Source organism: Mauremys reevesii, linkage group 14 (genome assembly GCF_016161935.1).
Source record: "Mauremys reevesii isolate NIE-2019 linkage group 14, ASM1616193v1, whole genome shotgun sequence".
In the NCBI taxonomy this organism is placed as follows: Eukaryota; Metazoa; Chordata; order Testudines; family Geoemydidae; genus Mauremys; species Mauremys reevesii.
This window is the reverse complement of record NC_052636.1, coordinates 19,933,123-20,063,763: the sequence shown is the minus strand read 5'-3', so window position 1 is coordinate 20,063,763 and position 130,641 is coordinate 19,933,123. Positions and strand designations below refer to the sequence as shown.

The 130,641-nt window shown below is 51.7% G+C and overlaps 1 protein-coding gene and 4 non-coding genes across 5 annotated transcripts; 2 read left to right on the top strand and 3 right to left on the bottom strand.

The window, feature by feature from the left end:
* Positions 1 to 44,048: 44,048 nt before the first annotated feature.
* Positions 44,049 to 44,121, bottom strand: TRNAV-AAC. Its single transcript has one exon. It is a non-coding gene; the product is annotated as a tRNA-Val (tRNA).
* A 4,001-nt stretch (positions 44,122 to 48,122) lies between these two features.
* Positions 48,123 to 48,196, top strand: TRNAT-AGU. Its single transcript has one exon. It is a non-coding gene; the product is annotated as a tRNA-Thr (tRNA).
* Positions 48,197 to 59,998: 11,802 nt separating this feature from the next.
* LOC120381554 (zinc finger protein 3-like) lies at positions 59,999 to 88,633 on the bottom strand (the record flags this gene model as incomplete). Its single annotated transcript, XM_039499726.1, has 3 exons — positions 88,616 to 88,633; positions 87,559 to 87,957; positions 59,999 to 60,229 (listed from the first exon to the last, which is right to left on the bottom strand). Coding segments are annotated over exons 1-3 (648 nt in total), but the record flags the coding sequence as incomplete, so codon positions are not given.
* Positions 82,037 to 82,109, bottom strand: TRNAV-AAC. The gene has a single exon. It is a non-coding gene; the product is annotated as a tRNA-Val (tRNA).
* Positions 88,634 to 108,214: 19,581 nt separating the features above from the next.
* Positions 108,215 to 108,296, top strand: TRNAS-GCU. Its single transcript has one exon. It is a non-coding gene; the product is annotated as a tRNA-Ser (tRNA).
* The last annotated feature ends 22,345 nt before the right edge of the window (positions 108,297 to 130,641 follow it).

Genomic DNA, 130,641 nt, shown 5'->3' with positions numbered 1-130,641 from the left:
ATCTGGAAAAAGGGGTAAACAGTGAGGTGGCAACATTTGCAGATGATACAAACCAACTCAAATTAGTTATGTCCAAAAGAGAGTGCAAAGTGTGACAAAGGGATCTCACCGAATGGAGTGACTGGGCAGCGAAAAGGCAGATGAAATTCAATGTGGATCAATGCAAAGTAATGCACATGGGAAAACATGATCCCAATTCTACATCTAAACTGATGGGGTCTAAATTAGCTCTTACAACTTAATAAAGAGATCTTGGAGTCACTGTGGATACTTCTCTGAAAACATCTACTCAATGTGCATCGGCAGTCAAAAAAGCCAACAAAATGTTGTGAAGTCCTTAGGAAAGGGATGGCTAGCGAGACAGAAATATAATATTGCCTGTATATAAATCTGTGGTATGCCCACATCTTGAATACTGGAGCTGGCCCCCCATCTCAAAAAGATATATCGGAATTGGAAACGGCACAGAAAACGGCAACCAAAATGATTGGGGTGTGGAACAGCTGCCATGTGAGGTGAGATTAATAAGACTGAGGGGAGTTTTCAGCTTGGAAAAGAGATGATTAAGGGGAGGCTAGGATAGAGGTCTATAAAATGATGACGGGTTTGGAGAAAGTAAATAAGGAAGTATCAGAGGCGTAGCTATGTTAGTCTGGATCTGTAAGGAAGTGCTATTTACTCCTCATAACACAAGAACTGGGGTCACCCGATGAAAGGAATAGACAGCAGGTTTAAAACAAACCAAAGGAAGTATTTCTTCACCCAACACACAGTCAACCTGGGGAAACGTTGCCAGAGGATGTTGTGAGGGCCAAGACTATAACAGGGTCCACCAAAGAACTAGATAAGTTGATGGCAGACAGGTCCATCATTGGCTATTAGCCAGGATGGGCAGGGATAGAAAACCATGCTCTTGAAGTGTCCCTAGTCTCTGTTTGCCGGAAGCTGGGAATGAGCGACAGGGGATGGATCGCTTGATGATTCCCTGTTCTGTCAATTCCCTCGTGGGCACCTGGCATTGGCCACTGAGGGAGGATAGGATTCTGGGCTGGCTGGACCACCATTGGTCTGATCCAGTATGGCCGTTCTTATGACTAATAGAGGGCAGTCCCCACCAGCAATATTTATATTTGGTGCACTGAAAGGGCTAACTTTCCAAAGCTGACCCAAAGGTTTAGTAAAAGTGTTTTGGAGAAAAACACTAAACAGAACAATGCGAATGAAAACTGGGAGCTATTGTTTAAGGAGCTTGTTAGATGGGGCATAAGCCACATTGCCTAATTAGCTGAGCTTGCAATGGCCTTCCACTCAACTCCCTGACATTTCTCCGTCTGCAAATGTGGTACCCATTTTAAAACCTAGATCCAATCAATTACAACATGTCCGGGAAGATTCTAGGCATCAATGATCTGATTATTGGGTTGATGGCAGTAAACAAGAGCTTCCCATAAGGCTCCCTCCCTCCCTCCTCCCAAGAGCCACCCTCATCCTCTCTCCCCTTTCTGCTCCCGCATCCTCTGTAAACTTTCGAAGACAGGTGCCTCATGATGGCCTTTGCTCATGGGGATGTTGCCTCTTGGTCAGGGTTTTGGCCCTTTTGGGGGGAAGGATGCAGCAGATGGCGTGTGGGGGGGGGGGTAGCCCAGGGCCTCCCATGGGCTCTGACCCAGGCCATTCTGAGGGCAACACTTCTTACCACCCCGCTATTGTCCTAAGTTCACAGTTTATCACAGGAAGCTCTGAAGGGTGTCAGCTCACTGCTCGATACCTCTTCTCAGCCGGGCGTGGCATGGCAGCTCTCTCCTTGGGGTGGCAGCTGCCTCTGTTATGCTGACGGATCCAGGTTGGTGACACGGTGGTGGGCGGGATTGAACCGGGGACCTCTGGAGCTTAGTGTGGGGGCCTCTACAGCATGAACTAAAAGCCACCCGGCTGTTGGCGAGGGCTGTAGAGAAGACATGTTTTATTGCTCCTTCTAAGTGATCTCGGTGCCACTAGCTGGGACACACCACCACACCCTGGAGGTGTGTGGGTTACGCACTTCCCCTAGCTGAGCAAGCGCATCCTGAGCTTCGGAGAGTTTCCAGTTGTAATCCCGGACGACCCCTGTAACAATGCGACCACTGGCGGGACACTGCTGAGAGTATCAATTCAGGACAAATAGCTTGGAGCAGGGCAGTCAGAGCCCGAGGCTGGGTGCCCTTTACTATTAAAGCACGTCACACCCGCCATGCAGAGAGGGTTTTGGTTTTACCCCACTGGCGAATCGGACGTAATACAAGCAATTCCCTCAGCTATTCCAGTTCCCTTGTATCACCACCAGCACCGCTGCTTATGGGGATGAATGGTTATGAAAACCAATACCCCAGTAAAAGAAAAAAGGTTCTCTTAAAGGACCAAGCCCCAGATGCAGGTCAATAGATGAGTCAGATCTTACCCACAAATCACACTTGCAAATCCTTTAGCATTGTTATGGAAAAATTGATCCATGTGTTGTGTTTTCAATCAGATCAGCCTGAGGCCTTTTATTGATTAGAAGCACCCAGGGGAGAACCGTTATGGAAACGGCCTCCCTGAAGCTGGTTACAGACAGCCTTATAAAGCTTAAAACTACAATTGTAATATGCAAGTTACACACATAATTTCCTTATTATTTTGCTAAAAAAATATTGCAAAGTTAATGCTGATTGGAGCAGGAGTAAATTTCTTCCATATTAGGCTTTTCCTGTTGTTACTTATCTGTTCTATGCGGTGTGGCAAAGTTCCTCCTCTCCCCTAGTAGGTCCTGCGCTTATTGGCGGATTTCCTCCCCTCAGTGGTCTTCCCCTTGGATGAAACCCACAGTCTGGATCAACTCCTCCTATGTCTGTTTAGGAGTAGCGAGACTTGGGGGGAACCCGGTCCCACCCTCTACTCTGGGTTCCAGCCCAGGGCCCTGTGAATTGCAGCAGTCTCTATGGTGCTACTTGTAACCGCTGCTTGACTGCTATGGCTCCCTGGGCTACTTCCCCATAGCCTCCTTCAAACACCTTCTTTATCCTCACCATAGGATCCTCCTGGTGTCTGATACTGCTAGATTGTATGGTGTTTCCTCAATCCTCCAGTAGTACATCCTCTCAGTTCTTAGTTCCTTGTGTCTCTGACTCCCAGCTCCTCATACGCACTTCCTTCCTCTGGCTCCTCCTCCTCAGACTGGAGAGAGCTCCCCTTTTTATACCAGGTGCCTTGATTAGCCTGTCCTGATTGGCTGCAGGTGCTCCAATCAATGTAGCTCTCTCCGGTATATTCTAGAAAGTTCTTAATTGGTCCCAGGTGCCTTGATTAGCCTGGAGCAACTGCCATTTTGATTCCTATGGTACTAGGGATTTGCTTAGCCTGGAGCTAACATACCTGCTTCTCAATACTTTCCTGTAGCCATCCGGCCTTGCTCCATCACAGCGGTTACGTGTTGACAGTAGGGGATATTACAAAATTGTTTTTCAGTTGGGGACTGTTAGGACTTTCCACTGTCTCCTCCATGCCCCCCTACTTGGCTTGTCTGGCCGGCCCTGGCAGCTTGACATGAGACCTGGGCCTACAAAGCCTTGGATAACACTGGATTTTCCCTTACAACATCTAAAATATAAAGGTTTATTCATAACAAGAAAGAAATATAGGTGAGAGTTAAAATTTTTAAAGGAATTAATTACACACAGTAATGGCAAAGTTCTTGGTTCAGGCTTGTAGCAGTGATGGAATAAACTGCAGATTCAAATCAAGTCTCTGGAGTCCATCCACAGCTGGGATGAGTCATTCAGTCCTTTGTATAGAGCTTCAGTTTGTAGCAAAGTCCCTCCAGAGACATGAAGCAGGACTGAAAATAAGATGGAGACGAGGCATCAGCCTCTATAGTCTCTTGCCATGTGGTCTTTGCTTTCTTTGTCCCAAGGACACTCTATCCAGCACGGGGCACAGAAAAACCTTAGAGTTCTGTCCATAGGCAGGTCCCTGCAGACCTTGCTGAGTCACAAGGCTTATCTGCCTTCTCTCAGTGGGTCGATTGTAGAGCTGATGGTCCTTAATGGGCCATTAAGCAGGCTAGGCAGAACTGACACCTGTTTAGCTTATCAAAAGAAGATTGAAAGGCGACTTCATTGAAATGTTGAAGTGCCTTAATGGAGAGAAAAGATTGGGTATTAAAGGGCTCTTTAATCTAGCAAAGAAAGGAATAACAAGACCCAATGGCTGGAAGATAAAAAGAGACAAATTCGTATTACAACTAAGGCACAAATATTCAACAGCGAGGATGATTTATCACAGGAACAAGCTGCCAAGGAAAGTGGTGGATTCTCCATCTCTTGATGTCATTTCATGAAGATTAGATGCCTTTCTGGAATGTGTTTGCCCCAAAAGTAGCTCTTGTGTCATACAGGAGGCCTGTGATACGCAGGGGGTCAGATTAGATGCTCTAATGGTCTCTTCTGGCCGTAAAGTCGACTAATTTCTAAAAAACTGAGTGTAGCATTGGGAGCAGCATCTGATGTTTCCCTGTCTAGCCGGCTTGCTGCCTAGAACGAACGCTCCTTGAGTGGGGTGATCCACAGGGAGTAGCTCAAACCTCCAAAGTGCCTGGCCAGGGGCAGGACACTGGCACTGCAAGGGAGGGGTGTGGCAGTGACATCACAAAGGCCTTTTGCAGGACCTCAGCCTATTGGTCAAAGGCGGTGGGGAGGTGGTGACCTCACAGAGAGATGCTGACATCAGCCAGGCAGGACAGGGGCGAGGGGCCAGGGAAACCTCAGAGACCCCTGTGGCTTTGCTTCAGCAAGTCTCCTTCTCCAGGTCTCTCTTTGAGGACTGAGGGAGTATTCGGGTTCACGGACGTGAGCGCCAGGAGGAACCTCTTTCGAGTTTTCTCCTTCCCTTCTAGTGATTTTACTAGAAAACAGCTGTCCCTGTTTAGAAGGTAAGAGCCTCCTGGAGGTTTGAAACCTGTTCAGTCTGATCCATCTGGTGAGAGTTGAATTCTAGGCATGGAAAACACGAGCTTAAGGAGGCAAAATGTTATTCTGCACCTGGGATTTTGTCCCTTAGAATCACTGGGGTCATTGGGGTTTGTCCTTTTTGTTTCCCCTTTTCCTCCCTCCCTCCTTTCTCTTCGTCTCTTGCTTCTTTTGTCCTTTTTCCTGTTCACCTCCCAACACCAGGAGGAGTGTGTGTGTGTGTGTGTGTGTTTTGCGGGGGAGTGCTCTGCAGCTCCCACTGTGGGAGGTCCACCCAAAAATGTGGGGCTGAAATAGTGCTTGGGCAGTGATCCCCACCAGTGACCTGGGCCATCCTTTGGGTTCTCTGGTGAGAACCCTCAGCCTCCCGCCCTCAGTCTCTACCCTGATTGGCTGAGCAGGGGGTTATTGACAGGGAGGAGACTCAGGTCCTTGTTGTTCTCTTTTAAGACCAAGGAAATAAGTCAGAACCAGTTCTGTGTTTGATGAATTTTGCTGCTTCTCTGCATTAATTGTCTCTGAGCAGCTCATGATACTCTCTAACATTGCAGTTCTCCTCAAATACTTGCTGAATAATTCCTGTGCACTGTTGGTCTGGAGCTCATCTGAGAGCACTTTACTCAGGTCATTCAATGTCTGAAATTCAAGATCCGATGGATAGTTTGAAAATCAGGGCTCTTGGGTCCTATCCCCAACTCTGCCACTGACTGGCTGTGTGACCTCAGACAAGTCAATTCTCCTTTCTCAGCCTCAGCTTCTCCCTCTTTCAAGTAGGGATAAAAATGATCCGCTCCTACCTACCTCACAGTGCGTGGAGGCAGGGCTGGCTCTAGTTTTTTTGCCACCCAAAGGAAAAAAAAATTAGCTGCTCCCACCCACACCCTCCTGCTGCCCAACCCCTGGGCTCCCCCCCCCATTTGAACCCTCTGCTGTCCCCGCTCTGGGCCTCCCCCCACCCACAGCCCCCTGCTGCTCCAGTCCTGGGCTCTCCCCCCCACACACCCCACGTTGCCCCAGCTCTGTGCTCCCCCCTCCCCACCAGTGCTCGCCCACCCACACACCCTCTGCTGCCCCAGCCCTGGGCTCCCCCTCCCCCACCTGTACCCTATTGGGGGGGGGCACAATTTTATATTTTTGCCTTGGGTGTAAAAGTCGCTAGTTACGGCTCTGGGAAGTAGGAGGCAGGAGAACAAAGCCCAGAGACCCAACATGGGGCAGTTCCTGGGGGCGGGGCTCAGGCGCAGGCCGGGGGCGGAGCAGCTCCTGGGGGCGGGGCTCTGACAGCCCAGGGTGGGGCAGCTCCTGGGGCGGGGCTCTGGCACAGCCCGGGGCGGGGCAGCTCCTGGGGCAGGGCTCTGGCAGAGCCCGGGGCGGGGCAGCTCCTGGGGCGGGGCTCTGGCACAGCTGGGGCGGACCAGCTCCTGGGGCGGGGCTCTGGCACAGCCCGGGGCAGGGCAGCTCCTGGGGGCGGGGCTCTGGCACAGCCCGGGGCAGGGCAGCTCCTGGGGCGGGGCTCTGGCACAGGCCAGGGCGGGGCAGCTCCTGGGGCGGGGCTCTGGCACATTGTGACGCAAGAGCCCGGGCCCAGCAGCTGCTCCTGGTGGCCACGTGCTGCCGGCAGCGCTGGAGCCGCCCGGGCCGGAGCGGAGCCGCTGTTCTCAGCTGCAGCAGGAGCTGCCCCCGGCCCCGCTGGGCTGCAGGTGGGGACAGAGCCTGGGGCCCGGGGCTCCCCTGGGTGCGGCTGGCGGGGCGGAGCGGGAGGGGAGAGGCCGGAGCTGCAGGCGGGGCAGGGTGGCAGGGCAGGCGGGGGGTTGATCGGTCTCTGGGCCCCAGGGGAGCCCCGGGGCAGAGTGTGTGTGTGAGTGTCCCGGGCCCAGGCGTGCGCATGGGGGGAGCCCTGGCACCCCAATGCCCTGAGCCCCGGCTGGGGAGGCTGCTCCTCCCTCCCGTGGGGGCTCCGGGGGGGGAGGCTGCGGCGGCTGCAGGCGGGTGCTCGGTCCCCCCGGGACTGACCCGCTGCCGGCAGCTTGTGGCGCCTCCTCCGCGGAGCTTTTCCCCGGGGGCGGCCTGGGCGCAGCTGCGATCAGCTGTTTGCTGGGCAGGTTCCGCTCCGCTGCCCCCCCCCCCCTCGCTCCTGGGGGGCTGAGTGAGCCCCTTCCAACAGCCCCAGGGGTCGGTGGGGGCGGGGCCAGCAGCAGCCGAGCCCCCCCGCTCCCCCGGGGCTGCCCCGCCCCGCTCGGGCTGGGGGCTCTGCCAGGGCCCCCGCGTGAATCGCTGATCCCTGCCCGCCAGGCTCGGCTCCGGCCACAGCAGCGGCGGGTGCCCCGGGGAGCCCAGCTGGGCTGGGGGAGGGGGAGGGGAAGCTCCAGATACCGCCAGAAGCCGCGGGGGGGATGGAGGGGGAGAGGAGCCACCCTGGGGCTGGGAAGAGAACCCCGGACCCTGGTAGAAGATGTGGGGCTGAAGTCCCCGGCTCGGGAGCCCCAGACACCGTAGTGGCAGAAGTTGCAGGGCTGAAGCCCTGACCCCCCCCCCCCCTCTGTGTGGAGCTGGCCTGAGCCCCTCTCGCTCCCATCCCCCCTGTGGAGCTGGCTCCCACTCTCTGGCTGTGGAGAAATTCAGCCCAACTCTCCCCATGTTGGTATCTCCAGTCCCCATCACCCAGCCATGAATGGATTTAGCCCAGGAGGCAGGGTCAGTGTTGGCCCCATTGGGCAGGCGGGATCTAGGGCACAGCGAGGTCAAGTGACTTTCCCAAGGCTGAGCAGGGAGTCTGTGGCAGAGCAGAGACTCAAACCCAGAACACCTGACCCTGAGTCCTGTTCCTCAACCACTAGGCAACCTTCCCCCCGAAGGAGAGGAACCTCCTCCGCCACTTTGAGTGTGTGGGTGGGAGCAGCCACTAGACAGAGCTGCCAGGAGGTGGGGAAGGGGTTGGATAGTTGGGGGTGATTGGGGGTGGGGTTTCTGGAGGGGGCGGTCAGGGGACAAGGAGCAGGGGTTGGATGGGTTGAGGGTTCAGGAGGTGGAGCGGGTCGGGGCAGGCAGGGAGCAGAGGGAGTTGGATGGGTCGGGAGTTCTTGGGGTCCTGTCGGGGCGGGAGCGGTTGGATGGGGCGTGGGAGTCCCGGGGTCTGTCTGGGGACAGGGGTGTGGATAAGGGTCAGGGGACAGGTAGGGGTAGGGTTCTAGGAGGCAGTTACAGTGGGGTCTCAGGAGGGGTAAGTCAGGGGACAAGGAGCAGGGGTTGGGGTTCTGAGGGGGCAGCCAGGGGGCAGGAAGGGGGAGGCAGTGGATGGGGTGGGGCTAGGGCGGGGCTCCCTGGGTGCACACCCTAATGAAATGTGCTGCACACGCCTATGGTCACGGGGGTGAGCTACTTGCATCCTTTTCCTGTTTGTGCCATTTCTTTCCGTCTCAAAACCTGAGAACAATTCTCTCTGGTTCTTCCCCTTCTCTCTCCCCTCCCCACATGTGGCTAGAAAATCCAAGGAGATTCCCTCGTTTTCCCTAAAATTATTGACTCTCTAGTCTCTTATTTTCCTTATTTTCTCTGTAATTCTTAAATTCTCCTCAGCTTTGGGACATGAACCCAGCCCGTTTATCTGCAGCAATTTGTCCTTGGGTAGGTGGAATTTGCTGTCCTGTGTCACTCACCCAGCGTGGGTGGGGGTTAGTAGGTGCTGGCTGGGGGAGCCCGCAGACACGGCTGCCTCTGGGGGGGGAGATGGGGTGGCCGATCTCTGCCAGTGACAGGACATGGCCGCACAGGAGGGGAAGGGAGGAGCCAGTGTCCCTATGGAGCCTGCCCAGCCCCTTTGGTTCTGCTCCTTTCCAGCATTTTGTTCAGAGACTTTATTACTGGGGAGGCTGAAAAATCTCCCTGGGAGGGCTTAGCCTGGCAGGAGGGGCCAGGTCTCCCCTGCAATAAAGAGCTGGAGCATGTTCCCAGCATGGCAGAGCCTAGGCTGTGTCTCTGCAGGGAAAGATCCTGGGGGAGTCGTGATGTGACATGAACTAAAGCCTGTTCTGAAACCTCCACAACTGCCCTTCTCGCCCTGCCAGGCTGCAGGATGTCGTCCATGTTTCGCTCCAGCTCATCCCATCCTCCCATGGGACAGGGAAGGGAAATGGCTGCAGTGGAGCCGGCTCAGGTAGGGGTTATTGGGGGGGTTGCTGGTGGGTTCCTGCTGGAGGGAGAGGGGCAGCAAATGCACCAGAGGAGGGAGGCTTGGGCAGTCTGGTTTGGAGGTTGGAGCGGGGCAGGAAATTCCCAGGGTGGAGAATGGGAGGAGGCCAGGGTGTAGTAAACCTGTTGGGACTTGTTTAATATGTGGTTTCCATTCTAGGAACAGACCCATGAGGTTAGAGGGTGGAAATGCTCTATCGTATTTTCTGTGTATAAGACTATATTTTTCCTAAAATCCTTAGCCTAAAAATTGAGGGTAGTCTTATACACGGAAGTAAGCCTCCTGTTCCCTGCCCTCTGACCCCCAACCCCTATCCACCCCCACCCCGGAACTCCTGCCCTCTCTCAACACCCTCCCTGCCCCCTTACCGCGCTGCCTGCACGTGGCTGGTGGCGCTACAATCCATCCGCGGCTGGAGCTGGGAGCGCGGGGCCGGGCAGTGTCGGGCGGGCATCCGGGTAGGTGGGGTCGCGGCTGCTGCAGCGCCCGGACCGCACTACCGGGCCGGGCGGCCGGAGACGCGAGGCGGGCGGCTCCCAGCCGCCCACTCCCGGCTCCCCGCGTCCCCGCTGCCCGGCTCCGGTAGTGCGGGCCGGGCACTGCGGCGACTGGGAGCCGGGCGGCTGGGGCCGGGGGCAGCCGGGCGGCTGGGGACGCGGGGAGCCGGGCGGCTGGGGACGCGGGGAGGCCCCCGGCTCCAGCGTCCCCAGCTGCCCGGCTCGTAGTGCGGTCCGGGCACAGCGGCGGCTGGGGGCGGGAGCCGGGCGGCTGGGGACTGAGGGAGCCGGGGACATGGGGAGCCGGGCGGCTGGGGACCGAGGAGCCGGGGACACGGGGAGCCGGGCGGCTGGGGATCGAGAGCCAGGCGGCTCCCGCCTCCCAGCCGCCTGGCTCCCGCGTCCCGGCTGCCCGGCTCGGTAGTGCGGTCCGGGCACAGCGGCGGCTGGGGCGCGGGAGCCGGGCGGCTGGGGACCGGGGAGCCGGGCGGCAGGAGTTGCGCGGACGGGGAGGGATGCGGCAGGAGCCGGGCAGGGCTGCTGCCGGAGACCAGCCGGGCGCACGGCCCTCCTCCTTCCCTCTACCCCTACCTCCGCGTCCTCTTCCTGGGCCTGAGCAGCAAAGTCGGGGGGGACAGCTGCAGTGCGGCTGGAGGGAAAAGAAAACAAAACAAAAAAACCTGGGGCATGGCCGGAGTGGCAAAGCAGGGGAGAAAAAAAAACAAAAACCTGAATTTGGGGTTAGAAATGTGGGGGCGTCTTATACATGGAAAAATTTGTGGGACAGGAAACAACCTGCCTAGGTGGGGCTAGGAAAACAGACAAGACTCCCAGGGCTGGAGCCTGACCGGTTTAGCCCGCGGCTGCTGTGAGATGTGAGGGCACCCGCCAGGAGGCTGGGGAGGTTCTTAACCTTTTTCTTTCTAAGGCCCCCAACGTGCTATAAAAACTCCACGGCCCTGCATGTGCCTGGTTCTCTGCATATCACAATCATGTATGTGATTCACTAAGATTTGACTCCATCATTGCTATTAGTATCATACTTGGAGCTGCGTTTATTTTCATAGAAATTTTAAGTTACTTTACAGACAGATTTAAAAATACAGTTTGAAGATAAATGATCTTCATCTGCACAGTGTCTAAAGTTTTGAGTTTAGCTATTTTTTTTTCAAACGAGCCCTGCGAAGGTAAGTACAAGCAAAATGTACAGTCTGTTATTTGATTGTAAATATTGTAAATAGCAAATGACAAAGCACAATACGGCAATAACAGTAATAATGATAATTACTCCAGCCAGGCCAGGTGAGGCATTTTAGAACTTGTTACTCAAAGAACTGAATTTAAGCATAAGACAGAAATAAAATGATGAAATTCAGAGATCAGTTAAAAAGCTAAACTACCAGCACTGTCATCCTGACCGAATGTGAAAGAATAAAATTACAGAGACTACATGTACTTTGTGCATTTTGACAGGAGGTAAAGGAAGTAACAACAGTAACTGAAGTGTGTGTGGTGGGGGAGTGTGAGACACACCCGCTGTCACTTCCAGCCCAGCGGCACTCACTAGTCCGAAGGCTCGTTCACACGGCAGCAGGGGCCAGCAGCTCCCACTCCTGACCCAGAGGCAGCAGCACAGAATCTTGTCCCCCCACCTCAGCTCAGCAGAGACTGGGCACAGAGGCAGGAGGGTGGGGCCACCCCGACATCAGCAACTCCCCCCCCCGCCCCCGCACAGCACAGGAGGCTCCTGGGAGCAGCTTGGTCGGGGCAGCTCCAAGTGGGGGGGGGGGCAGGGCTGCAGGAACAGTTGCAGGGGAGGCAGGTGATTAGATGATCATAATGGTCCCTTCTGATATTGAATTCTATGATTCTATGAGGTGAAGAGAAGTGGGGGGAGGAGAGACAGGACACCCCTGCTGGAGGAACCCCTTCAGCACGGCCCCCCTGGACCGTCGTGTCATCTGCCCCCCACTGAGTCTGGCCCCGTCCAGCTCTTCACAATGAGAACAGCGCTGGGCTCCCTGCCAGCGAGCTCTCCCTGCACCCTGCCAGCGCCTCCATCTCCTGTGTCCGGCTGTGGCTAGTGGGGGGGGGGCGTGGATCTGCTGGGAGAGACAAGGGGCTCTCGCTTCGTCCCTCCCCCTGGCGTTTCCTGGCTGCTCTGAGCGGGGTGGGATGGGACTCTGTTGACTATCATCCACCAGAGCTTCCATTTGATTGAAAGTGTGAGTGATGCAGTAGGTACTGAGTGTTGGACTCTTGCTCTTTCAGGGGCCGGTGACCTTCGAGGAGGTGGCTGTGTACTTCACCAGGGAAGAGGGGGTCTGCTGGACCCCACTCAGAGAGCCCTCTACAGGGATGTCATGCAGGAGAACTATGAGACTGTGACCTCGCTGGGTAAGGAGTCCTGTCCCCTGGGTTATTAGAAGCTGTGGGGTCTCTAAAGAACCTGAGTAGTAATAACTTTATACCTTCATTTGTCATTCAAGTTTTGACAAGTTTCCTTGCCCCCCCTTTTTTGCCTCATCTCCCACCTACTGGAATAATTTTTAGACATTTGTCATCAGTCATTTTGAAATTGCATTTAATGTATCCTTATTGGCTATATTAGTAACTACATTAATAAATGTTTTTTTAATTAATTAATAAAATTATAAATAAATAAAAAAAATATTTTTAAAATTATTAAAAAATAATTTAATTAATAAAAATAGGTGTGTGACTGATGCATGGCTTGTGTGACAGTCAGATGAGCTGATCTTTTGATAGAAGAGAGTATAACATTGACATTCAGGACCCCACGGGTGAAGGGAGAACAGAGCTGTGGGAGGGGCAGAGAAGGGGGGGTAGATAATCCTGGGGTGCCAGGACATGGGGCGGGTGTGTGCAGGGAAGCAGCAGGGAGGGAGGAGGTTGTGAGAGACGAGGAGGGATCACAAGAAGCTCCCAAGGTGCCGGGAGGTGGTGCTGGCTGAGAGTAATGGGAAGAAGCGGAGGGGAGTGTGGGGGAAGGGCACCCAGGAAGTGGGCTGGGTGGGTCAGTGGGAGAGAGGAGAGGTTTGGGAATCTAGAGCTGTGGGGGATCCCAGACCTTTAACCCCGAATCCCTACCCAAGCCTTGTTGTTCTAGAGCCTCCACTCCAGTTTTCTTTCTGTTCAGTTTCACTTCATTATACATTTCCTCCCCCAAATATTATTATTTTAACTCTTGACCTCCCTCTCCCGCTCATTACCCCCCTCCCCACATAACCTCCCTATCTCTATGCACAGAGACCCTGGCCACCGATCCTGAGTCCTTGCTGCATCCTCCCTCCCAGAGCAGGGCCCCTTCCCAGGCACAAATGGGCACTTTGTTGATGATGTCACAGGCTGGTGGTGTAGCCTGTACAATTTTTACACCTATAAGATGACGTATTGGGATTCAGCTCACCCTTGTACATGGCTACGCAAAGTTAATTGAGAAGATGAAATTTGGTGAAACACACTGAAATTTGATTTAATACAGACAGTTATAACTGAAATCACAGGCAAGGATCAATCCACATAACAGTTAGACTAAGGGCTGGTCCACACTAAGAAGCGGGGTTGAACTAGGGTACGCAAATTCAGCTACGTGAATAGCGTAGCTGAACTCGAAGTACCCTAGTTCGAACTACTCACCGTCCAGACGCGCGGAATCGAAGTCTGCGGCTCCAAGGTCGACTCCGCCACCGCCTTTGCAGTGGTGGAGTACGAGTCGACCTTGGTGCTTCGGAGTTCGAACTATCGCGTCCAGATTAGGCGATAGTTCGAACTCCGAGAAGTCGAACTCACCGCATCGACCCGGCTGGTAAGTGTAGACTAGCCCTTAGAAGTATAGTAAAGAGGGCTTGCACTGTGCGGACTTGCAAGTTATGACACCAATGGAAACAAAGATCAAGGGGCAAGGAGCCCGTCAGAAGGGAGGCCCTGCTTCAGTTTACACTGTCTCGGGGACCTGACAAAATGAAAAAATGGTCACTAGGAGAGGTAATTTATCCACTTCCTTATGGTAATAGGATGGCTATATACCATATCTGCTCCTTAACTGTAATTACAAGAATGTCAATAGCTGCCCCAACCCGTATGTGGCCTTTGGAAAGTCCATAATTAAGCATCAAGCATTAATACTCATGATTTACATCACTTAGTTATTAATTCCAAGATATGAATGCGACCAACTGCTGAGATCCTGCATAGCAACCTAATTGCTAAAGCCCACCCCAAACTTCCTTCTTTCAGAATCCTGTGGCGTGTTGCACCTGTTTGTGGTTCCTCGTTAGTCTGTCAAAATGAGGGTGTAAAATATCTGACCTGGGATTCTCTCCTTAGGGGCCTGTTCAGGTAAATCCCAGACTTCAGCATAACTTCTCCCACAAAGCCTCCGCCTAATATAAGGCCCTTAACTGTAGCAAGCTGAATAACCCATTTATCTATGTTCACCTCCTTGCCCCTCCACACATGGTCCAAGCTAATAAGCAATACTCTGATCATGACATCTTACCTCTAGTGAGTATGAAATTGCCCACAAGACGTGAGACTGGGTCATAGATCGTACAATCAGGTCGGGGTCAAGAAGAGTGAGAGTTTGGAGAGAGTCTTGCCCCCCCTCTCCCCATCTGCAGCAGCCACAAGCTGTCTTCCCTCCCGGCTCCTTGGATCTCTGAGCCTGTCCCTCCTGAGGCTGCATGGCCCAGTTCTTGTTTCTGACCTTCTCCTTTCCGGAAGAATTAGAGGCTGTTGCTCCTGAATGTTAGTGTGTAATTCCCCAGCCTTCTCCTCCCACTGGGGGAGTTTAATTCTCCCTCTCATTACACCTGAGTCACTAGATTTCCTAGTTCCTCAAAATGTGCTTTTGCGATGTCACAGTTCTGGGGTAGCGAAGCCTTTGACCTGCCTCCATGGTCTGCTCAAGGAATGGCCCCTCAGGTATCAGGCCTGTAGCCAGCCCCTCTCTATGGGCAGGAACCCACCTGCCTCTCCTTTTTGATCAGTGTGTGAGGATTGCAGCTTGTCCTCCACTGTGTTTGCTGGACTAACGTCCAGTTCCTGTGCTTTGCTTTCTCTCCAGGGCTGTGAGCAGTGTGTCTGAGACAGAGGTGGGACTTTTGGTGATACTTGTATGATGCCAATACGCAGGGCCGGGGCAAGTGGGGCAATTTGCCTCAGGCCCCGGGCCCCGCAGGGGCCCCCACGAGAGGTTTTCAGGGCCCCTGGAGCAGGGTCCTTCACTCTCCGGGGCCCCGGAGAAAACTCGCGGGCCGGGCCCCGGAGCTTCTTCGCTCCCGATCTTCGCTGGCCGGGGTCCTTCCGCTCTGGGACAGAGGACCCCCACTGCCGAATTACCGCCAGTGGGACCCGCCGCTGGGTCTTCGGCGGTAATTCAGCGGCGGGGGGGTTCTTCTGTTCCGGGACCCACCGCCGAAGTGCCCCGAAGACCCGCGGTGGGGGCTGCACTTCGGCGGCGGGTCCCGCTTCGGTGGTAATTTGGCGGCAGGGGGTCCCCGCCGTGGGTCTTTGGGGCACTTTGGCGGCGGGTCCCGGAACGGAAGGACCCCCGCTGACTTACTGCCGAAGCGGGGGCCCCCCGCCGCCGAAGACCCCAGGCCCCCGGAATCCTCTGGGTGGCCCTGCCAATACGCATCTCAGTTTCCCTCTGTGATTGGTATTGCTATGATTAGAACGAGCAGGAGACATAAGGTGTTTTGTCACACAGCTGTCATGGGGTGATATGAATGGGTCATTAAGGACTGGCTGGGGCCAACTTAGATCAATGGAATACCCGACAGAGACAAGGGAATAATTGTCACCTGTCCATGGGAGGATCTCAGCTTGGCTGAGTGAAGCACACATGGACTCGTTATGTTTTTGAGAGCAGGAAGACCTGGGCTCGCGGACACAGGGAGCTTTGCCAGAGTGAAGACAAATGGACAGACACAGTGAAAAGAAACCAAACTGTTTTCTACAGCAGCCTGGCTCAAGGGCATTGGCCAGTGTGGACTATATTGTCTTCATTGCTTCGCTGTGCTAATGAAAAGACTTTCCAGTGCTGTGTCTCGGTTGACTAATAAACCCTGCAATGTTTTAAAAGTCTGCCCAGTGTCACAGCAAAAACTTGCTGAGGTGCATTGAAGCATGAATGAGGAACAGTCTCTGAACAGGAGTGTTGTTCAGCTGGACCTGCTGGCAGAGCTCACAGGTTGAAGTAGGAGTGTTGAAGCCAGAGGCTCAGTCTCAGGTGTTGAAGCTACATGGCCTGGCCTTGTGGAAGAGTGGGAGCCCTTAGGGGTCTAGTGCACGCAAGGGGCACCTCCCAAGGACTGTTTCAAAGCCAGGGCATTGCACAGATCCTGTGGATCCATGACAGTGCCAGAGGTTCAGCCTTATGGGGAAAAGATACAAAACAAGAAAAGGATCTAAATGCGTGTTTACCATCACTCCCTCTCAGTCCTCATGGGAATCCCTGATCCATTCCAAAGTGTATTAAAACCTTCCTCTAAGGCTCACCTCTTGGTTATCAGGTCATGTACGTTTTGTTACAGGGTTTTCCCTTCACCCTCCCACTTCCCTGGTTCTTGTCACGCAGACAGGAAGCAGCAAAAGACCAGAAGTCCAAAGCGCAGACAATGCCATGTTTATTGGGGTTAGTTTCCAAGGAAGCATATTCCGAAGCCCTTCACACCAGTTGGGCTTATCTTGATCTACTGATACAGTCTGTTCCCCAGTGTTCCCTTCCCAGCTCTGACGCCGCAGAGCGTTTATCCCGTGTCCCCCTTCCCAGCTCTGATGCAGCTGAGTCTTGCCTGTGTTCCTGTTCCCCCCCACACACCTTAACAAACATGATTCCAATTTCCCTTCCCCCTCCTGTTGGACCCTGTTTATATAGTAATATTCTCAGCTATACCTTAACCAATCATTTTACTGAAATTTAACGAACCAATTCTAACATATTGTAACATGCTTCTCTAACCAATTATATCCCACCACCCTAATTAACTTACACCTAGCAAAATTAACTGTACAGAAGAGAGAAACAATTACAGAATCAGACAGATTAACAATGGAAAAGTGGGGGCCATAAAGATAGAACAATACAGAAATGAGGGTTTCACAACCACAACTATTGAGAAGTGATTTCTTGCCAGACCGGCTGCTGTCAAACTAAGTTTTCTTTAACCATCTTAAGATCTGTTTCTTTATCTGGTGGTGATGGGCACTATCAGGACAGGATCATCTTCCTAACAGCCCAATAGCACCTTATTTCAGTGTGACTGGTTTGGGATGTGAGGATGTGACCCTTCGCTTCCCAGCTTATGGCTGCCCCTGCTGCTTAGCCAAAGGCCTTAGCCTAAGAACAAGGCCTCAGATGGTCACAGTAAGAGAAGGCCCTTACAAATACAGACAGTGATTTTGATTCTTTGTTTTCATACTCCTGTAAGTAGCTAAGTGATAAAAATACACCTAAGTTCTTAAACTATAGACTTTACAGGCAGGCCTGAATATCTCTATTCTAACAGTGGGTTCTACCCCTTCCCCCATTCTGTGTCTGCCTTGTCTATTCAGATTGTAAATTCTTCAGGGCATGGGCCATCTACTGTTCTCTGTTTGTACTTTGCCGAGCACAATGGGGACCCACTGTTAGTTGGTCCTTAGGCACTAAGGTAATGCATATGATTTATAATAATAATAACTCTCCTGCCACTTTGAGCCAAGGAAGCTGGTCTTGGGAGGTTACTGCTTAAAAATGAGCTGGGGTTAAAACCATAGACTATTCCTTGTGACAAGTATCCCACAAATTCCACTGACCTCCCTTGTTTTCTTTGCCTTGAGTAGGGATTCCAGGTTCCAAACCTGATGTGATCTCCCAGCTGGAACGAGAGGTAGAGCCGTGGGTCCCAGACCTTCAGGGCTCTGAGAAAGAAGTGCTTCCAAGAGCTGCCTGCACAGGTAGGGAATTGGTTAAACCAGCTCAAAAATTGTCAGTGAATGCAGGAAATATTTGGGATGCCCTACAAAGACCTTATGAGATCTCCAAGTTCAGGATTGTTCCCTGCAGATGTGGAATCATTAGGCAGATGTGACTCATGGCTTCCCTCCTATTCTGACTGACAACTAGCAGCAGGTCTCTCCCCATCTCTCTTTCCCCTGAGCGTTCTGGTGAGATGTGGATCAAAACTGATCCCTTCCTCTCTCCTCTGTGGAAGGGTTTGGGGAAAATCAGCTCCTGATAGGTTTGATCTCTCCTGCACATATTTTGGTTTGTTCCCTCCTTTTTCCATTCCTCTCACTGATATTTCCTTTCTCTCAGGTGCAGGGAGTGACCTGTGTCTGGATTCTCTCTGTCTCCCATCAGGTGATGGGCTGGTGAGTGAGAATGAGGAGGAGAAACCCCAGCAGGAAGATGCTGAGCAAGAAGAACCACATGGGATGTTATCAGGAAGATCCAAAGGGAATGATTCCGGGATTTGTGCACTCCCAGAAAAAGTGAAATCCTGTGAGACTCAGCACAGGCCAGAGGAAAACTTCAGTAGCCACTCAGATCTTATTACACATGAAAGAATCAACTTGGAAGAGACACGCTACACATGTCATGAGTGTGGGAAAAGCTTCAATCAGAGCTCAAACCTTATCAGACATAGGAGAATCCACATGGGTGAGAAACCTTATGGATGCTCTGAGTGTGGGAAACGCTTCATTCATCGTTCAGGCCTCATTTTACATCAGAGAATCCACACAGGAGAAAGGCCTTACACATGCTCCGAGTGTGGGAAAAGCTTCAATCAGAGCTCAAGCCTCATTAGACATCAGAAAATCCACATGAGAGAGAACTGTAGCAAATGCCTTGACTAGGGCTGGCCAAAGTGGTGGGTTTTTTTTTTTGTTTTTTTTTTTAAATCACATTTGCTAATTCCCACATAGTGATCTTTGCACCATCTTCACTGTGGTGTCTCAACTCCACCAGATCAGTTGCCTGCTTCTGCCTTTTGCAGCTCACCCGTCTTTGGGGTCAGTCCTGTGATCTTTTCTATCAACTCCTTTCCTTCTGAGTCACAGGAGTGTGTGTCCCTCCTGTCAGGAATGTTCATCAGCTCCAGGTGGGAGAGAGGTTTGATCCCAACAAGCTACACTGAGGCAAAAACTACCTGTGCCTGACAGCCACTAGGGCTGTACATGGCGTTGGCTGCTCAAGTTAATGATCTTGGGGTAAAAAGACAATTATAGTTGTAGAGCAGAAGCAGCCCAGGTGCAGTGGTTGGCATTAGCTTTCCCCTTGACCTGACCTAAACTCCATCACTTTTCCTAGTCTAAACAAACCCTGAGCATCACGGTTGTACTGTTCCCCCATTTCACAGCAACCGTTAGTCATCAGGTTTTCTTCTAGTTCTCTCCCTGCCTCCTCCTACTGTATCGTAAATGGAGGCTAATCCTGAAATTAAAACCTCCCTCCAAAGGAATTAGAGTGGGGGAACAGGTGAGAGAAATAGCCTCTGTGAGACTAGAGACCCAGTATAGACTGTAATTATTTCTATTTCAAGTGGAATTCATTTTGATAAATTTTAAAATAAATCTTTTGTTAAGAGGAAAATTACTTAATACAAGAGGTGTAACCTTTTACCCAGTTAGAGGGTAACAGCCAGAGAGTTCCCCAGGTCTCTTGTTTGCAAAGCAAAGACGTCACATCAGGCAGCAGATGTCAAAATCTACAATGGTGATGGATGTGTGATGGGAGCTTTTCTGGGTTGGTTTTTTGGTTTGGGTTTTTTATTTAATTTTTTTTGGTTTTTCAACCAGTTATTTTTATAGGTGTGGAGGCCCCTTTTCCTGTTGAGCACAGCTGTTTAACCCTCAGGCCTGGCTCTGGAAACCTCCTCAGTGCTGGCCTTGTGTTTCTTTCATGTTTGATATCTTTGGGGTCCACACATCCACACTACATGCGGTTCACAGCGACAGGTACTTTGAGAAACCTGCTGGGTTAAGTGGGCCTTTTCCAAACGGACATTGACCCAAAGTCTGCCTCAGTTCAGCTGGATTGGGACACGTCTGTGTCAAAGGAGTGGTTCACACCGGATTTGCGCAGTAACCTCGGGGGAGGGGTGGTAAGATAACATCAGTAGGAATTGACAACAATGAAGTTAAAGATAAGGGTGAAAGACTCACCTTGCAGGGCAACAAGCCTGTTCTGTTCATTCCCTCTGACGCATCTGGCACTGGTCACTCTCAGGCAGCACACGGGGCTAGATGGACCATTGGTCTGAGCCAGTAGGACCAGGTTTGGGTTCTTATGTTACGTAAGCCATCTACGGCCTTGTCTGCGCTGGCAAGTTTCTGCACGGTAACGCCGCTGTCTGCCCTGTAACTTCCAAGGTGTGCACGCTTTCAAAGTCCCCTCCCTGTTTGCTTGGTGATGCCTGCCGTGGTCTCCGCGCATCTCTCCAGGTGACCAGGCCTGCTCCACGCACCAGGTGAGCCCTGGCTTGGAGCAATGCCGAGCTGCTGCACCTCATCAGCATTTGGGGAGAGGAGGCTGTCCAGTTCCAGCTGTGCTCCAGCGGTAGGAATTATCACGCCTATGGACAAATTTCATGATGCATGAGAGAACGGGGCCATGACTGGGACACACTTCAGTGCAGGGTCAAAGCGAAGGCCCTGCAGAACACCTGCCACAAGATGTGGGAGGCAAACTGCCTTTCCAGGGCTGCACCCATGAGCTCCAGATTCTATAAAGAGCAGGACGCGATAATCGGTGGTGACCCCACCTCCCCTGCAAAGGCCACTGTAGGTACTTCGGGGGCTTGCGTGCCCATTGAGAGTGGCTCGAGCCAGGAGGAGGAAAACTTGGAGGTGGAGGTGGAGGGGGACCCAGAGGCAGAGGATGACTCATAGGTCAGAGATGTTTGCAGCTGGAAGTTCTTCTCTGCCCTGGAGGAGGCTCGCCAGTCACAGCTGGCTAGTGGCTTTGATTTTGGGAATCACTGAAGCAAGTTGTTGGGGGCAGGAGGGTTGCAGAAAGCAGGAGTTATGGAGTGCCAAGCGGACACGCTCTCCAGGTGCTACTAGCACTGCAAACCAGGCAGCGCTGTGCGTGCCCTCCCCTGCAGCCACTGTCGCAAACCTCTTTCCTGTATGCCCCCAGACACAGCCAACGCACTCTTATCAACCTCCTGGCTCCAGTCTGGACCCTTCTGCATTCCACTCCTGCCCCATCGCAGTCCAGCCCTGCGTACTCCTAGTACCCAGTCCACTCAACACCCGTCCCTCTGCGGCTCATTCCTGCCGAAGCACAGTACCTGCTGCACTGTACTCCCAAGGATACGGTTGTATAGATACTTAGACTGACACAAATCTTTAACCTCATCTACTCATGGGACACTCCTTTCCCTCATCCCCCACTGTGCTGGTGTGTGTATGTGTGTGTGTGTGTGTCTCTCTCTCTCTCCTCCAGTGGTTGTTTTTAATAGACTAGTTCTGGTTTGGAAGCAATCTTCATTCCATTAATTGAAAGTGAACAGAGCCCTGCAAAGCAACAGGCAATTTTCTGCGCCCCTCTAATAGTGCTGGTCTCTGGCTGTTCAGATTCAACCTCCAGACACTGAGCCTCAGTGGTCCAGCCCTGAGTGAAGCTTTCACCCTTCCCGTCACAGATATTATGGAGTGTACAACATGGGGCTATAAGCACAGGAATATTGTCACTGGCCAGGTCCAGCCTTCCCTCTAGGCAGCGCCAGTCGGCCTTTAAATGGCCAAAAGCACTCAACTGTCATTCTGCACTTGCTCAGCCTGTTGTTGAACCGCTCCTTGCCGCTGTCAAGGTGCCCTGTGTATGGCTTCACAAGGGGTAGGCAGGGTCTCCCAGGATCACAATGCGCATTTTGACTTCCCCTATGCTGACGTTCTGATCTGGGAAGAAAGTCCCTGCTTGCAGCTTCCTGAACAGGCCAGTGTTCTGAAAGGTGCATGCACCGTGCCCCTTTCTGAACCAGCCTGCGTTAATGTCTGTGAAATGCCCACAGTGATCCACTACTGCCTGGAGAACCATAGAAAAATACCCCTTGCGATTAATGTACTCGGGGGCTAGGTGGTCTGGTGCCAGAATTAGAATATGTGCCATCTATCATCTGCCACAGTTAGGGAAGCGCATTTGTGCAAAGCCATCTGCAATGGCATGTACGTTGCCCTGAATCAGGGTCTTTCAGAGCAGGATTCAATTAATGCCTGGCACACTTTTGTCAACACACGTCCAACGGTCGATTTTCCAACTCTGAACTGGTTAGCGACTGATTGGTAGCAGTCTGGAGTAGCCAGCTTCCACAGTGCTATTGCCACATGCTTCAACAACAGGGCAGCTCTCATTCTCGTGTCTTTGTGCTGCAGGGCCGGGGCGAGCTCATCACAGAGTCCCTTGAATGTGGCTTTCCTCACCCAAAAGCTCTGCAGCCACTGCTCATCATCCCCGATGTGCATGAGAATGTGATCCTGCCGCTCAGCGCTTGTTTCCACAGCAGCATTCCACTGTGGTCAGCACCTCTGCGAATGTCATCAGCAATCTCCTGTCGTAGCTACTACGTGTGGCAAGATCAATGTCGAACTCCTCTTTCCTTTGTAGGTTAAAGAATAACTCCACTGCCACTCGTGATGTGTTAGAGAGCGAGCAGCATATAGGTCAACCGTGCGGGGTCCATGCCTGCTGCCCAAAGGGGCAGAATGCGCAGTACACCCACCATTGAAAGATGGCCCCTAATGTGAATGGAAGCACAGGGATTGCTGGGCTGCGAAGCGATACATCATGGGGCATTGGGACAGGACCCAGGATGCTCCGCGACCCCTTCTGCCTTCCCACAACTCTTAGCAGCATAAGAGGAAGAGATGCTCAGTGGGATACTGAGTGCACCGCTCCGAACACTGCTGCAAGTGTGAACACGCTATTGCACAGGCAGCTGACAGTGTGAACACACAATAGTGGTTTCCCTTCAGCGCTCTCTGAGCGGCACTGTAACTCCTGGCACAGTAACTCTGTCAATGTAGACATAGCCTCAGAGAGACTGACTGCCAGGATCCCAGGACTGATCCCCTCTGGGGAATGAAGCACAATGGCGATGGGCTAAGCAGTCTGTACTAGTCTCCCTGTACCTGCAAAGCCTGCTAGCCCAACGTGCTGGAGCATCTATGCCACTACCTGGTTCCTAAACTGCAGCTACAGTTCCTACCCCAAGTGAATCCAAAGCCCGAGAGGTGCAGAGATCCAACCCCTTCTAATCTTAGAAACGCTTTGTTCCCTTTTCTATTTTTGTCTGTTTCTTTTAATGAAGTTGGAGACCTCCCAGCCTTTCTATTAGCTTGGGGTGTAACAGTGCGGCTCAGTGGGTGTCAGTGTGTGAACACCTCTGAAATCTACACAGGGAAGATGCTAGGAAAAATAGTTCCCCAGATCTTAATAGCCTTAAAAACTCTGCCCTATGAAATGACTGAACGCATGTTCCTCACCTAAGGAAGAATTGGAAGGAATTGAGTAGTCAGATACGTATTGTTCAGCAAGAGCTGTTTGAACTTCTTTTACTAACGTCTCTCTAAGGTCTGTATGTGTTTTGGGGCGAGAGGGTGAGGAGAAGTATTAGCTACAGAATAGTGAAATCTAAGGAGAAAACTAATTAGCCTTGAGGTTGTGGGTTAAATGTAAGCAATAATTTGGTTTCGGCATTGAAATATTCAGCTGGCTAAATCTGGGTTGCACAGCCTGGGTGAAAATCTCTGATTGGGGTTTCGGCATCACTAAATGTGCATGTGCCTTCTTGGGTTGCTCTTTTAGGATTCGTAGGGGTTGGTTTTTCTACTGTATTAATCTGATGGTTGAACTAAATTGACAACTTAATTCCAACGCAGTATCCTTGTTAACTCATTGATTTCCTGATTTGACCTGAACTTTATCACTGTGTTGTTTAACCCTTAGCTGAGTGGTGTCTATAGTCATTTAGCCTTAGTGACGTGCGCTCTTGGCTTTATTTGTTCGTGTTAATAAAACCTGTAACTGGGAAGTTGAGTCATTTCTTTCAATAAGCAACGGGGGCTGGAACTTTTCTTTGTATATTTCCCTTTAATTCAATCTCCATTTTCTTCATTTCACACTGTTCTAAGTTAAGGAACGTGGAGCAACAAAAACTGACACAGACCTGTTACTGCCCTATTCGGTGCCCATCCAGCAGGAGCAGAGAACAAACCCCTCCTGGAGCCGGGATTGTCACACTGGACTGGAAATACAGACACGTGTCCCCAAGCTTTGCTGTCTTTCTCCAATCATGGCATAAGGGTGACACCTACACCTGCTTGTAATCACGCCTGGCTGGAAGGAGATCCCTATGTGCATTGCCTTGGGAGCAGGGGGATCTGGGAGACACTGGGGGCTATTTACCCAGAGCTCAGGAGCAATCTGCTCAGGGGTGATGCAGTAGAAAAGAGCTGGGTGCTGCTTTCCTCACTTATTTCTCCTTATCCCCGTTCAATCTCTCCTCTTTCCCTTTCTTCCCTCTTCCTCCACCCTCTGACAGGGAGACTTGGTCACTTCCCTGCTCCCAGGGGCGCTCACTCTCCCGTAGCTGGATTGGCCCCTGTGAGCGCTAATAGGAGCGAGAGCCTGGGTGCGGGTCGGTCCCTGCAGCGGCTCTGGGACACACAGGGGCAGGAGGAGGAGCAGAGATGGGGCTAGTTCCCACCTCAGACAGTCCCTGGCCCGGTGAGTGCGGCACCTGCAGCCTGGGTTGGGCTTGAAGGAGCCAGGAAGGGGCCGGAGCAGTGGGGGGCTGGTAGGACGGAAGCAGGGAAAACAATGAAAAGAGCCGTGGGGCAGCTCCTGGTGGCCGGGCTTTGGAAGGTACCAGACACTGCTGGTGCTGCTGCCTCCACTGTGTGCTGGGAGCCGGGGCTGAGCTCCGGGCTGCTGCTGCGGCGCCAGAGGGGCTGCTCCAAGGACAGACTTTCACTGAAGCACTTTCTGTGCCCATCCGAGGTGGGGACTTTCTCCAGCTGGACCCAGTCCCAGGCTCTGCCACCCCTGGCCAGGGGCCGCAGGCACCAGGGGCCAGAGGGACCCCAGGGGCAGCCCTGGGTTTGCAGAAGAGAGACTCCACACACAGGTCCCAGAAGCTGAGGGTCTCGCAGCCCCTGGGGATCTGCCCTTGGGTGGGGTCTGGACAGCGATGGAGCCCCTGCCTCATGCTGCCTCAGGTGTAGTGTGAGAAACTGCTGTGTGTAGGAATTTGCTACTTATGGTGCATTGAGCATGCTCACATGAACTAAGCATGCTCCTTAAATCTGCTGAAGCCACTTCCCTTCACCCTGCCCTTTCTCAGAATCAGATTCTGCAGATTGCTATTTACAGGGTGTCATAAACGTATAGCTACAGGTAGCATAAAATACCCTGTAAAGGGTTAAAAAGCTCAGACAACCTGGTTGGCACATGACCAAAAGGACCAATAAGGGAAGAAAATACTTTCAAATCTGTGGGGGAAGATTTTTGTTTTCGTCTTTCTTTGTTCTCCCTGGGTCAGCGAGGAACCAGGGCATGGAAAATACATCTCCCTAAGCACATGGCATAGAAAAACCTTAGAGTTCTGTCCATAGGCAGGTCCTTGCATAGCTTGCTGAGTCACAAGGTGTATCTGCCTTTTCTCAGTGGATCGATTGTAGAGCTGATAGTCCGTAATGGGCCATCAAGCAGGCTAGGCAGAACTGACACCAACTTGTCTGGCTGGGGTTTTTCCCTGGAAGCAGAGCACAAGTTTGAGATACGGGCAGCATAGAGCCAATATTCATAACATCAACTACAAAAATGATACACAGTTAGAGATAGCATAATTATAATCAGTCAGTCAGAACCGCTCCATAGACCCCTTACACAATAGCCTTTCTACAATATTGGCTGTGAATATAGAACAGTGGTCGCAATGGTGATCTATACAGTTACAGATTATGTCAGTAATGTCACAGGAGGTGACACAGCATCAATGAAATTGGAGCTGGGGCACCAAAGAGCCACCAGATGTTCTGAGGGCTGGAGAAAAATGCCTTCTAGGGAGCTATTGAAAGAGCTCAACCTGTTTAGCTTATCAAAAGAAGATTGAAAGGTGACTTCATTGAAGTGCTGAAGTGCCTTAATGGAGAGAAAGGATTGGGTATTAAAGGGCTCTTGAATCGAGCAGAGAAAGGCATAAGACCCAATGGCTGGAAAGTGAAAAGAGACAAATTCATATTACAACTAAGGCACAAATATTCAGCACCGAGGATGATTCACCACAGGAACAAGTTACCAAGGAAAGTGATGGATTCTCCATCTCTTGATGTCATTTAATGAAGACTAGATGCCTTTCTGGAATGTGTTTGCCCCAAAAGTAGCTATGGTGTCCTACAGGAGGCCTGTGATACACAGGGGGTCAGATTAGATACTCTAATGGCCTCTTCTAGCCATAAAGTCGACTAATATCTGAAAAACTGAGTGCAGCATTGGGAGCAGCGTCTGATGTTTCCCTGTCTAGCCGGCTTGCTGCCTAGAACGAACGCTCCTTGAGTGGGGTGATCCACAGGGAGTAGCTCAAACCTGCAAAGTGCCTGGCCAGGGGCAGGACATTGGCACAGCAAGGGAGGGGTGCGGCAGTGACATCACAAAGGCCTTTTGCAGGACCTCAGACTATTGGTCAAAGGTGGTGGGGAGGTGGTGACCTCACAGAGAGATGCTGACATCAGCCAGGCAGGAGAGGGGCCAGGGAAACCTCAGAGACCCCTGTGGCTTTGCTGCAGCAAGTCTCCTTCTCCAGGTCTCTCTCTGAGGACTGAGAGAGTATTCGGGTTCACGGACGTGAGCGCCAGGAGGAACCTCTTTTGAGTTTTCTCCTTCCCTTTTCGTGATTTTACTAGAAAACAGCCGTCCCTGTTTAGAAGGTAAGAGCCTCCTGGAGGTTTGCAACCTGTTCAGTCTGATCCATCTGGTGAGAGTTGAATTCTAGGCATGGAAAACACGAGCTTAAGGAGGCAGAATTTTATTCCGCACCTGGGATTTTGTCCCTTAGAATCACCAGGGACATTGGGGTTTGTCCTTTTTGTTTCACCTTTTCCTCCATCCCTCCCTCCCTCCTTTCTCTTCTTCTCTTGCTTATTTTGTTCTTTCTCCTGTTCCCCTCTCAACACCAGGAGGGAGGTGTGTGTGTGTGTATTGCGGGGGAGTGCTCTGCAGCTCCCACTGTGGGAGGTTTACCCAAAAATGTGGGGTTGAAATAGTGCTCAGGCAGTCAGGGCCGGATTAACCTTCTGTGGTTCCTGGTACCAAACATATTTGTAGGCCCCTATGTAGTCACTGTGGGCTCCGAGTGTGGGCGTGGTGGGGCAGTGCCATTGGTGCCATAGCATACCCGGTACTGAACCTCAGAGACATTTTTCATTTTGATCACACACCCCTACATGACTATAAGCATTGCCATACACAGCTCCCTCAGCCCCCGGGTTTTCTCATTGAGCTGTACACCCATGTGGGTTTACCAGTGTCCACAGTGAGCAGAACTTTCATAGTGATCAAGGAAACTCTCCACAGATTTATCTCCTTCCTCATTCAGACCTTCTCTAGCCATGTCTCCAGTACCCCCCACGTCACCAGTCACGGCATGTGGTCCTAGTCTCAGCTCAGAGTTCTAAAGCCAGCAGATACCTGATCAGTTCTGACAGATCCCCCCCTCAGCAGCCATCCTGCCATGTGAGCCAACCACCTGCAAACACCATCTCCCCAAGGTCAGGACTTAGCCCTTGGGAATCTGAAGCCACCAGCCTCTCTCCCTCTGCTCCCATCTACATGCTAGTCTGCTACCTGGTCACCACCACCTCTCCCCACCCTTGTTTCCTTTCCACTTTGGACATGCTCCCACCCAGCTGGAAGCTCCCTCTGCCAGCCTGACCTGCTCCCTCTTTCCCTGCTCCCCCTGACATTCCTGTCCTACTTGTGACCTCTGTTCCTTGAGGTGAACTCCAGTGTCTTTAACTGCTCTAGCTTAATGGCCCCAGTAGTCACAGAGCCACCTGCAGCTTCTCTGGCTACAGCCAGGGGCCAGTTCCCAGAGGCCAGCCTTAGCCAGCTGCAGCTACTAGCCGCAGGAGGGGTGGCAATGCCAGGGCTGAGCATGCTTGAACCTTGCAACGGCTGCACTAGGGACTCTAAATCCTCAGCCCTGGCCCTAGGCAGCTGCACACTCTGGAGTTAGGCACTTCCCTCCTCTAGGCCATGGCTTTAAATACCTGCGATTCCCATCACCTGCAGCAGAGGCCACCAATTCCCACGCCCCCCTCAGCCAGCACCTAGTCGTGCAGAAAGTGCAGCCTGAGTGATTGTGGAGGCTGGGGTGCCAGGAGGTTCCCGTCCCTGAGCAGCAGCCCTGCAACAAGCTCACGTGCTTCCCAGTTGGGACATTAGCCGTTACTGACAAGGCTTGTCTGTGTTCTTTTTTTTATCTCATTGTTAGGTGTGAGAAGTATAAACTGTTCAATAGGTTCCATTAGTTGGTTAATAAGATGTTTATGAAGTAAATCACTGGCTTTAAAATAAGATCCAATCTGGAGCATATGAACTATTGACCCCTGGACTCCATCTCTGAGAGGGGACTTGTTTACCATCAGGGGACAGGCTCAAACCAGTCCAAACCGGTTTTTCCCGCCCAAACCAGCCCTCAGCGTTCCATCTCCTCAGCAGTTGTCCCGCCACCTTAGTGATATAAGGACGTGCTCAGCGCCTGCGCGGGCCGTCCCCAGCGACGGCCCCTCCACGGTCGGGTCTTCCCAGCGCCCCGAGCCGGAGAGTGACGAGCCCCTCGGTCCCGCCGTGAGACTGAGGAACAGGAGGCCTGTCACCCCCATTCCTGCCGTCCTGCATCCCTGGTGTCCAGCCTCCCACGGAGCCCCGGGAGTGAGAGACCCGGGGCACTGGGGCTGGGCAGGAAAGTGACTCTGCCCCGGGAACCTGGGAGAAGCCTCAGAGCTGCCTCAGCCCCAGTGGGATTTGGGGGCAGACACTGGGGCCTGGCGGGGATCCTGTGGTGGGGGAGATGGGGGTGTCAGGCTGGGAGGAGAAGCTGGAGTTGTAGGGAGGAAGGTCGGTGGGACACGGGGGTTGAACTGTCTCTGTGCAGCCAGGAAATTCCCGGGGGGGGGGAGTGGCGGGCGGGCGAAGGGGGGAGGTGAGTTAATTGGATCCTGTCCCTGTTTGTGCCACTTGCCTCTCGCCCCGATACAAATTCTCTCTAGTTCTGCCCCTTTTCTCTCTCAGTGTCTCACACGAGGCTATAAAATCTGGGGCGATTCCCCCCCATCCCCTCCAATGATCAGCTCTCCCGTCTCCCCCGATTTACCCCGTTCTCCCCATGAGTCTCAAACATCAGTTTAAAATCTTCTCTAGTGAGGGGCATTTTCCCACCCGTTTTATCTGCAGCGATTTGTCCTTGTTTAGGTGGGAAATTGTTGCCCTGAGTCATTCCCCAGCACGTGGCTGCCCCTGGGGTGGGGGTGGGATGGCTCAGTGGTTGGAGCACTGGCCTGCTAAACCCAGGGCTGGGAGCTGACTCCTTGCGGGGGCCATTTGGGGATTTAGTTGGGGATTGGCCCTGCTTTGAGCAGGGGGTTGGACTAGACACCTCCTGAGGTCCCTTCCAGCCCTGATCTTCTATGAGATGCCGGGTCTCTGCCAGGGCAGGGAAGGGAGGCGCACGTGTCCCCCATGGGGACTGCCCAGAACCCCCTTTCCCAATCCCAGTTGTTGCCCCCTAACTACCAACACAGTTGCCCCCAACCATCAGTTGCCAGTCACCTGTCCATCCCCCACTGCTGCCCCCTTCCTTTATCCAGGGACCTTTCAGCTCCCCCTCCCCCTCCCTTTTAATCAGCTCCTCAAAGGGCTCCCTGCTGCCCATGGGAATGGTGGGGGTGGGGGAACCATCACTTTGTGTTTATGTATTGGACAGTCGTATAAAATCCAGTCCAACAGTCCCCCTTTTCCACTAGTTCGTTAACAGCAATATAAAATCCCCTCAGATCTTGGTGTTTTCTCTCATGTTATCAAATACGCAGTTTGTGACACATTTTCTGTGCAAATCTCAAAGATTCATATAAAATAACCTAAACGTTTGCCCCACTTCTCTCTAGTTGTCTGTTTCTAATTGAATATGCCCTGATATTTTCCCCCTGTCTCTCTAATTATAAAATACCAAGAAAATCTGAGATTTACACCTTTTCTCAGATTCTTGAACCTGGATATAAAATGTTTGCAAATGTTGCCCATTTCCTCTTTATTCATTTATCAAATATTGATGTGAAACACTCAGATTTTGCCTGCTATCAACTGATATAAAATCCCTCTGATTTTCCACTTTCCTCTCTCTAATTTGCAAAATGGATCCAAAATCTCTCAGATTTCCACCCTTTCTCTTTCATTTCTGAACGTTGCTCTCAAAGCTCATGTTTTGCCTTTTTCTGTCATTATCAAATGTCAGTTAAAAATCCTCTCAGGTTTAGGGCTGTTCCCCATGTTTCTAAATCCCAGCAACTTCTTCCTTCGAGGGAACCTGTTGCCCTGAGTTCTTCTCCATCATGGAGGTCACAGGGGGTTAAATTGCCCAGAGATCGTCTTTCCCGACTCCTTTGTGAATCATTTGGTCCCTCTTTTACCTCTGTTAAAATGTTTGCCGAAGAAAGAGATCAGCCAGATATTTAATACCCATCAAAGCCAGAGGCCTCCCCCTGTTTGGGGATCAGTGGTTCCCAGCTGATAACAGGAGAGTTGGCTGGACCCTTTTCTTTTCTCCAGCTGGCACGGGATGAGGAGGTCACTCTGAGTGCAGTGTGAGTTGAGAAGTATCCCAAACCCCATGGCAAATGGCCTCTGTGAGGGGTTGATTCCCGCAGTGCTAAGATGCAGCCACCTCTGGGGTGGATCCAGGGTGGCCATTATTTGGTAGTGACAGGCCATGGACATTTCTTACCTATTTTGTCCCTCCAGGCCTTCCATACTCCAGTTCAAGAGACATCCCCCAGGGCTCCCTCTGCCTGTGTGACTGGCCAGCAGGGGGCGGTGGTCACTTTCTATCCACTTCTCAGGCACTGTGAGGTAACAGTGTTGCTGGGTGGGGGTGGGGCTGGGGGGGGAGATAGCAGCTGAAGGGGGATTGTGGTGGGGGGAGGCCTCTGGGTGGCTGGGCAGGGGGTACCCTAGTGAGGTTGGTGGGTTCTGGAGATTTGGGGTTTCAGGGGGTGGTTGTGATGTGCCCAGCCCTGAGGCTGTGGGTCCTGGAGGTGGGTATCGCTGGGGGCCTGGTGGCTGCAGAACAGCCGGGGTGGGCGTCTCTTGGGGAGGCGGGACAGGGGGTTAGAGGGAGCCTGGTGCTGTGCCAGGGGCTCTGTCTGGGCTTCCCCCGCAGACTCCTGGGATCGCTGCCCTGCCCAGTGCACAGAGTGTGTGTGGGAGAATCCCCGGTGCTAGGCCGGGGGGTGCCCCTGTAAAGCATCAGGGGATCCCGCAGGGGGGAGGAGGGGGTGCCAGGCAAAGGGCAGGGCAGATCCTGCTGGAGGGTGGGGTAGGATCCTAGGCAGGCAGTGAGGGACTGAGTTCCCAGTGGGGGGTCCCTTTTGGGGGGTCTCTGGCTTCTGGGGTCTCTTGGGGTGAGGGGGAAAACCCTTTGGGATTCCCAACCTGGCAGTGACGGTCTGGTGGGGGTTCTCTGGCCGGTGAGGCTCTGAGGGGTATCTGAGGTCTCTGGCTACGGACTCTGGGGCTGGGTTCCAGGAATATCTGGGGGCGGGGCTGACGGGGGCTCTGGGGGCTGCTCCCGACCTCGCTTCTTCTCCCTAATTAGCTTATGCCAGAATCCTAGCTCCAAGCACTGCCTGACATTCCCCGGCCAGGCCCAGTCACTGTGAGGTGAAATCACAGATTTTTGCTCTGCTCCCCTCTTGAAAACTGCAGGAACTTCCAGTTCCATTGTCCTAGATTGTCCAGTCCTTGTCCTGGATCTGGGGGATGAGGGAGGTGGGAAGGGGTCAGCGCTGCCGCACAATGGTCTCTTCCACAGCGTTCTGGACTCATTCTTTCTGAACTCTGGTTTCATTGAGACCATTGTTAATCCAGAGTCACTGTATGGAAAGACAAGGAGTGACTCCGGATGGACAGTGGGGCAAATGAGATCAGCAATTCTCCCTGTGAGGAGGGGCTCTCGTTAGCTGCTCTCCCCAGAGAGCTAAAGGAGGGAAGCTGCTCAAACGCTCTGTCCCTCTCTGCTCAGGATACTGGGGTTCAGCTTCCTGGGTCAGACGCTGCAGCCTCCATTGTGATCTGGGAGACCAGGCTTAGCAGCTGCTGCTCCCCCAGCGGGGTTCTGTGCTGGCAAGTGACCTGAATTAAAGCTGCTTCTCTGCCTGGCCCAGGGGATGACTTTCTCCAGCTGGTCCTAGCCCCCTAGGGCAGCCCTGGGCCCTGTTAATACTAAATTCTGAGCCAGAGTCTCCAGGTAACTGAAAGACCTCAGGGAAAGTCTTCGGGTCTGGCAAGAAAGTGACTCTGCACAAACAGCCCCTCCCTATTTCTCCTCCCATTAGCAATTGCCAGGAGAAAATCCAGCCCTGGGAGAACAAAGCCCCCAGGAATGGGACTGTCCCAGCCAGAGGGGCAGGGAGAGAGGACAGGGGAAGGAGAGACTGAAAGGGGCAGTGGGAGAAATGAGGGGGGAGAGATTTCCACCCAGACACATGTATTGCTGCATCCTGGGCAAAACCACTTTCCAGTGAACAAAACAAGGATCAGACAGAGGAAAAGCCAGTTCCTGACTCCATATTCCCCCTGCTGGGGTGTGGCTACCGTGGGGTCAGTGTGTGAGGGAATCCCCCACAGTGACTCCTTTGGTTCTGCTCTTTTCTAGCCTTGTGTTCACAGACTTTGTTAGGGGGTGAGGGGAGGGAGAAGGGAGGTTAAAAATGTGTCTGGGCTTAGCATGGCAGGAGGGGCCCGGTCTACATTGTTATAAACAGACTGAGCATTTCCCTGCATGGCAGAATCTAGGGTGTCTGTGTGCAGGGAAGGGGCCTGGGGGAATTCTGATGTGAAGTTAACTAAAACCGGTTCTGAAACGCCCACAACTGCCCTTCTCCCCCAGACAGGCTGCAGAATGGCGTCCATGTTTTCCTCCAGCTCATCCCAGCCTGGCGTGGGACAGGGAAGAGAAATGGCTGCAGTGGAGCCAACTCAGGTAGAGATTATCGGGGGGTTGCTGGTGGGTTCCTGCTGGAGGAGAGGGAGAGCAAATACACCGGAGATGGGAAGGTTTGCACAGTCTGGTCTCGAGGTTGGGGCGGGGCAGGAAATGCACAGGGTGGAGAAAGGATTAGGCCAGGGTGTGGCAAACCTGCTGGGAGTTATTTAATAAGTGCCCTAGATTCTAGGAACAGACCCAGGAGGTTCGGAGGTGGAAATGCCCTAATTTGTGAAGAAAGAAAATAGCCCACCTCCATGGAGCTAGTCAAACTGACCAGACTCCCAGTGCTGGAGCCTGACCTCACTAACCAGCGGCTGCTGTGAGATATGAAGGGGGCACCCATGAGTCAGGCTTATTGGAGCTGCCTCTCCCTTCATATCCCGCTCCTCACAATGGGGAGGGTGTTGGGCTTCCTACCAGGGAGCTCTCCCTGGACCCTGCTAGGGGCTCCATCTCCTGTATCGGTCAGTGGCTACTAGGTGTGTGATGGATCTGCAGGGAGAGACAAGGGGCTCTCTCTTCGACCCCTCATCCTGGTATTTGCTGGATACTCTGAGCGGGGTGGGGGTTGGACTCTGTTGAGTGGGATCCACCCAGAGCTTCCATTTGATTGGCTCCTCTCTGCCACAAATAGTGGGGTTGTGAGTGGGGAAAGAGGTCCTGAGTGTTGGACTCTTGCTCTTTCAGGGGCCGGTGACCTTCGAGGAGGTGGCTGTGCATTTCACCAGGGGAGAGGGGGCTCTGCTGGACCCCACTCAGAGAGCCCTCTACTGGGATGTCATGCAGGAGAACTATGAGACTGTGACCTCGCTGGGTAAGGGTTCCTGTCCCCTCGGTTCTTGGAAGGGGAAATGAAGAGTTAAGGTTCACGCCAGCCCCACAATGCCACCTCTACTCTATCCTGTTTCAGCATCACCCCAATATGCCAGTGACACACACACACACTGCCACAAACCCTCCCCTGCTGCAGAACACTTTGGGAACAGAGCACAGGAGCCGTATCTCACAGTGTCAAATAGCTCCTGTTTGCTCAAGTGAAACTGGGGGTTAGGTCTGGCAAAACTGTTCCATACCCCTAATCATTTTTGTTGCCCTTTTCTGAACCTTTTCCAATTCCAATATATCTTTTTTTGAGATGGGGCGACAACATCTGCATGCAGTATTCAAGATGTGGGTCTATCATGGATTTATTTGCTGTTCTTACAATTATGATATATGATATATTCTGTCGTATCTATCCCTTTCTTAATTATTTCCAACATTGCTTGCATCATATTTTACAATATATTCCAAATAAGGTAATTAACGTGCAACATATGTGTCGTTGTTTGGGGTTTTAAGCTTTAAAAGGCTTGTGTGATTTTTAGCTCAGGGGGACAGTATTCCAATAGCTGTCTCCCCCTGCGCACTTTTAACTAAGAGAAGAGCCTCAGGCTGAGCTGATTCAAAATCAATCATGTGGTCGTTTTCCACAACAGCTTCAAGAGGTCCCTGTGATGGAATGTAAATGTCTTCTTCACACCTTCCCCCTACAGGAGAATGGCTGTTTGACCAGCTGTTTGCCTTGCTGTCTCTGAGGAACTGGTCTGTGGGTGTTCCCAGAATTGTAACATTTTCAGTAATATCATACTGTAAAATCTCATAACTTTACATACAGTGTTACTACACATTTTAACAGGAGGATAATATTCAGTAGATTATGCGTTTTCAAATGATACCTCACAAGCCATACTGCGTACAAAATTGATCATAATTTTCTAGAAGAGTGAACACAGGGGTGTAGACTGACACAGTGTCTGTGTGTGTGTTCCCAGCAGATATGTGGGTATTTCAGTCCCTTATAAGCATAGTGTTGGGCATCTTCAAGGCCCTGGGGAACTGGTCCTGGGAATTCACTGGTTTACCAAGTGTGACACTGTATGGAATTGTGAGACACTTTGGTATTAATAATAAAATAATAATATAATCTGATAAAATTGCAATGAATCGTGCTAGATATGCCATGTAAGGTGTCAGTAAAAATGTTATGATTTGCCAAGTATGATAATATTATTTCTATGTTTGTATCACCTTTGTATTGTGAGTTATAGATATGTAGTCTGTATTTCCAGACTTGTGCAGTGTTTCTGGGTGACACCCCCAGACATATTGACATCAACACTGCCTAGCCTGTTTGATGGCCCATTGACGATCATCAGCTGTACAATGAGCCCATGGAAAGGACCAAGGGGATACACCTATTGAGTCAGCAAGACATGCCGGGTATGCCTGTGTAATGAGAACTCCAAGGCTTTTCCATGCCATGTGCTGTGAATCTTGTGTTTGGAACACAGGAAGTACAGGCCACATGGCAAAAGGAATATAAAGGGCAGCTGCATCATCTCCATTTGTCTTCAATCCCCCTTTCTACATCTGGAGCAACTTCTCTACAAACTGAACCCTGGAACAAAGGACTGAATGACCCATCCAAGCTATGGATGTGTTCCAGACGGACTTTCAAGCCAGCAACTCACCAATACTGCTAAGAACCTGATATATCCATTTTGGAATGTATCTGACTGCGTTCCCATTTAACTTCTTTCTGTCTTTCTTTCGTTTAAACCTTTAGTTTAGATGCTAAAGGATTGGCTGGAAGGATGGAATTTTGGGTACTATCCAAACCTATACTGACCTGGTGATGTGGGTGACTCTTTGGGGTCAGAGGAACACTTTGTTTATGTGAGCAGAGTTTTTAAATAACCTCTCACTGTACTGGACCTAGTTGCTGATTGGGAGTCAGAGAACAGGGATGCAAAAAGGGGGCCGTGTGATTTCTTTTTTCAGCTTCTCGATAAACCGTGTGGGGGATCAGAAGCACAGTTTGTGACTGGTCGGTGAGTTTAACTTCAGTGTTAACCAGCAGTTTTGGGAGCATCTGCTCTCCCTTTTTCAGCCTGTCCTAACTTTGGCATTTTCAGTGAGAACTGCCCCTGGCGCACCAGGTCACACTAAGCACTGAAGTTAAATTAATAGAATGTTTGTTTTTTTATGACCAAGTCTTATGAAATCAACTGAACTCCTTTGTTTTCTTTCATCTGAGCAGGGTTTCTAGTTTTCCAACTTGATGTGATCTCCCAGCTGGAACAAGGGGAAGACCCATGGGTCCCAGACCTCCAGGGTTCAGAGGGAAGAGAGATCCTGAGATCTTCCTGCACAGGTGAGGAAACATTAAACCACCTCAGAATCTGTAAGTGCCTGAAGGAAACATCTGGGATGCCCTACAAAGCTCTTGGGGAGGTCTCTCAGTTCATTATTGTCCCTAGCAGGGGTCATATCCTCAGGATAAATATAGCTCATGGCTTCCTATAGCTCCTAGCAGACACCAGGCAGTAGCTTCCTCCCTTCCCCCTGCGTATTTGGATGGGATGTGAAGGCTGAATTCATCCCCCTCCTCTCTCCTGTTTGGGGGAAGAGTTTGGGGGAGTTCAGCTCCTGATTTTTATTTGACCTGTCCTCAGCACTTGTTTTTGTTTGGTCTTCCCCTTTCCATCCCTGTTTGAGGTTTCTGTCTCTATCACAGCAGGTGATGCAATGGCATGTGAGAAAGAGGAGCGGAATTCTCAGCCTGGAAATGTTGAGCCAGTGGGTAAAAACAGAGCATTATCTCAAAGATCGAAAAGGAATGTGTCCAGGAGTCATGAGCAGGGAAGATCCTGGGAGATTCAGCACAGACCAAAAACAGATCAAGGAAACCAGCCAGGGAAGAAAGTGGATAAATTTATTTCCTGTTGGGGAACTCAGAAGGTCCTCATGGAAACCACAACACAGCAGGATATCCTCAGGCGAAAGAGAAAAAATACATGCCCGGAGTGTGGAAAAACCTTCTCTCACAGCTCAGCCCTTTCTGTACATCAGAGAATCCACACAGGGGACAGGCCCTATGAATGCACTGAGTGTGGGAAAACCTTCAATCGCAGTTCGCACCTTATTAGTCATCAAACAATCCACAGAGGAGAGAGGCCCTATGAATGCCGTGAGTGTGGGAAATGCTTCACTAGCAGCTCAAACCTTTCTCAACATCAGAGAATCCACACAGGGGAGAGGCCCTTTGAATGCCGTGAGTGTGGGAAATGCTTCACTAGCAGCTCAAACCTTTCTCAGCATCAGAGAATCCACACAGGGGAGAGGCCCTTTGAATGCTGTGAGTGTGGGAAATGCTTCACTAGCAGCTCAAACCTTTCTCAACATCAGAGAATCCACACAGGGGAAAGGCCCTTTGAATGCCGTGAGTGTGGGAAAAGCTTCACTCAAAGATCAGACCTTTCTAGACATCAGAGAATCCACACAGGGGACAGGCCTTATGAATGCAGTGAGTGCGGGAAAACCTTCAATCGCAGTTCGCACCTTATTAGGCATCAAACAATCCACGGAGGAGAGAGCCCCTAGGAATGCCGTGAGTGTGGAAAATGCTTCACTAGCAGCTCAAACCTTAGATTTAATTTACCCTGGTTCCTCAACTGTTGCTACAGCTCTAGTACCCATCAGTCCAAAGACTGAGAGAAATGGAGAGTTCCAACCATTATCCTTTTAGTATCTTATTGTTCCTCTCTCTGTTTTTTGTGCTGGCCTTTCTATTCTATCACTTTCTGCCTTTGTTTAGTTGGTAACAGTTGGTTTCCATCACTCACGTTTGTTTGTTTAAATCTCTATCCGTTGTGAAATAAATTTTTTGCTTGTTCGATAACTGTACTCAGGTGCTGTGTGAGATACAGTAGCAATGGTCCACAGTAAAACTAGTAACCTGGGATACTTGGGGAAGAGAGGATCTGGGATTTCACCAGGGATCTGGTGATCCGGGCTGGACCCCAGAGGGGGACACATTGAAGGAACTCAAGGGTTAAGGTGGCGGCTGTAGCTCAGAGGAGGGTGCTTGAGTTCCAGCAGGCTGGTGAGTTTGGTCACTAACATCCAGCTGCCAAATGCAAAACTCCCTCTTCCTTGTGGCAGGTGGCAACAAGGAGACTCACAGCCCTCAGCACCCTGAGAAGGGTCACAATGTGTCTCTGTGTTGATCCACCTGTCAAATCCACACAGGGAAAGCTCCCAATAGCACAAACCTCTGCCCTATGAAATCATGGAACATGTGCTCTTTGCTCTGTGAAAGCATGTAAAGAATCCAAGCGCTGGAGGACAGGGTTTGGGTCCAGAGTGACCTAGACAAATTGGAGGATTGGGCCAAAAGAAATCTGAGGAGGTTCAACAAGGAGAAGTGCAGAGTCCTGCACTTAGGACGGAAGAATCCTATGCACTGCCACAGACTGGGGACTGACTGAGTGAGGGGGGTTTGATAGCAGCCTTCAACTACCTGAAAGAGCAGCAGTGTGGGCTTTCTCCTGGCCACTTTTGCTGGGCTGGGCAGGCAGCCTGGAGGCCTTTCTAGAAGAGAACTGGGAACTGAGTTAGAAAATCCAATGTGAAAACCAGAACCTCAGGTTTAGACTCATTTATTTATAATATTAAATCTTCAATTCTAGTGTCACAGTCAATACAATTGCTTCAGCCTGATAGTTGCCCAAAGGGAAACTTAACTTCTCTCAAGGGAGTGGAGAGAAAACACTTTTCAGAGTCCAAGAGAGACAAGGTGGTGAGGGTAAGATCTTCCAGAGGACCAACCTCTGTTGGTGAAAGAGACAAGCTGTGGAGATAACCCAGCACCCTTCTTCAGTTCTGTGTAGCCTGGAAGGTCGTCTCTTCCATAACCAGCAGTTAGAACATAAGAACAGCCACACTGAGTCAGACCAGTTCATCTAGCCCACTCTCCCGAAAGTGGCCAATGCCTGGCGCCCCAGAGGACCCCTGGGACCAACATGGATACACCACCACCACAAACAAGGTTAAAAGTCAATGCACATGGGAGAAGGATCTTGTGTTTCATTCCTTATGTCCATCATGTGGCCATTTCCTTTTCTTCCTTTCTTTTAAAAGCTTTGGTGTTTTGCACAGAAACATTATTTCCCCAGGAGAGACCCAGGAGTGGGGGGGCTGCATTCCTGTACCAAACAGTCACTGGAAGGGGGCAGACAAAGGCCTTTAGGACGAGGCGTCCGTCACTGTCAAAAGATCATCTCCCTCCTGCAGGTCACTGGCAGCCTGAATTTGTTCCTTATCCTTCCAGAGTCTGGGGGCTGGAATCAGCACTACCCAGCCCCTCCGTATGTAGCAGGAACAAACACAAACCTGGTCTGTAAAACAAGCTGTCCCCTTCCTTCTCAGGGAAGATTTTTCTGTGATTGAAGTTGAGCTTCAGTTCCCCTCTCCTAGGGGCGGGGCTGGTGTGGGGCCAGCTCCCAGTGAGCTCTGTTTTCACCTTTGCCCCCTTTCAGCCACTCTGGGATCCTAACTCTGCTTCCAGCTGTCAGGCAGCTTCCAGCTCATCCACCCTGCTCAATAACTCTGTGGTCACGTGTCACCCACTTTGCCAGCACACAGAGCCTATAGGAAAACTACTCCTGCCAGATGCACTGGTATAGTGATGTGCGTAAGTGTCTTCCAAGCAGTTGATGTGGGTTTGATTCCCAGCCAGTGCAATAATGGCTTTTCTCTTCTGTTGTTTCCTCATCTGGAAGTGGTTTAATTTCAGTCACATTGTGTTACAATCACATTATCTATAGAATGAAACAATAAATGTGTCAAAGTCCAGCAGGTCATACAGGATGGAGGCACACAAGGGGCTGGAATGTGTCATCTGAGAAAGACAGAACCCTTGGAAACCTGCATCTCCCATCCCCTGGCCTTGCGTGTTATGATTCCAGCTGCGTGAGCTGTTTGTAGGATGTTCCGGCATGGTGGGGAAATGAAGTTTTGAGTTAGTTTTTGCTCCTGCAGATTCCTTTGCTGTTACAGTTATAATGACATGAACAAAGGGAAGCAAAATAAACATAAACCCCACATTGCAATACAGGTGGGAAAGGGAAGATCATGGTTAAGCCAAACACGTCAAAATAAAAATTAATACTAAAAGGTGAGGAGGGAAGAGATCAGGTATGTGGAGAGCCCTTGATATTTCAACGCACATTGTTAGAATCTAAGTTCAGACTTGACACTGGAAAACCTGCAACTTCCTGTCTCTCTGAACACCTGTGATGAGCAAGATGGAGTTGGGACACCTGTTCTGCTTCAATCCTTTATTGTCTCTCTGTTCTCTCCTTCTTCGCCCCCCAATTCCTCATCTCCAATGTCTCTGCCTTTCTCCTCTTGCTCCCTCTCCCCTGCCCTTTCCAGGAACTCACAGTCTACAGCATTTAGGACAAGCCAGAGCTCCCATGTTCTGCACATGATCCTGTGTCAGAGGACGTGGGACCCAGGTCAGAACCAGTCACCTGATCAATATGACCCTTTATGGGCGACTTCTCTGCCTACTCTGCAATTTACACCCCACTGAAGGGGGTGGGGTACAGCTCTGACTGAGAGGCCCCACAGGAGAAACTTCAGCCCAAAGACAAATTTGTGTGAAATGCTGAGAAGTGAAGAGTCCCCTTCCCTTCCCCCCAAATCCCCAGAACTCTAGTGTCACCCCCATGGCACAAGCACAGGGAACCCAGTGAGATGGGGTTACATAATACAATGGGGGAGGCAGCAGGGAGAGAGGTGACAGGGAATCTCTCTTTTTCCTTCTCTCGTCACTTTCTGTTCTGCTCTTTCCTTCCAGGAACTGCAGTCACAGCAGGGAGGGGTTTGTCTCCGTGTCTGTCACGGAGGTGGTGGAAGTGACGGATTCTGTGACTTCCTGCAACCTCCGTGACTTCTGCAGCGGCCACAGTGGCTGACTCCAGGGCCACTCAATCAACTGGCTCCAGGGACCGCCCAAGCAGCGGCCAATGCGGCTGGCCCGGGGACCACTTGACCAGTGGTCCCGAGGGCAGCAGGAGCAGCCACAGCTTGGTGGCCTCTGGCAGCACTTCTGGGGTGGCCAGAGCAGCAGCTGGCCCCCTGGGGCTCCCCCTTGCCCTAGCAGCAGCTGGAGTGGCAGCGACTCTCAGGGCTTCTCCCCTGGTAGCTGGTGCTCATTATCCATCAAATAAATCAACACGCTTCCCCCTGCAAGTGGATTTAGCCCGGGACCCTCAGAGTCAGCAGCTGTTACACCCCCACTGAGCTCTCTGGTCAGGTGTCCTAGTGCCGGGAGCCTCCGATTTAGATCCTAAAATAGCGTTTTTGCACCAGGGTGGCTGAAATTTTGGACCAGACATTGTAGCTCCACCGTTATTTTATTGAATTGCTTCAAAACAGCAAGTGTAGAAAGTCTCCTAAGTGCCAGGCTCTCTGCCATGGAAACAGCTGCCCCTGCTCTCCAGGAGTCTCTGCGTTCCACACAGCAACGTACACACCTGCTCCGCACTGAAGGGGGGTCAGACAGTGAGGGTAATGCAAATCTTCAGACTATTAACCCAGGTCCCTTTCTTTAACCCAGGACATGCCAGTCACCTGTTAGCCATGGCGTTATCTTCACCTTCAAATACCTCTCAGGACATTTAACAGAGGGAGTGAACCCCCCCAAATGGCTCCCTGTTGAGGCGTTGTACCGTACCTGCCCCTGGAGACTGTCTGGTTTTATACTCTTAGAGCTTTTTCTCTTCAAACCCCTTATTCCAATCTCTGGGCCAACCTCCACATTTCAGAGTTTAGAATTTACTCTCATCACCCTCCTATGGCACTTTCCATGTGATTTAGGCAAAGCAAGTAGGGGAAGCTCCGTGGCTAATGAAAACCAACGCTCTGGGTGAGGCCTGAACTCCCACCCAGAGCTGTATTTCCCCCTGCATGAGCCACTATAGGTGCTTCTTAGACAAACTTGGGCTGTAGGTGGTTATGTGTGTCTGTGCTTCACCACTTTGGCTGCTCTGTGAAAAGCTTATGGTTCAAACAGAAGCTGGTGGGTTTTGTTTTGTTTTAAGCAATTAGAGTCTAGTACATTTTAACAGGCAGAAAATGTCCTATTCTGGTCTAGCCCCATTTGACTCCTTCTGTCCATCTTCTTCCTTCGCCCTCAGTGTCTTTTCTTCCCCATTGGGGACATGCAGAGATGAACCCCAGTCAGTCTCTGTCACAGAGAGTCTGTATCTCCTAAGGAATGTGAGTGAAGGATTCCAGCTGAATTAACGCCGCTCACCTGGGTTAGAAACATTTGTTTCTTTCGAGCAGATAGTGGGAAATGGGACATTAATTCAGACCCAGGAGGCAAGGCAGAGGCTTCATGATCCTGATCTCCAGGAAGGAGAGAGGATCCCCAGGAAGGAACAGAGCTTCCTTTAGACTCAAGCTGGGTCTCCTGGAAGTTGGAAAAGACCCTTGGTCACTGAGGATCTCATGGGATCGTGCTGCTCCAGAGGCTCGAGAGTCCTGGGTGCGGGGAGGGTGTCACTGCACAGTCTGAAATGGAAGGGAGGACCCTGGAAGGGACGGGGAGGAAAAGAAAATGGAGAGGAATGAAACAAAATAAACGCCTCTTCTCTCTCCCCTCCCCAACCCAGCAAGAACTGTTATCAGTGGGAAACTCCCACGATGAATGGCAGAGACCACAGAGACATTTGCCTCATGCTGAGAAGTAAGGTGACCAATCACCAAGTGTGAAAAATCAAAGACTTTCACCAGATGCATTGGTGGTATAGTGGTGAGCATAGCTGCCTTCCACGCAGTTGACCTGGGTTTGATTCCTAGCTGATGTGATGATTCCTCCACTAGGAATTGGTTTAATTTCAGTTATGTTGTATCAGTTTATCAATGGAATGAGAGAATCAGTGTCCCAAATCCCAACAGGTCATTAAACACCCAGTGGAGGAAGAAAGTGTTGGGACTATATAATGAGCAGTTGGAGTCATCCTGGTATTACAGTGCTTGGTTTATTTTATTTTTTTAATTTCCTTTACTTCCCTCTCCCTTTTAGACTCAGAGCCTTTAAGATCAGAATGGACCAGTGTGATCATCTAGTCTGACCTGCTGCACCTTGCAGGCCAAAAGACCCCACCCACCCACTCCTGGAATAGACCCGGGAGGGGAGGCAGCTCTATGCACTGCCCCTACCCCAGGCAGCACATGGAGGCCTCTGCTCCCCTCCCCCAACGGGTGTGCAGAGATGTGCCAGCAGCACTAAGGTGGCTCCATGCCCACTCTACATCTGTCCCACCGTGCCGCTCCCAGAAGTGGCTGGCATGTCCCAGCATCCCCTGAGGTGGGGGGAGTGTCTCCACGTGCTGCCCCTGCCTCGAGCACCAACTCTGCAGCTCCCATTGGCCAGGAACTGTAGCCAATGGCAGCTCTGGGGGCAGCGCCTGCAGACAGCAGCACATGGAGATCCCCTGGCCCAACTCATCTAGGAGCTGCTGCCGGAGGGTTGTGTGTACCGGTCACTTTGGGAGCTGCACCACCCCTCCTGCACCCCACCCCCACCCCCAGCGCAGAGCCCACACCCAAATTTCCTCCCAGTGCTTTGCTTGTCTTTCTTTCACCAGAACCATCCTTCTTCTCCTGGGCTGCAAGTAGCCATCCCTGGGAAGCCAAGAGGCAGGCACAGGATTCTGCCAAGTAAGTGTCCCACAGCGCTGCGATGGACAGTGCGATGAAGGTAAGTCTTCCCGAGGCAGAATGAACTGCAATGCAGCGAACCACTGGCCAGGCGGTCGGGGCGAAGGGCATTCACTGGAGGTACAAGCTTGTGAGTGACTCCTGAGCACAGGGCCCCTTCCCCTTTTAAGGACCTGCTCCTCATGGCCTGCGACTGGAGATGACTTGGCTGCATCTGGTGGGTCACACTCCACCTTGGGCAGTGTCCATGCAGTGTCCCTGCTCTGGGTGTGTGAGTGCTGCCTAATGAGAGTCCCAGACACCTTCTCTATCTAGGAGCTCTTCTGCTCTTTCAGCTGTTCAACCAGCCCCTTCATCCCACAAGCATTGCAGGAGGGAGCGGGAGGGGGAGGGGGAAAGCCACTTCACAGGCATTCAGAGAGGGAGAGGAGACAAAAATGGGAATGGGGGAAGTATAACACACTTATTGAGCATAGAAATCACTGCTGCTCCTACAACAGCAGGGACAGGCCACTAGGAGCTGGGAAAAATTAAGCCCTCATGTTTCTGCCTGGTTTTAAACCAGGGACCTTTTGCGTGTTAGGCAAACGTGATAACCACTACACTACAGAAACTCTGTTGCAGGGCTCTGCCCCTCCCTTCATAAGAACATAAGAACGGCCATACTGGGTCAGACCAAAGGTCCATCCATCCCCATATCCTATCTGCCAATAGTGGCCAATGCCAGGTACCCCAGAGGGACTGAACCTAACAGGTAATGATCAAGTGATCTCTCTCCTGCCATCCATCTCTACCCTCTGACAAACAGAGGCTAGGGACACCATTCCTTACCCATCCTGACTAATAGCCATTAATGCACTTAACCTCCATTAATTTATCTGCAAAAAGAACAAGGAGAACATGTGGCACCATAAAGACTAACAAATGTATTTGAGCATAAGCTTTTGTGGGCTAAAACCCACTTCATCGGATGCATGCAGTTAAAAATACAGTAGGAAATATATATACACACAGAGAACATGAAAAAAATGGGTGTTGCCATACACACTATAACAAGAGTGATCAGTTAACGTGAGCGGTTATCAGCAGGAGAAAAAACCCTGGTGTTGGGAGGGGAACAGGAGAAAGGACAAAGGAAGCAAGAGACGAAGAGAAAAGAGGGATCAGACAGTGGATGGAGCAAGAGGTGAAACAAAAAGGACAACCCCCAATGTCCCCAGTGATTCTAAGGGACAAAATCCAGGTGTGCAATAAAATTCTGCCTCCTTAAGCTCATGTTTTCCATGCCTAGAATTCAACTCTCATCAGATGGATCAGACTGAACAGGTTTCACACCTCCAGGAGGCTCTTACCTTCTAAACAGGGATGGCTGTTTTCTAGTAAAATCACTCAAAGGGAAGGAGAAAACTCGAAAGAGGTTCCTCCTGGCGCTCACGTCCGTGAACCCGAATACTCTCTCAGTCCTCAAAGAAAGACCTGGAGAAGGAGACTTGCTGAAGCAAAGCCACAGGGGTCTCTGAGGTTTCCCTGGCCCCTCGCCCCTGTCCTGCCTGGCTGATGTCAGCATCTCTCTGTGAGGTCACCACCTCCCCACCACCTTGGACCAATAGTCTGAGGTCCTGCAAAAGGCCTTTGTGATGTCACTGCCACACCCCTCCCTTGCTGTGCTAATGTTCTGCCCCGGCCAGGCACTTTGGAGGTTTGAGCTTCTCCCTGTGGATCACCCCACTCAAGGAGCATTCGTTCTAGGCAGCAAGCCGGCTAGACAGGGAAACAGATGCTGCTCCCAAAGCTACACTCAGTTTTTCAGAAATTAGTCAACTTTATGGCCAGAAGAGACCATTAGAGCATCTAATCTGACCCCCTGCATATCACAGGCCTCCTGTAGGACACCATAGCTATTTTTGGGGCAAACACATTCCAGAAAGGCATCTAGTCTTCATGAAATGACATCAAGAGATGGAGAATCCATCACTTTCCTTGGTAACTTGTTCCTGTGGTGGATCATCCTCGATGCTGAATATTTGTGCCTTAGTTGTAATATGAATTTGTCTCTTTTCACCTTCCAGCCATTGGGTCTTGTTATGCCTTTCTCTGCTATTTTAAAGAGCCCTTTAATACCCAATCTTTTCTCTCCATTAAGGCACTTCAACACTTCAGTGAAGTCACCTTTCAATCTTCTTTTGATCAGCTAAACAGGTTGAGCTCTTTCAATAGCTCACTAGAAGGCATTTTCCTCCAGACCTCACAACATTTGTTGGCTCTTTCTGCCCCAGCTCCAATTTCACAACATCTTTTTCAAATGAGGACACCAAAACTGGAGGCAGTATTTCAGTATCAGTCTCACTGATGCCGTGTCACCTCCTGTGACGTTACTGACATAATCTGTAACTGTACAGATCACCGTTGCGACCACTGTTCTATATTTGCAGCCAATCTTATAGAAAGGTTGTCGTGCAAGGGGTCTATGGAGAGGTTCTGATTGGTTGATTATAATGATGCTATCTCTAGATGTGTATCATTTTTTTAGTTGATGTTATGAATATTGGCTCTATGCTGCTCGTATTTCAATCTTGTGCTCTGCTTCCGGTGTCAGTTCTGTCTAGCCTGCTTGATGGCCCATTAAGGACCATCAGCTCTACAATCGCCCCATTGAGAGAAGGCAGATACGCCTTGTGACTCAGCAAGGTCTGCAGGGACCTGCCTATGGACAGAACTCTAAGGTTTTTCTATGCCACGTGCTGGATAGAGTGTCCTTGGGACAAAGAAAGCAAAGACCACATGGCAAGAGGCTATAAAAGGCTGATGCCTCGTCTCCATCTTGTCTTCAATCCTGCTTCATACCTCTGGAGGGACTTTGCTACAAACTGAAGCTCTGTACAAAGGACTGAATGACCCATCCCAGCTTTGAATAGACTCCAGAGACTTGATTTGAACCTGCAGTTTATTCCATCACTGTTACAAGCCTGAACCAAGAACTTTGCCATTACTGTATGTGAAGGGTTCAAATGCATGTGCATTTTATATAACAACCTGGTCTATGGATTGTGCCAGCTCTTTTCCAGACCCGAAGTCCACAGCTTGGTGATTTTTGAGGAAATGGAGAAGACTGCCTTTGCCTAGCTGTACATCGCTTGCAAAAGAAACAGGTCTTTTTGGTGACAAGTGTTGAAAGGAGCCATTAGACAAATGTGGAGACAGGAAAAATGCCCCCCAATTCAACTGGCATCTGTGGATGCTGAAGCCACACCACACAGCGCTAAACACTATATGAGAATGGCTGGTGTCAGAAGAGTCTCTACCAAAGCCTTTCCCACCAGCAGGGGCCTCTCTGTGCACAGAACTCCTGGTAGTGTGATGGCTGCAGGCAGTGGAGAACTCCATTTTGGCATCTCTTTTGTGGTGAACATCTGCAGTGGCTGTTAAAAGGTCTCTAGACAGTGATCTTTGGGAAGAGCTGGCTGAAGAACCTTCCTACTAACCAGGAGAGCCTGGCTTGGCCTGCCAGTTCTTCCTTGCCGAACCTAGTGTGTCTGTTGGCTCCTTTTTTTGTATCTCTTTTCAGAAAAAGAAAAGATCTGTCAGCAGAATCCTTCTAAGTGCTTGTTCAAGACAGAGAGAGCCTTCCTTGCAGCTAAGTCTCGGTGCCATGGGGGATGCCTCACTGCAGCACCTCCTGCTGACCATCCTAGCAATTAGCTCTGGTTCACCGATGCACCTTCATCTAGTAGCATCTGGCCACCATCTGTTCTATCGTTAGGGCCCATGTTGCTCTCAGGACTTCGGTGTCCTCTTATGGACACAGCCCTCTGGCTGTGCCCCACTCAGTTCTCTCCCCCCTGCTGGGTGGGGGGGGGGGGTGTCCTCTACCCAGACACTTGCCTCAGTGGCCAGCCGCAGTCCAGGGTGTAGCCACCTGTGTCAGTGGCTACTGAGGCAAAAGGTGTGAACCTCCAACCCTGCCATCTGTTTCCCTGGACCATTTCCCAACAGGCCTAGAACCTTCCTCCACCTTTGTATCAGGGCCTTAGTCTGCCAGGAGGTCACTCATGCACCTATTACCCCAGCACTGCTCTGATCATGGTGCCCTCCCGGCGCCTTCCTTCGTTCACAGCAGCCAATCCTCCCTCCTCAAACTCCAAGGAGTGACTAACTCTTGCTGTGCTAAGCAGCTCTTTATATATGGGCTGCTCCAGCAAGCCTTCTCCTGATTGGCTCTTCCAATAAGCACTTTCTTGATAGGCTGGGTTCTGCACAGCCTCTTCAAGGCTGCCTTAATCTTTCTCCTGCTTGTTTTGGGCAGACAGCCCACCACACATGGAAAGTGGCAAATGAGAAGTCTGGAGCTGAAGGAAAGGTTACCATGACTCAGAACTGAGCCGAGGTTGCTGCGACTGAAACACAGATCACTAACCATTATATGATCACAGTGACTGGTGGGAGAGGCACATGTTAGAAGCCCTCTGTCTACTCAGCTGTGGCTTTCTGTGCACAGAGAGACAGACACCTCAAGGTCTGCAAGTCTTGAGGGAAATGGGGAATGTCTGTACTTTAGAATTTGCAGGTGTTGACTTGAACCATCAAATGAAACAGTTGCAAATACTTTCTTCAGGTAGGCACCATGGCTTAGCTGGCTAAAGCACCTGTCTAGTAAACAGGAGATCCTGGGTTCAACTCCCAGTGGTGCCTTGGTGTATGGCTTTTGTCTCCTCTGCTCACATTTTCCTGCGTCTTCCTAGGAAACAGAAGAGGCCTCCCTTGGTATCCAAGTCATTGCTTGCTAAGGAAAAGGCTTCTTTGGAGAGAAGCATTGGAAACAATCAAATCACAAACCTGGAGTTGATGAAAACGCTGCTATGACTGGCATTGGCATGGCGGTTGCTTCGACTGCAATTGCTGCAACACGAGAGCCTGCGCCACACATCCTTGTGATTCCCTGGAGATGTTCACACACAGATGTCATGTCACCTTCCTTTTGATTGTCATTGATGAAAAACGGAGCGGTTGGGAGAAAAGTCCCAGAGAGTCGCACTGTGGCTAAGCTGGGTGACTCACCTGCCAGGTAAAGTGGAGTTAGGGATGCAGCTCCCAGTAGTGCCTTAACAAATGTGTCTGCTCTTCCCACCTTTTGGTGAATCTTTTGCGGAAACAGAGAAGACTGCCTCTGCCTTGCAATGCAAATGCTTGCAAAAGAAACCAGTTGTTTTTTCTGACAAGTGTCAGAAGGAGGCACATAAGAAATGTGGAGACAAGGAAAAGGTCATCATAACTCAACTCGCATCCATGGCTCTTGAGGCCAGAACGCAGAGCACTAAGCACTGTATGACCACAGCAAAATCTAAACATTACACCTTATTACACTAGGCAGTAGTTAGGTCAAGCAATTTTCTCATCCTACTGGATGTTACCCTCCTTAATACATAGAATTCCCCCTAAAAACTGGATTACTGTCCTCAGATGACCTTCATTTTCTCAGGATTCCTGCTGCTTCCAGCATAGGTGGGGGAGGAGAAAGGCAAAAACATGATGCCACAGTCTCCTATTTTATATCTTTAGTTCAAGTGTCTAGAAGACACTTGCCCAGACGTGTCCGGGTGGGCTCTGCTGAGTCACTAGGTTGGGGAATCCTCCTGGTGTGGTCTTGTGCAACTGAGTCATAGACTTGAGCAGTCCCCACCGTGTTGTGTTTGGGCATCTGTCACTGAATTGGAAATCCCTTAATTACAATTCCTCTGCTGATTCATGGCTGTTGAATACCCTCCTCGGCAGGGGTCACTAGCAAAATTATAGCCTATTTCAGTAACAACCAGACAGCAAAATGCATAACTTCACACACCCTCATGCTATACATATTTGGACAGAATAACCGATTTCAGCAGATCATGACTTTTCATATGATAACTTACATGGAATGGTTGGTAGGACATATCACAGCCATATAGGAATGATGACTATGTGAGCTACAGGGAGCTATTTTGAAGTACATCATGTCACAAAAGCCTCTAGAGACTGGCCTTTGGGAAGAGCTGGCTGAAGAGCCTTCTGAGTAACTGAGAGATCCAGGCTTGGCCCTGCCAGTTTGTGCTTGCGAACTAAACTTGTCCGTTGGGCTCCCTTTTTTGTGTCTCTTTCACAGAAACAGCAGAAGTTCTTGGCCAATCCTTGAAAGTGCTTGTTCAAGACACAGAGAGCCTCTGTGCTGGGGCAGGGGTAGGGGTGCAGAAGGTGGTCGGGGGTGGAGGTGCTTACCTCGGGCAGCACAGCTCCCAAAGTGACTGGCACACACTCCCTTCCGGCAGTGGCTCCTAGGCAGTGGGATACGGGGGCGGGTCAGCTGTGGCGTTTGCACTCAGGGCTGCAGGGATATGCCGGCCACTTCCAGGAGCAGTGTGGCAGGGAAGGAGGGGGCAGAGTGGGCAGGGAGCCGCCTTAGCGCTGCTGGCACATCTCCGTGTGTCACTTGGGGAGGCATCAGGTCTCTGTGGGCTGCCTGGGGCAGGGGCAGTGGCCGAGGGGGCTCGGGCCACCCCTTTGCCTCCAGGCTCCCAGCCCATCTTGCCGGCCGACAGGGATTTTAGGGTGCAGCAGCGCAGGGAGCAGGAAGGGCGAACCACAGCGGCTGCCTCCCCCACATGCAGGAAAATGGCTTGACCTGCTGGCCCCACAGACTAAGGCACCAGGTCTCCAGCTTGCCCCATTCGACCCAATGGGTTGATCTTGTGGCCAGAATTATTTGCAGTCGGGATTTCCCCCAACAGTGCCCCACAGGGGTCCAGGGTCAGCTCCAGCACAGGCCACACAGGAAGGCTTCATGCTCGAGCTGCAGTGCATGCTGGGAGGCTCTAGGCCGGGCTCCCCGTGGCAGGAGAGAAGAAGACGACTCGGCCCCTGGAGGGGCAGGCTGGGGCTTCCTGGATCCCATTTGCTCACAGCCAGTGCCCTGCCCCCACTCCCATGTCATCAATGGCGCCCCCAGGTCAGCCAGAATGGAGCAGCGGTTTTCACTGCACCAAGTCCACTTACGGCTTACAGGGAACTCCCAAACCCCCCACAGCCCACCATGTCGGCCAGAAAGGAGCCCACTCAGCCTCGCCATTGCTGCTTTTCCTTCCCCCCAGAACCCCGCTTCTCCTGGGCTGCAAGGAGCCATCCCTGGGATGCCAACAGGCAGCCACAGGGGTCTATCTCCCAGCAGCCAACCGCACCTCCATGGGTTTGGCCCTCAGAAGGGCAGGTGGGGGTTTCCTGGATCCCAGTTGCTCACAGCCAGCCCAGCCTCCATCTCTAAAACCATCAGTCATGCCCCCAGGTTGGTCGTAAAGGAGCAGCCATTCTCCACTTGGACTCAACTTTGCTTGTTTTCCTTTCACCCAGACCCCCCCTTCTTCTCCTGGGCTGCAAGGAGCCATCCCTGGGATGCCAAGAGGCAGGCACAGGATTCTGCCTCCCAGCAGCCAACCGCACCTCCCCCGGGTTTGCAGAATGAATGGTGACGCTCTACTAACCCCATTTAGCCACACCGAGGCGCTTAGCTTCTGCCCTGCCTTCCTCAGCTCAACGTTCCTCTTTTGCCCCATTCCTGCCTCACTTCTTCCTTTGGCAAGTCACGCAGAGGAGGCCAGCAGGAAGAGCCGGCCTCCACCGGCCAACCTCCAACAGCAGAGGAGGCCAAGCCACAAGCCTCCAAAAGGTAACACGCCGCACTCCTCTAGGTTCTCCAGCCTGATGCCCAGGTGCTTTCTCCACTGCTGTCAGCACCCTCTGTCATGCAGGGGTTGGAGTTATCCCAGGGACAGGCCAATAGGAGAAGGAGGAGGCCTTCCTGAACAGCAAGGGGATCTGGGAAAAGGAAGCCAGCATGTTTCTGCCTGGTTTTGAGCCAAGGACCTTTTGCGTGTTAGGCAAACGTGATAACCACTACACTACAGAAACTCCATCTGCTTGCCTGTTGCTCATCCTGACACAGACCGATGGACAAACCTAGAGAAAGTGGTGACAGCCCTTCAATAGGTCAGCTGGCGGAGCAGAGGACTGGAGCGGGCACTCAGGAAGTCGTCCTTACGTCGCCCTTGTGACTCCAGCTTGAGGGAGAGCTTCTTTTTCTTCCCCTTGCTGACAAAGAGCAAGAGAAGAATGAAAGGTCAGGTGGGCCAACTCAGTGCAGAAGCCCATGCTGCCTTTTCCTGCTGCATAGCCTGAAATGAGGGACTCGTGGCAGTTAAAGGAACTGCTGCACTTTCAGAAAACATCCCACCTGTGCACAAAGGGGGACAGAAGAGCCTGTTAGTCTAGCACGTTCCCAACTGAACTACTTCAGCAGCTGCTCGGTTTCTTTTTGGCCTCCTGCTTTTCTGTCTGGGATGTTGTTGTCAGCTGTGGCACAGAAAAAGGACGTCATTGCGAGCGGCCCATGAAGACAAGATTCACTTTTGCCTTCCTTGCTCGGCTTTACTCGCTTCCTCGCCCTATTCCTGCCTTAGTTCCTGGGTTACCTGAAGGCGACGGGGGCCAGCAGTACCAGGAGGAAGTTGGGCAGCTAGACCGTGGTGGCAAAAGTCCTGCCGCCACTTGCCACCCCACTCTCTTCTCCCAGCGTCACATATTGGCCACCAGGGACTTGGGGCCCAGCAGCGCAATGGAAGGCAGTGCACAGAGCCACCCTCGCCTTGAAGCTCCGGCTCATTAAACCACATCTTCAGTCGCTGATGGCCAATGAGAGACCGACATGGCTTGCTATTTTAGTACTTGGAAATGCCATTGGTCAGTCACTGGATCTCTGTAATGCTGTTACAGAACAAATGAACATAGAATCACAGTGTGACATACGATACCTTTGGGGGAGCGGCTGTAACCCCCATAATGCTCATTTTCATATCATCCTGATCTTACATATAGAGCATGACTTGTAAGGTATCAGGGAAAGGATATGATCTGCTGAAAGTCATTTCTCTCCCCATAGATGTAGACCATTCATGCATATGAAGTTATGAGAATTGTGCAGTGTGGTTGTCACTGTGCTGCAAGGTGGGGGAGTCGGCCAAATATTAGCTCCCCAGTGGCAACAGCAAGGAAAGTAACCAACACCCAGACAGGGTGTCAAACAACCATCGACAGCCATTGCCCAGCAAGGGAGCTACAATGCAATGACTCACCTGCATGAGGACACCCCAGGGGAATTGCTCAGACTTGCTTGGAGAGACGCAGTGATGCTCACCTGACTCTGAAGGGGGGAGGGGGGGCAAAGCCATGAGGGAAGAAAGGACATGATAAAAGGAGAGACATTTGCTAGGCTTTATCTCTCTCTGCCACCTACATCTACAGACACCCCCACACCAAGCAACTGAAGCGCTGATGAAAGGGGAGAGCCTGGCTGAAAAGCCACCAGCCAGCCTGTGGTGAGATGCATCTAAGTTTGTAAGGTTACTGAAAGGGTTAAGGTCAGCTTAGAATTAAAAGCAATGAGGAGTCCGGTGGCACCTTAAGGACTAACAGATTTATTTGGGCATAAGCGTTCGTGGGTAAAAAGCCCACTTCTTCAGATGCATGGAGTGAAAATTGCAGATAGAGGCATAAATATAGATTGGAACATGAAGTGATGGGAGTTACCGTACAAGGGGAGAACCAGTGTTGAAGGCTAATTCAGTCAGGGTGGATGTGGTCCTCTCCCCATAATTGATGGGGAGGTGTCAATACCAAGAGAGGGAAAATTGCTTTTGTCGTGAGCCAGCTACTCCCAGTCCTTATTCAAGCTCAAATTAATGGTGTTAAGTTTGCAAATCAATTGTAACTCTGCAATTTCTCTTTGAAGTCTGTTTTTGAAGGTTTTTTGAATGGCTACTTTGAATTATTGGGTGTAAATGTGCTATTGACTATACAAGTCCCATATGGTCTTGTGATTTAGATGCCTGGTTTTCGCCTGGGTTCAATTCCCAGTGTGGGAACAGTGCAGAGCTTTTGCTCAGAGGGGAGGCAGGAAATGAAAGGAATGGGAAGGGATCCTGCCAGCAGGGGAGTTGGACAGTGTTGGAAGGGGAACCCAGAAGTGGGGGTGGGGCAGTGGTCTTGTGGGAGATGAGGGAAGGATCCCAGCTCTGTGGGAAGTCGACATTCTGGAGAGCACAGGCCTGGCATGGGGGGTGGGAAGAGTGAGTGTGTCCCTCTAAACTCACCACCGGCAGACTAGGCAGGCTTGGAAGAATTACGTATTTGTTGGTAAATGTCAATTTCTGTGTAAAAACACAACCCAATGGCAAAATCTTTCCATCAATAATAATCAAAAACAACAGATGGGCAAAGTAAGAAACATGTTGCTTGAGAACTTATCCTGTTCTAATCCTCTAGGGTTCCCTTTTGCCTTAGGCACCACCACGTGGGCATTTCATATTCCTCCTCATTTTCACACAGACATACAATTTCCTTTGCACAGATCCATGAACAGCAAAACCTCCCTGTGTCTATTGTCTGAGCAAGGGCACTCGATTCCACTGAAACCTTCTCTCCCGCAATGGCAATGGTCAGACAGAGGGAATGCATCCACCTTCCCCCTGGCAGTGAGATATTCACTCTCCTCTTCATGCTGCTGTTGTTATTCCATGAGTCATCAAGGATGGAATAAAAAGCTGAGTTTCTCCAGGGTGAGGAAAGAACGGAGCCACCAACGCCCTCAAAAATCTCAGTGCCCAGAGAAAACCTGCCTCTGTTATTGGACTCCCAGAGGTGCTGGCAATACAACGGGAAAAGGGACTGTCTGAATTGCCAAGGCAGGGAATGAACAATCTACAGCAACATCATTAACCACAAACACACCCTCATCATGCTCCAGCCAGTAGGGAAATGGGCAGGAATTCTTGCGGTTCAGCCATGGCCACACGTACAGAGCTGCACAGCAGTGAGTGCGCTGGGGAAGCTGGTCTGAGCAAACAATTTGTAATGACCCTTCAGTGAGAACAGAACCAGAGTGTAGAAAGGCCCCTGTGTTAAGTGGCTGTGGCTGAGGCCTTAGTTAGCTGGGCTAGAAAACCATGGGTGCCTTTCTGTGAAGGTTTGATCCTTGCCAGCTAGGCAAGGCTGGTGTGTGGTGTCTCCATGGCTGCACTTCCAGGGTCTGATCACAACAGTGCCACAGGGAGCCAAGCCTAGACATATTCAGAGGCTAAGGCCAGGTCAATGTTTCAAACAGTGAGTCTAGGCTGCTGCAGCTCAGTAATGGAGATGCTCTGTGCCAGGATTTCTCAAACGTCCTTTCACTGCAACCTCCTTCTGCCAAAATAACTTAATACATAGCCCTGGAAAGAGAGACCAAGCACCTCCACTCGGGGGGGGGAGTGCCAAAGACTGAGCCCCGGTGGGGGGAGGGCAAAACCAAAGCCTGAGGGATTCAGCCCTGGGTGGGGGGGCTCAGACTTTTGGCTTCAGCCCCAGGACCCAACAAGTCTATACCAGCCCTGGTGACCCCATTAAAACAGGGTCATAACCCACTTTGCGGTCCTGACCCATAGCTTGAGAACCACTGCTCCATGCTGAGGGGGGAGAGTTTTCCTGTTGGTGTAGTCAATCCACTTCCCCAGGAGGTGGCAGCTCTGTCATGGGGAGAAGCTATATCAGTGGGGGTGCAAGCTGTGGTGTTTACCACATTTAAGAAGTTTAATCAAACCCCATTTTTTAAACCACCTGTGGTCTGGGAATGGCAAAGGAGCTCGATGAAGCAGGGTCTGTCCTTCAAAGTCCTGGAGATCACGATTCCATACTCCTGTTGTAATGGGGGTATAGCTCAGTGGTAGAGTGTTTTTGATTGCAGATCAAGTGGTCCTTTGTTCAAACCCAGGTGCCCTCTTAAAGAAAAGAAAAACATTTCCATTCTCCATTATGTTCAGGAGCTCCACCATATGAGGATGCTTGAAATGAATGTGAATACTCAACATTTTGCTGTCCAAATGCATAAAAACCTAGCAAAGCTGTCCATCTGCTGAAATCAGTTCCAATCCTCTAAGTGTTTAGTTTATGTTTTCATCAATTAAACAAAGGTATCATTCCCTGAAGCAGAGCACAAGTTTGAAATACAGGCAGCATAGAGCCAATATTCATAATGTCAACTACAAAAAATGATACACATCTAGAGATAGCATCATTATCATCAGCCAATCAGAACCTCTCCATAGACCCCTTACACGACCACTTCTCTGTAATATTGGCTGCAAATATAGAACAGTGGTCACAACGGTGATCTATACAGTTACAGATTATGTCAATAATGTCACAGGAGGTGACACAGCATCAGTGAGACTGATACTGGAATACTGCCTCCAGTTTTGGTGTCCTCATTTGAAAAAGATGTTGTGAAACTGGAGCTGCGGCAGCAAAGAGCCACCAAAGGTTCTGAGGGCTGGAGAAAAATGCCTTCTAGTGAGCTATTGAAAGAGCTCAACCTGTTTAGCTTATCAAAAGAAGATTGAAAGGTGAGTTCATTGAAGTGCCTTAATGGAGAGAAAAGATTGGCTATTTAGGGCTCTTGAATCGAGCAGAGAAAGGCATAACAAGACCCAATGGCTGGAAGGTGAAAAGAGACAAATTCATATTACAACTAAGGCACAAAAATTCAACACTGACGATGATTCACCACAAGAACAAGCTACCAAGGAAAGTGGTGGATTCTCCATCTCCTGATGTCATTTCATGAAGACAAGATGCCTTTCTGGAATGTGTTTGCCCCAAAAGTAGCTATTGTGTCATACAGGAGGCCTGTGATATGCAGGGGGTCAGATTAGATGCTCTAATGGTCTCTTCTGGCCATAAAGGAAGGACATTAGGAAAAACTTTTTCACTTTGAGGATGGTGAAGCATTGGAATGGGTTACCTAGGGAGGTGATGGAATCGCCTTCCTTAGAGGTTTTTAAAGTCAGGCTTGACAAAGCCCTGGCTGAGATGATTTAGTTGGTTTGGTCCTGCTTTGAGCAGGGGGTTGGACTAAATACCTCCTGAGGTCCCTTCCAACCCTGAGATTCTATGATTCTATGATAAAGTTGACTAATTTCTGAAAAACTGAGTGTAGCATTGGGAGCAGCGTCTGATGTTTCCCTGTCCAGCCGGCTTGCTGCCTAGAACGAACGCTCCTTGAGTGGGGTGATCCACAGGGAGTAGCTCAAACCTCCAAAGTGCCTGGCCAGGGGCAGGACATTAGCCCAGCAAGGGAGGGGTGTGGCAGTGACATCACAAAGGCTTTTTGCAGGACCTCAGACTATTGGTCAAAGGCAGTGGGGAGGTGGTGACCTCACAAAGAGATGCTGACATCAGCCAGGCAGGACAGGGGCGAGGGGCCAGGGAAACCTCAGAGACCCCTGTGGCTTAGCTGCAGCAAGTCTCCTTCTCCAGGTCTCTCTTTGAGGACTGAGAGAGTATTCGGGTTCACGGACGTGAGCGCCAGGAGGAACCTCTTTCGAGTTTTCTCCTTCTCTTTTAGTGATTTTACTAGAAAACAGCCATCCCTGTTTAGAAGGTAAGAGCCTCCTGGAGGTTTGAAACCTGTTCAGTCTGATCCATCTGGTGACAGTTGAATTCTAGGCATGGAAAACACGAGCTTAAGGAGGCAGAACTTTATTCCGCACCTGGGATTTTGTCCCTTAGAATCACTGGGGACATTAGGGTTTGTTCTTTTTGCTTCACCTTTTCCTCCATCCATCCCTCCCTCCTTTCTCTTCTTCTCTTGCTTCCTTTATCCTTTTACCTGATCCCCTCCCAACACCAGGAGGTGTGTGTGTGTGTGTTGCGGGGGAGTGCTCTGCAGCTCCCACTGTGGGAGGTCCACCCAAAAATGTGAGGCTGAAATAGTGCTCGGGCAGTGATCCCACCAGTGACCTGGGCCATCCTTTGGGCTCTCTGGTGAGAACCCTCAGCCTCCCGTCCTCAGTCTCTACCCTGATTGGCTGAGCAGGGGGTTATTGACAGGGAGGAGACTCAGGTCCTTGTTGGTCTCTTTCAAGACCAAGGAAATAAGTCAGAACCAGTTCTATGTTTGATGAATTTTGCTGCTTCTCTGCATTAATGGTCTCTGAGCAGTTCATGATTCTCTCTAACCTTGCAGTTCTCCTCAAATACTTGCTGAATAATTCCTGTCACTGTTGTTGGTCTGGAGCTCATCAGAGCACTTTATTCAGGTCATTCAATGTATGAAATTCAAGATCCGATGGTTAGTTTGAAAATCAGGGCTCCTGGGTCCTATTCCCAACTCTGCCCCTGACTGGCTGTGTGACCTCCGACAAGTCAATTCTCCTTTCTCAGCCTTAGCTTCTCCCTCTTTTGAGTCGGGATAATAATGATCTGCTCCTACCTACCTCACTGTGGGTGGAGGCAGGGCCGGCTCTAGGTTTTTTGCCGTTCCAAGCAAAAAAAATTTTGGCTGCCCCCACCCCAGCCCTGGGGTCCCCCCCACACGCTCCTGCCAACCGAGCCCTGGGCTTCGCCCCATACACCCCGTGCCAACAACATAGGTTTGTTCTCCCCAGTCCGCTCAGGCTGAGCTGCTCCCGTTTATACTCCGTCTCCAGTCGGAGCATGCCCAGAGAGGGTGAGGGGGTGTGGCCTCTTCAGCCCACAGGGTGCAGTTAACCCTAGCAGTGCCAGGTCAGGGTGGATGCACCTCATCACAGACAGCATTTCCCAAATGTTTGGATTAGCTAGGAGATCTCTTCAGGAGTAACCTCCTGTAGGGACTGGGTCACGAACACCTTGGGAACCAAATACCTGGGCGTTTTCCTAGTTCCAAATCACTTGCTGTGGAATTCTATCCCTGGATCATCTGAGACAATATTGACTTAAACAACTGAACTACCCTGTGACCATGTGCACTTACTTCGGTCAGTTTCACCCATTTGGGGTCTGCTGCTGTTCACCTTTTCAGAGTGGAAATTTAAACATACAACTGTTTCTCTGATAATATGTCCAACAGCTTGGGGTATTCTCTCCTGTTGACTGAACTGCATTTGAATTTTATTCATGTCATCATGCAGGAATAGGGGGAAAAACAAACCTGAAGTAAAAAAATGGTAATTTGTCTGAAATTTCACAAAAAATCTGAGCTACATTCTATCCAACAAAACTAACGTGTAGTTATATGACCAAGGAGCCTTCATGAAAGATAGAAAACCCATATCACAGAGAGGTAGAAGACACTTTCATTTTAATTTAAAGTGAAATTCCAGACTAGGTTACATCTCATGTCTCATAATCAGGATGAGAGATTCTCCCATGATCCACTGAAACCTGCTTCACCCGGCGCTTTCTCATGCATCCGACGAAGTGGGTATTCACCCACGAAAACTCATGCTCCAGAAGTCTGATAGTCTATAAGGTGCCACAGGATTCTTTGCTGCTTTTACAGATCCAGACTAACACGGCTACCCCTCTGATACCTCTCTCATTAGTGTTATTTACAGGAGTTATAGCACTTTCATAACGGGAGAAAAAACAACCGACCTTCCCAGAAGCGGCTTTGCCATTTAGGGAAAAGGGGATTTGAACGGTGCTTGGGATCCACTTGAAATCCCTTTCCAAGTCTGACACTTATCTCCTGCCAGACTGACTCTGATTTAGGATCAAAGACGTACAAGCACCATTCCCAAGCATGGACAGCCAAAAACATGACCCCACCAGACACGTTGGGAAGTGAAGGAATTCGAAGGGGTGAACTGTGCATGGCTCAGGCACAAGGTAACAGTTCTGGGGTGATGGGGAAGGATGGAATGTCTGAGTCGCCCCATCTCCTTCCAGTGTCACAGAGCCTAAAATGACCCTTATTTCCCTGACACCGTTTCAGCTCTTCATCATATTTAAATATATTTTAAATGAGAAAAAAAAGTCAACAAAATAACTGCTGTTCTGCACAATCCAGGGTAATGTGAGAACAACTGGGAATGAGACAATCTGTCCTCAAAGAGGAACTTGACGTCTCTAACAATAACTTTGCACTGGGAGGAGGAGTACAAATGTGAATCTCCAGGTTTGTTTAGACAAGGAAATGTGACGGTGATTAGGTCAGATCAGGAGGAAATGTGCTAGATAACCGCACTGACTATCCATAGCCCATGTCTTTACTGCAAGAATAGCTGTCTTATTACATCAGGAAAGTGAACTCAAGCTAGCTAATTCCACGGCAACCACAGTGATGAGACCCAGGTAGATTTTATCTCAACGTAGCTGGTTGAAGACACCCCCCATCTCCCCCACCTGGGGTGATGACATTCCTGGTAGAAAAGACACACACTCCCATGACTCGCAGGACAATGGAGTTGATACAAAGGACCACAGGATCCACCCCAAAGACGGGCGAGCTTCAAAAGTGGGCAACTCATGTGTGGGAGCTGAGGTACTACAATGTGCAAAAGATGCAAACAGCCTTAACACTCACTACCTGGGAACTGTCAAAAGAATTAAAGAAAAAATCTCCTGACAGCTCTAGAGAAGGTTTTTATGAAGTTTATCTCCTTTACGGATTCTCTGATGTTTAGAAAGGCCTGAGCTATGAGTGAAGCTTTTCCCGCACTCACTGCATTCATAGGGTTTCTCTCCGGTGTGGATCCTCTGATGCATAGTAAGGTTTGAGCTCCGAGAGAAGCTTTTTCCACACTCGCAACATTCGTAGGGTCTCTCTCCTGTGTGGACTCTCTGGTGAGAGATAAGGGAGGAGAAGTGACTGAAACTTTTCCCGCACTCACGGCATTCATAAGGTCTCTCTCCTGTGTGGACCCTCTGATGCCTAGTAAGGTTTGAGCTTCGGGTGAAGTTTTTCCCACACTCACAGCATTCGTAGGGTCGCTCTCCCGTGTGCGTTGTCTGATGAGAGATAAGGGCTGATCTCTGAGTGAAGCTTTTCCCGCACTTGCAGCATTCATAGGGTTTGTCTCCTCTGTGTATTTGCTGATGCCTACTAAGGACTGAGGTACGATTGAAGCTTTTCCCACACTCACAGCATTTGTAAGGTGTCTCTTTCGTGTGGATTATCTCATGTCGAATAAGGGTTGAGCGGTAATGGAAGTTTTCCCCACACTCACTACACGTAGTCTCTCGCTTTTCCGTGAGGATTTTCTCCTGGGACGTAGTTTCCTTGAGGTCCCTGTGAGTTCCCTGACAATTAATGGGTTCATCCACTCTCTCCTCTGAGTGGTTTCCCTGCTCTCTCTCTGGTCTGTGGTAATTTTCACCAGCTTTTCCCTGCTCACAGGGGCTGGACACGTTCCCTTTGGCTCTTCGCAGTAATTCCCCATGCGCTTCGGCGAGCTCAGCATCTTCCTGGTGAGGATTCTGCTCCTCGCTCTCCCTCACCACCCCATCACCTGCTAGAAGAGAGGAGAAATCTCAGAATTGGGGATGGAAAGGCAGAGAGCAAACCCAAGTAAGTGCTGGAGAGACAGAAAATAAAAATCAGGGACTGAACCCCCCCCCCAAACTCTTCCCCACAGGGGACAGGGGACAATTCTGCTCCCCACCCAGGACCAGCCTTTAGGGGGGGCCGTACAGGTGCCCCACCCAAGGGGGTGCCGGGTGCAGGGTTTGGATTCCCACCAGGTACACGCATATTCGTTCACCTAAAGGTGGCGTGTCAGGTGTCTGTCGAGGAACTAGTTAGGTAGGTCTTAGGTAGCTCTTAAAAGCTTTGCCAGTCCAGTTCTATTGTTTAAGGCTGTGAAAAAGTGCACACACGCATGCGCACACACGCACACCATCCAACATGGCTCTGCTGGCCAAAGCTCAATTACAGATACAGCTATAGCGGCAAAAGCATCCATTTTTTAAAACAGGAAACTAAATGCTCATAAGCTACATTAATGCAGAATTAAGGTTGCCCAGTGCTGTCTCCTGCCTTGCACCATATGGACGGTGAGTAAACTTAAACCTCTGCAGACCAGGAAAAGAAAAGTTAATGTAAACTTTCCCCCAACCCTTAACCCTGGAGCTGGCCAGAACCAGGGAGAATGGTTCTGTGTGGGCCGTGCAAAGGTTAACCAACTGCCACAGGGACTCAGGTATTCAGCTCAATGCAGCAGTAACGGGATGAATTCTATGGTCTGTGGTATAAAGGACGTCAGAGTAGACGACCTAATAGTCACATCTGGCCTTAAAATCTATGAACCTATAATTGATCCGAGGAAAGACTAAGACATTGTCTGTGCTGTGCTCACAGGTGGGAATCCCAGCATCTATCCGCATGCCTCCAGCTGTGTGCACTGGGCCAGCTGTAGCTGTGACTGGTTGACGGAGGGATGGGTTGCAGCAGCTGGGCAGAGCTGTGCCTGTGCTATGCAGAGAGGTGCATGTGAAACTTGGGGGGCAATTCTGCCTCATTTCCATGCTGAGTGTTGTAGGCTTTGTCAGCAAAGCTGCCCAAGGGCGTGTTCTCGCCATGGGGATTGTCAGCACCCTGGGGGCGTATGTTGAGTGACCTGTGGGGCTTAGTGAGGGGTAAGTGAAGGCAGTGACTCACAAGGAAAACTCAGGTTGAGGACAAGGGGGTAGTAACACTGTGCAAGTCTCAGCTGGCCTGTGTGCAGGAGGTTCAGTACTGGAGAGCAGGCCAGGGGGAGGAAGCTGCTGTTTGCTATGATGGAGTTGAACCCGAATATTATCTTAGCAAAGAGAAGAACATGTTAGACATTCTGCTGTACTGCTCTGTTCCCAGAGCGCTCTGCAACAGGGGAGGGGAGAGGGCTAGTGTGGGTGTCTCTGGCATGTCGGGGTGATGCTGAAACAGGGCAGAGCAGAGGTGGCATCGGGGGAGTGGCAAGAACCTTAACTCTGCATTTCTCCTTCTAAAAACCGAAGGAACAGGAATCCTTACCCAGCGAGGTCACATTCTCACAGTTCTCCTGCATGACCTCCCTGTAGAGGGCTCTCTGAGTGGGGTCCAGCAGAGCCCCCTCTTCCCTGGTGAAATACACAGCCACCTCCTCGAAGGTCACCGGCCCTGAAAGAGCAAGAGTCCCACACTCAGTACCTGCTGCCCCACTCACAGCCCCACTATTCATGGAGGGAAGGAGCCAATCAAATGGAAGCTCTGAGAGAGTCAGCAGAGTCCTATCCCCACACTGCTGAGAGCAGCCAGGAGACATCTGGGTGAGGGGACCAAGTGAGAGCCCCTTGTCTCTCCCAGCAGATCCACCACAGACCTACTAGCCAGAGACTGATACAGGAGATGGAGTACCCAGTAGGGTCCAGGCACAGCCCCATGGCAGGGAACCCTAACACCCTCCCCACTGCCAGCAGCTGGATGTGAGGGGCCGGGACATCTTTCCTACACCTCCCTGCTGGGTGCCCCGTTTCCATGTCACACCAGCCCCTGGCTAGCAGGCTGAGGGTTCAGCACTGGAAACCTGGTCAGTTTTCCCAGCCCTGCCCAGGGAGTTGCTTTGTCTGTTTCCTGTTTCACAAATTAGGGAATTTTCTCCCCCAACACCCAAGTGTTTGTTCTGAGGATCTAGGGCCATGTTAACATAAGAACATAAGAAAGGCCGTACCGGGTCAGACCAAAGGTCCATCCAGCCCAGTATCTCTCTACCGACAGTGGCCAATGCCAGGTGCCCCAGAGGGAGTGAACCTAACAGGCAATGATCAAGTGATCTCTCTCCTGCCATCCATCTCCATCCTCTGACGAACAGAGGCTAGGGACACCATTCTTACCCATCCTAGCTAATAGCCATTTATGGACTTAGCCACCATGAATTTATCCAGTCCCTTTTTAAACATTGTTATAGTCCTAGCCTTCACAACCTCCTCAGGTAAGGAGTTCCACAAGTTGACTGTGCACTGCGTGAAGAAGAACTTCCTTTTATTTGTTTTAAACCTGCTGCCTATTAATTTCATTTGATAACCCCTAGTTCTTGGATTATGGGAATAAGTAAATAACTTGTCCTTATCCACTTTCTCCACATCACTCATGATTTTGTAGACCTCTATCATATTCCCCCCTTAGTCTTCTCTTTTCCAAGCTGAAGAGTCCTAGCCTCTTTAATCTTTCCTTGTATGGGACCCTCTCTAAACCCCTAATCATTTTAGTTGCCCTTTTCTGAACCTTTTCTAGTGCTAGAATATCTTTTTTGAGGTGAGGAGACCACATCTGAACACAGTATTCGAGATGTGTGCGTACCATGGATTTATACAAGGGCAATAAAATATTCTCTGTCTTATTTTCTATCCCCTTTTTAATGATTCCTAACATCCTGTTTGCTTTTTTGACCGCCTCTGCACACTGCGTGGACGTCTTCAGAGAACTATCCACGATGACTCTGAGATCTTTTTCCTGACTCGTTGTAGCTAAATTAGCCCCCATCATGTTGTATGTATTGTTGGGGTTATTTTTTCCAATGTGCATTACTTTACATTTATCCACATTAAATTTCATTTGCCATTTTGTTGCCCAATCACTTAGTTTTGTGAGATCTTTTTGAAGTTCTTCACAATATGCTTTGGTCTTAACTATCTTGAGCAGTTTAGTATCATCTGCAAACTTTGCCATCTCACTGTTTACCCCTTTCTCCAGATCATTTATGAATTGAATAGGATTGGACCTAGGACAAGTCCCAGCAGATTTGTCACACTGTGTCCCCACTCCCTATCCTCACCCAGGGTATTCCCTGCCCCCCTCCAGACCTAACTCCCCAGAAGTTGCCACCTCTTCAGTATTTCCTGCCCCTCTCCCTCCAGTAGGAACCCACCAGCAACCCCCCAATAACCCCTACCTGAGCTGGCTCCACTGCAGCCATTTCTCTTCCCTGTCCCATGGGAGGCTGGGACAAGCTGGAGCAAGAGGTGGGCGTCATTCTGCAGCCTGGCAGGGCGAGAAGGGCAGTTGTGGAGGTTTCAGAACAGGCTTCAGTTCATTTCACATCACGATTCCCCCAGGCCCTTTCCCTGCAGACAGAGATTGTAGATTCTGCCAGGCTGGGAACATGCTCAGTCCCCACAGTGCAGCACAGACCTGGCCCCTGACCCCTCCTGTCCCCCTTGTGCTTCCCCCAGCAGCAGTAACCAACCAAGACATTTTGAAGCCCTCCCAGCAACAGGGTGTGACTCAAACCCTGGACCAGACCAGACCCAAAGGAGCCCCCTTGGGGGGGGGGTCCCCCTGACCCCAGGGCAGCGCACTCCTGCCGCAGGGGGAACAGGGAGAGTCCGGGGCTGGTTCTTCCTCTCTCTGCCCCTCACCTCGGTCACAGGGAAGTGACCCTGGGCAGGAAGGCTGCAGTGAGTGTGCCGGGGGGGGGGGGGTGTCAGAGATCTGGGAACCTGCCCCCCCCTCTAATTTCTCCTCACACCCTCTCCCGTCCCCTCCCCCCCTTCCCTAGCGCCCTGCCCCGGGCTGGGAGCCGGGGTCACCGCCCCGTTCCCGGGCTCTCTCCCCGCGGCTGCCCCGCTCCGCCCGTGCGGGGAAGGGGGCACCGGGCGGGGGGACCCGCTTCACCCCCCCGGTACCGGGCACAGCAGAGCCGGGGGGGGGGGCGGCTCAGACTAGCTGCGGGAAGGATCCTCCCGGCCTCAGCGCTGCAGCAGCTCCGGGCCCCCGGGGGCAGCGATGGGGGGGGGCACCGCGCAGAGCCGGGACCTGCCCCGCCCCCCGGGCTCGGTCACCGGGAGCCTCAGCAGAGCCCGGGGCAGTTTCTAGCCGGAGAAACCCCCGGCCGTGCCCGGAGGGGTTAATGCCGGGCTCCCCCCCCCCCGCACAGACCCCGCGGGGGAAGCAGCAGCTGCTCCGCTCCCAGCTCCCGATGGAGGCAGCAGCGTCTGGTCTCTCCGGAGCTGCCGGGGGCTGATGGTCCCGGTTCTTTGTTCTCCCTCCCGGCTCCTGCCTCCTCCCTCCCGGCACCTCCCCCGCTCCCAGCTGCCCCAGCCCCTCCCTGTGCCCCGCAACCCCCCCCCCCCACTCCCAGCTGCCCCAGCCCCTCCCTGAGCCCCGCAACCCGCCCCCGCTCCCAGCTTCCCCAGCCCCTCCCCGTGCCCAGCAACCCCCCCCCGCTCCCAGCTGCCCCAGCCCCTCCCTGTGCCCCCAACCCGCCCCAGCTGCCCCAGCCCCTCCTGTGCCCTGCAACCCGCCCCCAGCTGCCCCAGCCCCTCCCTGTGCCCCTGCAACCCCTCCCAGCTGCCCCAGCCCCTTCCTGTGCCCTGCAACCCCCCCGCTCCCAGCTGCCCCAGCCCCTCCTGTGCCCAGCAACCGCCCCCGCTCCGCCAGCCCCTGCCCGTGTCCTGCAACCCCTGCTCCCAGCTGCCCCAGCCCCTCCCTGCAACCCCCTCCCAGCCGCTCCAGCTGCCAGGGGCGGGAGCTGCTGCCCCCGCTGTCGGGGGGGGCTCACCCCGCCCCCCAGGCGCAGGGGGGGAGCACCTGAGCGGAGCCTGCCCAGCAAACAGCTGATCGCAGCTGCGCCCAGGCCGCCCCCGGGGAAAAGCTCCGCGGAGGAGGCGCCACAAGCTGCCGGCAGCGGGTCATTCCCGGGGGGGCCGAGCACCCGCCTGCAGCCGCCGCGGCCGCAGCCTCCTCCCCCCCCGGAGCCCCCACGGGAGGGGGGGAGCAGCCTCCCCAGCCGGGGCTCAGGGCATTGGGGTGCCGGGGCTCCCCTGCGCACGCCTGGGCCCGGGACACTCACACACACACTCTGCCCCAGGGCCCCTGGTGCCCAGAGACCGACCAACCCCGCCTGCCCCCACCCTTCCCGCCTGCAGCTCCGGCCCCGCCCCGCCCCGCCCCGCCAGCCGCACCCAGGGGAGCCCCGGGCCCCAGGCTCTGTCCCCACCTGGAGCCCAGCGGGCCGGGGGCAGCTCCTGCTGCAGCTGAGAACAGCGGCTCCAGCGCTGCTGGCAGCACGTGGCCACCAGGGATCAGCTGCTGAGCCCGGGCTCCTGCGTCACAATGTGCCTGAGCCCCGCCCCCAGGAGCTGCCCTGCCCCGGCTGTGCCAGAGCCCTGCCCCAGGAGCTGCCCTGCCCCGGCCTGTGTCAGAGCCCCGCCCCAGGAGCTGCCCCGCCCCGGCCTGTGACAGAGCCCCGCCCCAGGAGCTGCCCCGCCCCGTCTGTGCCAGAGCCCCGTCCCCAGGAGCTGCCCCACCCGGGCTGTGCCACAGCCCCGCCCCAGGAGCTGCCCCGCCCCGGCCTCTGCCAGAGCCCCGCCCCAGGAGCGGCGCCGCCCACGGCCTGTGCCTGAGCCCCGCCCCCAGGAGCTGCCCCGCCCCCGGCCTGTGACAGAGCCCCGCCCCCAGGCTGTGCCAGAGCCCCGCCCCAGGAGCTGCCCCGCCCCAGGCTGTGCTAGAGCCCCGCCCCCAGGAGCTGCCCCGCCCCCGGGCTGTGCCAGAGCCCCGCCCCCAGGAGCGGCCCCGCCCATGGGCTGTGCCAGAGCCCCGCCCCCGGAGCTGCCCCCCCCGCTTTGTTCTCCGGCCACCTTCGTCCCCGCACCCCCTGCTCCCAGCTGCTCCCTTCCTGTGTCTGCAATCACCCCCCGGGTGGGCTGCAGCACTCACTGGGGCTGTCTCCAGTGGCTGAAGTTGCCTCCATCTCTGATCACCCGGAGGGGAACAAAGAGAGGAGATGGGCCTAGGGTGTGAAAGCAGAATTGGGGGCAGGGAAAGAAGGACTGTTTGGAAAGGTGGAAAGGAAACCCTGTCGCTGCTCCTGGGTGCTCCAGATGGAGTCAGAAGCAGTTGGGCAGCAGAGGCTCAGTCCCAGTGTTGGACAGGGATTGTACAGCACCTAGCACAATATGGGGTCCTGATCTCAGTCATGGTCTGTGCAGCACCTGGGAGCCCTGATGTCTCTTTCCTCATCACAGGCACTGGGAATGGAGTGAGGGAAACCTCAGCACCTGAAGGGTTAATGCAGCCCTGTGTGCAACCCCTGCTAGGGTGACCAGACAGCAAATGTGAAAAATCGGGACAGGGAGTGGGGGTAATAGGAGCCTATAAAAAGGCCCAAAATCGGGATATCCGGTCACACTAGTCCCTGCTGCGCTCACGAGGGGTTGAGAGTTGTAGTAATAACAGCAGCAAAGAGTCCTGTGGCACCTTATAGACTAACAGACGTATTGGAGCAGGAGCTTTCATGGGTGAATCCCCACTTCATCAGATGCACCAATAGTCCCATATGGTCTAGTGGTTAGATTCCTGGTTTTCACCCAGGTGACCTGGGTTCAACTTCTGGTGTGGGAACAGTGCAGAGCTTTTGCCCAGAGTGGAGACAGGAAATGAAAGGAACAAGAAGGGATCCTGCCAGCAGGGGATTTGGACAGTGTGGGGAGGGGATCCCAGAAGTGGGGGTGGGGGGCAGAGGTCTGAGCGGAGACCAGGGAAGGATCCCAGCAGTGTGGGAAGTTGAGAGCACAGGCCTGGCCTGGGGACCTGGAAGAGTGAATGTGTCCCTCTAAACCCACCAACTGCAGACTAGGCAGGACTGGAAGAATTACATATTTGTTGGTAAATGTCAATTTCTGTGTAAACGCACAACCCAATGGCAAAATATTTTCATCGATAATTATCAAATTGGCAGATGGGCAGAGTAAGAAACATGCTGCTTGAGAACTTACCCTGTTGTAGGAACAGCAGTGATCTGTGTGCTCCATATAACCTGTATGCCCAAAAGGTCGGTTACACTCCCCCCCCCCGCCCCGCCCCGCCCCATCTCCTCTCCCTCTCTGAATGCCTGTGAAGTGGCTTTCCCCCTCCCCACCTCCTGCAATGCTTGTGGGATGAAGGGGCTGGTTGAACAGCTGCAAGATCAGAAGAGCTCCTAGATAGACAAGGTGTCTGGGACTCTCATTAGGCAGCATTGTGAAAGCACAGCTGAGCACAGGGCCCCTTCCCCTTTTAAGGACCTGAACCTCATGGCCTGCGACTAGAGATTACTTGGATGCATCCGGTGGGTCACACTCCACCTCAGCCAGTGTCCATGCAGGGTCCCTGCTCTGGGTGTGTGAGTGCTGCCTAATGAAAGTCCCAGACACCTTGTCTACCTGGAAGCTCTTCTGATCTTCAACCAGCCCATTCATCCCCCAAGCATTGCAGGAGAGAGCGGGAGGAGGAGGGGGAAAGCCACTTCACAGGCATTCAGAGAGGGAGAGGAGACAAAAGCGAGGGGGAGGGGAAGTATAACAGACCTTTTGAGCATAGAAATCACTGCTGTTCCTACAACAGCAGGGACAGGCCACTAGGAGCTGAGAAAAGGAAGCCACCATGTTTCTGCCTGGCTTTGAACGAGGGACCTTTTGCATGTTAGGCAAATGTGATAACCACTACACTACAGAAACTCTGTCACAGGGCTCTGCCCCTCCCTTCATAAGAACAGAAGAATGGCCATAGTGGGTCAGACCAAAGGTCCATCCAACCCCATATCCTATCTGCCAACAGTGGTCAATGCCAGGTGCCCAAGAGGGAGTGAACCTAACCGGAAATGATCAAGTGATCTCTCTCCTGCCATCCATCTCCACTTTCTGACAAACAGAGGCTAGGGACACCATTCCTTACCCATCCTGGCTAATATCCATTAATGGACTTAACCTCCATTAATTTATCTGCAAAAAGAACAAAGAGAACATGTGGCACCTTAGAGACTAACAAATGTATTTGAGCATAAGCTTTTGTGGGCTAAAACTCACTTCATCGGATGCATGCAGTTAAAAATTCAGTAGGAAGATATATATACACACAGAGAACGTGAAAAAATGGGTGTTGCCATACACACTATAACGAGAGTGATCAGTTAACATGAGCTGTTATCAGCAGGAGAAAAAAACCTGATTTTGGGAGGGGAACAGGAGAAAGGACAAAGGAAGCAAGAGACGAAGAGAAAAGAGGGATCAGACAGTGGATGGAGCAAGAGGTGAAACAAAAAGGACAAACCCTTATGTCCCCCGTGATTCTAAGGGACAAAATCACAGGTGCAGAATAAAATTCTGCCTCCTTACCCTTGTGTTTTCCATGCCTAGAATTCAACTGTCACCAGATGGATCAGACTGAACAGGTTTCAAACCTCCAGGAGGCTCTTACCTTCTAAACAGGGACGGCTGTTTTCTAGTAAAATCACTAAAAGGGAAGGAGAAAACTCGAAAGAGGTTCCTCCTGGTGCTCACGTCCGTGAACCCGAATACTCTCTCAGTCCTCAGAGAGAGACCTGGAGAAGGAGACTTGCTGCAGCAAAGCCACAGGGGTCTCTGAGGTTTCCCTGGCCCCTCGCCCCTGTCCTGCCTGGCTGATGTCAGCATCTCTCTGTGAGGTCACCACCTCCCCACCACCTTGGACCAATAGGCTGAGGTCCTGCAAAAGGCCTTTGTGATGTCACTGCCACACCCCTCCCTTGCTGTGCTAATGTCCTGCCCCTGGCCAGGCACTTTGCAGGTTTGAGCTACTCCCTGTGGATCACCCCACTCAAGGAGCGTTCGTTCTAGGCAGCAAGCCGGCTAGACAGGAAAACATCAGACGCTGCTCCCAATGCTGCACTCAGTTTTTCAGAAATTAGTCGACTTCATGGCCAGAAGAGACCATTAGAGCATCTAATCTGACCCCCTGCATATCACAGGCCTCCTGTATGGCACAAGAGCTACTTTGGGGGCAAACACATTCCAGAAAGGCATCTAGTCTTCATGAAATGACATCAAGAGATGGAGAATCCATCACTTTCCTTGGTAGCTTGTTCCTGTGGTGAATCATCCTCGCTGTTGAATATTTGTGCCTTTGTTGTAATATGAATTTGTCTCTTTTCATCTTCCAGCCATTGGGTCTTGTTATGCCTTTCTCTGCTTGATTCAAGAGCCCTTTAATTCCCAAATCTTTTCTCTCCCTGAAGGCACTTCAACACTTCAATGAAGTCACCTTTCAATCTTCTTTTGATAAGCTAAACAGGTTGAGCTCTTTCAATAGCTCACTAGAAGGCATTTTTCTCCAGCCCTCAGAACCTTTGGTGGCTCTTTGCTGCCCCAGCTCCAATTTCACAACATCTTTTTCAAATGAGGACACCAAAACTGGAGGCAGTATTCCAGTATCAGTCTCACTGATGCTGTGTCACCTCCTGTGACGTTATTGACATAATCTGTAACTGTATAGATTACCATTGCGACCACTGTTCTATATTTGCAGCCAATATTACAGAGAAGTGGTCGTGTAAGGGGTCTATGGAGAGGTTCTGATTGGCTGATTATAATGATGCTATCTCTAGATGTGTATCATTTTTGTAGTTGAAGTTATGAATATTGGCTCTCTGCCGGCTCACCCGCCCCCTCGCCACTGCCCACCCACTCGCCTCCTCAGCCCCCCTCCCTCACCTGCTATTGTGTCATACAGGAGGCCTGTGCAGGGGGTCAGATTAGATGCTCTAATGGTCTCTACTGGCCGGAAAGTCGACTAATTTCTGAAAAACTGAGTGTAGCACTGGGAGCAGCATCTGATGTTTTCCTGTCTAGCTGGCTTGCTGCCTAGAACGAACGCTCCTTGAGTGGGGTGATCCACAGGGAGTAGCTCAAACCTCCAAAGTGCCTGGCCTGAGGCAGGACATTAGGCCAGCAAGGGAGGGGTGCAGCAGTGACATCACAAAGGTTTTTTGCAGGACCTCAAACTATTGGTGGGGAGGTGGTGACCTCACAGAGAGATGCTGACATCAGCCAGGCAGGACAGGGGCGAGGGGCCAGGGAAAGCTCAGAGACCCCTGTGGCTTTGCTTCAGCAAGTCTCCTTCTCCAGGTCTCTCTTTGAGGACTGAGGGAGTATTCGGGTTCACGGACGTGAGCGCCAGGAGGAACCTCTTTTGAGTTTTCTCCTTCCCTTTTAGTGATTTTACTAGAAAACAGCTGTCCCTGTTTAGAAGGTAAGAGCCTCCTGGAGGTTTGAAACCTGTTCAGTCTGATCCATCTGGTGACAGTTGAATTCTAGGCATGGAAAACATGAGCTTAAGGAGGCAGAATTTTATTCTGAACTTTATTTGATCCCCACCAATGACCTGGGCCATCCTTTGGGCTCTCTGGTGAGAACCCTCAGCCTCCCGTCCTCAGTCTCTACCCTGATTGGCTGAGGAGGGGAGTTATTGACAGGGAGGAGACTCAGGTCCTTGTTCTCTTTCAAGACCAAGGAAATAAGTCAGAACCAGTTCTATGTTTGACGAATTTTGCTGCTTCTCTGCATTAATGGTCTCTGAGCAGTTCATGATTCTCTCTAACATGATTCTCCTCAAATACTTGCTGAATAATTCCTGTGCACTGTTGTTGGTCTGGAGCTCATCTGAGAGCATTTTATTCACGTCATTCAGTGTCTGAAATTCAAGATCCAATGGTTAGTTTGAAAATCAGAGCTCTTGGGTCCTATTCCCAACTCTGCCCCTGACTGGCTGTGTGACCTCAGACAAGTCAATTCTCCTTTCTCAGCCTCAGCTTCTCCCTCTTTCAAGTAGGGATAATAATGATCTGCTCCTACCTACCTCACGGTGGGTGGAGGCAGGGCCGGCTCTAGGTTTTTTGCCGTCCCAAGCAAAAAATTTTTTGGCTGCCCCCACCCAAGCCCTGGGCTCCCCACTGCACCTCCCTGCCACCCCAGACCTGGGCTCTGCCCTCCACCCACACCCCTGCCACCCCAGCCCTGGGCTCTGCCCCCACATACCCCATGCTGCCCCAGCTCTTGGCTCCGCCCTTTCCCCCCTACTGCTCCCCCACCGACACCCCCACCACCACCCCAGCCCTGGGCTCTGCCCCTCCACCTGCACCCCCTGCCACCCCAGGAGGTGTGTGTGTGTGGGGGGGGAAATTCCAGATCTTTCCACCTTATTCCAAATTCCTACTAAGGCGCCACTTTGGGGGAATGTGCTCAGTGGGGGAGCGGCAGCCCCCCCTGCTCCCTCCTAGCTACGCTCCTGCTTGTGGGGGCCCCTGCAAGACCCAGGGCCTGGGGCAAATTGCCCCACTTGCCCCCACCTCTGGGCGGCCCTGCTAGCAGCTCTTCTGGGAGCGCAGGGGAGGAATGACTCCCCCTTCTCTAGCTTCTCCCCGTGGGGCTCTGGGGAGCAGGGAGGGTTGTGTGATAAATTCCATCCAACTCCCCCTTTGATCCAAGCCGAGGGGCGTCTCAGCCTCCACGATCCCCTTGGCAGGGGCAAACAAGGGATGTTTTCCACTGCCCAGGAGACCCAGCCAGGGACTCAAGGCAGCCCCAGACTTTCCCTTTCTCCCTTCTGGGAAATCAAGTTCAAGTTCTACAAGGAGCTAAAGAAGCCTCAACCCCGCATCTGAATTAATGTCAGTTTCTCACTGCCCGACACAAACAAATGTCATTTCAATCCCAGGTGAGTCCACGTCAGTCATTCCTCAGCCCGATTCCTTCACCCTCCTGCCTTAGCTTAGGCATTGCGCGATCCTGTGGGCATTTCATGTCCCTCCTCAGTTTCACACAGAGACACAATTTCCTTTGCATGGATCCATGAACAGCAAAACCTCCCTGTGTCACTTGTCTGAGCCAGGGCATTCGATTCCATTGAAACCTTCTCTCCTGCAATGGCAATGGTCAGACAGAGGGGACGTGGCCACCTTCAGCCCTGGCAGTGAGATATTCACTCTCCTCTTTCTTCATGCTGATGTTGTTATTCCATAAAACATGAACCATGGAATAAAAGCTGAGTTGGAAAAGAGAAGACTAAGGTTGGAAAAGAGAAGACTAAGGGGGAATATGATAGAGGTATATAAAATCATGAGTGATGTTGAGAAAGTGGATAAGGAAAAGTTATTTACTTATTCCCATAATACAAGAACTAGGGGTCACCAAATGAAATTAATAGGCAGCAGGTTTAAAACAAATAAAAGGAAGTTCTTCTTCACACAGCGCACAGTCAACTTGTGGAACTCCTTACCTGAGGACGTTGTGAAGGCTAGGACTATAACAATGTTTAAAAGGGGACTGGATAAATTCATGGTGGCTAAGTCCATAAATGGCTATTAGCCAGGATGGGTAAGAATGGTGTCCCTAGCCTCTGTTCGTCAGAGGATGGAGATAGATGGCAGGAGAGAGATCACTTGATCATTGCCTGTTAGGTTCACTCCCTCTGGGGCACCTGGCAATGGCTACTGTCGGTAGACAGATACTGGGCTAGATGGACCTTTGTTCTGACCCGGTATGGCCTTTCTTATGTTCTTATGTTCTTATGAGTTTACTCCAGGGTGAGGAAAGAAAGGAGCCACCAACTCCCCAAAAAATCTCAGTGCCCCAGAGAAAAGCTGCCCCTGTTATTGGAACTAATGATGTGCTGGAGATATGTTGGGAAAAGGGACTGTCTGAATTGCCAAGGCAGGAAACGAACAATCTACAGCAACATCATTAACCACAGACACACTCTAGCCATGCTCCAGCCAGTGGGGAAATGAGCAGGAATTCATAACGTCAACTATAAAAATGATACACATCTAGAAATAGCATCATTATAATCAGCCAATCAGAACCTCTCCATAGACCCCTTACGCTACAACCTTTCTACAATATTGGCTACAAATAGAACAGCAGTTGCAACGGTGATCTATACAGTTACAGATTATGTCAATAATGTCACAGGAGGTGACACGGCATCAGTGAGACTGATACTGGAATAGCCTCCAGTTTTGGTGTCCTCCTTTGAAAAAGATGTTGTGAAATTGGAGCTGGGGCAGCAAAGAGCCACCAAATGTTCTGAGGACTGGAGAAAAATGCCTTCTAGTGAGCTATTGAAAGAGCTCAACCTGTTTAGCTTATCAAAAGAAGATTGAAAGGTGACTTCATTAAAGTGTTGAAGTGCCTTAATGGAGAGAAAAGATTGGGTATTAAAGGGCTCTTGAATCGAGCAGAGAAAGGCCTAACAAGACCCAATGGCTGGAAGGTGAAAAGAGACAAATTCATATTACAACTAAGGCACAAATATTCAACAGTCAGGATGATTCACCACAGGAACAAGCTACCAAGGAAAGTGGTGGATTCTCCATCTCCTGATGTCATTTTATGAAGACTAGATCCCTTTCTGGAATGTGTTTTCCCCCAAAAGTAGCTCTTGTGTCATACAGGAGGCCTGTGATATGCAGGGGGTCAGATTAGATGCTCTAATGGTCTCTTCTGGCCATAAAGTCAACTAATTTCTGAAAAACTGAGTGTAGCATTGGGAGCAGCGTCTGATGTTTCCCTGTCTAGCCGGCTTGCTGCCTAGAACGAACGCTCCTTGAGTGGGGTGATCCACAGGGAGTAGCTCAAACCTGCAAAGTGCCTGGCCAGGGCAGGACATTAGCCCAGCAAGGGAGGGTGTGGCAGTGACATCACAAAGGCCTTTGCAGGACCTCAGACTATTGGTCCAAGGTGGTGGGAGGTAGTGACCTCACAGAGAGATGCTGACATCAGCCAGGCAGGACAGGGCGAGGGGCCAGGGAAACCTCAGAGACCCCTGTGGCTTTGCTCCAGAAAGTCTCCTTCTCCAGGTCTCTCTGAGGACTGAGGGTGTATTCGGGTTCACGGACGTGAGCGCCAGGAGGAACCTCTTTCGAGTTTTCTCCTTCCCTTTTAGTGATTTTACTAGAAAACAGCCGTTTTCCCTGTTTAGAAGGTAAGAGCCTCCTCGAGGTCTGAAACCTGTTCAGTCTGATCCATCTGGTGACAGGTCACTTCCCTTCTCTATACCTCAGGCTCCTCCCCATCTGCCCAATGGGAACAGGGACAGTTCTCGAACTCTGGGCAGTTGTGAGCCTGAGTGAGATAAGGGGCGATAAAGCCCTCTGTGAAGGAGAAAGGAGAGTTTCACGGTGTTTAGCCCCAAGGAATTCTAAAGTTTGCTAAAATGTCTAGTCTGTGGAAACAAGAAATGGTCGGGGCCAAACTTTTTAACCACTGCCTTTTCTAAAGCCCATTCAGGGATGTGAGTCTCTGTCTTTTCGGTACCTGGGGTTCTTTGCCAGCAGGAGAGAAGAGGTTCCTGGCTCCATTTTTGTGGCCTTAACAAACCAGGTGTTGTGCCCCAGTTCTCGTCTGAGATCCCTGAAAAAGAACATCTTCCCATCCATGAACAAGACAGGATCTATCTTTCAAAGGGGAACAAAGAGACCCCTGGGCCTTACAGACTAGCTAGCCTCACTTCCATAGCTGGAGAGATACTGGAATATATTCTTAAACACTCAGTTTGTCAGCAGCACCTACAGGATAATTTGGTTCTTAGCACGAGGGATCATGGATTTGTCAAGAACAAATCATTCCAAACCAATCCTCTTTCCTTCTTTGGCAGGGTCACAGGCCTAGTGGAGGTGGGTAAACAGTATGAATGATGATTTGGAAAATGGAGTGGAGAGTATCGTTCTAAAATGTGCAGCTGACACCAAGCACTTTGGAGCACAGGATTGGAATTCAAAATGCCCTTAACGAATTGGAGACTTGGTCTTCTTGAGCCAAACCCCATGGCTGGGCCCCTCTCTCTAGATTGGGCTGAAGTGAAACCCCAGAGCCAGACACTCCTCCTGGGCAGCGCGCTCCGACCTTGAATGGTCAGATGCTGCTTAGCGCTGTCAGAGCAGCTTTGGCTGGGGGATTCTCCCAGCACTTTCCACTAGCGGGAAGGTACGAAATCCCCATTTGCCTGCTGGGGACGGAGCCCTAGAGGGGGGAGCAACTTGCCCAGAGTCCCCCAGGAAAAGGAAAACAACCAGCAGTGGAACCAATAGGAAACCCAGCAATGGAACTCAGGAGTCCTGTGGGTGTGCTAGGGTGACCAGCTGTCCCAATTTTATAGGGCCAGTCCCAATTTTGGGGTCTTTTCTTATCTAGGATCCTATTACCCCCACTCCCTGTCCTGATTTTACACACTTGCTGTCTGGTCACCCTAGGGTGTGCGCATGTGGGGTCCCAGCTGCCCTTGCCCCCTCATTGAAGCAGGTGTGCAGGGTTACTGCCCTGGGAACTGCAGGGCACCAGTGGCCATGGGGCTGGCTGGAGGCAGGGCAGGGGCTGATTGGAGGTAGGGTCTGGCTGCAGGCAGGGCAAGGGTGCGGGGCTGGCTGGAGACAGGGGTGTGTGGGGCAGGCTGGCTGGCTTCAGGCAGGGACGCAGGGGTGCATCAGGGGTTGGTAGGGCTGGAGACAGGGGTGTGGGGCAGGCTGGCTGGCTTCAGGCAGGGACGCAGGTGCATCAGGGGTTGGTAGGGCTGAGACAGGGGTGTGGGGCAGGCTGGCTGGCTTCAGGCAGGGGTGTGGCAGGAGTTGGCTGGAGACAGAGCAGGGTGTCCACGGCTGGGGGTGTGTGGGGGCTGGCTGGCTTTGGGTGGGGCCACAGGGGGTGCAGCAGGAGTTAACTGGAGACAGGGCAGGGGGTGTGGCAGGGGCTGGCTGTGGGCAGGGGGTGGGGGGCGGGCTGCGGGCAGGGCAGGGGTGTGGGGCTGGCTGCAGGCAGGGCAGGAGGACGCAGCTGGTGGGGCAGGGCAGAGGGTGCGGGGCGGGCTGCTGACTGGGGCGGGCTGTGGGCTGGGCTGGGGGTGCGGGGCTGGCTGCAGAGAGGCTGGCAGCTGGCAGGGCATGGGGTGGGGCTGGCTGCAGACAGGGGCTGGCTGCAGGCAGGGCATGGGGTGCGGGGCTGGCTGGAGGCAGGGGCTGCCTGCAGGCAGGGCATGGGGTGCAGGGCTCACTGAAAATGTCCTGAGCGGTATTTTAAGGTGAAGATAACAGCATGGTTACCAGTTGACTGGCACATCCTGGGTTAAAGAAAGGAAGGGACCTGGAGTTAATAGTCTGAAGTATTTGTGTTACCAGCCCTGTCACTGTCTGACCCCCCTTCAGTGCGGAGCAGGTGTGTACGTTGCTGTGTGGAACGCACAGACTCCTGCAGAGCAGGGGCAGCTGTTTCCATGGCAGAGAGCCTGGCACTTAGGAGACTTTCTTGACTTGCTGTTTTGAAGCAATTCAGTAAAATTTCCAAAATTTCAGCCCCATTGGTGCAAAAACGCTATTTTAGGATGTAAACAGGAGGCTTCCAGCGCTAGGACACCTGACCAGAGAGCTCAGTAACAGCTGCTGACTCTGAGGGTCCTGGGCTAAATCCACTTGCAGGTGGAGGCGTTTCGATTTATTTGATCGATAATGAGGAAGGCGAAGATTTAATCACGGGTATTTTTAGTAAATGTCATGGACAGATCACGGGCAAAACCCAAAAGCTCATTGCCCGTGACCCGCCATGACTTATACCATAAATACCCTCATTGACTCGTGGGGAGGGAGGCCCAGGGGGTCCGTGGCACCAGCTGTGGGCACTGGGAGTCCAGGGGGCCCGTGGCACCATGTACGGGGGGAGAAGCCCAGGGGACCCACGGCCACTCCAGATGCTGCCAGGTGAGGGGAGCCCCAGAGGCCAGCCCTGCTCTGGCCACCTCGGGACAGGTGCCAGGAGCCACTGAGCTGTGGCTGCTCCTGCCACCCTTGGAACCACTGCCTGCTGCCCCAGGCCAGCTGCTGGGGCAGCCACGGAGTCAGCTGCAGTGGCCACTGCAGAAGTCACAGATTCTATGACTTGTGCAGCCTCCGTGACACAGAGGGATCCCTAATAAAGAGACAAACCCCTCCCTGCTGTGACTGCAGTTCCTGGAAGGAAAGAGAAAGAAGGAAAGAGAGAGATTCCCTGTCACCTCTCTCCCCTGCTCCCTCCCCCTTGTATTTTGTAACCCCATCTCATCGTGTTCCCTGTGCTGGTGCCATGGGGGTGACACTAGAGTTCTGGGGATCTGGGGGGAGGGGAAGGGGGCTCTTCACTTCTCAGCATTTCACACAAATTTGTCTTTGGGCTGAAATTCTCCTGTGAGGCCTCTCAGTCAGAGCTGTACCCCACCCTGTTTGCGTGGGGGGAAGAGGGGAGATGTAAATTGCAGAGCAGGCAGAGAAGTCGCCCATAAAGGGTCATATTGATCCGGTGACTGGTTCTGATGGGGTCACACGTCCTCTGACACAGGCTCATGTGCAGAACATGGGAGCTCTGGCTTGTCCTAAATGCTGTAGACTGTGAGTTCCTAGAAAGGGCAGGGGAGAGGGAGCAAGAGGAGAAAGGCAGAGACATTGGAGATGAGGAATTGGGGAGAAGGAGGAGAGAACAGAGAGACAATAAATGATTGAAGCAGAACAGGTGTCCTAACTCCATCTTGCTCATCACAGGTGTTGAGAGAGACAGGTAGTTGCAGGTTTTCCAGTGTCAAGTCTGAACTTTGATTCTAACAATGTGCGTTGAAATATCAAGGGATCTCCACATACCTGATCTCTTCCCCACCTCCCTTTTTAGTATTAATTTTTATTTTGACATGTTTGGCTTAACCGTGATCTTCCCTTTCCCCACCTGTATTGCAATTTGGGAGTTATGTTTATTGTGCCTCCCTTTGTTCATGTCATTATAACTGTAACAGCAAAGGAATCTGCAGGAGCAAAACTGACACAAAACTTCATATCCCCATCATGCCGAACATCCTACAAACAGCTCACGAGCTGGAATCATAACACGCAAGGCCAGGGATGGGAGATGCAGGTTTCAAGGGTTCTGTCTTTCTCAGATGACACATTCCAGCCCCTTGTGTGCCTCCATCCTGTATGACCTGCTGGACTTTGACACATTTATTGTCTCATTCTATCGATAATGTGATTGTAACACAATGTGACTGAAATTAAGCCACTTCCAGATGAGGAAACAACAGAAGAGAAAAGCCATTATTGCAGTGGCTGGGAATCAAACCCAGATGAATTGCTTGGAAAACACCTACACACACCACTATACCACCAATGCATCTGGCAGGAGTAGCTTTCCTGCAGGCTCTGTGTGCTGGCAATGGGGTGACACATGACCACAGAGTTAGTGAGCAGGGTGGTTGGGCTGGAAGCTGCCTGACAGCTGGGAGCAGAGTTACCATCCCAGAGTGATTGAAAGGGGGCAAAGGTGAAAACAGATCTCACTGGGAACTGGCCCCACACCTGCCCCGCCCCAGGAGAGGGGAACTGAAGCTCAACTTCAATCACAGAAAAATCTTCCCGAGAAGGAAGGGGACAGCTTGTTTTAAAGACCAGGTTTGTGTTTGTTCCTGCTACATACGGAGGGGCTGGGTAGTGCTGATTCCAGCCCCCAGACTCTGGGAGGATAAGGAACAAATTCAGGCTGCCAGTGACCTGCAGGAGGGAGATGATCTTTTGACAGTGACGGACGCCTCGTCCTAAAGGCCTTTGTCTGCCCCCTTCCAGTGACTGTTTGGCACAGGAATGCAGCCCCCACTCCTGGGTTTCTCCTGGGGAAATAATGTTTCTGTGCAAAACACCAAAGCTTTTAACAGAAAGGAAGAAAAGGAAATGGCCACATGATGGGACTAGGACATAAGGAATGAAACACACATGGGCGGCGAGTTATATACCCACGTGGTGCCCGGGCACCAGCAATATTCAGAGCTCTGGGGCCCCGCTCCACCAAAGCTTGGGGCCGGGTCTCCCCTCTGGCCCCACCTGCCACCCCGTGCTTCCCCCGAGTATCCCCCGGACCCCCTTGCTGGCCCCATGCATGTCCCTGGGCCCCAGAGGGAGCAGAGGGTCCCTGCCTCTTCCATGCAGCTCCATGCTGCCTCCCTGCAGCAACTGCTGCCACAGGGTCCTAGTGCCCCCCCTTCCCAACTCACTGCCAGGGCAGACTGACTCTGAGCCTGCCCTTCCACCTCAGACCCTTCCCTTTTCCAGCAGGACCCTCCACCATCACAGCCCCCACCCTGCAGTCACCACTCCTGCCCCATGCTGGGCAAGGAGACAGCCCCATCCCCCACCCCCAGTGAGGCTACAGTCAGGGGCAACAGCAGGGGAGGAGGTGCATGCAGCACCCCCGGGCACCCATAATGGGGGAGGCGAGGGAGATTCCTGGACCTGAGAAGGGCCCTAGGAGCACCTGCAGTGACAGTGGTGGGAGTGAGTGTGCTGCTGGGTGGGGGGGGAATGAGGGGTTCCTCCCCCAGAGCTTGCTGCTGCCAGCAGGGAAAGGGCTGGGGGGAGTCCTCCTTTCTGGCCCTTGTCCCGGAGCAGCCTGCCTGCACCCCAAACTCATCCTCAGCCCTGCCCCACCCCAGAGCCCACACCCCCAGCCAGAGCTTTCACCCCCCCACCACATCCTCAACCCTCTGCCCGAGCCCTGAGCCCCTCCCACACCCTAAACCTCCCATCCCCAGTCCCAGCCAGAGCCTTCATTCCCCCGCCCACACCCCAACCCTCTGCCCCAGCCCTGAGCTCTTCCCACACCCCACACCTCCCATCCCCAGTCCCAGCCAGAGTCCTCATCCCCCCGCACACCCCAACCTTCTGCCCAAGCCCTGAGCCCCCTCCAACACCACAAACCCCTCATCTCCAGCCCCAGATAGAGCCCTCCCACACCCCTGCACCCCAACCCTCTGCCCTAGTCCTGAGCCCTCCCACACCCCAAACACCTTATCCCCATCTCAGACACAGCCCTCATCCCCCTGCACCCTAACCGTCTGCCCCAACCCTGAGCCCCCTCCTGCATCATGAACCCCTCATACCCAGCCCCACCACACAGCCATCACCCCACACCCCAACCCTCTGCTATAGCCCTGAGCCCCCTCCCACACCCCAAACCTCTCATCCCCAGCCACACCCCAAACTCCCTCCCAGAACCTTGGGCAGGTGGGGGGCGGAGTTTGGGCAGGTTCTGGGCACCACCAAAATTTCTACAAACCTACCGCCCATGGAAACACAAGATGCTTCTCCCATGTGCATTGACTTTTAACCTTGTTAGTGGTGGTGTTGTATCCATGTTGGTCCCAGGGGTCCTCTGGAGCGCCGGGCATTGGCCACTTTCGGGAGAGTGGGCTAGATGAACTGGTCTGACTCAGTGTGGCTGTTCTGGTTTTCACATTGGTTTTTCTAACTCAGTTCCCAATTCTCTTCTAGAAAGGCCTCCAGGCTGCCTGCCCAGCCCAGCAAAAGTGGCAAGGAGAAAGCCCACACTGCTGCTCTTTCAGGTACTTGAAGGCTGCTATGAACCCCCCTCACTCAGTCAGTCCTCAGTCTGTGGCAGTGCCTGGGATTCTTCCGTCCTAAGTGCAGGACTCTGCACTTCTCCTTGTTGAACCTCCTCAGATTTCTTTTGGCCCAATCCTCCAATTTGTCTAGGTCGCTCTGGACCCAAACCCTGTCCTCCAGCGCTTGGATTCTTTACAAGGCCCCTTCCCCTTTTAAGGACCTGCTTCTCATGGCCTGCGACTGGAGATGACTTGGCTGCATCTGGTGGGTCACACTCCACCTCAGCCAGTGTCCATGCTCTGGGTGTGTGAGTGCTGCCTAATGAGAGTCCCAGACACCTTGTCTACCTGGGAGATCTTCTGCTCTTCAACCAGCCCCTTCATCCCACGAGCATTGCAGGATGGAGCGGGAGGGGGAGGGGGAAAGCCACTTCACAGGCATTCAGAGAGGGAGAGGAGACAAAAGCAGGAGGGAGGGGAAGGATAACAGACCTTTTGAGCACAGAAATCACTGCTGCTCCTACAACAGCAGGAACAGGGCACTAGGAGTTGAGAAAAGGAAGCCATCATGTTTCTGCCTGGCTTCAAACCAGGGACCTTTTGCGTGTTAGGCAAACGTGATAACCACTACACTACAGAAACTCTATCACAGGACTCTGCCCCTCCCTTCATAAGAACATAAGATCCATCCAACCCCATATCCTATCTGCCAACAGTGGCCAATGCCAGGTGCCCCAGAGGGACTGAGCCTAACAGGTAATGATCAAGTGATCTCTCTCCTGCCATCCATCTCCATCCTCTGACAAACAGAGGCTAGGGACACCATTCCTTACCCATCCTGGCTAATAGCCATTAGTGGACTTAACCTCCATTAATTTATCTGCAAAAAGAACAAGGAGAACATGTGGCACCTTAGAGACTAACAAATGTATTTGAGCATAACTTTTGTGGGCTAAATCAGATGCATGCAGTTAAAAATACAGTAGGAAGATATATATACACACACAGAGAACGTGAAAAAAATGGGTGTTGCCATACACACTATAATGAGAGTGATCAGTTAACGTGAGCTGTTATCAGCAGGAGAAAAAAACCTGGTGTTGGGAGGGGAACAGGAGAAAGGACAAAGGAAGCAAGAGACGAAGAGAAAAGAGGGATCAGACAGTGGATGGAGCAAGAGGTGAAACAAAAAGGACAAACCCTAATGTCCCCAGTGATTCTAAGGGACAAAATCCCAGGTGTGCAATAAAATTCTGCCTCCTTAAGCTTGTGTTTTCCATGCCTAGAATTCAACTGTCACCAGATGGATCAGACTGAACAGGTTTCAAACCTCAAGGAGGCTCTTACCTTCTAAACAGGGACAGCTGTTTTCTAGTAAAATCACTGAAAGGGAAGGAGAAAACTCGAAAGAGGTTCCTCCTGGCGCTCACGTCCGTGAACCCGAATACTCTCTCAGTCCTCAGAGAGAGACCTGGAGAAGGAGACTTGCTGCAGCAAAGCCACAGGGGTCTCTGAGGTTTCCCTGGACCCTGCCCCGTCCTGCCTGGCTGATGTCAGCATCTCTCTGTGAGGTCACCACCTCCCCACCACCTTTGACCAATAGTCTGAGGTCCTGCCAAAGGCCTTTGTGATGTCACTGCCGCACCCCTCCCTTGCTGGGCCAATGTCCTGCCCCTGGCCAGGCACTTTGCAGGTTTGAGCTACTCCCTGGGGATCACCCCACTCAAGGAGCGTTCGTTCTAGGCAGCAAGCCGGCTAGACAGGGAAACATCAGACGCTGCTCCCAAAGCTACACTCGTTTTTTCAGAAATTACTCGACTTTACGGCCAGAAGAAACCATTAGAGCATCTAATCTGACCCCCTGCATATCACAGGCCTCCTGTATGACACAATAGCAGGTGAGGGTGGGGGCTGAGGAAGCGAGCGGGCAGCCAGTGGGGGGGGGCAGGTGAGCCGGTGGCTGGCCCCAGCTCACCTCCACTCCGCCTCCTCCCCTGAATGCCCCACCTCGCTTTCCCCCCTCCCCCTGCTAATCAGCTGTTCGCGCAGGAAGCCTTGGAGGGAAGAGAAGCCGTGTGGCGGCTTCGCACTCAGGCCCAGCAAGGTGGAGACGGAGACGAGGTGAGCTGGGGCAGGGGGGCCGCCCGCACCGCAGCAGGTAACCTGGGGGGGGCACTGGGGAACCGCTCCCCACCCCAGCTCACCTACCTCCCCTCTGCCTCCCTGGGCCTGTGCACTAAGCCGCCATTTGCTTCTCAGCCTTCCCGCGTGAACCATCAGGGGCACGGATTCCAGGGGCCGTCAGGGGACAGGGAGAAGGGGTGGTTGGATGGGGCAAGGGTCCCAGGGGGGCCATCAGGAATGAGAGGAGGGGTTGGATGGGGTGGCAGGGGGCAGTCAGGGGACAGGGAAGGAGGGTAGATGGGGTAGGGGTCCCGGAGGGGGTGTCAAGGAACATGGGGGGTTGGATGGGGCAGAAGTCCCAGGGGGCAGGGGTGGGCCACAACCCCCATGTGGGGTGAGGAGGGAACTGGTTGTTAAGATTTTGGCAGCTCATCACTGGCCAGGGGGGTGGGAGGCTGAGGAGGCGAGCAGTGGTGGGGTGAGTATGCGAGCCGGGAGGGGGAACGGAGGTGAGCGGGGGTCTGAGGAGGCAAGCGGGCGGGCATTGGCGGGGGGGCAGGTGAGCTGGCGGTGGGGGAGGAGAGGTGAGGAGGCGAGTGGGCGGGCAGGCTGGTGAGCCGTGGGGGGCTGAGGCGAGTGAGCCGGCAGCAGGGGAGGGGGGTTGAGGAGGTGAGCGGGGGGCGAGGGGGGCTGAGGAGGCAAGCGAGGAGTCAGTGGCTGACCTGTTCTACTGATCTGGTCTGGCTCCCAGCCCCTCTCCAAGGGTTGCAGCTGTCTGGAGGTGCTGCCTTCCTCAGTCCCACCTCATTCACTCCACAGGGCAACTGATTACCAAGGGGGAGATCTTATTCTATCTCTAACAAAAGACATTTTCCTTTTACCTTAATTCTACGACCTTCGGGGCCCCCTATAACATATTAGCAAGGTTCATTACCGCTGTTTTGGCAGGGCGGTGCTGGGGAAGGAGGGTTTGTTTCCACGGGGCAGGCGGCACTTTGGGGGGGATTGTTTCGGAGTGCCTTGGCAGTGCTGGGGGCGTTGTTTTTGCAGTTTGGGCAGTGATGGGGGAGTTGTGTTTCAGAGGGGCTGGGTGGTGCTGGGGGTGTTCAGTGGGGTTTCAGCCCTCAGCTGTTTTCTTTGGAGTAATATGGACCTTGCCGCTTTACGAGTTGTGCAGGCCTGACTAAACCACAGCCTCGGGACTCAGCATTCAAGTATCCTGCAGTCTGAGCTTCGCATCTGATACAGTCCCTCGTTGGCTACCATTGTTTGGCCAGCATGGAAGTGCTTCTTGTCCAACAAGGCAGCCAGATTGGGACCCGTAGGTGCGGAATGGCTCTGAAGGAATCAGCTGTTTCTCTCTGTGCTTCATGAGACTTTGGATCCAAATGGTAAAAGACAGTTGTGCCTAATTTAATCATGGCATTCTTCAGGAGTGTGACCAATGCCACTTAACTAGGGAGCAGGGTTCTAAAAATAGTTTACCTGGGCCACAGCTTCCATCTCGGGGGTGACAATCAACCACTAGTACCTGCAATTTCTACCTGAGCTCTTGTGAAATCTTTGACCTTCCTTGGAGTAATTTTATACTTCTCTGGCGTAGAATTCTTCACCAACCGCACAACAGATCAGTAGCGATAGTGAGGTATAACTCCCCCTACTATGCCTTTTTATTTCTTTAATCTGCTGGCACAGATTTAAATTAGGGACTAAATTCAGGTGCGGCTTAGAATTCCTGTAAGACAACAAATGTCAGGTCTCTCTTAAAAATAGGTATCTTTCTGCAGCTATATCACATTCAACATGGATTTCATTTTCTACACATTTGCAGCATCTCCCAGGGGTGAGCTGAAGAGAAAAGTCACTTCCATGTTTCCCATCTCTACCTAGATAGGGATTGTATTTCCCAAATAATAGGCAACATGCAGCTGATTAGGAAGGAGATCTCTTCAGGAGCGACCTCCTGCAGGGCCTGGGCCACAATGGCTTTGGGAGCCAAATGCCTGGGCACTTTGCTTAGTTATAAGTTATTTATGAGTGAATCCTCTTCCCAGCCCTTTAGAAAAAATATAGACCTAAGAAGCTGAACAAAAGGGAGATTGGGATGGTGATGAGGAATCAGGGTAAATCAGAGGGATTCCCTATGTTCTTCTGCTGATAGAGGAGAAATGACGTTTTCCCCTATCCCTGCCTTGTTCCTGCACTTTGTTATAGTTCAATATATTTTTAGTGAGAAAAATGGTAGTAAAATATCTGCTCCCCAGCACAACCTGAACCAACATCAGAGCAACTGGGAATGAAACAATTGGTTCCTAAAGGGGAACTCGATGACTAACAATTGCTGTGAAATGGGGGAACAGTATAACCGGGATGCTCAGGGTTTGTTTAGACCAGGGAAAGTGATGGAGTTTAGATCAGGGCACGAGGGAAGCTAATGCCAACCCCTGCACCCGGGCTGCATCTGCTCTACAACTGTAATTGTCTTTTTACACCAAGATGACTACTTGAGCAGCCAACGCCATGTACAGCCCTAGTGGATGGAAGGCTCAGGTAGTTTTTGCCTCAGTGTAGCTTGTTGGGTGTGACGATGCGGTCTTGGTGGGACCCAACTGAGAGTGCCAGTTCAGGACCAATTGCTTAAACAGGGCAGTTCTAGCCCTGGGCTGGGGTTTTTCCACCTGTAAGGCAAAGCAAACCAGCCAGCCAAAGAGGACTTTTGTTTCACACCACTGGCTAACACAAGTCACACAAGCAATTTCCTTAGACACTCCAGTCTCCCAGTATCCCCACCAGTGCCACTCGTCCTGGGGATGAATGGTTATGAAAACCAACACCCCAATAAAAGAAAACGGTTCTCTCGATCCCAAAGAATCAAGCCCCAGACCCAGGTCAATATACACATCAGATCTTACCCACAAATCATGTTGTTGCCAATCCTTTAGAATCTAAAATCTAAAGGTTTATTCATAAAAGGAAAAAGATAGAGCTGAGAGTTAGAATTGGTTAAATGGAATCAATTACATGCAGTAATGGCAAAGTTCTTAGTTCAGGCTTGTAGCAGTAATGAAGTAAACTGCAGGTTCAAATCAAGTCTCTGGAGGACATGCCCAGCTGGGATGGGTCAACAGTCCTTTGTGTAGAGCTTCCATTTGTAGCAAAGTCCCTCCAGAGGTATGAAGCAGGATTGAAGACCAGATGGAGATGAGGCATCAGCCTTGTATAGTCTCTTTTCCAGGTATAAGAACCTCTTTGTTCTTACTGCGGAAAATTACAGCAGAATGGAGTCTGGAGTCACATGGGCAAGTCCCTGCATACTTCGTTGAGTTACAAGGTGTATCTGCCGTCTCTCAATGGGTCAGTTGTGTAGCTGATGGTCCGTAATGGGCCATCAAGCAGGCTAGGCAGAGCTAACACCAACTTGTCTGGGGAGTCACCCAGAAGCAGAGCACAAGTTTGAAATACAGACAGGATAGAGCCAATATTCATAACTTCAAGTAAAAATGACATGTATACAGACAGTATAATCATAACCAGCAACCCATAACCTGGTCTTAGACACCTTATATGACCCCTTTACATAAGATTTGGTGCCACTACAGGACCTTGGTTACAACCATGTTCTATATGGTCCCAGATTATATCAATAACGTCACCTGGAGCTGATGAACATTCCTGGCTGGAGGGACACACACTCCTTCAATTCAAAGGGAAAGGAGTTGATAGAGAAGATCACAGGACTGACCCCAAAGAAGGGTGAGTTACACAAGGCAGAAGCAGGAAACTCATCTGGGGGAGCCGAGACACCACGGTGAAGATGGTGCAAAGATCACTATGACAGAATTAACAAATGTGATTAAAAAAAAATCTTTGGTCAGTCCTAGTCAAGGCGTTCGTGGATTTTCAGATGTCTAATAAGGACTGAGCTGTAACCGAAGCTTTTACCGCACTCAGAGCATGTGTAAGGCACCTCGCCTGTGTGGATTCTCCGATGTCTATTCAGGGCAGAGCTCTGACTGAAGCTTTTCCCGCACTCAGAGCACGTGTAGGGCGTCTCCCCTGTGTGGATTCTCCTATGTCTGATAAGGTGTGAGCTCTGCTTGAAGCGTTTCCTGCACTCAGAGCATTCATAAGGTTTCTCACCAGTGTGGATTCTCTGATGTGCGACAAGGTTTGAGCTCCGATGGAAGCGTTTCCCGCACTCAGAGCAGGAGTAGGGTTTCTCTCCTGTGTGGATTCTACCATGTGCGAGAAGGGTTGAGCTCAGATGGAAGTTTTTCCCACAGTCAGAGCATGTGTAGGGCGTTTCTCCTGTATGGATTTTCTGATGTCTAATAAGGTTTGAGCGCAGATTGAAGCTTTTCTCGCACTCAGAGCATGTGTACGGTTTCTCTCCAGTGTGGATTCTCTGATGTGTGATAAGGATTGAGCTTCGATTGAAGCTTTTCCCACACTCATGGCACATGTAGCGTGTCTCTTCCAAGTTGATTCTCTCACGTGTAATAAGGTCTGAGTGGCTACTGAAGTTCTCCTCTGGCCTGTGCAGAGTCTCACAGGCTTTTGCTTTTTCTGGGAGTGCACAACTCCTGGAATCGTTCCCTTTGGATCTTCCTGATAACATCCTAGGTGTTTCTACTTTCTCAGCATCTTCCTGCTGGGGTTTCTCCTCCTCATTCTCACTCACCTTCCCATCACCTGATGGGAGACAGAGAGAATCCAGACACAGGTCACTCTCTGCACCTGAGAGAAAGGAAATATCAGTGAGAGGAATGGAAAAAGGGAGGAACAAACCAAAATATGTGCAGGAGAGATCAAACCTTCAGGAGCTGATTTTCCCCAAACCCTTCCACTGAGGAGAGAGGAAGGGATCAGTTTTGGTCTGCATCTCATGAGAACACTCAGGGGAAAGTGAGATCGGGGAGGGACCTGCTGCCAGTTGTCAGTCAGAATAGGAGGGAAGCCATGAGTGACATCTGCCATAATGATTCCACATCTGCAGGGAACAATCTTGAACTTGGAGAGCTCACAAGGTCTTTGTACGGCATCCCAAATGATTCCTGCATTCACAGACAGTTTTTGAGTTGGTTTAACCAATTCCTCACCTGTGCAGGCAGCTCTTGGAAGCACTTCTTTCTCAGAGCCCTGGGGGTCTGGGACCCACGGCTCTTCCCCTCGTTCCAGCTGCGAGATCACATCAGGTTTGGAAACTGGAAACCCTACTGCAGGCAAAGAAAACAAGGGACATCAGTGGAATTTGTGGGATACTTGTCACAAGGAATAGTCCATGGTTTTAACCCCAGCTCATTTTTAAGCAGTAACATCCCAAGGCCTGCTTCCTTGACTCCAAGTGGCAGGAGCGTTATTATGATTATTAGAAATTGGCGAGTGAAATTGCAAGCCTGTTAGCTTATAATTTTTAACGAATCTCTAAACTCGGGGTTGTACTGTTTGACTGGAGATTAGCTAATATAGTTCCTATTTTCAAGAAGGGGAAAAAGTGACCCGGGTAACTACAGGCCTGTTAGTTTAACATCTGTAGTATGTAAAGTCATGGAAAAAATATTAAAGGAGAGAGTAGTTACAGACCTAGAGGTCAATGACAATTGGGACAAATTACAACATGGTTTTACGAAAGGTAGATCGTGCCAAACCAACCTGATCTCCTTCTTTGAGAAAGGAACAGATTTTTTAGACAAGGGAAATGCGGTGGATCTAATATATCTTGATGTCAGTAAGGCGTTTGATACGGTACCGCATGAGGAATTACTGGTTAAATTGGAAAAGATGGGGATCGAAATGAAAATCCAGAGGTGGATAAGGAACTGGTTAAAGGGGAGACTGCAGCAGGTCGTATTGAAAGGTGATCTGTCGGGTTGGAGGGAGGTTACCAGTGGAGTTCCTCAAGGTTAGGTTTTGGGTCCGATCTTATTCAATCTATTTATCACTGACCTCGGAACCAAAAGTAGGAGTGAGCTGATAAAGTTTGCGGATGACACGAAGTTGGGAGGTATTGCCAATTCGGAGAAGGATCGGGATATCCTCCAGGGAGATTTGGATGACCTTGTAAATTGGAGTATTAGTAATAGGATGAAATTCAATAATGAGAAGTGTAAGGTTATGCATTTAGGGATGACTAACAGGAATTTTAGTTATAAGCTGGGGACGCACCAGTTGGAAGTAACGGAAGAGGAGAAGGACCTCGGAGTCCTGGTTGATCGCAGGAGGACTATGAGTAGGCAATGTGATGTGGTTGTTAAAAGCTAATGCGGTCTTGGGATGCATTAGGCGAGGTATTTCTAGTAGAGAGAAGGAGGTGCTAGTCCTGTTATACAAGGCATTGGTGAGACCTCATTTGGAGTACTGTGTGCAGTTTTGGTCTCCCATGTTTAAGAAGGATGAATTCAAACTGGAACGGGTACAAAGAAGGGCCACTAGAATGATCCGAGGAATGGAAAGCCTGTCGTATGAAAGGAGACTTGAGGAGCTCGGTTTGTTTTCCTTAACCAAAAGAAGGTTGAGAGGAGATATGATTGCTCTCTTTAAATATATCAGAGGGATAAATACCAGGGAGGGAGAGGAATTATTTCAGCTCAGTACTAATGTGGACACGAGAACAAATGGATATAAATTGGCAGTCGGGAAGTTTAGGCTTGCAATTAGACGAAGGTTTCTAACCATCAGGAGTGAAATTCTGGAACAGCCTACCGAGGGAAACAGTGGGGCGAAGGACCTCTCTGGCTTTAAGATTGCTTGATAAGTTTATGGAGGGAATGGTTTGATAGGATAACGTGATTTAGTCAATAGGTCAATAACGTGCCACCACTGGTAATTAGTACCGAGGGTCAATGTTGGGATATTGAAAGTCTTTTCCTAAGTGTCTGGCTGAGAGTCTTGCCCGCATGCTCGGGGTTCAGCTGATCGCCATATTTGGGGTCGGAAGGAATTTTCTCCAGGATAGATTGGCAGTGGCCCTGGAGGTTTTTCGCCTTCCTCCGCAGCATGGGGCAGGGGTCGCTTGCTGGAGGATTATCTGCTACTTGAAGTCTTTAAATCAGGATTGGGGGACTTCAACAGCTGAGTCAAGGGAGAGAATTATTTCAGGAGTGGGTGGGTCAGCTTTTGTGGCCTGCATCTTGCGGGAGGTCAGACTAGATGATCATAATGGTCCCTTCTGATCTTAAGTTCTATGATTCTAAATAATATGAATTACCTTAGTGCCTAAGGACCCACTAACAGTGGGTCTCCATTGTGCTAGGAGAAGTACAAACCCAGAATAGTAGCTGGGCCATGCCCTGAAGAATTTACAATCTGAATACACAAGACAGACACAGAATGGGGGAAGGGATAGACCCCACTGTTAGAACAGAGATATTCAGGCCTGCCTGTAAAGTCTATAGTTTAAGAACTTAGGTGTATTTTTATAACTTAGCTAGTTACAGGGGTATAAAACAAAGAATCAAAATCTCAGTCCACCTGTGTCTGGGCCTTCTCTCACTAGGATAGTCTGAGGCCTTGTTCTTAGGCTAAGGAGTTTGGCTAAGCAGCAAGAGATGCCATAAGCTGGGAAGCAAAGGGTCACATCCTCACATCCCAAACCAGTCACACTGAAATAAGGTGCTATTGGGCTGTTAGGAAGTCAATCCTGTCCCGATAGTGCCATCTCCACCAGATAAAGAAACAGATCTTAAGACGGTTAAAGAAAACTTAGTTTGACAGCATCCGGTCTGGCAAGAAATCCCTTATCAATGGTTGTGGTTGTGAAAGCCACATTTCTGTATTGTTCTATCTTTATGGCCACCATTTTTCTACTGTTAATCTGTCTGGCTCTCTAATTGTTTCTGTCTGCTGTATAATTAATTTTGCTAGTTGTAAGTTAATTAGGGTGGTGGGATATAATTGGTTAGAGAATTATGTTACAATATGTTAGAATTGGTTCGTTAAATTTCAGTAAAATGATTGGTTAAGGTATAGCTGAGAATATTACTATATAAACAGGGTCCAACAGGAGGGGGAAGGGAAATTGGAATCATGTTTGTTAAGGTGTGGGGGGGAAACGGGAACACAGGCAAGGCTCAGCTGCATCAGAGCTGGGAAGGGGGACACGGGATAAACACTCTGCGGCATCAGAGCTGGGAAGGGAACACTGGGGAACAGACTGTATCCATATATCGAGATAAGCCCAACTGGTGTGAAGGGCTTCGGAATATGCTTCCTTGGAAACTAACCCCAATAAACATGGCATTGTCTGCGCTTCAGACTTCTGGTCTGTTGCTGCTTCCTGTCTGCATGACAAGAGCCAGGGAAGTGGGAGGGTGAAGGGAAAACCTCTAACAAAACTGACATGACCTGATAACCAAGAGGTGAGCCTTAGAGGAAGGTTTTAATACACTTTGGAACTGATCAGGGATTTCCATGAGGACTGATGAGGGGCTGATGGTAAATACACATTTAGATTCTTTTCTTGTTTTATATCTTTTCCCCAGAAGGCTTAACCTCTGGCACTGTCATGGATCCATAGGATCTCTGCAATGCCCTGGCTTTTAAACAGTCCTTGGGAGCTGCCCCTTGAGTGCACTAGACCCCCAAGGGCTCCCACTCTTCCACAAGGACAGGCCACTTAGCTTCAACACCTGAGACTGAGCCTCTGGCTTCAACACTCCTACTTCAACCTGTGAGCTCTGCCAGCAGGTCCAGCTGAACGACACTCCTGTTCAGTGACGGTTCCTCAGTCAATGCACAGAGCAAGTTTTTGCTGTGACACTGGGCAGACTTTTAAAACATAGCAGGGTTCATTAGTCAACTGAAAACACAGAACTGGAAAGTCCTTAGATTAGCACAGGGAAGTGAAGAAGACAATATAGTCCATACTGGCCAATGCCCTTGAGCCAGGCTGCTGTAGAAAACAGTTTGTTTTCCTTTCACTGTGCCTGTCCATTTGTCTTCACTCTGGTAGAGCTCCCTGCATCTGCGAGCCCAGTTCTTCCTGCTTCCAAAAACATAAGTATGACGCTTCACTGAGCCAAGCTGAGATACACAGGTGACAATTATTCCCCTGTCTTTGTCAGGTATTCCACTGATGTAGGTTGGTCCCAGCCTCTCCTTAATGGCCCATTCATATCACCCCATGACAGCTACGTGACAAAACACCTCATATCTCCTGCTTTTTATAATCACAGCAATACCAATCACAGAGGAAAACTGAGGTGTGTATTGGCATCATACAAGTATCACCAAAACTCCCACCTCTATCACACACACACTGCTCACAGCCCCTGGAGAGAAAGCAGCACAGGAACTGGACGTTAGTCCAGTGAACACAGTGGAGGACAAGCTGCAATCCTCAAACCCTAGTGAAAAAAGAGAGGCATGTGAGTTCCTATCCAAGTGCGTGCCCGGGATGGCAAGCCACGGGGGCCACCCTGGAGGTCCCTGTGAGAGCGGCAGTCAGGCAGCCTTCGTCGGCTTGCCTGCAGGAGGTCCGCCGATCCCATGGATTCGGTGGCAATTTGGCAATGGATACATTATGTGTATTGATCCTTGTCTATGATTTCAGTTATAACTGTCTCCATTCAATCAAGTTTCTGTGTGTTTCACCAAATTTCATCTTCTCAATTAACTTTGCGTAGCCATGTACAAAGGTGAGCTGTGCCCCCAATACGTCATCTTGTAGGTGTAAAAATTGTACAGGCTACACCACCAGCCTGTGACGTCATCAACAAAGTGCCCATTTGTGCCTGGGTAGGGGCCCTGCTCTGGGAGGGAGGATGCAGCAAGGCTCAGGGTCGGTGGCCGGGGTCGCTGTGCATAGGAGATGGGGAGGTTATGTGAGGAGGGGGGTAATGAGTGGGAGAGGGAGGTCAAGAGTTAAAATAATAATATTTGGGGAAACATGTATATAAGTGAAACAGAACAGAAAGAACTGGAGTGAAGGCTCTAAAACAGGGGTCGGCAGCCTACGGCACGCGTGGCAAACATGGCACGCGAGCCGATTTTGAGTGGCACGCAGCTGCCTGCCGCGGACCCGGCCCCAGCCCCACTCAGCTCCCCACCCACGCCTCCCCTGCGGGGCAGGAGGCAGAAGCTTGTCCTGCGGCAGCCAAGCTTCCTCCCCGCTTCTTCCCAGCAGGATGCTTTCCTGCCCGCCCCTTCTCCGTCCCTGAGCCAATCAGCTGACGGCCCTGTGAGGGGAGGGGAAGAGCGGCAGCGTCCACACAGCCCGTGCAGGACGCCGAGAGGTGGGGACGGAGCCTGGGGAAGGGGGTGGAACAGGGCACCTCCCTTCCAGCCCCTGCCGTGAACCGCTCAGGCTGGGAGCACCCCACGAGCCGAGCACCCCAGCCTCTGCCCTGACCCCACACTCACTCAGCCTTCTGCCCTGCACCCCATACCCCAGCCTCTGCCCTGATCCCCACACACTCAGCCTTCTGCCCTGCACCCCATACCCCAGCCCTCTGCCCTGACCCCACTCAGCATTGTGCCCTGCACCCCATCCTCTGCCCTGATCCCCACTCAGCATTGTGCCCTGCACCCCCACACCCCAGCCCTCTGCCCTGACCCTTGAACCCCCCCACACCCAGCCTTCTGCCCTGAACCCTCCAGCCCCCTGCCCTGAACCCCCGCACCCCAACACATACCCAGCTTTCTGCCCTGCATCCCCACAGTCCCATCCCTCTGCCCTGAACCCACCAACACCCCCAGCCCTCTGCCCTGCATCCCCACACCCCCAGCCCTCTGCCCTGACCCTTGAACCGCCCCCCACCCCAGCCTTCTACCCTGAACCCCCTCCCCCAGCCTTCTACCCTGACCCCTTAACCTCCCCCAGGTCTGGGGTGCCGGGGTCCCGGCCGCAGGCTCTGCTCAGCCCACAGCCGGCCTAGGAGAACAGAACCCCAGGCTGGCAGCGAGCTGAGCAGGCTGGCGGCGTAAGAGCAGCATTTTAATTTAATTTTAAATGACGCTTCTTAAACATTTTGAAAACCTTGTTTGCTTTACATACAATAGTTTAGTTATAGACTTATAGAAAGAGACCTTCTAAAATGTTTAAATGTGTGACCGGCACGCGAAACCTTCAATTAGAGTGAATAAATGAAGACTCGGCACAGCACTTCTGAAAGGTTGCCGACCCCTGCTCTAAAACAACAAGGTTTGGGTAGGGATTCGGGGTTAAAGGTCTGGGATCCCCACAGCTCTAGATCCCCAAACCTCTCCTCCCTCCCACTGACACACCCAGCCCACTTCCTGGGTGCCCTGGCTCCATACTCCCCTCCCCTTCTTCCCATTACTCGCAGCCAGCACCACCTCCTGGTGCCTTGAGAGCATCTTCTGTTCCCGCCTCGTCTCTCACAACCTCATCCCCCCGTCCTCCATCTTACCTCTAATCCTGCACACACCCTCCCGATGTCCAGGCACCCCAGAATTATCTACTCCCCCCCACCCCTTCTCCTCGTCTCACATGGCTCTGTTCTCCTTTCACCTTTGGGCTCCTGAATGACAATGTTATACTCTCTTCTATCAAAAGAGGAGCTCATCTGACTGTCACACAAGCCATGCATCGGTCACACACCTATTTACTCAATTTAGAATTCTACAGGAGGCGTATTTTCCTCTTAAAATGAGGAAAAGGCATGAAAGTTATAGTTATTAATGTAGCCAATAAGGATACATTAAATGCAATTTCAAAATGACATGACAAATGTCTAAAAATTATTCTAGTGGGTGGGAGATAAGGCAAAAAAGTGGGGGCAAGGAAACTTGTCAAAACTTGTATGAATAAAGGTATAAAGTTATTACTACTCAGGTTCTTTAGAGAGACCCCACAGCTTGTACTGACCAAGGTAACAGGACTCCTTACCCAGCGAGGTCACTGTCTCATAGTTCTCCTGCATGACATCCCTGTAGAGGGCTCTCTGAGTGGGGTCCAGCAGAGCCCCCTCTCCCCTGGTGAAATACACAGCCACCTCCTCGAAGGTCACCGGCCCCTGAAAGAGCAAGAGTCCAACACTCGGTACCTGCTGCCCCACTCACAGCCCCACACTCATGGGGGAAAGGAGCCAATCAAATGGAAGCTCTGGGTGGCTCACAGGCAGAGTCCCACCCCCACCCCGCTCAGAGCAGCCAGGAAACGCCAGGGGGAGGGGACGAAGCAAGAGCCCCTTGTCTCTCCCAGGAGATCCATCCCCCCCTACTAGCCACAGCCGGACACAGGAGATGGAGGCCCTGGCAGGTGCAGGGAGAGCTCGCTGGCAGGGAGCCCAGCGCTGTTCTCATTGTGAAGAGCTGACGGGCCAGACTCAGTGGGGGCAGACGACATGACGGTCCAGGGGGGCTTTGCTGAGGGGGTTCCTCCAGCAGGGGTGTCCTGTCTCTCCTCCCCCCACTACTCGTCAGCTGTCTGCCCCTGCAACTGTTCCTGCAGCCCTGCCCCCTCCCCCCACACTTGGAGCTGCCCCGGCCAAGCTGCTCCCAGGAGCCTCCTGTGTGCTGACATAAGTAAACGGCCGAGGAATAACCCGATGCCCTAAGATGATGGAAAAAGAGGTACCAAGTGGTAACAGGGTGAAAAATTAGCCAGAAGATTAATTTTAAATAAAAAAATTCTGGAAAGGCTCCTCTGTTTCCAAATGTGCCTTAACCACAGGATACAGGTCGTGTGTCTATGCTAATGAGGTATAATCAGAATCACATTATATAAAGGGGGTCCCCAGAGTGGGAAAATTGAGCTCCCTGCGTGAAACTCCAACAGGAACCATCCCTCTACTGATGATCAATCCATGAGAGACACATCAGACCCTAATACTATTGTTCAGGATGTGAGTAGAACTAGAGTTGTAACTTTTTCACAGGTCTTTATAGAATTTCTCTGCACTTGGGGCGTCATAACCTTAACTGTAACTTTAATAAAACTTGTAAAACCGACTAGACCTTGTGCTTGTGAGTGTCTGTGTGGTCACTACCCTTGGTCTTCGTGTGTTCCTAGAGACTGTACGTTTGAAGCAAGTAGCAGAGGCGACTTTCACTCTGTTAAGCTTGAAACTGTCGCCACCAGAGCCGACCCCGCGGTGGTGTAATGCCACATTACAAACTGCACTTTACATAAAATAAAAGGCTGCACAATACACCACACACCAGGCCACCCTCACTTCTGCGCTGCTGCTGGCGGTGGCATGGCCTTCAGAGCCGGGCGCCGGCCAGCAGCCGCTGCTGTGAGGCCGCCTGCCGGTGCTGAATTTGTGCCAGGGCTGAGCTCTGGCGCCTCTTTCAATACAAACTAAGCACTAGAGGAAGGCACCAGGGTCTGGACGTGATGGTGGGGAGCCCATGAGGGATGGGGGACACCAAAATACAAGTTCACCCAGGGCACCATTTTCTCTAAGGCCAGCCCTGGAGCCGGGTATGGGGAGGGGCACATCCCCTAAGGCCGCGGTTCTCAGCTAGGGGTCCCTGGACCTCTGGGGGGCTGCGAGCAGGTTTCAGGGGGGCCTCCAAGCAGGGCCCGTGTCAGACTCGCTTGGGCCCAGGGCAGAAAGCCCAAACCTCCCTGCCTGGGGCTGAAGCCTGGGGCCATGAGCCCTGCCACCAGGGGCTGAAGCTAAAGCTTGAGCCATTAGCTTTGCGGGGGGGCCTGTCACATGGGGCCCCAGGCAATTGCCCTGGTTGCCGCCCCCTAACGCCAGCCCTGGCTTTTATATGCAGAGAACCAGGCACATGCAGGGCCATGGAGTTTTTATAGCACGTTGGGGGCCTTAGAAAGAAAAAGGTTAAGAACCCCCCCAAGCCTCCCTGGTGGGTGCCCCTCACATCTCACAGCAGCCGCTGGTTAATCAGGTCGGGCTCCAGCCCTGGGATTCTGGTCTGTTTTCCTAGCCCCACCTAGGGGGGTTGTTTCCTGTCCCACAAATTAGAGCATTTCCACCCGCTTACCTCGTGGGTCTGTTCCTAGAATGGAAGCCGCATATTGAACAAGTCCCAACAGGTTTGCTACACCCTGGCCTCCTCCCCTTCTCCATCCTGGGAATTTTTTGGCAAACCCCAACCTCCAAACCAGACTGCCCAAGCCTCCCACCTCCGGTGCATTTGCTGTCCCTCTCCTCCAGCAGGAACCCACCAGCAACCCCATAACCCCTACCTGAGCAGGCTCCACTGCAGCCGCTTCCTTCCCTGTCCCATGGGAGGAGGGGATGAGTTGGAACGACACATGGACGACATCCGGCAGCCTGGCAGGGCGAGCAGGGCAGTTGCGGCGGTTTCAGAACAGGCTTTAGTTCATGTCACATCACGAGTCCCCCAGGATCTTTCCCTGCAGAGACACAGCCTAGGTTCTGCCATGCTGGGAACATGCTCCAGCTCTTTATTGCAGGGGAGACCTGGCCCCTCCTGCCAGGCTAAGCCCACAGGGAGATTTTTCAGCCTCCCCAGTAATAAAGTCTCTGAACAAAATGCTGGAAAGGAGCAGAACCAAAGGGGCTGGGCAGGCTCCATAAGGGGCACTGGCTCCTCCCTTCCCCTCCTGTGTGGCCATGTCCTGTTGCTGGCAGAGATCGGCCCCCCCATCTCCCCCCCAGAGGCAGCCGTGTCTGCGGGCTCCCCCAGCCAGCACCTACTAACCCCCACCCACGCTGGGGGAGTGGAGTGACACAGGACAGCAAATTCCACCTACCCAAGGACAAATTGCTGCAGATAAATGGGCTGGATTCACATCCCAAAGCTGAGGAGAATTTAAGAATTACAGAGAAAATAGGGAAAATGAGAGACTAGAGAGTCAATAATTTTAGGGAAAACGAGGGAATCTCCTTGGATTTTCTAGCCACATGTGGGGAGGGGAGAGAGAAGGGGAAGAACCAGAGAGAATTGTTCTCAGGTTTTGAGACGGAAAGAAATGGCACAAACAGGAAAAGGATGCGAGTGGCTCACCCCCGTGACCATAGGCGTGTGCAGCACATTTCATTAGGGTGTGCACCCAGGGAGCCCCCCCTAGCCCCACCCCATCCACTGCCTCCCACTTCCTGCCCCCTGGCTGCCCCCCCTCAGAACCCCAACCCCCCCTGCTCCTTGTCCCCTGACTGCCCCCTCCTGAGACCCCCCCACTGTAACTGCCTCCCTAGGACCCTACCCGTCCCCCTGACCCTTTATCCACACCCCCACCCCCAGACAGACCCCCGGGACTCCCACGCCCCATCCAACTGCTCCCCATCCCCTGACAGGACCCCCAGAACTCCCGACCCATCCAACTCCCTCCGCTCGCTGCTTGCCTCGACCCCCCCACCACCCTCCACTAGGTACCCCCCCCGAACCCTCAAACCATCCAATCCCCCCGTTCCTTCTCCCCTGACCACTCCCTCCAGAGACCCCCAACCCATAATCACCCCCCCAACCCCCCACCCCACCTCCTGGCAGCTCTGTCTAGTGGCTGCTCCCACCCACACACTCAAAGTGGCAGAGGAGGTTCCCTCTCCTTCGGGGGGAAGGTTGCCTAGTGGTTAAGGCACAGGACTCAGGCTCAGATGTTCTGGGTTTGAGTCTCTGCTCTGCCACAGACTCCCTGCTTAGCCTTGGGAAAGTCACCTCACCTCGTTGTGCCCTAGATCCCACCTGCCCAATGGGGCCAACACTGACCCTGCCTCCTGGGCTAAATCCATCCATGGATGGGTGATATGTGTGTGTGTGTGGGGGGGGAAATGGAGATACCAACATGGGGAGATTTGGGCTGAATTTCTCCACAGCCGGAGAGTGACAGCCAGCTCCACAGGGGGGATGGGAGCGAGAGGGGCTCAGGCCAGCTCCACACAGAGGGGGGTCAGGGCTTCAGCCCTGCAATTTTTACCACTAAGGTGGCTGGGGCTCCCGAGCCGGGGACTTCAGCCCCACATCTTCTGCCAGGGTCCGGGGTTCTCCCCCCTGCCCCAGGGGGGCTCCTCTCCCCCCCACCCCAGCTCCTGCTGGGGTCTGGGCTTCCCCCCCGCTCCCGCCTCCCAACCCAGCGGGGATTCTCCTCCCCTGCCCCAGCTTGGCGCTTCTCTCCCCGCCCCCTCCCAGCTCCTACAGGGGCCCGGGGCTTCTCCTCCAGCTCGGATCCTCTCCCCCCCCGGCCCCTGCCGGTATCTGGAGCTTCTCCCCGCGGGGCACCCGCCGCTGCTGTGGCCGGAGCCGAGCCTGGCGGGCAGGGAGCAGCGATTCACGCGGGGGCCCTGGCAGAGCCCCCAGCCCGAGCGGGGCGGGGCAGCCCCAGGGGAGCGGGGGGGGCTTTGCTGCTGATGGCCCCGCCCCCCACCGACCCCTGGGACTGTTTGGGGGGGCTCACTCAGCCCCCCAGGAGCGGGGGGGGAGCAGCGGAGCGGAGCCTGCCCAGCAAACAGCTGATCGCAGCTGCGCCCAGGCCGCCCCCGGGGAAAAGCTCAGCGGAGGAGGCGCCACAAGCTGCCGGCAGCGGGTCATTCCCGGGGCCGAGCACCTGCCTGCAGCCGCCGCAGCCTCCTCCCCGGAGCCCCCACGGGAGGGGGAGCAGCCTCCCAGCCGGGCTCAGGGCATTGGGGTGCCGGGGCTCCCCCCCTGCGCACGCCTGGGCCCGGGACACTCACACACACACTCTGCCCCGGGGCTCCCCTGGTGCCCAGAGACCAGGGGCGGCTCTAGAAAGTAGGCTGCCCCAAGCAGTGCGGAGCGCTGCGTCGCCCTTCCCCGGTCCCGCGGCGGGTCCCCTCTTCCCGCGGCTCCGGTTGAGCTCAACCGGAGCTGCGGGAAGACGGGACCCGCCGCAGTAATGCCTGCGGCAGGTCCGCTGTTCGGGCTCCGGTGACCTGCCGCAGGCATGCCGGCGGAGCTCAACCGAGCCAAATGCCGCCCCGGGAAACGGCCGCCCCAAGCGCCTGCTTGGCGCGCTGGGGTCTAGAGCCGCCCTGCCAGAGACCGATCAACCCCGCCTGCCCCCGCCCTTCCCGCCTGCAGCTCCGGCCTCTCCTCCCGCCCCGCCAGCCGCACCCAGGGGAGCCCTGGGCCCCAGGCTCTGTCCCCACCTGGAGCCCAGCGGCCGGGGGCAGCTCCTGCTGCAGCTGAGAACAGCGGCTCCGCCTGGCCCGGGCGGCTCCAGCGCTGCTGGCAGCACGTGGCCACCAGGAGCAGCTGCTGGGCCCGGGCCCTGCGTCACAATGTGCCAGAGCCCTGCCCCAGGAGCTGCCCTGCCCCGGGCTGTGCCAGAGCCCCGCCCCAGGAGCTGCCCTGCCCCTGGCTGTGCCAGAGCCCTGCCCCAGGAGCTGCCCTGCCCTCTGGGATTTGTTCTCCTGCCTCCTACTTCCCAGCACCCCACCCCCAGCTGCTCCTTCCTGTGTCTGCAAACACCCTGGCTGCAGCGCCTGCTGGGGCTGGCTCCAGTGGCTGAAGTTGCTCCATCTTTGCTCACCTGGGGCGGGATGGATGATGTGAGTAGATGGGCCCAGGGTGTTAAAGCATAATCAGGGGGCAGTGAAAGAAGGACTCTTTGGAAAGGTGGGTTTTGTGCGAGGGGGGGGGCAGGTGTGATCCAGATGGAGTCAGAAGAAGTTGGGCAGCAGAGGCTCAGGCAGATTGAGGGGAACCCCCTGGGTGTCCCAGTGTTGTCCAGGGATTGTACAGCACCTAGCACAATACGCGGCCCAAGCGCTGTAATTCGCTATTTTTACCCCCCAGGCAAGAATATACAATCGCGCCCCCCCCCGCTGTGCCACCCAGCCCCCTGGAACCACCCCCCCAGCACCCCCCAGCCCGGTGGACACAAACCCTCCTTCCCAGCGCCGCCCCGAAACAGCTGTGGGCCAAAAGGAAGGTTTGGGGAGGGAGAAGAAATGGCCCCATAGGGTGACCAGATCTCACCATCACACCCTCTTCACCCCTAGCCCCTGCTGGCCTGCTGCCTCTCCTGCTAGTCAGTCCCCACCCACCACTCCCTCCTTTCACCTCCTCCCTCCCCTGCCAGAAACCCCCCAGCCCGCCCCGAGAGCCCCAGCAGGCTCACGGCTCACTTCGGTGCCCACCTGCCATTTGCCCACCCGCTCGCCCACCCGCTCCCCCCTTGCCCCCTCAACCCCCCAAGTATAAAGCCTCATTCAAAGACCCAGCCGTCAATCCGTGCAATACCCAAAATTAAACTACTGAAAATGGTGCCCCCCTCCAGCCCCTGACGTGTTGGACTAGAAAGCTTTGCCCCAGACATCCCCTTCAGAAGACATCCCCAGACCGGCTGAGGGATACTGGTGTGACTCACCTGGCAGCCCCAAAGAAGGAATTGGGGAACTAAATGGACAGGGCCCTCTCTAGCTGAAGCCTGGCAAGGGAGGTACGTGGATCCCACTAGAATTTAAAATGAAAAGTGAGGAGGGGAGGCTCTGCTGGACCGGGGGAGCGCGAGATACAGCACCAGGCACGTAGGAGGATTCCCACTCCCGCGCCGTGGAAACAGAAATTGACTTTTCCTGTCCAGATTGAGCGAATGTTCCGAAAGGGAAGCTAGCACCTGCCTTCCAGATTTGAACACCTCAACATTCAGGAGGGCTCCAGCTCAGTTTGGGCAGCTGTTACTTCATTTCTCCCAAATCAAATATGCTGATCCACCGTCATTTGCTGTAGAAAAGTAGGATAAAATTGAGCAAGAAATGCTTCCCAGTGGTTATTAGGACTGGAATTGCAATTTTCAACAGCCATTGCCTTTTGTTTGTTTTTGTTTTATTTGTTTAAAAGGAAGACAGTGATATTGCATTGGCAAATTCCCATAGAAACAAAGAGTGGAACAAAAGAATAATAAAGGCACCTCAACTTTTCCTCATGTATGGAGGACAGTCTTACAATATGCATCCAGATCTCCTCCAATCACACAAGCTGAAAATTGTTCCACTTTACTGCAGCTCTGTAACCATATGGGAACCAGTCCTGTCTGTGTTCTGTGCACATCCAAAATCCCTGCTGAATGACCCACATGGGAGCAAGTTACCAGTGACCCAGGGCTGGGGTGGAAGAAGAGTGCAGGGGTATGTGTGTGTGGGAGAGCCCAGGGCTGGGGTGGCAGGGGTGTCGGTGGGGGAGCAGGGGGGGGAAAGGGCGGAGCCAAGAGCTGGGGCAGCATGGAGTATGTGGGGGGGAGAGATCAGGTCTGGGGTGGCAGGGAGGTGCAGGGGGGAGCCCAGGGCTGGGGTGGGGGAAGCAAACAATTTTTTTGCTTGGGATGGCAAAAATCTAGAGTCGACCCTGCCTCCACGCACCGTGAGGTAGGTAGGAGCGGATCATTATTATCCCTACTGAAAGAGGGAGAAGCTAAGGCTGAGAAAGGAGAATTGACTTGTCTGATGTCACACAGCCAGTCAGTGGCAGAGTTGGGAATAGGACCCAAGAGCCCTGATTTTCAAACTAACCATCGGATCTTGAATTTCAGACATTGAATGACCTGAATAAAGTGCTCTCAGAAGAGCTCCAGACCAACAACAGTGCACAGTAATTATTCAGCAAGTATTTGAGGAGAACTGCAATGTTAGAGAGAATCATGAACTGCTCAGAGACCATTAATGCAGAGAAGCAGCAAAATTCATCAAACATAGAACTGGTTCTGACTTATTTCCTTGGTATTGAAAGAGAACAAGGACCTAAGTCTCCTCCCTGTCAATAACCCCCTGCTCAGCCAATCAGGGTAGAGACTGAGGACGGGAGGCTGAGGGTTCTCACCAGAGAGCCCAAAGGATGGCCCAGGTCACTGGTGAGGATCACTGCCCGAGCACTATTTCAGCCCCACATTTTTGAGTGGACCTCCCACAGTGGGAACTGCAGAGCACTGCCCCACAACACACACACACACACACACACTCACGGTAGTGGGAGGGGAACAGGAGAAAGGACAAAAGAAGCAAGAGATGAAGAGAAAGGAGGGAGGCAGGGAGGAAAAGGTGAAACACAAAGGACAAACCCTAATGTCCCCAGTGATTCTAAGGGACAAAATCCCACCTGCGGAATAAAATTCTGCCTCCTTAAGCTCGTGTTTTCCATGCCTAGAATTCAACTGTCACCAGCTGGATCAGACTGAACAGGTTTCAAACTTCCAGGAGGCTCTTACCTTGTAAACAGGGACGGCTGTTTTCCAGTAAAATCACTAAAAGGGAAGGAGAAAACTTGAAAGAGGTTCCTCCTGGCGCTCACGTCCGTGAACCCGAATACTCTCTCAGTCCTCAGAGAGAGACCTGGAGAAGGAGACTTGCTGGAGCAAAGCCACAGGGGTCTCTGAGGTTTCCCTGGTCCCTCGCCCCTGTCCTGCCTGGCTGATGTCAGCATCTCTCTGTGAGGTCACCACCTCCCCACCACCTTGGACCAATAGGCTGAGGTCCTGCAAAAGGCCTTTGTGATGTCACTGCCACACCCCTCCCTCGCTGTGTTAATGTCCTGCCCCTGGCCAGGCACTTTGGAGGTTTGAGCTACTCCCTGGGGATCACCCCACTCAAGGAGCGTTCGTTCTAGGCAGCAAGCCGGCTAGACAGGAAAACATCAGATGCTGGTCCCAATGCTACACTCGGTTTTTCAGAAATTAGTTGACTTTATGGCCAGAAGAGACCATTAGAGCATCTAATCTGACCCCCTGTGTATCACAGGCCTCCTGTAGGACACAAGAGCTACTTTTGGGGCAAACACATTGCAGAAAGGCATCTAGTCTTCATGAAATGACATCAAGAGATGGAGAATCCACCACTTCCCTTGGTAGCTTGTTCCTGTGGTGAATCATCCTCGCTGTTGACTATTTGTGCCTTAGTTGTAATATGAATTTGTATCTTTTCACCTTCCAGCCACTGGGTCTTGTTATGCCTTTCTCTGCTCGATTCAAGAGCCCTTTAATACCCAATCCTTTCTCTCCATTAAGGCACTTCAACACTTCAATGAAGTCACCTTTCAATCTTCTTTTGAGAAGCTAAACAGGTTGAGCTCTTTCAATAGCTCCCTAGAAGGCATTTTTCTCCAGCCCTCAGAACATTTGGTGGATCTTTGCTGTCCCAAACTCTAATTTCACAACATCTTTTGCAAACGAGGACACCAAAACTGGAGGCAGTATTCCAGTATCAGTCTCACTGATGCCGTGTCACCTCCTGTGACGTTATTGACATAAACTGTAACTGTATAGATCACCATTGCAACCACTGTTCTATATTTGCAGCCAATATTGTATAAAGGTAGTTGTGTAAGGGGGTCTATGGAGAGGTTCTGATTGGCTGATTATAACGATGCTATCTCTAGATGTGTATCATTTTTGTAGTTGACGTTATGAATATTGGTTCTATGCTGCCTGTATTTCAAACTTGTGCTCTGCTTCTGGGAAACACCCCAGACAAGTTGGTGTCAGTTCTGCCTAGCTGGCTTGATGCAGGTTAGGCAAATGTGATAACCACTACACTACAGAAACTCCATTACAGTGCACTGCCCTGCCCTGCCCTGCCCTCAAATTCCTGCACTTTGGTGGTGCTCACCCTGGCACACACCGAGGGGCGAACCTGAGAAACTGGCAGCAGCTCTCTGATGGGTCAGCTGGAAGACCAGAGGACTGGAGCCAGGATCAGGAAGTCGTCCTTACATCACCCTTGTGACTCTAGCTTGAAGGGGAGCTTTTTCTTCCCTTGCTGAGAAGCAGCAAGAGAAGAAAGAAAGGTTCAGTGGGCCAACTGAGTGCAAAAGCCAATGCTGCCTTTTCCTGCAGTGAAGCCCAAAATAAGGGACTTGCATTGAGTAAGGGCAGTGCTGGGCTTCCAGGAAAGAGCCCACTGCTGCAGGAAGAGGGATGAAACAGCCTGCTGAAACCTGGGATTGAACCAGGGACCTTTAGATCTTCAGTCTAATGCTCTCCCAAATGAGCTACTTCAGCCCCTGCAGGGGCCTTTTGGGGCTACTGCTTCACCTTGAAGTTTATTCTCCATAAACCATTGCTCCAGTCAATAATGGCCAATGCAAGACGGACATCGCTTGCTATTTTAGCACTTGGAAACGTCATCAACTAGTCTCTGGATCTCTTGAATGCTGCGCTTCAGTTCATGGGGGAAAGGTGAGAGAAGCGACCTTTGAACAAAGGGCCTGGGGTTAACATCCTAACGCTGTCTGTCTCCGACTGTAACACTATTTAATACCGGCCCACCCTGTGCTGGTGACAGTTCCATTTCTAGATGTTAGTACATTTCAGTTACTGTCAAAATTAAAAGTTTCTATATGCTTAAAAGAAATGATTTTTTTAATTTGCTTATATATGGCATGAATAAATACAGATTTACACATCCTAGCATGAACATTTATTGTCTTATATGATAGAGAAAATCATGCATCCAAACTGTGCATCAAAATCATGAAATGAGCTACAAATGCGATAAAAATAAGGAATTCAATGGTTTAACATATGGAGCGGGGCTGGGGGGCACTGAAGACACTTCTTGCCTGGGATGCCACTTGGTCTAGGGGAGGCCCTGTCAGGCAAAGCAGGAGCTAGTCTCACACGCCTATTTCCAGGCTGTAATCTGTGGGCGCCCTGCTCTGGGGGAGGGATCGTGGCAGCCCAGACTCAGGGCTGGAACAGGCCCCGGATTGAGGGGGTGGCTGTGGGTTTGCAGCGCTCTGATGTCTCCGACAATGTGTCTCTCCCAAAGCCTCAGATCTGCGTCCCCAGAAGGCTCCTGCGCTGCCTCCGCTCCTTTCACAGTCTATAGCAAGGAGCAGCAGCAAGGGTCAGGATGAGCCATAGGCACTAGGTGGGTGGCAGAGGCTTCAGGAGGAAACCCAGCCCCAGAGCAGAGGGGATAGGAGGCTTTTCTCTCTCCTTAGCCACGGGCTATAGCCCGAGAGCTCTGTGAAATGCCTCCCGCCCACAGCCTGGGGAAGGGAAGGAGTCCCAGGTTCTAGCTCAGGGGAATGGAGTAACATTCAGGGGGATGCAACTGGGCCTGGGCCAGCCCCCATGGGGGTGGGGAGGAGGAGCCACCAAGCTCCACTCTTGGCTCCAGCCCCAGCTCTGGCCCCTGCCTCAGCCCCCTTACCCTGTCTGTGTCCTTTCCCCTTAGCTGTGGCCCCACTCCCAGCCACGACTTGGGGGGAGCATGGACAGGGGTGGGGGACATGACCCTGAAGTGTTTTGGGACCACGGATCTCAGTGGTGGGACAAGGGGGTTAAATCTTGGCAGAGACCCCAAAGGGCAGGTGTGGCTGCTGTCTGGCTGCCTGGGCCCAGACAATGGCCACAAATTCTGTCTCCTAGCAACCGATGGCCGGGGCGCACCTGCTGCAAGAGGCCAGCTGGCTGGGAGGAGTCGCAGAACAAAGAACGAGCTGGAGGCCAGCTGAGCAGGTTGCCAGGGAAACAGGACAGAGGACAGACGAGGGGCAAAGGGCCTGGCTGAGTCGGGCTGTTGGGAGCAAGGAGTCTGCTGGGTTGGGACTCGAGGGGAGAGCCCAGGCTCTGAGTTCGGGGTCTCCCCAAGATGGACGTTGCTGAATCTTCCTGCTTCCTGTGCAAACACAGAACTTTCCCAGGCTGGATCCCAGACCCCTAACAAACCTTCTGTTGTACAGCGCTGGCGGAGAGTCACTGGGGACTGTGGAAGTTGGGGGTGCAGGACTCTCTTCGGGTGAGGCTTTCCCAGGTGTCCGATTCAGGTGGACTCACTGCAGGAAGCTCCTGGTGTGGACCAGGGGGGCTGAAAGGTCCAAGGTCAGTCCCAGGAGGGGCTGAAGCCAAGGAGGCTTCCCCCAGTGAGAGCGTCCCCTGGGGGGGTCACACTGAGGAGGCTCCTGCCTGGGTTTGACTCCGAGCTGTTCCAGAGCACGGAGCCTGTGTGCCCGTCACAGCCCCCCAGCATGTGACCTACAGGCTCCACTCTGGCAAAGCTCCCTGTCCCTAGGCTTTAGCATCACTAGCCCCTGCTTAGTGACTAGGGGTCAGTTTAGGGCAGCGGACCCCAAAATGTGGGGCGTGACTCCTAGGGGGACACAGAGGAAGATTGATGGGGGCACCTCAGGGCCTGAGCCAGCCCCCATGGAGGGCAGGGAGGGAGCCCCACTCTGTCCCAGCTCTTCCCCAATCCCACCCTCAGCCTGGGCCCCTGGCTCCTGGCCCGGCCTCGACCCCCTTACCCCTGTCCGCACCCCTCTCCCCAGCAAGCAACGGCCCCACTCCCAGCCCCAGTTCTCGACCGCGGCTTCCGAGGGGCCACAGCCATGGATACGAGGGCGCAGTGTGAAATGTTTGGGGCCCACTGGGTTAGGGTGACGTCCTCAATCACTTCTCTGCAGTCCAATGAAAGCGATTCCTCCCCCACCCACCCCACCGTCAGGACGGCCTAGGTAAGTTCTGCTGCCCATCACTAGTAAAGGGAGGAGAATAACATTTAATTACACACAATACTAAAGTGATTTGTAACCCACCACCATCCCAAACTGGTCATTTTGGGGAAGTGGCCCCATCATGCTGCATAGCTAGGTAGAGTAGGGGTGTCTGTGCAAACACGGCCTGTTCCTGAAGTCTTCCCCCAGCTCCTCACTAGATGTAAGGGGGGAGCTCATTCAGCCCCTGCTTACGCTTCGTATTTAAAAACTCCTGAGTGGCCCTCTTTCTGCCAGCCTCAGATTTCTCCTCCTGTCCACTTCTTGCTAGCTCAGATGAGGTGGCTGAGTGGTTAAGGTGATAGACTGCTAATCCATTGTGCTCTGCACACATGGGTTCAAATCCCATCCTCAGCAGCTGCATTTAGTCTTCACCCTCCTTTATAGACAACCGTCTCCCCACTTTGGTACAATGACAGATCAAACAATGTTGCTTCTTGCAAACAAAACCTTCTCAGAATCTCTCCCCCACCCCACCCCCTTTGCTTCAAATAAAATGTCTAAATACCAGATTTCTAAAACAATTCTCTAGTCCGGCATTTCTTAGTTTTTATCTCAAAAGGGAACAGCCTCATAATCTGCCCCAAACACCCTGGGACCTCCCCAAATAATTAAACTACCCGCAACCTGAGCAAGGCCACAACAGTGAACCAGAGCTAGTGCCTAGGCCAAGCTGTTCTGAAGGAGGCAACTCAACCATTTTCTCTCTGCTTCCCTTGGCAAAGTCTGACTGAGAAAACAGAATTCCCAAACTGAAAATTTTCTGCTGAAAAACCACTACTAGTCTGTTTGGGGACTTTGGTTTGAATGTACTATTATTATTCTCTTCTGATTTCTGAATCAGTTTTGTCATCCAGGTGTATTTCCAGCTGTTGAGTTGTGGGGGAGAGAGGCTAACTCATAATGTCTCTACCCCCCCTTTCATAGTTTCTTCCAACTGGCTAGGAAGTACCTTTGCTAGGATGTGAGTCAAGCAGTGTCCATTGTCGCTGTGCTATCTCGGAGAAGTCTGCATTGTACACGGCTCCTGGGATAGTGCTTGGGAGTGTGGATCCCTTTAATGGGCCAGCAGCGAGTCTGGCTCCTCCATTGTCACACCTGAAAGGCTGGTGGGGGGCATTTCCCAACCTCATCTCAGTAACACACACAGAGCAAAACTTCCCAGCCAATGCTACACACACAATCCAACACAATATTAATGTTCAACAGACCAAGACTTTTGAAATGACACTCACCAGGCAGACTTTGTACAAACCGTATCATCATTATATGAGATTGGTGAATATGGGGCTTCCAGGGTGCTGCTTTGAGCACAGAGTGCCACACCTGGGCTGACATTGCAATGGAGACGTACCCTTAATGTCCATCTCTCCTGGGATAAAGATGGCAGCATGGCTGGCCTGGGTCATCTGACGTGGGCTCAGGAAGCTAAAGCTGAGAGGCTAAAAACTGTGGTGCAGATATTTCTGTTCACACTGAAGCCTGGGTCTGGAAACCTCACCCTCGTGGGGTCTCAGAGACTGGGCCAAGCCCATCTGTCTGCACTGTCATTTTATAGTCTTGCAGCCCAAGCCCCATAACCCTGAGTCAGCTGACCCGGGCTTTGCGACAGGTGCCCTGGGTGTGTTAATCGCAGTGTAGACATAACATTAGGCTACGCCTCCAGTGCAATGAAACACCCACGACTGGCCCGTGTCACGTTAATCAGGGTCATGTGGCTTGGGCTGTAAAGTTGCAGTGTCCGTGTCTCGGCTCAGGCTCAGTCCCCTGCTCCAGGAGCCCAGAAGGTTGGGAGGGGGTTTAGCAAGTGGAAATGGTAAAACCGCAGGGGAGTATTACCCTGGACTCACGGCATTTCTCCATTGGTCTGTCTGCTCTGGGGCAGGGACAGAAACACGTCCTGCTGCTTTTCATCTCAGACTCGGTGCACAAACAGGACTCAACCTCGGCATAACTAAACGAGCTGCCCACAGATTCTGGCAGCCACAATGAGTACTTGGTGAGAGTTCAGACCTGCCCCTGTCCCAGAGGGAGGGGCTTGTCTGTGAGGGGACTGACCACTGACCCATCGGCTCCTAACTCCCAAACTTTCAGTAACTCTATCATCAGTGCTTGTGAGTGTAATTTAAACCATAAGAAAACCACACTAGGCTAGACCGAAGGTCCATCTAGCTCTGAATCTTGTCTTCTGACAGTAGCCAATTCCAGGTGCCCCAAAAGCAACTCAGTAAGGTACCATTGGAACTTGAACCCAGGATCCCCTGTATACAAAACACTGGTTTTAGCCAGCTAAGCCATGGTGCCTACAGCTGCTGAAGGGATCATGTCTGCACACACCTGACTCTCTGCCAACCTCCATCTGGGCCTGACAAGCTTTGCTGGTGTTTGGATTCAGTAAAGCAGAGGAGCAGGTGAAGTTTTACTCCCAAGGTTCTTTGGACAGGTCTACACTACAAAATTAGATCGGTGTAACTACATTACTCAGGGGTGTGAAAAATTTACCTCCCTAAGCAATGCAGTTATATCAGCCTAACCTGGTGCAGATAGCGCTGTGCCAACAGGAGGGCTTCTCCCATCAGCATAGCTTGGGAGGGGCTTGGTTAGTGAAGATGAAGAGAATAGGTGGCCCATGGCTCTTGCATTTGGGGAGGCTGGGTGAGCGCTGAAGCTCCTGGAAGTGGGGGCCCATTGGTGCCCAGACCATGGCACTGCCCCACCCTTCTCCTCTCTGAGGCCCCTGTGCTCCCCTTGCTCCTATTTGGCCACTTCCCACCCCTGCTCTTCCTCTTTGGCTGAGGACGGCTGAGCCACCTTTCGCTCACTCCTCTCCTCCCCAAGGCCTTCCTGCCTGCTGCTCGTGCCTCCACCCCTACCACACGGTCTGCCCACCAGCTGCCACCGCCTGACCCATCCCTGCAACCCACCCTGCCCACCACCCACACCTCTCTGCCTCCCCTGAGACCTGCCCTGCCCACTGCCCCCACCTCCGAGACCTGCTCTGCCCACTGCTCGAACCTCTCTGCCCCTCCCGAGACCCACCCTGTCCACGTCTTTCTTCAGTCATCTGTTGTTATTCCATGAAGCATCAAGAATGGAATAAAAAGCTGAGTTTACTCCAGGGTGAGGCAACAAAGAAGCCACCAACCCCCCGGCATTGCTGCTTTAGTTAAAGTGTTTAGTTAAAACAGCTATTGAATGTCCTCCCTATGCCCCTTGTGTCACCAGAGCACATCCATGCTAGCAGTTCGTGGATGGCAACAGAGAGCAGTGCACTGTGGGCAACTATCCCACTGTGCAACTGGCTGCAGGGTGTTTTGGGAAGGGTTTGCAATGCCTCATGGACTGGTACAGCATCACATGATGCAGGTTTCTCTATCCCACCATTCCACGGGCATCTTACTAGATTGCCAGCTGCTTTTCAACTGCGGTGTGCGTGGCAGGATAGAGACTGTTTGTGTTCTGGGGAGAGACAGTGAGTGTGTTGGGGAAGAGTGAGTGTGTTGAGCTAGGTAGGAGCAGATCATTATTATCCCTACTTGAAAGAGGGAGAAGCTACATCTGAGAAAGAAGAATTGACTTGTCTTAGGTCACACGGCCAGTCAGTGGCAGAGTTGGGAATAGGACCCAAGAGCCCTGATTTTCAAACTAACTATCGGATCTTGAATTTCAGACATTGAATGACCTGAATAAAATGCTCTCAGATGAGCTCCAGACCAACAACAATGCACAGGAATTATAATGCAAGTATTTAAGGAGAACTGCAATGTTAGAGAGAATCATGAACTGCTCAGAGACCATTAATGCAGAGAAGCAGCAAAAACCATCAAACACAGAACTGGTTCTGACTTATTTCCTTGGTCTTAAAAGAGACCAACAAGGACCTGAGTCTCCTCCTTGTCAATAACCCCCTGCTCAGCCAATCAGGGTAGAGACTGAGGCTGAAGGTTCTCACCAGAGAGCCCAAAGGATGGCCCAGGTCACTTGTGGGGAATCACTGCCCAAGCACTATTTCAGCCCCCCAGTTTTGGGTGGACCTCCCACAGTGGGAGCTGCAGAGCACTCCCCGCAACACAACCCCCCCCCCTCTCTCCCAGTATTGGAAGAACAGGAGAAAGGACAAAAGAACCAAGAGACGGAGAGAAAGGGAGGGAGGGAGGAGAAGGTGAAACAAAAAGGACAAACCCTAATGTCCCCAGTGATTCTAAGGGACAAAAACCCAGGTGTGCAATAAAATTCTGCCTCCTTAAGCTGGTGTTTTCCATGCCTAGAATTCAACTCTCACCAGCTGGATCAGACTGAACAGCCAAACCTCCAGGAGGCTCTACCTTCTAAACAGGGAGGGCTGTTTTCTAGTAAAATCACTAAAAGGGAAGGAGAAAACTCGAAAGAGGTTCCTCCTGGCGCTCACGTCTATGAACCTGAATACTCTCTCAGTCCTCAAAGAGAGACCTGGAGAAGGAGACTTGCTGAAGCAAAGCCACAGGGGTCTCTGAGGTTTCCCTGGCCCTCGCCCTGTCCTGCCTGGCTGATGTCAGCATCTCTCTGTGAGGTCACCACCTCCCCACCACCTTGGACCAATAGGCTGAGGTCCCGCAAAAGGCCTTTGTGATGTCACTGCCACACCCTCCCTTGTTGGGCTAATGTCCTGCCCCTGGCCAGGCACTTTGGAGGTTTGAGCTACTCCCTGTGGATCACCCCACTCAAGGAGCGTTCGTTCTAGGCAGCAAGCCGGCTAGACAGGAAAACGTCAGACGCTGCTCCCAATGCTACACTCAGTTTTTCAGAAATTAGTCGACTTCATGGCCAGAAGAGACCATTAGAGCATCTAATCTGACCCCCTGCATATCACAGGCCTCCTGTAGGACACCATAGCTACTTTTGAGGCAAACACATTCCAGAAAGGCATCTAGTCTTCATTAAATGACATCAGGAGATGGCGAATCCACCACTTTCCTTGGTAGCTTGTTCCTGTGGTCAATCATCCTCGCTGTTGAATATTTGTGCCTTTGTTGTAATATGAATTTGTCTCTTTTCACCTTCCAGCCATTGGGTCTTGTTAGGCCTTTCTCTGCTCGATTAAAGAGGCCTTTAATACCCAATAATTTCTCTCCATTAAGGCACTTCAACACTTCAATGAAGTCACCTTTCAATCTTCTTTTGATCAGCTAAACAGGTTGAGCTCTTTCCATAGCTCCCTAGAAGGCATTTTTCTCCGGCCCTCAGAACATTTGGTGGCTCTTTGCTGCCCCAGCTCCAATTTCACAACATCTTTTTCACATGAGGACACCAAAACTGGAGGCAGTATTCCAGTATCAGTCTCACTGATGCCGTGTCACCTCTTGTAATGTTACTGACATAATCTGTAACTGTATAGATCACCGTTGCGACCACGGTTCTATATTTGCAGCCAATATTGTAGAAAGGTTGTCGTAAGAGGTCTATGGAGTAGTTCTGATTGGCTGATTATAATGATGCTATCTCTAGATGTGTATCATTTTTGTAGTTGACGTTATGATTATTGGCTCTATGCTGCCCGTATTTCAAACTTGTGCTCTGCTTCAGGGAACACCCCAGACAAGTTGGTGTCAGTTCTGCCTAGAACGAACGCTCCTTTAGTGGGGTGATCCACAGGGAGTAGCTCAAACCTCCAAAGTGCCTGGCCAGGGCAGGACATTAGCCCAGCAAGGGAGGGTGTGGCAGTGACATCACAAAGGCCTTTGCAGGACCTCAGCCTATTGGTCCAAGGTGGTGGGGAGGTGGTGACCTCACAGAGAGATGCTGACATCAGCCAGGCAGGACAGGGGCGAGGGGCCAGGGAAACCTCAGAGACCCCTGTGGCTTTGCTGCAGCAAGTCTCCTTATCCAGGTCTCTCTTTGAGGACTGAGGGAGTATTCGGGTTCACGGATGTGAGCGCCAGGAGGAACCTTTTTAAGTTTTCTCCTTCCCTTTTAGTGATTTTAATAGAAAACAGCTGTCCCTGTTTAGAAGGTAAGAGCCTCCTCGAGGTTTGAAAGCTGTTCAGTCTGATCCAGCTGGTGAGAGTTGAATTCTAGGCATGGAAAACACAAGCTTAAGGAGGCCGAATTTTATTCTGAATTTTATTTGATCCCCACCAGCGACCTGGGCCATCCTTTGGGCTCTCTGGTGAGAACCCTCAGCCTCCCGTCCTCAGTCTCTACCCTGATTGGCTGAGCAGGGGGTTATTGACAGGGAGGAGACTCAGGTCCTTGTTGGTCTCTTTTAAGACCAAGGAAATAAGTCAGAACCAGTTCTATGTTTGATGAATTTTGCTGCTTCTCTACATTAATGGTCTCTGAGTTGTTCATGATTCTCTCTAACATTGCAGTTCTCTCAAATACTTGCTGAATAATTCCTGTGCACTGTTGTTGGTCTGGAGCTCATCAGAGAGCACTTTATTCAGGTCATTCAATGTCTGAAATTCAAGGTTAGTTTGAAAATCAGGGCTCTTGGGTCCTATTCTCAACTCTGCCACTGACTGGCCGTGTGACCTCAGACAAGTCAATTCTCCTTTCTCAGCCTCAGCTTCTCCTCTTCAAATAGGGATAATAATGATCTTCTACCTACCTCATGGTGGGTGAAGGATGGGGATCCATTGAGAGTGTCACTAGGAGTAGTGCATAATATGAGGTGTCCTATCACGTTTACTCAGAGCAGATTATGACATAATAGAATAGCTGAAAATCTATTTTATTTGTATTTTTTTATTTTTAAATTGTTAAGAGCAGCAACGACTTAGCTCAGATTGAAGCATCTTATCTAATTTTTGAGATCTAAGTGTCTCTCTTTGTGTGTGACGAGACAATCTAACACACTGTGACAAACAGGAGATGCTTTTGTTTTGCAACAAAATCTTTTTGCAAAGAATTTTCATCCCACTTGTTATGATTTCGAGAAACAAACTGGTTTAGTCTGAATGGGATTTTCTGACAGAAATGGTTTCAATGAAATTTCCCACCATCTCGATTCCTGGGCTCCATCGCTGCCTCTGGGGGTTTGCTGTTTGTTAGAACAGGAGTCGGAACTGGTGGCTTCTCTTCTGGCTCTGCCACTGCCTTGCTGTGTAGGCCCTGCAGGTCATTTCCTCTCTGGACCTCAGGCTCCTCCCCATCTATCCAATGGGAACAGGGACAATTCTCGAGCTCTGGGCAGTCATGAGCCTGAGTGAGATAAGGGGCGATAAAGCCCTCTGTGAAGGAGAAAGGGGAGTTTCACGGTGTTTAGCACCAAGGAATTCTAAAGTTTGCTAAAATGTCTAGTCTGTGGAAACAAGAAATGGTCGGGCCCAAATTTTTTAACCACTGCCTTTCTAAAGCCCATTCCGGGATGTGAGTCTCTGTCTTTTCGGTACCTGGGGTTCTTTGCCAGCAGGAGAGAAGAGGTTCCTGCCTCCATTTTTGGGGCCTTAACAAACCAGGTGTTGTGCCCCAGTTCTCGTCTGAGATCCCTGAAAAAGAACATCTTCCCATCCATGAACAAGACAGGACCTATCTTTCAAAGGGGAACAAAGAGACCCCTGGGACTTGCAGACTAGCCAGCCTGACTTCCATAGCTGGAGAGATACTGGAATATATTCTTAAACACTCAGTTTGTCAGCAGCACCTACAGGAGAATTTGATTCTTAGGACGAGGGAGCATGGATTTGTCAAGAACAAATAATCCCAAACCCAGCCTCTTTCCTTCTTTGGCAGGGTTCTGGGCCTAGTGGAGGTGGGTAAACAGTAGATGGGATCTATCTTGGGGTTACTAAGGCTTTTGACACAGTCCCGCAGGACATTCTCACAAGCAAACCAGGGAAATGCGGTCCAGCTGCAATCAGTGTCATGTGGGTGCAGAGCTGGTTGAAAGCCCAGACTCCAAGGGCCCTTCTCCATGTTTGGCTGCCCAACGGAGAGGGGGCACCTCGTGGGTCCGGCAGGGATCAGTCCGGGGTCCGGTGCTATTCAATAGTTTCATGAATGATTTGGAAAATGGAGTGGAGAGCATGCTTCTAAAATGTGCAACTGACACCAAGCACTTTGGAGCTCAGGATTGGAATCCAAAACACCCTTAACAAATTGGAGACTTGGTCTTCTTGAGCCAAACCCATGGCTGGGCCCTCTCTAGACTGGGCTGAAGTGACACCGCAGAGCCAGACACTCCTCCTGGGCAGCGCGCTCCGACCTTGAATGGTCAGATGCTGCTTAGCGCTGTCAGAGCAGCTTTGGCTGGAGGATTCTCCCAGCACGTTCCAATAGCGGGAAGGTGAAATCCCCATTTGCCTGCTGGGGACGGAGCCCTAGAGGGGGGAGCAACTTGCCCAGAGTCCCCCAGGAAAAGGGACCGATAGGAAACCCAGCAATGGAACTCAGGAGTCCTGGGGGTGGGCTAGGGTGACCAGATGTCCCAATTTTATAGGGACAGTCCCAATTTTGGGGTCTTTTCTTATCTAGGATCCTATTACCCCCCACTCCCTGTCCCGATTTTCCACACTCGCTGTCTGGTCTCCCTCTGTTGCGCACGTTTGTTGGTCCCAGCTGCTCCCTGACGCCCGCATTGATGCTGGTGTGCATGGTTCCTGCCCTGGGAACTGCAGGGCAACAGACGGAATTGGGCTGGCTGGAGGCAGGGCAGGGGCTGACTGGAGGTAGGGTCTGGCTGCAGGCAGGGCAAGGTGCGGGGCTGGCTGAGACGGGGTGTGGGGGGCTGGCTGGCTGCAGGCAGGGCAAGGGATGCGGGGCTGGCTGGAGACCGGGGTGTGTGGGGCTGGCTGGCTGCAGGCAGGACAAGGGATGCGGGGCTGGCTGAGACAGGGGTGTGGGGCTGGCTGGCTTCAGGCAGGGACGCAGGGGTGCATGAGGGGTTGGCAGGGCTGAGACAGAGGAGTGGGGCTGGCTGGCTTCAGGCAGTGGGGTGCAGGAGTTGGCTGGAGACAGGGCAGGTGCACGGCTGTGGCGTGTGGGGCCTGGCTGGCTTTGGGCGGCCACAGGGAGGTGCGGCAGGAGTTAGCTGGAGACAGGGCCGGGGGTGTGGCAGGAGCTGGCTGTGGGCAGGGCAGGGAGGACGCGGCTGGTGCGGGCAGGGCAGAGGGTGCAGGGCTGGCTACAGGCAGGGCATGGGGTGCAGCGCTGGCTGCAGAGAGGGGCTGGCTGCGGCCAGGGCATGGGGTGCATGGCTGGCTGCAGGCAGGGCAGGGGGTGCGGGGCTAGCTGCAGGCAGGGCATGGGGTGCGGGGCTGGCTGGAGGCAGAGCGGGGTGCAGCAGGGGTTGGCTGGAGCCGGGCATGCGGGGCTGGCTGAGACAGGGGCTGCCTGCAGGGAGGGCAGGGGTGGAGGGCTCGCAGAAAATGTCCTGAGAGGTATTTTAAGGTGAAGATAACACCATGGTTACCAGTTGACTGGCACATCCCGGGTTAAAGAAAGGAAGGCACCTGGAGGTAATAGTCTGAAGTATTTGTGTTACCAACCCTGTCGCTGTCTGCAGGGGCGGCTCTACCTGTTTGGCCGCCCCAAGCAGTCATGCGCGGGAGGCGCCCCGGAGTCGCGGGAGCAGCGGACCTCCCACGGGCATGACTGCAGAGGGACCGCCGGTCGCGCGGCTCGGCTGGACCTCCCGCGGCTGCGGAGGGTTCGCGGGTCCGGCGGCTTGAGCTGCCGCAGTCATGCCTGCGGGAGGTCCAGCCGAGCCGCGGGACGAGCGCCCCCACCGCAGTCATGCCTGCGGCCGGTGCGGTCGTCCCGAGCCCGTGGACCTCCCGCAGGCATGACTGCGGCAGGTCCGCCCATCCAGCCTCCCGCCCCCCCCGGCAGCAGGGGACGCCCCCTAGATTTTGACGCCCTAGGCACCAGCTTGTTTTGCTGGTGCCTAGAGCCGCCCCTGGCTGTCTGACCCCCCCTTCAGTGCAGAGCAGGTGTGTACGTTGCTGTGTGGAACGCACAGACTCCTGCAGAGCAGGGGCAGCTGTTTCCATGGCAGAGAGCCTGGCACTTAGGAGACTTTCTACACTTGCTGTTTTGAAGCAATTCAGTAAAATAACAGTGGAGCGACAATGTCCGGTCCAAAATTTCAGCCCCCCTGGTGCAAAAACACTATTTAGGATCTAAACAGGAGGCTTCCAGTGCTAGGACACCTGACCAGAGAGCTCAGTGGGGACGTAACAGCTGCTGACTCTGAGGGTCCTGGGCTAAATCCACTTGCAGGTGGAGGCATTTCGATGTATTTGGTCGATAATGAGGAAGGCGAAGATTTAATCACAGGTATTTTTAGTAAACGTCATGGACAGATCACGGGCAAAACCAAACGCTCATTGCCCATGACCCAGCCATGACTTATACCATAAATACCCCTCATTGAGTCTTGGAGAGGGAGGCCCAGGGGGTCCGTGGCACCAGCTGTGGGCGCAGGGAGTCCAGGGGGCCCGTGGCACCATGTATGGGGAGAAGCCCCGGGACCCACTGCCACCCAGATGCTGCCAGGTGAGGGGAGCCCCAGAGGCCAGCCCTGCCCGGCTACCTCTGGACAGGTGCCAGGAGCCACTGAGCTGTGGCTGCGCCTGCCACCCTTGGAACCACTGTCTGCTGTCCCCAGGCCAGCTGCTGGGGCAGCCACGGAGTCAGCCACAGTGGCCACTGCAGAAGCCACAGAATCTATGACTTGTGCAGCCTCCGTGACACAGAGGGATCCCTAATAAAGAGACAAACCCCTCCCTGCTGTGACTGCAGTTCCTGGAAGGAAAGAGAAGAACAGAAAGTGAAGAGAGAAGGAAAGAGAGAGAGTCCCTGTCACCTCTCTCCTGCTGCCTCCCTTGTATTCTGTAACCCCACCTCACTGGGTTCCCTGTGCTGGTGCCTTGGGGGTGACACTACATTTGTGGGTATTTGGGGGGAGGGTAAGGGGGCTCTTCTCTTCTCAACATTTCACACAAATTTGTCTTTGGGCTGAAATTTCTCCTGTGAGGCCTCTCAGACCTGGTCTACACTAAAAAGGGGGTTCGAATTAGGTACGCAAATTCAGCCACGTGAATAGCGTAGCTGAATCTGAAGTATCCTGATTCGAACTACTCACCCGTCCAGACGCGGCGGGTCAAACTCCGCGGCTCCTCATCGACTCCACCACCGCCGCTTGCAGTGGTGGAGTACCGAGTCGACCGCGCGCTCCGGAGTTCGAACTATCGCGTCTAGATCAGACGGATAGTTCGAACTCCGAGAAGTCGAACTCACCGCGCCGACCTGGACAGTAAGTGCAGACTAGCCCTCAGTCAGAGCTGCACCCCACCCCTTCAGTGGAGGTGTGTAAATTGCAGAGTAGGCAGAGAAGTCGCCCATAAAGGCTCATATTGATCTGGTGACTGGCTCTGACCTGGGTCCCACGTCCTCTGACACAGGCTCATGTGCAGAACATGGGAGCTCTGGCTTGTCCTAAATGCTGTAGACTGTGAATTCCTGGGAAAGGGCAGGGGAGAGGGAGCAAGAGGAGAAAGGCAGAGACATTGGAGACGAGGAATTGGGGGGAGAAGGAGAGAACAGAGAGACAATAAATGATTGAAGCAGAACTGGTGTCCCAACTCCATCTTGCTCATCACAGGTGTTCAGAGAGATAGGAAGTTGCAGGTTTTCCAGTGTCAAGTCTGAACTTTGATTCTAACAATGTGCATTGAAATATCAAGGGGATCTCCACATACCTGATCTCTTCCTCCTTTTTTGTATTAATTTTTATTTTGACGTGTTTGGCTTAACCGTGATCGTCTCTTTCCCACCTGTATTGCAACTTGGGGTTTATGTTTATTTTGCTTCCTGTTGTTCATGTCATTATAATTGTAACAGCAAAGGAACCTGCAGGAGCAAAAACTGACTCAAAACTTCATTTCCCCACCATGCAGGAACATCCTACAAACAGCTCACGGAGCTGGAATCATAACACGCAAGGCCAGGGGATGGGAGATGCAGGTTTCCAAGTGTTCTGTCTTTCTCAGATGACATATTCCAGCCCCTGGTGTGCCTCCATCCTGTATGACCTGCTGGACTTCGACACATTTATTGTCTCATTCTTTAGATAATGTGATTGTAACACAATGTGACTGAAATTAAACCACTTCCAGACGAGGAAACAACAGAAGAGAAAAGCCATTATTGCATTGGCTGGGAATCAAACCCAGATCAACTGCTTGGAAGGCATCTATGCACACCACTATACCACCAATGGATCTGGCAGGAGTAGTTTTCCTGCAGGCTGTGTGTGCTGGCAGAGGGAGTGACACATGACCACAGAGTTAAAGAGCAGGGTGGATGGGCTGGAAGCTGCCTGACAGCTGGGAGCAGAGTTACCATCCCAGAGTGACTGAAAGGGGACAAAGGTGAAAACAGATCTCACTGGGAGCTGGCCCCACACCCGCCCCGCCCCTAGGAGAGGGGAACTGAAGCTCAACTTCAATCACAGAAAAATCTTACCGGAGAAGGTAGGGGCCAGCGTGTTTTAAAGACCAGGGTTGTGTTTGTTCCTGCTACATACGGAGGGGCTGGGTAGTGCTGATTCCAGCCCCCAGACTCTGGGAGGATAAGGAACAAATTCAGGCTGCCAGTGACTTGCAGGAGGGAGATGATCTTTTGACAGTGACGGACGCCTGTCCTAAAGTCCTTTGTCTGCCCCCTTCTAGTGACTGTTTGGCACAGGAATGCAGCCCCCCACTCCTGGGTCTCTCCTGGGGAAATAATGTTTCTGTGCAAAATACCAAAGCTTTTAACAGAAAGGAAGAAAAGGAAATGGCCACATGATGGGACTAGGACATAAGGAATGAAACACAAGATGCTTCTCCCACGTGCATTGACTTTTAACCTTGTTTGTGGTGGTGCTGTATCCATGTTGGTCCCAGGGGTCCTCTGGGGCGCCAGGCATTGGCCACTTTCGGGAGAGTGGGCTAGATGAACTGGTCTGACTCAGTGTGGCTGTTCTTATGTTCTAACTGCTGGTTATGGAAGAGACGACCTTCCAGGCTACACAGAACTGAAGAAGTGTGTGGGGTTAGCTCCACAGCTTGTCTCTTTCACCAACAGAGGTTGGTCCTCTGCAAGCTCTTACCCTCACCCGCCTTGTCTCTCTTGGACTCTGAAAAGTGTTTTCTCTCCACTCCCTTGAGAGACGTTAAGTTTCCCTTTGGGCAACTATCAGGCTGAAGCAATTGTATTGACTGTGACACTAGAATTGAAGATTTAATATTATAAATAAATGAGTCTAAACCTGAGGTTCTGGTTTTCACATTGGTTTTTCTAACTCAGTTCCCAATTCTCTCCTAGAAAGGCCTCCAGGACGCCTGCCCAGCCCAGCAAAAGTGGCCAGGAGAAAGCCCACACTGCTGCTCTTTCAGGTAGTTGAAGGCTGCTATCAAACCCCCGTCACTCAGTCAGTCCCCAGGCTGTGGCAGTGCATAGGATTCATCTGTCCTAAGTGCAGGACTCTGCACTTCTCCTTGTTGAACCTCCTCAGATTTCTTTTGGCCCAATCCTCCAATTTGTCTAGGTCGCTCTGGACCCAAACCCTGTCCTCCAGCACTTGGATTCTTTACATGCTTTCACAGAGCACAGAGCACATGTTCCATGATTTCATAGGGCAGAGTTTTGTGCTATCGGGAGCTTTCCCTGTGTGAATTTGACAGGTGGATCAACATAGAGACACATTGTGACCCTTCACAGGGTGCTGAGGACTGTAAGTCGCCTTGTTGCCACCTGCCACAAGGAAGAGGGAGTTTTGCATTTGGCAGCTGGATGTTAGTGACCAAACTCACCAGCCTGCTGGAACTCAAGGACCCTCCTCTGAGCTACAGCAGCCATCTTAACTCTTTAGTTCTTCAATGTGTCCTCTGGGGTCCAGCCTGATCACCAGATACTCGGTGAAATCCCAGATCCTCTCTTCCCCAAGTATCCCAGGTTACTAGTTTTACTGTGGACCATTGCTACTGTATTTCACACAGCACCTGAGTACAGTTATCGAACAAGCAAAACATTTATTTAACAACGGATAGAGATTTAAACAAACGTGAGTGATGGAAACCAACTGTTACCAACTAAACAAAGGCAGAAAATGATAGAATAGAAAGGCCAGCACAAAAATCAGAGAGAGGAACAATAAGATACTAAAAGGACAATGGTTGAACTTCCATTTCTCTCAGTCTTTGGACTGATGGGTACTAGAGCTGTAACAACAGTTGAGGAACCAGGTAAATTAAATCTAAGGTTTGAGTTGCTAGTGAAGCATTTCCCACACTCACTGCATTCATAGGGCCTCTCTCCTCGTGGATTGTTTGATGCCTAATAAGGTGTGAACTGCGATTGAAGGTTTTCCACATTCAGTGCATTCATAGGGCCTGTCCCCTGTGTGGATTCTCTGATGTCTAGAAAGGACTGATCTTTGAGTGAAGCTTCTCCCACACTCACGGCATTCAAAGGGCCTCTCCTGTGTGGATTCTCTGATGTTGAGAAAGGTTTGAGCTGCTAGTGAAGCTTTTCCCACACTCCCTGCATTCAAAGGGCCTCTCCCCTGTGTGGATTCTCTGATGTTGAGAAAGGTTTGAGCTGCTAGTGAAGCGTTTCCCACACTCAGGGCATTCAAAGGGCCTCTCCCCTGTGTGGATTCTCTGATGAACAGAAAGGGCCTAGCTGCTAGTGAAGCATTTCCGACACTCACGGCATTCATAGGGCCTCTCTCTGTGGATTGTTTGATGCCTAATAAGGTGTGAAATGCGATTGAAGGTTTTCCTACACTCACGGCATTCATAGGCCTTTCCCCTGTGTGGATTCTCTGATGTTTAGAAAGGTTTGAGCTGCTAGTGAAGCGTTTCCACACTCAAGGCATTCATAGGGCCTCTCTCTCTGTGGATTGTTTGATGACTAATAAGGTACGAACTGTGATTGAAGGTTTTCCCACACTCAGTGCATTCATAGGGCCTGTCCCCTGTGTGGATTCTCTGATGTACAGAAAGGGCTGAGCTGTGAGAGAAGGTTTTTCCACACTCCTGCATGTATTTTTTCTTTCGCCTGAGGATATCCTGCTGTGCTGTGGTTTCCATGAGGACCTTCTGAATTCCCCAACAGGAAATAACTTTATCCACTTTCTTCCCTGGCTGGTTTCCTTGATCTGTTTTTGGTCTGTGCTGAATCTCCCAGGATTTTCCCTGCTCATGACTCCTGGACACATTCCTTTCGATCTTTGAGATAATGCTCTGTTTTTACCCACTGGCTCAACATTTTCAGGCTGAGAATTCTGCTCCTCTTTCTCACATGCCATTGCATCACCTGCTGTGACAGAGACAGAAACCTCAGACAGGGATGGAAAGGGGAAGACCAAACGAAAACAAGTGCTGAAGACAGGTCAAATAAAAATCAGGAGCTGAACTCCCCCAAACTCTTCCCCCAAATAGGAGAGAGGAGGGGGATGAATTCAGCCTTCACATCCCATCCAAATACGCAGGGGGAAGGGAGGAAGCTACTGCCTGTTGTCTGCTAGGATCTATAGGAAGACATGAACTATATTTACCCTGAGGATATGACCCCTGCAAGGGACAATAATGATCTGAGAGACCTCCCCAAGGGCTTTGTTGGGCATCCCAGATGTTTCCTTCAGGCACTTACGGATTCTGAGGTGGTTTAATGTTTCCTCACCTGTGCAGGACGATCTCAGGATCTCTCTTCCTCTGAACCTTGGAGGTCTGGGACCCATGGCTCTTCCCTTGTTCCAGCTGGGAGATCACATAAAGTTGGAAAACTAGAAAACCTGCTCAGATGAAAGAAAACAAAGGAGTTCAGTTGATTTCATAAGACTTGGTCATAAACAAACATTCTATTAATTTAACTTCAGTGCTCAGTGTGACCTGGTGCACCAGGGGCAGTTCTCACTGAAAATGCCAAAGTTAGGACAGGCTGAAAAAGGGAGAGCAGATGCTCCCAAAACTGATGGTTAACACTGAAGTTAAACTCACCGACCAGTCACCAACTGTGCTTCTGATCCCCACACGGGTTATCGAGAAGCTGAAAAAGAAATCACACGGCCCCTTTATTGCATCCCTGTTCTCTGACTCCCAATCAGCAACTAGGTCCAGTACAGTGAGAGGTTATTTAAAAACTCTGCTCACATAAACAAAGTGTTCCTCTGACCCCAAAGGGTCACAGCCACATCACCAGGTCAGTATAGGTTTGATATTACCTAAAATTCCATCCTTCCAGCCAACTTTAGCATCTAAACTAAAGTTTTAAACAAAAGTAAGACAGAAAGAAGGTAAATGGGAACGCAGTCAGATACATTCCAAAATGGATATATCAGGTTCTTGGCAGTATTGGTGAGTTGCTGGCTTGAAAGTCCGTCTGGAACACATCCATAGCTTGGATGGGTCATTCAGTCCTTTGTTCCAGGGTTCAGTTTGTAGAGGAGTTGCTCCAGAAGTAGGAAGGGGGATTGAAGACAAATGGAGATGATGCAGCTGCCCTTTATATTCCTTTTGCCATGTGGCCTGTACTTCCTGTGTCCCAAACACAAGCTTCACAGCACGTGGCATGGAAAAGCTTTGGAGTTCTCATTACACAGGCATACCCCGGCATGTCTTGCTGACTCAATAGGTGTATCCCCTTGGTGCCTTTCCATGGGCTCATTGTACAGATGATGACCCTGAATGGGCCATCAAACAGGCTAGGCAGTGTTGATGTCAATATGTCTGCACAAGTCTGGAAATACAGATATACCCTACATATCTATAACTCACAATACAAAGGTGATACAAACATAGAAACAAAATTATCATACTTGGCAAATCATAACATTTTCACTGACACCTTACATGGCATATCTAGCACGATTCATTGCAATTTTATCAGATTATATTATTATTTTATTATTAATACCAAAGTGTCTCACAATTCCATACAGTGTCACACTTGGTAAACCAGTGAATTCCCAGGACCAGTTCCCCAGGTCCTTGAAGATGCCGAACACTGTGCTTATGAGGGACTGAAATACCCACATATCTGCTGGGAACACACACACAGACACTGTGTCAGTCTATACCCCTGTGTTCACTCATCTAGAAAATTATGATCAATTTTGTACACAGTATGGCTTGTGAGGTATCATTTGAAAACGCATAATCTACTGAATATTATCCTCCTGTTAAAATGTGTAGTAGCACTGTATGTAAAGTTATGAGATTTTAGAGTATGAGATTACTGAAGAAGTTACAATTCTGGGGAACACCCACAGAGCAGTTCCTCAGAGACAGCAAGGCAAACAGCTGGTCAAACAGCCATTCTCCTGCAGGGGGAAGGTGGGAAGAAGACATTTACATTCCATCACAGGGACCTCTTGAACTTGTTGTGGAAAATGACCACACGATTGATTTTGAATCAGCTCAGCCTGAGGCTCTTTTCTTGGTTAAAAGTGCGCAGGGGCGACAGCTATTGGAATACTATCCCCTGAGCTAAAAATCACACAAGCCTTTAAAGCTTAAAACCCCAAACAATGACACATATGTTGCACGTTAATTTCCTTATTTGGAATATATTGCAAAATATGATGCAGGTCAAAAGCAAGCTGAACAATCAGTTTTCCATATTCAGCTTTTCCTGTTATTGTTATTACACCTGGTGATATGGGAGCAAAACTCTGCATGTCTCAAGAAATGTCACTACCAACCTAGGCCATTTTCACATGCTGGGGTGCAATCCAGAGCAGTGAGGAGTTGTGTCATCTGTAATGCTGGGTGAGATTCAGTGTTCTGCTGCTGAGCTCCCTTGTCTGCATACTCCCAGCCAGCATTCAAGGCCGCACCGAGTGTCTGTGTGATAAGTAACCCTGGACCGGCAGCTCTGACTCCAGCTGCCTGCTTGTTACACCCCAAGCACTTTCTGGTTTGATAGAGAAGGCTCAGGGTTTCAGAGAAGGCCGGGGGTAGGAAACTTCTTTTCATTATGCTGGACCTACCCCCCAATTTTACTTGAGTAAAGAGGAGATATTTGACATTGTGTGATCCTGCTCCTCTGCTCTGTTCCCAAAGTGTTCTGCAGCAGGAGGGTCTCTGGTAGTGTGTGTGTCACTGGCATGTTGGGGTGATGCTGCCAGGCCGGCTCTAACAGTTTTGCCGCCCCAAGCAAAACAAAAGGAGCACCGCCTGCCCCAGCAAGCGCCACCCAACCTCTCCTCAGCGCCGCACCGCCCAAGTCCCTGCCTCCCCAGCGCCGCCGGGCCACCCAAGACCCTGCCCCCAGTGCCGCGTCGTGCCGCCCAAGTCCCCGTCCCCAGCGTAGCACTGCCCAAATCCCGCCCCCCAGAGCCGCCTCCCCCAAGTCCCCGCTCCCCCGAGCATCGCACCGTCCAAGTCCCCGCCCCAGCGCCGCGCCGCACCGCCCAAGTCCCCTGCAGAGCCGCCTGGCCAAACCTAAACAACCCCTGATCGCCGCCCCCTCCCAAGGTGCCGCCCCAATCATGTGCTTGGTAGACTGGTGCCTGGAGCCGGCCCTGGATGCTGCAACAAGACAGAGTAGAGGTGGCATTGTGGGGGTGACATGAACCTTCACTCTTCATTTCCCCTTCCAAGAACAGAGGGGACAGGAATCCTTACCCAGCGAGGTCACATTCTCATAGTTCTCCTGCATGACACCCCTGTAGAGGGCTCTCTGAGCGGGGTCCAGCAGAGCCCACTCTTCCCTGGTGAAGTACAAAGCCACCTCCTCGAAGGTCACCGGCCCCTGAAAGAGCAAGAGTCCAACACTCAGGACCTGCTGCCCCACTCACAACCCCACTATTCACGGAACAGCAGCACCAGATAAATGGAGGCTCCGGGAGGCCCATGTTAACAGAGTCCCACCTCACCTTGCTTAGAGCAGCCAGGAGGCATCAGAGGGTGGAAAGAGAGAACCTTGTGTCTCCCAGCTGACTGACGGAGGCAGGGTCATCACATTTATCACATAGCTACTAGCCAGAGCTTGATATAGTAGATAGGGCTGGCACTGACCTTACTTGGTGTCTCCTGGTAGGAATCCCAACACTCTCCAAATAAAATATATGGAAGAAAGGGGAAGTCAATAGTAAAGAATAGAAGTTAGAAGGTCAGAATTGTAGAAAACTGGTAAAGAGAGCTATCAGAAATCAATGACCAATGAATGACAATAAGAAGGAAGTTTTTAAAAGTATATTAAGTGCAAACTTAATCCTAACAATGGTACTTTACTAGATAGAAATGGCAGAATTATCCAAAATAATGCAGAAGAGGTAAAAGTCCAAAATAAATATTTCTCTCCTGGATTTGGAGAAAAACAGATGATGTACTCGTATCATAAGATGTTGATGGCGACACTCTTTCCATTCTGACAAGAAGTCATGAGGACATTAAACAGTAGCTATTAAAGTCAGACATGTTTAAATCAGCGGGTCCAGATAACTTGTATCCAAGACTTTCTAAAAGACCTGAAGTCTGACATCTATACTCATCAAGAGAATGGAGCAGCCAATACTGGATTTCATTCATTAATAAAGAATCAAAGAAGGGTAATATGATTAGTGCCCATTAACAAAGGTTTAGAGAAAATAGAGCCTATCAAACTAACGGGATATCCTTATTGGATGAGATCAAAAGTTTGCTTGCAGCTAATAGTATTGATGTAATATACCTAAACTTCTGTAAGGGATATGACTTGATCAGCACAATATTTTTACTAAAAAAACTAGAATGATACAAAATAAACACGGCATACATTAAATAGATTAAAAATTGTGATAGTAACTGTGGTCAAGTGGATTTCTTTCTAGCAGGTTCCTGCAGGGACTGGTTCTGGCCCTGTGCTATTTAACATTCTTATCCATGAGCTAGAAGAGAGTATAAAATCATCACTGATAAAGTTTGCAGTTGCCACAACGATTGGGGTTGGTGGTAACTAATGAAGTGCCAGTAGATTCAGGCTCCATCACTGGGAGTCTGGGAAGTTGTCCCAGCCCTGGCGGGAGGGTTATTTCCTGTTCCACAAAGAGGAAGTTCCATTCCCAACTCCTGTGCCTTGAAATTAGGCCCTATCTGACACTATACCCCCATATTCATCATAGTGGTATGGTTATAATATGATTAGGACATAATTATGATGTATTTTGTACAAGATTCATCATGGGGTGTCACTGAAAAGTTATGATTTGCTGAATATGATTATCCTATTTGTGTGCACATATCATGTCTGTATCTGAAGTTATGGATATTGACTTGTATCTGTATTTCAAATGTGCTTACTCTGGGTAACACTCACAACGAGCCTTTCAGGTAGAAAATGAAGAAGCCAGACAGTGCTGATGGCTCATCAACAAAGACAATGGACTTTGGAAGGGCTTAGCCTTCCTGTGAATGTTTCAGCCAGCCTATTAGTCATGGATACTATGATGCAGCAGGCCTGTGACCAGACCACATGACACTAAACTCCATTTTAGTACCTGTATTTTTCCACAAACTGACTGGGAACTGAGTTTGGAACAAAGGGTTCCTGCCATATAGAAAGCTACATAAGGTGGGGTGTGACGGCATCCCTTGGTCTCATTCCCCACACAAGAGAACTCCTGGAAACACCTGAGAAACAAAAATTGAACTGGGGGATGTGCTAGTCCCAGGGGAAAGGGATTTCTAGCTTCTGTATGGAAACTTGGTGGACTGCTTGTATCATCAGTCAGTGAGAAACTGCTAATTCAAATTCTATCCAGATAGTATGTTAGGCTTAGTTTGAGTTTCGGTATTTTCTAAATAATCTGCTTTGATCTGTTTGTTATCACTTATAATCAATTAATCTGTCTTTCTGCAGTTAATAAACTTGTTTTATGCTTGATCTTAACCAGCGTACTTTGAGTGAAGTGTCTGGGGAAAATCTCAGCTTGTTTAGCACAAGCTCACTGTGCACATCTGTCCCAGATCGAGGGGAAGGGGAACTATATGAATGAGCTGACATTACAGAGATCCCTGTGCACTATAAGAGAGTATAATTCTGAATGTATCCTACAGCAAGTGTGCAAGGTTGGGGAGCTGGGAAATTGGCTGTTGTCGTCTATCTGTCCTTGAGTGGCTCAGGTAAAGCACTCAGGTATCTTAGTTGGGTGTATGGCGCCACCTGCTGTCGTGTTGGGTGATAACAGGCCCTGGAGAGGCTGACAGAATCTCCAGCAAAGCAGTGTGAGAAGGGCCAGCCCAGCTTGAGTGTTAGAGGGCACAGCGGTTCCCAGAAGCCCCCCAGACTGCCCCAGACTTCCCCCTGCAGGTGACAACCCATCACACCCTAAACTACACTTGTGTCAGCAGGTTTGTCACATCCTGTCCCCTCCCTTTCTCTGCCCGGAGATATTTCCTGCCTCCCACCACCTCTAGCAATTCCCACCCTCCTATGCATTTACTGCCCTCTCCTCCAAGCAGAACCCACCACCAGCTTCCTGAGAATCCCTTACCTGAGCCAGCTCCATTGCAACCATTTCCTTCCTGGGAGGACGGGATGATCTGGAGCAAAACATGGACGCTATTCTGTAGCCTGCTGGGTGAAAAGGGCAAGGTAAGAATTCAGACGGGGCTTTGTACATTCCAGAAGCTGATTCCCCAGGTTTTCCCTGCTAATGGACACTCTAGGTTCTGCCACACTGTGAGGCACAGAGTGATCTTATCCCAGTACAGGCCTAGCCCTCCCACCAGGGTGTAACCTCTGACACATGGTGAAACCTCCCAGTAACAGTCTCTGTTACACTTACCAAGTTTGTGGACAATACCAAGCTGGGAGGGGTTGTAAGTGCTTTGGAGGATTGATTAAAATTCAAAATGATTTGGACAAACTGGAGAAATGAGCTGAAGGAAAGAGGATGAATCATAGAATCATTGAATCTCAGGGTTGGAAGGACCTCAGGAGGTCATCTAGTCCAACCCCTGCTCAAAGCAGACCAAACCCAACTAAATCAGATGAAATTCAATAGGGACAAGTGCAAAGTACTTCACTTTGAAGGAATAATCAGAGACCAGAGAAGAGCAGAATCCAAGGAGTCACTTTGGGGATTCTCCTGTCATTGTCCCCAAGGCAGCTCTTCAGGTTTACAAAGTTTTTTGATGTTACAGCCTTTATACAGTCTCTCCTGGGAGTGCCCTTTCATTGGCTGGACCTAGTTTTAGTTTTCGGTAGTTAACAATCTTGGTTTATTGTTTATCTAACCAGTGTGTTTGGATTAAAGTGTGTTGAAACTCCATTTGGGATAACAAGCTGGTGCATGTCATTTTCCACTGATGAAATGACAGACTTCATATGAGCTTGCATTGTTCAGTAGCTGCTGGACAGTGCAAGACGCACATTTCTGGGGAAAGTTGGGCACTTGAGAATTTGCTGGTTTTCCTGAGGTGTAATTCATGAGTGGCTATCTAGCAGCACCAATACTGTGTAGCTGGGAGAGAGTTACATGCTGAGACTGTGTGACAAGAGGGGCTGTTCTCGCGGGAAAACAGTGAAAAGGCACCCCAGGTTGAGAACTGAGGGGACACAGCTATTTAACAGTCCAGATTGTACTCTGCAATGTCACAGACACTCATTATGACAGAGCCTCTTACAACACAGAGAAAGTAAATCCATGTCCCAAAAATCGAAGACTCCAGACAGTGGACAAGTCTCTGGCACTGCTTCTGCTGACAGAGAGGTTCAGAGACAGTGAGAGAGTCCTGGGGAAGCTGGGAAC